This window comes from Monodelphis domestica, chromosome 8 (assembly GCF_027887165.1).
Source record: "Monodelphis domestica isolate mMonDom1 chromosome 8, mMonDom1.pri, whole genome shotgun sequence".
Lineage (NCBI taxonomy): Eukaryota > Metazoa > Chordata > Mammalia > Didelphimorphia > Didelphidae > Monodelphis > Monodelphis domestica.
This window is the reverse complement of record NC_077234.1, coordinates 107,785,314-107,929,492: the sequence shown is the minus strand read 5'-3', so window position 1 is coordinate 107,929,492 and position 144,179 is coordinate 107,785,314.

Here is a 144,179-nt window from a genome sequence, read left to right as displayed (position 1 = left end):
CTACCTATTATTTTCTATGCGCTGTGCTGGTTATTGTGTTCAGTTCTGATTTCAACCACTTTCTGTCTATGAGACCCTGGGCAAGTCACTTAACTTCTTTAGGCCTTATTTCTTCATCTATTAAATATGGAAGCTGAACTTGATGTCTTCTTGGGTCACTTTTAGCTCAAAATCTATGAGTCTATGATCAATTACATAGAGATGATGATTAAACTCTGAAGAGGTGATGGAATGTAACAAGAGGAGAGAAAACCCATAAAAAACACCTGGGGGACACTCACAAGTAGAAGGCATGGTCTGGATGAAAAGAAATTCTCTGAGAAGTAGTTAGAGAGATAGGTGAAAACATAGGGAAGAGTAGCATCATGAAAGCCCAGTAAGGGGAGTATAGCCAGTAAAAGAAGAAGGTCAACATTGTCAGATATTGTATGGAAGTCAACAACGGTGAGGATTTTAAAAGATCATAGGCAACTTTAGAGAGAGCAGTTTCAGTTTAGTAATGAGGGGGGGAAGTCAGATAGCAAAGACTTGAGAATTTAGAGGAATGGAAGGAAAGTAAATAAATATAGGCATTTCTATGTAGAAATTTGGTTGAGGGAAAGAAGAGAGATGTATGGGATGATAGATACCACTTAATGTTCTCAAGTACAAGGGAGACTTGAGGACTTTTTATATAGCAGAGAAGGAATCAGTAGATTGATTGAAGATTAGAGTGGATCACTATGTGGTTATATATATATATATATATATATTATATATTAAGAAAACATTGAGAAATCTCTCATGTAGGAGGTGATGTTTGATCTGAGTCTTTAAAGAAATTAGGAATGATAGGAGATAAAGATGAGTGAAGAGTATATTCCAGCCCTAGAAGACAGGTTATGTAAAACTGACGAGATAGAATACTCTGTGTGAAGAACTTCAAGGTCAGTTTGGCTGAACAATAGAATGTAAAAGTAGGAGGAAGCACTTGATGAGACCCGAGAGGCAGTTTGGATATAGGTACTATGTGTGTTAAGTGACAAAGGAATCTGTATGCTACATTAACTTGAACCCCTACCCCTGCATTTACCATGATTATGTTTTGACAGGTATCACTCTAATATGATTTTATATGAGGCTTATTCCTTTCATTAGACTGTGAGCTACTGGATGGCAAAGGCTCTGCTCCTTCTCATCTTTGACTCCCTACCGCATAGCATAGAGTCTTGATAATAGGAAGCATTTAATAAATATTTATTGATTTAAATTAAAGTGTTCAATTAATAAAAATGACATTAATAAGCCTCTATTGTTACATTCCAAAATCTCAGAATCCTACTGAACTGAAACTTGACTAGATTTTTTCTATTGAAACTATGGTAGAAACTCATTGAACTGTCATTTCATTTTTGATCTTGCATAGAAATGGAACATCTTGTATGACTTGTCATAGGGATATGACAAAATTTTGACCTGAGAACATCTGCAAAATTGTAGAACATTTTTTCCTAATATTTGACTTAAATTTTACTGTATATATTAGATGTTCCTACACAGATGCTCTGAAATATAGTATTACCCTGTATCCATTAGTATGCTTCTGACCTGGGTACTATAGGGTCAATTTAATGGAAAATGTACCACCTATATACCATCATTACTAAACAATACTTTTGTTAAGTTCACTAGCCTATAATTATAGTCATCATTGACTTATACTCATTTTTAATGTATAGATACATTCCTTTTAGAAATGAGATGTAATGAAGTTCTGATGAACTAGAACATTTTTAGGGTGGGGAAATGGTATCATGCCATGGTAGAAACAAAGCACTAGACTATGAATCAGCAGATCAAGGTTGTAGTTCTCATTTTGTCATGTATGTAACAGCCATGATACCTTATACTTGTCAATCTCCTTTCTTTCATTTCCTACAAAAACAATATCAAACTCTTAATCTTACAGTTCTATGAGATGATTGCTATCCCCACTAGACTCTAATTTGCTGTTTGCAGCTACCCAGTGCTTATCTAGTTTACCTTTACTATTATTTTGTGCCTATTTTAGAGTTGATTTGCAAGAGTTTTTAAGTTTTCTTGTGTGCAAACTTTGCCTCTCCAACTATACTGCAAGCTTCTATTGACAGGCTGTGAAACAATTTCTTCCCTTCCCTTCATTATTATATTTGTGTTGCTTACTGATACTATTGATTTACATAAACAAATGAAGAAGTAAATATTGACATGAATTCAGTGCTTTCAATAATATATTTTGCTTTTGGAGAGGTCATAGATTGAAAGGAAACTACAAAGAAGTCAAAGATAATAGCAATATCTGGTTGCCTGTCAAAGAAATTATTTTAAAGAATATCATAATTCACCTTGCAAAAAGCCAAGAAAAGATGAAGAATAATAAAAAAGACTACATTAATTTTAGGTTTGGTAATGAAGAGGTCATAATTACTGAGTATGGGTTCAGTGGAATGAAGAGGTAGAAATTAATTTGGAGCTGTTTAAAATGAATCCAAGAAAACCTGGTTTTAAAATTTACCTTTCACATATATTGGCTTTGTAATCATAAGCAAATAATGACTTCTTACTGAGCTTGGTATCTATCTAAGACTGTGAATCACAGAGAAATTGTAGACTCATAGACCTCATTTGGAAATCCCCTATATCTATGAAACCAATTGCTCAGTCTCTAACATTAGAATCATATGAGCATAGATTTTGAGTTAGATGGGACCTTAAGACCATGAAGATAGAATTATCTCTCTTTGTGTATTTTGATGAAATCAATCAGCAACCTTACTCTCACCTCCAAAGGGGACTGCCTAGACCTGGGTAGGACTAAGTAAATTAAAAGAATACAATTGGTTTTTGTGAAGAAGGGGGAGAGACAGGGAATTATGTTGAAAATGGGGTCTAAAAGACACCAACATAGGCTGAAGAGCAGGCTCTTTTACCATTCCTTTCCTGGCATTTGGAGAGATTGGTGCCTTGGCTTTGGAGGAGACTCTTTCCATGGATCCTGCATAAGTTTGCTGGGTGAGTATCTCAGGCTATAAAGAAGGCTACACTGGTGGACTTCTGGTTGAAGACTCCAGGTGGAGATGGAGATCTGAGGAAGCTTCCTGCCAGGGTGTTGAACCAGATTTCCCTTCATAGGAGAAGCTCTTAGGGCTGATAGACTTTTTGAGAATCTGTCTCTTTATCTACATTTTCCACTTTCACTCTTTCCACCTCTTTGTAAATAAAAGTTGCTAAAAGTAATTTTGACTTAAGCTATAATATTTTAAAATCAGCAATCACAATATTACTTTATAACTTTCTTATTGACTCAGAAACCCCAATTTTAATACTTACAAGAGGTGATAGTGTCCAATAGCCTTATTTTATATATGATGAAACTGAGAAAAGAGACATTAATGAACTGTCCAGGATCACACAGCTAAGAAATGTTTGAAAGAGGATTGGAATTCAAAATGTTCCTAACTACAAATCAACTATTCTAACCATTATTTGATTGTTTCTGAAAAAAGACAGTTAAATTCAAAAATTTCCCAAGGCCTATTAAAGTAAAACAACATAGTATAATAGAAATGGAACTCATTCTAGGATCATACTCTATCTCATGCTTACTATGTCTGTGACTACAGTCAAGTCATTTAATTTCACTGAACCTCATTTCCCTTTTTCTGAATAATGAAAGAGTTGAATTAGATAGCCTCCAAAATATCTTCCATTTCTAGATCTATTATCCTATGAAGAGGAAAAGAAAAAGTGAAGTCATCTTTACAGAATGCAAGCAACTGAAACCTTAACTGCAATTTATTTGAAAAGAATTATGGTGATTAGAAATGGCTCATATATTGGAAAAACTATTTAAATGGATATCTAGCAGTTAAAACAGGGATTAAGATTTGAAGAACTAGAGAAGACAGAAACCTGGTGACAGTTAGATAAAGTAGGTATCCTAACAAAGGTTGTCCGACAGGAAAGTTCCTCTTAAGCTCTATACTCAGTATCTTCCTGGACTGTACTTTTGAGTGATAAACAGGCTTTCTAGGGGAAAATGTCCCTATATCCCACTATTAACCTTTTTCTATCATATTCTTATGTCTAACCAATATCAAAAAACATGAGAGAGAGAGAGAGAGAAAGAGAGAGAGATTGAGAGAGAAATTTATCAGGGCCATTGATTGTATCTGCTACCTTGCCAATTCAACAGCTCAGCTGCACTGCCTTCCTTGCTGTGCTGACAGATGGATTCCATGAAGGAGGAGGGATATTCCTCACAGGCTAGGTGTAAATATACAGCCTGGAGAGATGAGTTGATGAAATTTAGCCTACACAAGTCTCTTGTTTTGTGTGTGTGTGTGTGTGTGTGTGTGTGTGTGTGTGTGTGTTTTCCCCCAATGAAACTTTAGTCCCTTTATCTTCTTCACATTTCACAGCAAATGTCTTCAAAACATATTTGTACTTTCTAGTAGGAGGAAACTGCCAACCAAGTGAACTTTTTCTTCTATTGAAAATCAAATATCTCTCATTAGCACATTATCTGCTCTTAGGAGCAAGTTTTCTTTACTGCTTTGTGTCAGAATGATCCTTTCCTACACCTTAGTAACATGCCACCCACAAAACCACCCACTACTATGTGGTATGACTATTTTTTAAATGTCTTGTAAAATAAATACATCAAGGGTCTTTGAGAAAACCAGTATTAATATGTCTTCAATTTCAATTTTGTCCCCGAGTATTTTTGAAATATAAAAAGCATAGAATTATTAAAGATTTATTGAATAGGAAGAGTTTGTTAGTTTTCTAGTCTAAAACTTAAAACAAACCTAAGTTCCGATAAATGATAATATAAAAATGTGTTTTTTTTAAACAATGTCAAGAACAAGATGAAGGATTATTGCCAAGCACAGAAATGATATGATCATAGACAATGAAAAGGAGACGGAATTACTCAGTGTTTTGTGTGTCTTTTTTTTAAACAAAAAGGATGGCAATTCAGTTGGGAATTATAGAAGATGTATGGTGAATAAGTAATTAAAACCCTACTGAAATGATAAAATAATAACAGAAATATTTACTTCAGTATACTAAAGTCTCTAAACCTGAATGAACTAGATTCAAGAGAAAGGAGCAACTGGTTTTTGACCAAATACATATATAAACATATCCAAGTGGAGACTAAACAATTAAATCTTAAATAATGAGTGGATCAAAGAATATATTTTAGAAATAATATTTGCGTAAAAGAAAATAAAGAAAAGAAAATGATGAAACAACATACCTAAATTTTTGGGATGAACCTAAAGCAGTGTTTGGGGAGAAATCATAGCCTTACAATCATACTTTAATAAAATGGGGGAGGGGGAAGATGAATGAACTGAACACACCTTTAAAATGAGAAAGTCAACAGATAAAGAATTTGTTCCAAAGAAGAGATAATAAAAATTAGAGGGACAATAGTTAAATAAACCCATATAATGACAAGGGAAATGAAAATCTAATTATTTGAAAAGACTAAAAGAAGGTAAACCCTTTCCTAATCTTATTAAAAAGAAGTAAGTAGGAAATTGTCAACAAGATAGCCAATGGACAAGGTGGAATCTCAGGAAAAGAAGAAATAAAAAGAACAATCATGCATAGCTACATGCTAAAAAAACTTAAAACTATAGAAATGTAGGACTATCTTTAAAAAATACAAAATATCTAAACAAGAAGACTAGTTATAGATGTAGTTATAAAGCTCCTGAACCTGATGGATTCATAAGAGAGTACTTTCAAACTTTTAAAGAACATTTAGTAGTAATTCCTCAGATATTGAGAAATACAATATCAGAATCCCTTTATGAAACATAGATAGTCTTACTACTTAAACCAGGCAAAGATAAAACATAGAAAGAAAACTATAGGCAACTATAATTAATGAATATTAATTCAAATAACTTAAAAATAATATCAACAAGACTAGTGATTCATCTAAAAACATTCATTATAATCAAATGGGATTTATAATAAGGATGCAAGGATAGTTCAAAATTAGGAAAGCAATTAATATAATCATCTTATTAAAAACAAAAAAGATATCACAGAAATAGCCTTTTACATGGTAGTGTGCATTTTTACACTAAAAAAAATCTGAAGTATAGACAGAGAGATACTTTTTTAACATAATAAAAAGCACCTATTTAAAACTAAAAATAAGCATCATATACAATTGTGATATACTAGGTTATTTTCCAATAAATTGGGGCATAAAACATGAGTGTCTACTATCCCCACTATTAGTTGATATTCTTCTATAAATGATAGTTATCAAAATAAATAAAAAGAAAAGATTTAAAAATATAATGGTAAGTAAGGAGTTAAAAAACACTAACCCTGCTCATTGATACTATGATGGTTTCCTTGTAAAACCCTGGGGAATTAGCAAAATATTAATTGAAACACTTGTCATCTGCTATTTCAGGCTACAAAATAAATCTTCAAAAATGGACAGCATTCCTATAGAATAATAGCAAAATATAAGAAGCAATGACAGAAAGAGAAATACTATTCAAAACCACAAAATAATAATATTCAAAATACAAAAATATAAACTGGGGGTCAACTTATACAAAGTCCACAAAAGACTTGAATAAATTCAATTGCAAAATAATCCTTTAAGAAATAAAGAAGTGAAAGGAGAAGAACCATGAGAACCTTATACAAAGAGATGGATACTCTGTGACACAATAAAATGCAGTGGACTTCTCTACCAGCAGTAATGCAATAATCCAGGACAATTCTGAGGGACTCATGAGAAAGAATGGTATCCACATCCAGAGAAAGAACTGTGCAACTAGAAACACAGAAGAAAAACAACTGCTTGATCACATGGGTCGATGGGGATATGATTGGTGATGTAGACTCTAAGTGATCACCCTAATGCAAATATTAATAATATGGAAATAGGTCTTGATCAATGACACATGTAAAACCCAGTGGAATTGCACATTGCCTACAGGAGGGGGTGGAAGGAAAGGAGGGAAAGAATGTGAATCATGTAACCATAGAAAAATATTATAAATTAATTATTTAAATAGAAAATTTCAAGTCACTAAAAAAAGAAATAAAGAATTTTAATTGTTGGAGAGATATTCGTTATTAAATAATGCCAATATATAATAAAATGACAATACTAACAAAAATTAATTTATACTTCAGTGCTATACCAATAACATTATAAAGATGATATTTTACAGAGGTGATAAAATAATTTAAATTTTTTTCAAAAGATCTAAAGTAGCAAGAGAAATAAATCAATAAACTTAAGAAGCAAATCAATCAATCAATCAATCAATAAATGTTCCTGACCTCAAAGAGTTTAGAATCTATTGGAGAAGACAACATGTGAATACATATAGGGTAAACTAGATACAAGAGACATATGTTTAGGGAAATGACTAAAGTGAAAATTTATTTTGCTTGCCTATGCTTATATATGTGCCAAGGGATTTTTTTTTCTATTTTCTTTTTATTTTCTTGGAGGGGTGATTAGGAGAAAGGAAAAAAATAAGCTTGATAATTTAAAAAAATATAAAAGTTAAAATGAAGTAGGGAATAGAAACAAGCAGGAAACCTTTGAAAGTAAAATGCTGAATTTCCCTTATTTTCATAAAAATCAAGTGTACACAATATAGATTTTTTGTTTTATATAAAATTCTCTTTTCTTTTCTACTTTGTATATGGGATTTGAAATTTAATTAATTAATTTAAAAATATTTTCCATGGTTACATGATTCATGTTCTGTCCCTTCCAAAGTTCACAAGCAATTCTACTGGGTTATACATATATTATCATTCAAAACCTCTTTATATATTATTCATTTTTATAATAATCTTTTAAAACCAAAACATCAAGTCATATACCCATATAAACAAGTGATGAATCATATGTTTTTCTTCTGCATTTCTACTCCCACAGTTCTTTCTCTTGATGTGGAGAGCATTCTTGCTCACAAGTCCCTCAGAATTGTCCTGGATCATAACAATGCTACTAGTGGCAAAATCAATTACATTTATTTGATCCACAATGTTGCAGTTACTGTCTACAGTGTTCCCATGGAACTCATTTTACTCCTCATCAGTTCATGAAGGTCTTCCCAGTTCACAAAGAAATCAACCAGTTCATCATTTCTCATAGCACAATAGTATTCAATTGTCATCATATGTGACAATTTGTTCAGCCATTCCCCAATAAAAGGACAACCCATCATTTTCCAATTTTTTGCCACCACAAAGAATACAGCTATGAATATTTTTGTGCAACCACTTTTTATTATCTCTTTGGGGTACAAACCTAGTAGTAGTATTGCTGGATCAAAGCGTATGCATTCTTTTTAAAGCCCTTTGGGCTTAGTTCCAAACTGCCTTCTAGAATGTTTGGATCAATTCACAACTCAACCAGCAATGCATTAGTGTCCGAATTTTGGCACATCTCCTCTAACATTTAATATTTTCCTTTACTGACAAATTGGCCAATCTAGGAGGTGTGAGGTGGTACCTTGGAGTTGTTTTTATCTGCATTTCTCTAATCAAGAGGGATTTAGAACACTTTTTCATGTGATTATTGATAGTTTTGATTTTTTTTTATCTGAAAACTGTCTATTTATATCCTTTGACCACCTGTCAATTGGGGAGTGGCTTGATTTTTTGTACATTTCATTTAGTTCCTTATATAGTTGAGAAATTAGACTTTTGTCAGAGATTTTTGTTATAAAATTTTTTCCCAGTTTGTTACTTCTATGGAATTTTTTTTTTCTGTTTGGTATCTAGGTTATAAATGCATTATCATGAAAAAATTTCCATATTGTTCATTTTTGTAAGAGAATAATCTTATGAAACCAAAAAGCCAAATAAACTTAAGTGAAATCACATGCTTTGATCTGCATTTTCACTTCAATAGTTCTTTCTCTGGAGGTTAATAGCATTCTTGTTAGTAAATTCTCAATACTAGTACACTTATTATAGATCTATTCTTTTTCACCAAGATCTAATAACCAAAATTTCTATTATCTACCCTACTTGTGTACTTCCCTCAGTTTTAACTGCTAGCCCACCCCATTCTTTCAGGCTTGAATCATCTCAATTGTTTTCTAACTCAAATTATAGTATCATCTGGTGCAAAATTATAGTGCAATATATACAAATACTTATATTTTCTCTTCTGTGTTGCTTTCTTATCTTCATTTAGTATAATGACTGGCACATAGTGTTCTGTCCAGTTCTGGTTCAGATTCCAAGGAGGAGACACATATGGTAATGCAATACACAAGAGGTACTTTATTCAAGCTATAGCTTGGGCCTCCTCAAGCAGCATTAGACCCCTATCGCTTGGGCCTCCACAAGAAGCGGAAGACCCCAAGCATTACAGAGGTCTGGTTTATATAGAAGGGCTAGGGGTGGGGTTGGTCTTGAGAATCAGGCACCAGAAGTGAAGACACATCAATCTTTAGTCCCAGATGCTTCCTTTTTAACATTGGTCCGTCAGTGACCTAGATCAGGTCAGTGAAACCTTAAGACTTGAGATAACATATGGAAGTACATAAATGAGGACGTGATAATTTTAGTTCTTGGGACAAGGGACCCTATTTAGGGTATTGTCTGGAAGGCAAGTTCCTATGATATCAGTATGTTTTGTCAATAGTAGGTACTTAATATATGTTTGTTGATTGATTGATTAACACATTGTCTCTAAGGGCAGGGAACTGAAGCTGGAAGGAGGGCTGGGAAAAACAGGAAGAAAACAGATAATTTTTTTCCTTAAAATTATTTAATGAAATAATAATTGGTAAAATATTCACAAAGACTAGCAAACAATACTGATGACCAATACATGGGGAAAAGAGTAGACTAATTACTTCCCTTGCTCCTCCTAATTACCTTATTTGGCTAAAATCTCTTCTGGTTTCATGTAACCCATACTTTCCTACTCTAACTGTGACTTGAATTTAAATTATCACACACACACACACTAGTGATGAGCTTGACTGGGCTGTAGAATATATAAAAACATTGAAGGAAAATTGGGATAATAAAAAAAAAAGAAATTGTTTCCACTCTGAATCTTTAAAAGGACACTAACATAGTATTTCTTTCCTGCATTTTCTTATTGTTTATCTGTATTTCTCCACCTGCCCAAAAATCTATCAATAAACATTTATTAAGTGTCTACATTGTGCTTGTTTCTATGCCAAGCACTTGAGATATGGAAAGACAAAAAATGCCACTCCTCAAAGAGCTTAGAATCTAATGGGGGAGATGCCATGCCAACCAATATATATGAAACAAATTATATAGAGGACAAATAGGAAATAAATAACAGAGGTAAGGCATTAGAATTGAAGAGACCTAAAAGATGAGATTTTAGTTCACATTTAAAAGAAGCCAGGGAAGTCAGCAGACAGAATTGAGGAGGGAAAGCTTTTCAGGTACTGGTGACAGCCAGAGAGAATGTGTAGAGCAGAGAGATAGAACATGTTGTTTATAGAACATCCAGTAAGGCCAATGAGTCAGGTGAATACTGAATAACTTAATTTTTGAATGAAATGATACAACTAATATGATACACCTAATGAACAACCTAATATGAAAAAAGTCTAATTATTACACCTACAAAGAAAAGGGAAGCACAATTTAAAAAAAATCTCTTTAGCGTAATTCAATTGTTGAAGCAACAAAATACATTAGAAGTATACATTGTCATGTCACATTTTATTGAGCAGTAGGGTGCTTTCAAATATGTTTTTCCCTTAAGAGATTTTCATTGCAGCAGCAGACAGATATGTTTTCACTTTAGTTTTGAAGGCGGAACTGACAATGCTCTATGAATAAAAATCAAAAGTAAATTCCACAATCAGGAAGCCTCGTTGCTGAAAGCTCTTGTTCCAAGGGACCTGAGATTATACATTGGACAAACTAATAGCCTGCTGATTCCAACCTCAGAGGGTGAGTGACTGACAGGGAACCTACAGTGACAAAGGATCTAAAAATACAATGGGCTCCATGGCCATTAAGAGCCTTATCATCCCTTACAAAAATCAAGAGAGATTTAGGAATGCCAATGCAGAGATTTTGAAAAGGTTTCTATCAAGGGAATATTAGCAGCCATCCTGATAATCTGTTGACATACAATGCAGCCATTATCTCTCACCCTTTTCTGACTGAGAGCTGGGGGTGGTGAAAAGCAAGGCTGGGTCACTGTGAATGCCTACAGTCCTGTGGTGGTGTGAGATGTATGTGAGAGGTGGCCAGGAATCAAACAACTTGAAAGTTTACTGGTTATTATGAGGTTTACAGCAGGTTAATTACATTATTTGTCCTCTGGACCAGGGATATTACTATTCCTCAGCTCTCTAAAGCATCTCAACAAATATCGATTAACTTTTTTTTCCATATAAAGTTTTATTGATTCTCTTCCTTTTTTTAACTAGTCACTTTCCAATGCTCTCCCCAGAGAAACTTCTCTTTTATCACCTGAGTACAATATGCAAAATAAGCCAATACACTGGTTATCTGCAAAAATTTTTACCTTGAACACCTGCTATCCAATATTTATATTTGCAGACAGCCACTCATTTTAAAATATTAAAGATAATTAGAAAACTAAAAGAAGATCATGGGCCCCAAGTCCTGCCTAGTCTACTATTTGATATCTTAATACAGACTTTCATCTTTTTGTCCTATTCCTCAGTGTTACTTATACTCTTCCATTTCCTCTTTTTATTCTTCACCCTGAACTTTCACATTGTTTCACAGAATCAGAATCATAGCATCTCCCACTGGGAAAGGAATTCAGAGACCACCCAGTGTTACAAGGACCTGAGCAGGAATTCCTCCAGAAGAATATCCACCATCTTGTTTCTAGCCTCTACTTGAAGACTTCCATTGGATTTTGAGGGTGAGACACTATCTCCCAAGATTATACTCTAGTGTATGATAGCTTCTAATATGAAGTCTACTCTGTGAATCTTAAAATTGCTCAGATTCTACTTCAGAAGATTTGATTAAGCTATTCCCCATTTTTAACAATGGAGGTACTTGGTCAGGAGCATTGAGAACTTTTAAAATTACTCCACCCGACTTAGGCAGTGCCTTAGGGGAAGATAAAGCTGTAAACTCCTGATTGAACAATGGAAGTCCCCAACTCATACTTATAGTGAAGCTAAAACCTTAAGCTTGGTCTATTTTTAGATATAATACAAAAGGGTGCTAAGTACCTATAAAGGTTAAATCATTAAAAGGTCAAGCAACTTACAAAAGGCAAGCTTAACAAAAGAGGTGTTAAGTTGTAGTCTAACCAGAGAAGGTGAGAACCAAAGAAGACGTGAACTAAGAATGGGAAGTTCTGGGAAAAAGTGTATACTGTGATTGGTAGATGTGAAAATTTAGGGGAGGTGACATTAGAGAAAATTTCTTTAAAAGGAGGATTCAGTTCGGTTTGGAGTTCAGTTCAGTTTGGACGTAGTTCAGTTTGGAAGTTGAATTGGAGGGGAGTTCAGGAGTTCAGTGGAGGACTGGAGCTTGCTTGAGCAGATCTTGTGGTGAGTGATAAAGACTGACTCGCTCTCCCTTAGGCTAAGGCCTAGGCCATTTGGCCTAGGCCCTTTCTACTATTTTCTCTTTCTCTGTCTCTCTGTCTCTCTGTCTCTCTGTCTCTTGTCTCTCTGTCTTTGTCTCTGTCTCTGTCTCTGTCTCTCTCTCTCTCTCTCTCTCTCTCTCTCTCTCTCTCTCTCTCTCTCTCTCCCCCCTTACTTTAATTCCTTCATTTATATTAATTAAAATCTCCATAAAACCCAGCTGACTTGGGTATTTTCATATTTTGGAATTTTCCCATGGCAACCACTTATTTGAGATTTAAATCAAGATACTAAAAAGTATCTTTACAGTTTGGCCAAAATGGTTACAGTTTTGGCAATTCACATTCTTGGCAAAACCACAATTTCAGTGGTTACAACTCCATGCCACCCCATACATAAAATCTAAATCTTATTATATAGTCTCTATTTGTTCCTTGTTCGACCCACTGGGATCAAGTTGAATGAGTAAATTTCTCTTCTTTATGATAGTCCTTCAAATAACAGAAGCCAGCTATCATTTTTCCCATCACTCCTCATTCATCTTTTAGTTTTCTCCGAGCTAAACATGCAGCATTCCCTTTCAACCAAGCTTCATAGAGTATGATTTCTAATCCCTTCAACATTTTTCCTGATCTGAAGTGCCCACATTTTAAGTAAATATTTCATCTGGGCTTTTTGCTAGAATTGAGGTAGATTATCTTCTGTAATTTTTCCACTATTTCTCAACATTACTCAGGACAACATCCTCTATGTCTCAGAATGTAATCCACTAAAAGTAGATGTTTTTCATAGCAATTGTAGTAATTTAGCAACTCTTCCATCAACTTGTACTAATATAGCTGAGCTTGGGGGCTCAAATATTGGGTGTTACATTTGACCTTATTAATTCTCCTAGCAAAACTTTGGCTTAATGTTCTATATACCTCATTGAGACTTTTTTGATTTTACAAATAGTGTTTTTAAAACACTAAAAGTTAGGTCAGGGCAGCTAGGTGGCTCAGTAGATAGAGGCCCAGGCCTAGAGATAAGAGGTTGTAGGTTCACATCTGGCCTCAGACACTTCCTAGTTTTGTGACCCTGGGTGAGCCACTTAACCCCAGTTGCCTAGCCCTCACTGCTCTTCTGTCTTGGCACTGATGCTTAGTATTGATTCAAAGATGGAAGGAATTTTTTTTCTTAAAAAGAAAGTTAGCTAACCCTTCTAGCCTTATATTCTTTATAAATATCTACCTAGATTTATTTAATCGAATTCTCTTTCATTCACTCTATATTATAACCCAAAAGGTTTATTACCTCCTCCACTTTTGGTCTATGTACCTATGATCTTTTCAGCCTCATTTAAGGCTCAGTTCATATGTGACCTCCTTAGGAAGCCTTTCATGATATCCTGATATATTAATGCCTTCTCACTCTTCAAGTTACCTACTATTTACTTTTTTGTACATTATATGCCCCTTCCTGCCCCATGTAAGTTACTGAAGGGAGGGAGAGGAATTATTTCCTCTATGTCTCTGTACGCCTAGAGTTAAGCGATTCAGTGCCTTATACCTACTAGACACTTAATATTAAATTAATATTAAATTAAATTTGAATAAAATTTGAAAAATTTTAAATTTGAATTGAATTGCTTTTAAGTGTTTTAAGACATGAGGATCTTTTTTCAGAATGTTATAAGATTTTAAAGGAAACAAGTTATATTGAAATATAATTATTAACATATACATATATTCACATGCATATGTATACATGTTTATGTATACCTATCTATAGTTATATATCTCTATCTCTCTATACCTCTATTTGTTTATCTATAACAAATTATGGACACAAGATGAAGAATCCCCTCTTGGCATCTTCCAGTTTGCCCTTGAAACTAATAACCAGGGTCCAGGTGAAAAAAAAGATGTGGTTGGAAACAGTGCAAAGTTATCATTAATAATGGAGAAAATGAACCAAAGCATAACCCCCCCCCCCCTTTAGGTCAGATCATCTATCTTTTGAATACTTGCATTTTTATCAGAGGCAGTAAATTTTTCCTTTAAAATGCTTAACTCCAGAAATAGATCATATAACCAAATACCTAAGACGAAAGTTATTTCCTTCCAAAAGAAGAAGAAACACAGACATCAGCATTTACTAAATCCAGAAACCAACATGCACAGTGCAATCTATTCTGTTAAATGTCTGAGAATGTAAAAATAACTCTCTCTCAGAGTATATGGTAAAAACTTTAAAAAAATACGTTGGTCTTTGAGTTTTAAATGTGTTCAATGCTCTTGAAAGACTTTGAATTTATCAAATCCCAGTCTGAGAACAGGGATGAATGACAAATACTCTCAGGATCTTTCAGTAGTGATACAGGAGTTATATGGATCACTTTCTCAAGCTGCCACATACTACCCAGGTCAATGATTTGATAAAAAACATGCCTAAGCAGTCATTTATGGAGTGTTTGCTACTAAGCCAATATCTACACAAAGGCAAACACCTGTTTACAGGAGGAACTTGTGTCCTGAGCATTATGGTCCTAACTAGGAATCCAAACCTGTCCTAGAAAATTCACAAAGATTTGTGGAAAGCTAGCATGCCCTACCACATTTCCTGGAAAATTGTAGCCATACTGGTTAATTAGCAGCTAATCAACTTGCTCCTGTTTGCAAGCATGCTGGGTGGCTCATGAGCCATATGGTGCCCAAGCATTCCAGTGACAGATTGAAACCAAAGCCCATTGTGAATCTGGATAATGGTGATTTCTCAAAATGTTAATCTTCTGGTTTTTATTTTGGTCAAGTTAACAATTGTCCTTTACTACTACATTCTAACACCTTTCTTTGCATGCTGTGAAGGCTAAAGGGGAGAAGAGAATTGGAATTTAAGGGAAATTTTCCTTTGCAAATTCCTTTCTTGGTAGTTAGATCTTCAGTCCCCAGATGGGTTTTCTAGGCAAAGTGCTTCATATAGGTCTGAAAAATAGAGTGCAGTCTTCTCTTTCAGGTTAGTGAACTATATAATTCCTACAAAAGAAAAAAAAGATCCTCTAGCATCATGGGGCAGAAGCTTCCCTTCACCTAGTCCTACATCCTCTGGCTATCTCAGTTGATTACTTTGTACTGTTTAATGGGCATTTTTAAGTGTAGATAGAGATCCTATGAGTCCTCCCTCTGCCAAAGAAAGCTGCTTGCTCTCGAGTGCCATTCTTAGGTTCTGTTCAACTATTACAGTGGTCACGGGGCTAGCTTGTCCAACCCAATTCCTCTTGTTTGATTTCACACGCTGGTTAGAGTAATATGAAACCAGACCTGGATTTAGAGTTAGAAAGCCTTGGGCAAATGACTTGACTTCTTTAGGCTTCAGTTTGCTCATCTGTAAAAAGATGGGGCTAGACTGGTGATATATAAAGTTCCTTCTAGAGCTAGATGGATAAACCTAATAATTTATTAGTTGCATTATTTTGGGCAATTTCTCTACTAGAATTTCCTCATCCAGGTCAATGTACATTTTATACATTTGATGATTCAAATAACTTCATCAAAATATTTACATTAATTATTGATAAGTGAGAGGTAAGAGGAGAGAGGATGAGAGAGAAAGAGAGACAGAGTCAGAGAGAGAGAGAGAGAGAGAGAGAGAGACAGGGGTGGAGAGGAGGAGGATAAGGGCAGAGAGAAAAAGATGAGAGGAAAAAGGCAAAGGGGAACATTTGTTTCATATTAAGTAGCTGAGAAGGGTTTCTATTCACCTCTTAGTGAAATAATTGAAGAAGAATTTATCTCTGTTAAGTAGTAGAGCAATAGTTGTTTGCCCACTTTAACAATTTAATAGCGGTCAGGATATGTAACAACTTCTATCTGACCCAATCTTTAAGATGGGAAAATGATAGTATTTATCTTTCAGACTTGTTGCTTAAAAGAGGCAAATGTGATATTTGTATTTTGCAAACCTAAAGCACTATTTAACTACTGCTACTATTACTACTCCTACCACTACCACTACCACTACTACCACTATTTCTACAACTACTACTGCTAGTAACTTATCTTGACCTTGGGTCATAAAAAGCCGCTGAAGCAAGAAGAACAGTCCAATGAATCCTAAGCAAAGCTGGAAGATAATCAGAGAGTGAAAAGATAACTCATCCAATATGCTATAGGAAAGGATTCCTTTCAGGTACAGGTTAGACTAAATCATTGCAGAGGTCTCTGTGGGGCAGTGATTATCTGATTCTGTCAACCATGGGCAGACAGATAAGATATATGTAGACTAAGCTTGTTTGAGACGACTAGCAGGGACCATAGGCTGATATTTAAAGCTTGAAAATGCCTTAGAGTACAACCCCCTCATTTTGTAGATTTGGAAACTGAGGGACAGGGGAATTAAATGATTTCCCCAGGATTCATACAAATAGTTAAGTGTATGAGGCAGGAATTGAAAGTAAGTCTCCCTGATTCCAAATCTACAAATCTAGTGGATTCACTACACTGTTCAGTCTCCCCAAATAATAATAGCTAACAACTATATAGTGCTTTAACCTTTGGAAAGTGTTTTAAATATATTATCTCATCTGATTTGAACCTAACAACCTTATGAGTTAAGCCTCCATTTTTACAGATGAGGAAACTAAAGCTAAGAAGTGAGTAAATATTGAGGAGAATACAATGAATAAGTACTAATAACTATTAATTTTCCCTTACTGTTTCTTGTCTTGATTTGTTATCATGATGAGATAACTAAATAACTAGACAAGTTAAATTCAGATGCTCCTCCCACTTTTCAAAGTTGGAATTGGATTAGTGGGAGTGGTAGGAGGAATATATTTGAGGACACTATCCATTTGAACCTAAAACTGTGACAGGGAAGAGTTGATTAGACTCATGGGCTTTACTGATTCATTTTTTTTCCACTGTGAGGTATCTGTTATTCAATAAATTATTAAGTACTACAAAATGCATCTAAAACTTATTAAGCATCATATTATGGAGTGAAAGATCTAGAAAATATCTTGGATAATCTCTAAAGCAGGGTTTCTTAATCTAGAATTTATGGCTCATGAATAGATATGAAGGGGTAAGGTTAGTCTGTGAATTTGGATGGGAAAATATGTCTTTATTTTACTAGCTTTTAACTTAAATTTTATATTTCCTTCAATTATGAATTTTTAAAAAAATATATTCTGATAAAGTGTTCTTAGTCCCCATCAGACTGCCAAAGGGGTTCATAACATATGCAAAAAGGCATAAGGACACATAATCTAAGATAATCACCTCATTTTACATCTGAAGAAAGTGAGGCTCACGGAGGTTAATTGACTAAGGTCAAAGATAGAGTTAGCAGCAAAGCTAGAAATATCACTCAGGTTTCTTGGCTCCCAGGCCAAGAACTCCTTCCAGTACACCATGCTGCCTAAATGCCAATTAGTACACTGATTTTCAGATATTCTAAAATCAGTGGAATAAGAAATAGCTTATTACTATTATAGAATGTATAGACCAAAGAATCACTGAAAAATGAACATTTCAGAGGGTCATAAGACTTTTGGAATCATAAATGAAAGGATTGTCCTTGCTGTCTAGCTGTTCTCTTTCATGAAGGACGAAGGATTAATTCTGATATTTTCACAACTTTACTATTTGATGACAGGTTTCCTTGAAGAGATGCATGCCAGCATACACAATCTGTTCTACCATGATGATGGCCAAGTCAGTCCAGAAATCAATCACATTGCTCTTTAAATGACTTGGTTGACCTAATGGTCAAATAAGTTGGGTAGGGATAACCACATTATGGCATGTAAATATAGATAAAATGAACATGAAGCTCACCATCAGTTTTTAAAGTATTATTTTATAATTACATAACCCAATACCATATGAAATTAGAAGAAATTACCTCTACCTGTGGACACAGGGCAAGAATACCCAAGAACTTCTTAGTCTGACACCTCCAGGCAGCATGGTGGTACAGAATGACAGAGCTATAACTAGGAATTCCAGCATCTTAACAGAGTCCAATGGAGAGCCGTGGAAAGAGACAAAAATAGCAGAGAGGTATAACAGAGATGATGGGGCAGAAAATTTCTAGTATGAGGTGAACTATAGAAGAGGAGAAAGAAATTTTCATTTCCAAGTTACATTTTGGGGAGAAGGGAAGAGAATAGATAAAAATTGGGCAACCTGAAGAGGCTGGTTGAATATATTCACACTGGGCAACCTCTGAGAAGAAGTAGGTGTGCTAATGAGGTGGGTGAGGTATAATACCCTCATAGAGGAAGGAATAAGTCTGGGAGAGATAAGACTTTACATTTTCTTTTGCCTTGGGATATAGGTCTTACAGAAGACCAAGAAGTACTAGGATAGGTGGAAGAAACAAATTGCCATTTGGGCACCAAGGAATAAGTCATCTGTTGTCCTTCCTTGTTATAGTTCTATAGATGGGTCTCTTTTAATCCGTGGAAAAAGAGAAGGACTCAAGTACTAGACCTGCCACTAATCCTGCCACTGTAAGAGGGTCTCTCTGAGACTGTTTCCTCATCTGTAAAATGGAGCTAAAACTCTTACACAGCCTACCTTATTGTAAGAAAAAGCATTTTTGAAACATAAAATGACTATATGAAAAGTTCATCTTTTCTTACAATGACTTAGAGAAGTTGAAAGTTTTTTTCTTTGTAAATCTATCTTTAATTCCTTTCAGAAATATCCTGTTAGAGAATGCTATGATTTCTGTTGTAGTATATCCAAGATAGGGGTGTATGGGGTGCTCAGGGAGGGGTAATATCTCTGGTATGGAGGGCTTGTCGTGCCCTTCTATGGCAGCTCTCCAGCCACTGACCCTCACCTGACACCCAGCTCTCACTTGTGGCTCCTAATAGCTGCTAGCATGCAGCAGCAGCCACACCCCGGGCAACGGCTTCGACAGGCCGGCCAAACCTTGTGAGGGTAGCCATCGGGTCGACGTCGACCCCTGGTGAACTAGGGCTTTGCTCACCCAGCAGGTGAAGACTGCTTCGGCGGAACAGACTGAAGAAACCAATAAGAAGGTTCAACGGCTGAGATGGCGATGCAGCAAGGCACTGTGGAGTGCTTAGGGCGTGTTGGAGCACAAAAGACAACACGGCCATCCAATGCAGCTGAGGAAGTCTCCAGGTGTAACGACTTTTCGTGCCAATGGACCCAGGCTTCCAATGCCGAGGGAGTAGGACTGTCTCTGTGCATCGACTTTTCCACTTAAATCTTCATGCACAGGTGTCTTTGTGCACAAAAACGCACAAAGACAATCGTCATCCTCGGTTTGAGAGACAACCAACATATCCAAGATAAGAAGAAAAAGGCTCCTTCTTGTCATACACACATATACTTGAATTAAATGACACCTTGACATTTCATATTTCATACTTAATCTCTAATATGAATTTGGGTTATAGGTATGTGAACGCACATATCCCTGTAAATATGTATGAAAATATTCATAGGCAGTTTTGAAGGGGTAAAGGAACGCAGTGTATTGCTTTTCAATTTTCTTGCTTTCCAGTAGAAAATGACTATAGGACTTCCTCAAATTGCCCAACTTGTCTTGTGCCATAAGAATGGCTTTTTCTTGCAAAGCAATTGCTGTATGATCCATTAAAAGTTAATTTATGGAAAAATCTCCGAGGTTATCTTCAAGTACCTCTATACAGGCTTCTTAGCAATCATAAAAGTCAAACATTGACATATATCTTATATAAACAGGGATAGAGACTGGACCTATAATTTCATTGGTTCAGAAACTCCCTCTAGGAATATAGGTTAGCCTCATACTATGCAACTTACAGTCTTATTTGCCTAAAGAACTGAGAGGTTAAATTAAGAGACCTTTCCCAAGGACACATAGCTAGTAGATGTCAGAGGGTTTATAAAAGTATTTATTTATTATTTTGGATTTTTGTAATTATAAACTAACAGGCAGTTAAGAGTGCCAGATCTGGAGTTAGGAAGGCTACTCTTCCCACCTCAAAATCTGACCTAAGACTTTTTAGCTGTGTGACCCTGGGCAAGTTACTTAATCCTGTTTGCCGCAGTTTCCTTATCTATAAAATGAACTGGAGAAGGAAATGGAAAACTCTAGTATCTTTTCCAAGTAAAACCCAAATGAGATCACAGAGTTGGACAAGACTGAAATGACTGAACAACAAAACCTATAAAAATAGGTCTTCCTAATTTCAATCTCTCTCTCTCTGTCTCTCTCTGTCTCTGTCTCTGTCTGTCTCTCTCTCTCTCTCTCTCTCTCTCTCTCTCTCTCTCTCTCTCTCTCTCTCTCTCTCTCTCTCTCTCTCTCTCTTGTTTCCGTGAGATTATTTTTAATCTATTTCACAGAATCACTCACTTCAAGCTGTTGTCCCACCTACCCCTGGAGCAAGACCTGAGGAAAAGGGCTGAATGTTAGTCTAAGAAATTTGGTTTTTATATATGGCAGAGTTCCTTTAGGTTTGTCTAATATTAGATAGGTTTCTAGAGGTAGAGCAGAAGGGAGCCAGAAGGATCCCTGTTAGCTAAAAAATGTCACCATACATTTATAAGGAGTGGTTTGTAACTATGATCCTTTCCCCATATTTATTCTGCCTTACATGTATGTATACACATACATATATATGTATATTTATATACATATAGTCTATAACTTGTGATATATTTTATTTATTTTGGATTTTGTGTTATCTTTTATTAATGTAAATTAATTGAACTTATTTAGTAGAAAAACAATATAACTTTCTATTATACCATTTCATTGATATAAGGCACCTCAATATATAAAGGAATGAATGAAAACCTCTGTGTGATGGCTAACTTATTTATTGAACTAATAGCAAGCTTATGTGATTAGGTCTCAAGAATCAACAGTTAATGACTTGAACATAAAGAAGGAAACTATAAGTAAATTAGGCAAACACAGAATATTATACATGTCAGAACTTTGAGAAGGGAAAGACTTTAAAACCAAGCAAGACAGAAAGAGTCACAAAATGCAAAATAAATAATTTTGACTACATCAAATTAAAAAGTTTTTGTACAAACAAAACCAATGTAACTAAAATCAGAAGGAAAGCAACAAATTGGGAAACAATCTTCATAAAAAGCTCTGACAAGGGTTTAATTACTCAAATTTACAAAGAGCTAAATCAATTGTACAAAAAATCAAGCCATTCTCCAATTGATAAATGGGCAAAGGACATGAATAGGCAGTTCTCAGATAATGAAATCTAAACTATTAATAAGCACGTGAAAAAATGTTCTAAATCTCTTATAATCAGAGAGATGCAAATCAAAACAACTCTAAGGTATCACCTCACACCTAGCAGATTGGCTAACATGACAGCAGAGGAAAGTAGTGAATGCTGGAGGGGATGTGGCAAAGTCAGGATATTAATTCATTGTTGGTGGAGTTGTGAATTGATCCAACCATTTTGGAGGGGAATTTGGAACTATGCCCGAAGGGCGATAAAAGACTGTCTGCTCTTTGACCCAGCCATAGCACTGCTGGGTTTGTACCCCAAAGAGATAATAAGCAAAAAGACATGTACAAGAATATTCATAACTACGCTCTTTGTGGTGGCCAAAAATTGGAAAATGAGGGGATGCCCTTCAATTGGGGAATGGCTGAACAAATTGTGGTATATGTTGATGATGGAATACTATTGTGCTAAAAGGAATAATAAAGTGGAGGAATTCCATGGAGACTGGAACAACCTCCAGGAAGTGATCCAGAGAGAGAGGAGCAGAACCAGGAGAACATTGTACACAGAGACTGATACACTGTGGTACAATTGAATGTAGTGGACTTCTCCATTAGTGTCAATGCAACGTCCCTGAACAATCTGCAGGGATCTAGGAGAAAAACACTATCCACAAGCAGAGGATAAACTGTGGGAGTAAAACCACCGAGGAAAAGCAACTGCTTGACTACAGGGGTTGAGGGGACATGTCTGAGGAGAGACTAAATGAACACTCTAATGCAAATACCAACAACATGGAAATGGGTTCGAATCAAGAACACATGTGATACCCAGTGGAATCGTGCATCAGCTATGGGAGAGGTGGGGGGTGTGTGGGAGGAAAAGAAAATGATCTTTGTCTCCAATGAATAATGTTTGGAAATTATAAAATAAAAAAAAAGAATCAACAGTTAAAAAAATTAGATGCTAAATACATTTAATGACACTTTTTTTTTTTACCAGATAGTCTCTTATGAACTATTAACCACCTGTGAAAAGGATGGATCTCTAGACTTTGAGTAATTTATAGATTGATGCTTCTTAGAATCTAACCAAGATCATGAGAGCAAGGACCTTCCTCTATGAGATAAAAATAAGGACTAGACCTGTGATTTCACAGGAATTTAGAACTCCCAGCTGAGGAAACTTCTCATAATAATGTGGATACTCTTCCTCTTTATAACTTATATTCTTTGCTATTTGCCAGGAAGACCAAGAGTTTAAGTTACTTTCACAGGGTGAGATAGTTAATGTGTGTCTGATGTGGACATTGAATCCAAGTCTTGCTGGCTCCTGATTTAGCTCTCTATCTATGGCACCACATTGGCTTTTGCCTCTCTAAGAGAAAAAGCTCAATAAATTTACAAAGTCAGCAAGGATTGAGTCAAAGTACCTCCTCTTTCTTTTCTCTATCCTTTGCCCTTTCAATCAATTACAATTCCCAGAGAACTCAAAATATAGATCTGGTAGTAGAGTTAACTGATAGCACCTGCTTTGACACCAATCACTGCTATTGAATCCCTGGGAGGTAAGGAAAATTGGTGAAATCTCATTGACATGTCAGAGAAGGTACTTTGTTGAAATTGTATTTTGTTATGGTTTCCCTGAACCACCTCACCAGTTAATATAGTAAATATATAAGGAAACCATGTAAGCTAACAATAAATAGGAAATAGAAAAAGTTATGAGTGTAAAATGGAACATAGAAGCCACTTGTGGAAAGCTGCCTCCTAAATTAATTAAAGCCACACACAGACACTATGTGTTAAATTAGGACAAGCCAGAAGCACCCCATTACAACAGCTTCTTAGCCCCACAAACTGCCCTTTGTTTTGTTCCTGAAAATCTTCAGACATGTCCAATTACGTCAGTTAAACCTACCCTTACCACCAAAGCCCTTTAAGAATGGGATCCCCAAGACCTGCTCCTCCAATGAGTCTTCTAACTGTCCTGGGTCCATGTTGTCTGAATGCTCCCAACTCCAATTTGCAGTTATATAAGTGACTCTATTTCCCCCATTTATTCTCTTTCCCTCTTTTCCCCAGCATCTGTCTCCCACCTCATATTCCATGGGTTGTCTGCATCTGTAGTCTCTGTGCCTTAATCAAGCATGATTCACATATTTCCCCCCATTTGCTGGCCAGGTGGCTTTTCCAGCAAACCAGGTTTGTTCACCCTCATCCAACCTAGGGACACTTTTATAGTCCCTTTCCATTTAGCTATAAACGGAGGGCACCAGGATTGGGATTGTTTGTTTGTAGCAGTACCTACTGTGGATGAGCTTTGCACTGTTAGTCACTTGGTAGAAAACAAGGATGGACAAGGAACTTCAACCTTTTCCCAGGATAGGGACTTCCCCATATATCGGGGTTATAATACAAGAAGTATTTTCCCATATAAAGAGGAAAGTGGCAAATCACCTTTCCCATTCCAAGATTTGATCTAAGGCAGACTTGAAAATTTGTAGCATCCCCCTAAACCCAGGCTTCCTGAGGATTTTTTCAGCTGTAAAATATCTTTCTATAAAACTCATCTGGATACACGAGTTCTGTGCCTTTGTTATCATTTTCCTTTCTTAGTGTGGATGTTTAATAACCACAGAAATCAACTGTTTATAGAGGAATTTGCTACTAATCATTCAAAGTAATATAACAGATAAAAGTGTCAATTTCCCTTTCTGTACTAGGACCCTATAGACCTAGAAAAACTGAGAAGAGTATTATAAATAAAATTTCTTCCCTGGAGGTTTAGAAAAAGAGAAGCATGACACTTTTTTTTCTTGAGAAAATGAATTGGACTAAATGTCCTTTCAAGGAGACCACCAGGTCTACGAACTTAGAAATCATAATTACATAATCACAGAAGCTTATAGAATAAAGGAACCACAGACACCATCTAGTCAAACCCATAACTGAACAGAAATTCTTTTTTTATGGTGTATTTTACTAGAAGTCAGCCAGTCTTTCTTTTATGATCTCTAGTGGAGGTAGATGGACCCCTTTGATGCTTCTTTAATTTTTGGATACCTTTTTTTCTTAAGAAAACTTTCACTATCTCAAGCTTAAATCTTTCTCTTTGTAATTTTTACTCATTAATTCTATTTTTATTCACCAGTGCCAGCTACTTCTAAGTGGTCAGTAAAACCTTTAAAAATAAAGAGGATGATTATTTTCCTTGTGAGTCCAAATGCTGCTCCCCAGTGATATAATTTCAGCTCCTTACCCAAGATCAGGAGAAAGTAATAGTTGTAGAAACACAATTCTTCTTTTTGGTGGGGGGGGGGGTAGAAGGAAGCCAGAGAGGGACTTGATTACCTTTTCAGTTTTTTTTTCTTGGATAGTTTTCAAGTTCACCACATCCCTCTTAGTTGTGACATGACAGGGAATGACAGGAAGATGATTTCGCATTTGCAGAATTCTTTCATCCTATTTCCCTATTTCAGTCTTGTATTGGTACTATTAACCCTGATGTTACATTGCTGATTCAGAACTCTTGAAGATAACTGCTAGGTATCTTTTTGTCTTAGCTCCATATAACCAGCAGCTGCAATTCTTGTCATCACTCAATCAATCAATCAACCAACCAAAGAGCATTTATTAAGCATCTGCTCTGAAAGGCAATGTTGCATTGTGCATAAAGAGCTGGTCTCATTGCCAGGGAGTACTTCAAGTCCTGCCTCTGAAACAGTCTGGCTTTGTTATCCTGAGTAAATTATTTAATAACTGGGTGCTCTTCTTAAGGGTCCAAGACAACATGCCCATCTCTTTTGACAGAGAGTTTCTTCACTTGGGAGTTTCCTATACCAATAAAATCATAGGGCCATTCTCTGCCTCTCTTTAGTATGTGCCAAACATTGTGCTAGTTATTGGGAACACGTTGACAATTAAAATAGAGTTCTTGTCCTCAAGGAGCTTAGGTCATATAAAGGGAAAATATGTAGACATACACATATATGATGAAACTTAACAATTAATGGGGTGGGAGAAATCAAGAGAAGACTAATTTAGAAGGTGGTATTTAATCTTCAAAAACAATTATAAAAATGTATATTCAGTGATATCTTTCCTTCTCCATCTTGGGTTTCTGGATTTCTATACCTAATCCCCAGACTTAGCCTCTTGCACTTTTGGTTTTATTCAAAGGCAGTGGTCATCTGTTAGACTGCATTCTGGAATTAAGAGTTAGGACCATCTGGGTTCCCATCTTGCTGCTCTGGGACTTTTGGTAAATCATTTAGCATTCCTTTTTACTTTCATAGCAATAGAACCTTACAGTATTGTTTTGAGACTTAGATGAAATAATAGATGAAAACGGTTTTGTAAACTTTAAAACACAAGTAAAATCAGTTATTACTACTAGTAGTTTTACTAGTACCAATACTACCACTACTACTATTACTACTACAACTACTTGGAAACTTGATCCTACTATTTTTGTTCATTTCAAAAGCTGTTGCTTTCCTTATTTCATTGTAAAGACTAGCTAATAAATAACTTTAAAGTTTTAGGATAATATGAAATGCTTCATTAAGTGTGAAATTGGAATACATAATGAAATAATCCTATGTAAGACCAACAGAAATGGTATCGCCAATATATGCTAAGAAAAATGTCTGGTTTTCACATCACAGCCTAAAAAAGCAAAAACCAAAGACAAACCACAAGAGATTCATTTTGAACTAAAGGAGCAAAACCATCAGTGGGCACATTTAGCAGTAGCCTTTTCTTTGCAGAACTACTCTGAGCCAGATGTTGGTATGTGATTTTTATGGGCTCCTGAAAACGTGGGGAGGAAGAAACAGTAATCAACTAAGTGAATTTTCAAATCATCCTTTCCATTTATTGCTCTATGTAGACATTGGGCAAAATGGTGACTAAGCTGCCTTTTGCCATCCTCACAGCTAGTTCAAGTTTTGCAGGTGTGATGATTTCATCTTTATGAATATGGATAAGTCAAAGATGCTCCAGGAAGACTTTTAAAATTCGTTTTAGAAGAACCTATTAGAATGTTTATGTTTACTAACCAGCAATTAAATATGCTAATATGCAGGAGGGCCAGGAAAAGTTTCTCTAATTCATAAAATTCAATGTGCCAAAGGATAAGGTGGGTTTCTATTTTTATTTAAATATGTGGCTTAATGTCCTATATTTCCATCAGTTGGAACAAGGTATATAAGGAAATTCAATTAGCAGAAGGAAATCCCTTGAGTTCCTTCCCCTGGGAGTAAGGTTGGGGAGATTCTTGCAAAGTATATAACACCCAGCATGGTGTTTCACACATAATGAAAGCTCCACAGATATATTTTTGATTGAGTTTCTGAACTATGCCTCCCCAAACTGAGACTAAGCATGACAAAAGTCCAAGGAGATATACAATTATTCTACATAGGGGGTGCTTAACCTTTTTTGATTCATAGATTCCTTTATAGTCTAGTGAAGCTTATAGATCTTCTTCTCAGAATAATAGGTTTAAATGGAGAAAAATAAAAATATATATATATATATATATAGGATTACAAGGGAGTCCAATTGTATTGGAATGTAGTTATCAAAATGTATTTTTTTTTTTTTAAGTTTTAATATTATTTTATTTGGTCGTTTTCATACATTATTCACTGGAAACAAAGATCGTTTTCTTTTCCTCCCCTCCCCCCCCCCCCCCCCCCCCCCCCGCCTTTCCCTCTCCCATAGCCGACGCATGATTCCACTGGTTATCACATGTGTTCTTGACTCGAACCCTTTTCCCTGTTGTTGGAGTTTGCATTATAGTGTTCATTTAGAGTCTCTCCTCAGTCTTATCTCCTCCAACCCTGTGGTCGAGCAGTTGCTTTTCAGCGGTGTTTTTACTCCCACAGTTTATCCTCTGCTTGTGGGTAGTATTTTTTTTTTAGATCCCTGCAGATTGTTCAGGGAAATTGCATTGATACTTATGGAGAAGTCCATCACCTTCGATTGTACCACAATGTATCAGTCTCTGTGTATAATGTTTTCCTGGTTCTGCTCCTTTCGCTCTGCATCACTTCCTGGAGGTTGTTCCAGTTCACATGGAATTCCTCCACTTTATTATTCCTTTTAGCACAATAATATTCCATCACCAACATATACCACAATTTGTTTAGCCATTCCCCAATTGAGGGGCATCCCCTCATTTTCCAATTTTTGGCCACCACAAAGAGCGCAGCTATGAATATTTTTGTACAAGTCTTTTTGTCCATTGTCTCTTTGGGGTACAAGCCCAGCAGTGCTATGGCTGGATCAAAGGGCAGACAGTCTTTTATCGCCCTTTGGGCATAGTTCCAAATTGCCCTCCAGAATGGTTGGATCAATTCACAACTCCACCAGCAATGAATTAATGTCCCCACTTTGCCACATCCCCTCCAGCATTCATTACTTTGCATAGCTGTCATGTTAGCCAATCTGCTAGGTGTGAGATGATACCTCAGAGTTGTTTTGATTTGCATCTCTCTGATTATAAGAGATGTAGAGCACTTTTTCATGTGCTTATTAATAGTTTTGATTTCTTTGGCTGAGAATTGCCTGTTCATGTCCCTTGCCCATTTGTCAATTGGAGAATGGCTTGATTTTTTGTACAATTGATTTAGTTCTTTATAAATTTTAGTAATTAAACCCTTGTCAGAGGTTTTTATGAAGATTGTTTCCCAATTTGTTGCTACCCTTCTGATTTTGGTTACATTGGTTTTGTTTGTACAAAAACTTTTTAATTTGATGTAATCCAGATTATTTATTTTGCATTTTGTAATTCTTTCTAATTCTTGCTTGGTTTTGAAGTATTTCCCTTCCCAAAGGTCTGACATGTATACTATTCTGTGTTCGCCTAATTTTCTTATAGTTTCTTTCTTTATGTTCAAGTCATTCATCCATTTTGAATTTATCTTGGTGTAGGGTGTGAGGTGTTGATCTAAGCCTAATCTTTCCCACACTGTCCTCCAATTTTCCCAACAGTTTTTATGAAATAGTGGGTTTTTGTCCCAAAAGCTGGGATCTTTGGGTTTGTCATATACTGTCTTGCTGAGGTTGCTTGCCCCCAGTCTATTCCACTGATCCTCCTTTCTGTCTCTTAGCCAGTACCAAATTGTTTTGATGACCGCTGCTTTATAATATAGTCTGAGATCTGGGACTGCAAGACCCCCTTCCTTTGTATTTTTTTTCATTAATTCCCTGGGTATCCTTGATCTTTTGTTTTTCCAAATGAACTTTGTTATGTTTTTTTCTAAATCAGTAAAAAAAATTTTTGGGAGTTCCATGGGTATGGCACTAAATAGATAGATGAGTTTGGGTAGGATGGTCATTTTTATTATATTGGCTCGTCCTACCCATGAGCAGTTAATGTTCTTCCAATTGTTCAAGTCTAGTTTTAGTTGTGTGGAAAGTGTTTTGTAGTTGTGTTCATATAGATCCTGTGTTTGTCTCGGGAGATAGATTCCTAAGTATTTTATTTTGTCTTGGGTAATTTTGAATGGGATTTCTCTTTCTAGTTCTTGCTGCTGAGCTGTGTTGGAATTATATAGAAATGCTGATGACTTATGTGGGTTTATTTTGTATCCTGCAACTTTGCTAAAGTTGTTGATTATTTCAATTAGCTTTTTGGTTGAATCTCTAGGATTCTTTAAGTAGACCATCATGTCATCTGCAAAGAGTGATAATTTGGTCTCCTCCTTGCCTATTTTGATGCCTTCAATTTCTTTTTCTTCTCTAATTGCTACTGCTAGTGTTTCTAATACAATGTCAAATAATAGAGGTGATAATGGGCATCCTTGTTTCACTCCTGATCTTAATGGGAATGGATTTAGTTTATCCCCATTGCAGATGATATTAGCTGATGGTTTTAGATATATACTGTTTATTATTTTTAGGAATGACCCTTCTATTCCTATGCTTTCTAGTGTTTTTAGTAGGAATGGGTGTTGTATTTTATCAAAGGCTTTTTCTGCATCTATTGAGATAATCATGTGATTCTTGTTGGTTTGCTTGTTGATGTGGTCAATTATGTGGATAGTTTTCCTAATGTTGAACCAGCCCTGCATCCCTGGTATGAATCCTACTTGATCATGGTGGATGACCCTTCTAATCACTTGCTGGAGTCTTTTTGCTAGTATCCTATTTAAGATTTTTGCATCTATATTCATTAGGGAGATTGGCCTATAGTTTTCTTTCTCTGTTTTTGGCCTGCCTGGCTTTGGAATTAGTACCATGCTTGTGTCATAAAAGGAGTTTGGTAGGACTCCCTCTTTGCTTATTATGTCGAATAGTTTGTGTAATATTGGGGTTAACTGTTCTCTGAATGTTTGATAGAATTCACTGGTGAATCCATCAGGCCCTGGGGATTTTTTCTTAGGCAGTTCTTTGATGGCTTGATGGATTTCAATTTCTGATATGGGATTATTTAAGAAAACTATTTCTTCTTCTGTTAGTCTAGGCAATTTATATTTTTGTAAATATTCATCCATATCACCTAGATTGGTAAATTTATTGCCATATAGTTGGGCAAAGTAGTTTTTAATGATTGCCTTAATTTCCTCTTCATTTGAGGTGAGATCCCCCTTTTCATCCTTGATGCTATTAATTTGCCTTTCTTCTTTCCTTTTTTTAATTAAATTAACCAGTACTTTGTCTATTTTGTCTGTTTTTTCAAAGTACCAGCTTCTAGTCTTGTTTATTAGCTCAATAGTTCTGTCACTTTCTATTTTATTAATTTCTCCCTTAATTTTTAGGATCTCTAGTATGGTTTTCTTCTGGGGGTTTTTAATTTGTTCATTCTCAAGTTTTTTGATTTGCATTTCCAATTCCTTGGTCTCTGTCCTCCCTAATTTGTTAATATATGCACTCAGGGATATGAATTTTCCTCTAAGTACTGCCTTGGCTGCATCCCATAAGGTTTGAAAGGATGTTTCGCCGTTGTCATTTTCTTCAACGAAATTGTTAATTGTTTCTATGATTTCTTCTCTAACTAAATGATTTTGGAGTATCATGTTATTTAATTTCCAATTAATTTTTGATTTGGGTCTCCATGTACCCTTGCCTATCAATATTTTAATTGCCTTGTGATCTGAAAAGGCTGCAGTTAATATTTCTGCTTTTCTGCATTTAAGTGCCATGTTTCTATGACCTAGTGTATGATCTATTTTTGTGAATGTGCCATGTGGTGCTGAAAAGAAGGTGTATTCTTTTTTGTCCCTATTTATTTTTCTCCATATGTCTATTAATTCTAATTTTTCTAAGATTTCATTCACCTCTTTTACCTCTTTCTTATTTATTTTTTGATTTGATTTATCTAAATTTGATAGTGGTTGGTTCAAGTCTCCCACTAATATGGTTTTACTGTCTAATTCCTCCTTCAATTCTCCTAGTTTCTCTATTAAAAATTTGGATGCTATACCATTTGGTGCATACATGTTGATTAGTGATATTTCCTCATTGTCTATACTTCCTTTTAGCAGAATATATTTACCTTCCCTGTCCCTTTTGATCAGGTCTATTTGTACTTTGGCTTTGTCAGATATCATGATTGCAACTCCTGCCTTCTTTCTATGGGTTGAGGCCCAAAAGGTCTTACTCCAACCTTTAATTCTAACCTTGTGAGTGTCAACCCGTCTCATATGTGTTTCTTGAAGGCAACATATGGTAGGGTTTTGTGTTCTAATCCAGTCTGCTATTTGTCTGCGTTTTATGGGTGAGTTCATCCCATTCACGTTCAAAGTTATGATTGTTATTTGTGGATTCGCTGGCATTTTGATGTCTTCCCCTAGTTCTGACCTTTCTTCTTTAGCTTTCTCCTTTTGAACCAGTGATTTACTTTAAGTCGGTCCCCCTAGTCCCCTCCCTTGAGATGCTTCCCTTTCTAGCCCGTCCCTTTTTATGCTCCCTTCCCCTCCCCCCTCTCCTTCCCTCCCTTTTTGTGCTCCCTCCCCCCTCCCCCTCCTTAATTTTCCTTTCTTTCTTGCCCTAATGGATAAGATAGAAATCAGGATCCCACTGGATCTAGATGTTCTTCCCTCTCAGATTTGATTTCACTGAGAGTAAGGTTTAAGTACTTCCACTTCACGCTCTCTTCCTCTCCTTCTCATATGAGAGTTCTTCCCCTCCCCTTCCCATGTGTATCTTTATATGGGAAAGTTTATTCTATTGATTCCCCCCCTATTTCTTGAAGTTAATCTTAGTATTATCACGGTTCCCCCCTCCCTTTTCCTTTTTTTGCCCCAACTTTCCCCAAATCTTCTTGATTCCCCAATCTTTCCCTATGCATGTTTCTTCTAACTACTCTTATGATGATACAATTTATGAGAGTTACACAAAACATTTTCCCCACATATTAATATATATAATTAGATGTAAATGTAGTCCTTATAGAAGAGAGTTTGACTTAAAGAGAAAGATAAGATTTATCTCCTTTTCCCTTTCTTTCATATTTACCTTTTCATGTTTCTCTTGCTTTCTGTGCTTGGATATCGAACTTTCCACAGAGCTCTGGTCTTTTCTTAGCAAATGCTTGGAAATCTTCTATTTTGTTGAATGCCCATACTTTCCCCTGGAAGTATATAGTCAGTTTTGCTGGGTAGTTGATTCTTGGTTGGAGACCCAGCTCTCTTGCCTTTCTAAATATCGTGTTCCATGCTTTGCGGTCTCTTAGTGTGTTAGCCGCTAAGTCATGTGTGATCCTTATGGGAGCCCCCTTATATCTGAAGCTCTTCTTCTTGGCTTCTTGTAGGATTTTCTCCTTTACTTGGAAACTCTTGAATTTGGCAATTACATTCCTAGGCGTTGTCTTTTGGGGATTTAGTATAGAAGGTGTTCTATGAATCCTCTCTATTTCTATTTTGCCCCCTTGCTCCAGAACGTGGGGGCAATTTTCTTTTATAATCTCCTCTAGAATAAAATCCAATTTGTTGTTTACCTCTGGTTTTTCTGGGAGACCGATGATACGGAGATTTTCTCGTCTTCCTCTGTTCTCCAGGTCCGTGACCTTCTCAGTGAGATATTTTCTGTTTTCTTCCAATTCATTAATTGTTTGGGTTTGCTTTATTGATTCTTGCTGTTTTATCATCTCACTTTCTTCGAGGTCCTTAATTCTGGTCATTAGGGACTGGATTTGCTTTTCAGCCTTGTCTGCCCTTGTATTGGCTGCTTCGAGTTCTTTTTCCAATTGAGCAGTCTTATCTGTCAGACAGCTGATCTCTTTCTCCCATTTTTCTTTCCAGAAGGTTTCCATCTTTTGGATAAGTTCCAGTTTGAGATCTTCCAGAGCTTGTTGATAGTTTCCATTTTGGGAGGCGTGTTCTGAATTTATTTGGATTTCCTCTTCATTCTCCTCTTTCCCTTGGGTACTTCCACCATAAAAGTTTTCAATAGTCACTTTTTTCCCTTTCTTCCTGGAGGCTTGATTTTGGGCCATGTGAGCCATCCCTTTGGTGGTTTTATTTCCCTTTCCTTTTTGGTCTGGGGTCTGGGTTATAAGAGTGGTTTTTCTGTGAATTTAGGTTGCTTCAGACTAGTTCTTCCCAGCCTCCGAGCCCAGGTATTCAGCTCCGCCCAGATAATCCGTGCGCCTTGTTCAGCGCAGCCCGCCCGAAGTCCGCTGGCTTCTCCAGTGAAAGCGCCCTGAGACGTTTTTTCCTGGCAGTCCCCAGATCCCAAGGACCCTGGAGTGCCCCCCCAGACAGAGACGCTCCCCACTCACTCGCTGTCCTGGTGAGCGCTCAGGTAGCTCACTCTGGTTTAGTGGGGGAGGTGGGGTGGGGGAAGGGCGGCTCAGTTCACTTTTCTGTGCAAGCTTTTCCTTCTTATTTTAGTGTGGAAATGTTCAAGCCCCATGTACCTTTGCCTCTGTGGGGTACTGGGGAGTCCTTCTGTTCCTCCAAAGGTGATTTTATGCTCCTTTGATGTAGTCTATTTCGTTCGGTGCTGGGGAGAGGAAACGTGCGGCGTCTAGATTGCAGCCATGATTACCCGGAAGTCCAAAATGTATTTTTAAAAGCAAATTCATTGACCCTAAAAATCTATCCACAAACCCTTTGAAGGACTGTGGACTCTGTGTGAAAAATCTCTGGGAGCTAGATATGGGAGAGGACAAAGGAAAGAGAGGAAAAGGCAAAAGGGTCAGTAAAGAGTTTTGCAACCAAAACAAAGGGTAGAATTAAAGCTATTCACAAAATACTTACTGTTCCTTTTCCTTCTGCACACTCTCTAGGAATATGAAGGAATATAAGTTTAAAAAAAAAACCAGAATTTGGTTGGTATAAAATATCAATTGACAGTCCTAGAGACGGGAGGTCCTAGGTTCAAATCTGGCCTCAGCCACTTCCCAGCTGTGTGACCCTGGGCAAGTCACTTGACCCCCATTGCCTAGCCCTTACCACTCTTCTGCCTTGGAGCCAATACACAGTATTGACTCCAAGACAGAAGGTAAGGGTTTTTATTAAAAAAAAAATATCAATTGAAAGCACATGCATTGAGGGCAAAGCCAATTCTTTCCTATATTACCTAATTGATTTTGATGTCCATGTGAATTGGATTTAAGTGAGGTAGAGTTGCACAAAATGACTAGCCTTAATCTGTCTTGAAATCATCAAAGTCAAGTGGCAAGACAAAAATCAGGACCTCTGGTGATAGCCTGGGATATAATGGATGTCTTTGGCATTTTCAATGCCTAACCAAGCTCTAAGCATGCCATAGCACCTGCTTCAGCTGTCTTCATGGCTATTGGAACAAATTGTTTTCATCTACCCATTCCATTAGGAGAAGTTATCACATGCTTCTGGTAAGTATCCCCTTAAGTCACCAATAGGTTTGATACTGATCAGTTGCCCTCAACCTGGTTGAACCTGTCTTTTTACCTAGAATAGTATTTTAAACATAGTAGACAGTTAAAAATGCTTGTTGGATTGAGTTGGTTGTGATTGAATTAAACTAGACTGGTTGGTATGTTCTGAGACAAATACTTGGATGAGGAATAGTTAATAAGTTTATTTTACTAATATAACATACTATATAAATGGAAAATATGAAATTATTGAACTTCATAAAGGTGCTTTTGCCAAGTAATACTGTCAACCAGTTTGATCACCTCAGTTAGCTAAATGATCTCATTTGAACTCACCTTTGTTCTTTCTGTAGGCAAGTCATATTATAAGCTGCCTGGTCCACTCATTTTGCCTGCTGTAATGGAGGGATTTGGAGAAGGGATAGTGATGATAGAGAGAAAGGGGGAATTGGGTTGAGAGAGTGAAGAGATCCCTCTTCTCCTCCCTCCTTCTTGGGGGGAGATAGTCAAATCCTTTCTCCTTGAAAGGGGAGTATGTCTCCCCAGAGAATGTTTTCTGGGAGATGGAGGACAGGAGACTAGACAGGGAATGCCTTAGTGAGATGACAAAATGACCCCCTCAGAGGAGCCCAGGGCTCCTGAGGTCCAATCTATCCTTGAGAGGCAAGATGATTTCTTATGCCTCTGCTTCCCCCAGGGACATTAACTGTGAGTCCCTTTCATGATTTTAGGACCACTCAAGTGCCAATGAAAGATGTCAGTTCCTTGGGTCAGGCAATATTGAATCCCTGGGATCTAGAAGTCAATCCCCTTTTGGAGATTGGTGTGACCCTCCCCAAATCTTCAATCCCATTAACTATATTGTTTAGAGACTAGTCCAGCTCTAAATCTTAAATATCAGGTAATTTATTGGGGTTCAAACAGGGAAGGGTGATATTGGATAGGAAAGTGGGTAAACAGGGAAGCCCTACAAATTGTCCCCTCTAGCAGGTTGGCCCTCCAAAGTGTGGGGGTTCAAGACTTTTCAGCCTTGATCCCTCTTTCTTGCCAATTGCCTTTTAGTCCCTACTCTTAAGTTAACTAAAACTTAAGTATAGGAGTCTAGAGACAGGTAAGGGAGAGAAAGAGCAGAGATATAAATCCTTGGAAAGGATCTGTGGATGGCTCTCTTCAAAAGTTCCAATCCACAGTCTCACTGAAGACTTCCTAGATTGCTGTCACTGAGAGTGTGAATGGAGGTATTCAGGGGTTCAGAAGGAACAGTAGATCTCCAAAGAAACAGGCTTCTTCTCAGCCTAGGAAATCCACCTCTATCATCAGGCTCCCAGCTGGAAGTAAAGTTGCCCCTTGGATTTCTCAAGCTTCTAATTCTCTTCTGGAATTCTCAGTTTTTTCTTCTTTCTCCTCCCTCTCTCTCTTCAGCTAGTCTGTCAGAGACTGTTCTCTCCTCAATGTGGACTGGCTCTTTTCGTACCTTATGCTGCCTTCATGAGTAATGCAAAGATTGCAGCCACATGGATTGATTATAATCAAAATGAGATCAACTGACCTCTAATATAATTAGACACAAATAATCTTAGGCACAATTTCCCCAATATACAAACCACGTACATATATGGCATCACTTGAAATAAAAATTTATATTTCATTTTGGATTCTGCATGATTATGTTTGAAAGACAGTGGTGAGCTGGACTTGAAGGTAAGAATATTTGAGTTTTAGTTTCATTTCTGATATGCATAATATGTGACCAAGAGCAAGTCACCTTTTCCCCCAGATAATTCTCCAAAAACATAAGATAAGATGAGTCATGGATCTGTATTGGTAAAGGGAATTTCCACACCATGACATTTCACATCAATGAAAACATAGTTTTAACACCTGTTTCTTTCAACAATACTCACAAAAGAAAGAAAATATTTAGATTCATTAATAAAAACAGTGATTTTCATTGTTTAGAGAAGACAAAAGTTAAAATCTTGCCTCTAACACTTTCTACTTGTATGAAGTTGGGGAAGAGATTAACATTGTTGGATCTCAGTTTCCTCATTTGTAAAATAAGAAGATTGTATGAGAAAGACTTTAAATCCTTTCTAGCTCCAAATCTATGATTTTTGATCCTGAATTGCACGTATGCCTGAGTGCAAACACATAAAACATCCAGACTCAAAACTTAGATACCTATTTCTATCAAATGAAGTATAGCTGGGTCCAAACTAGAATAGTGTAAGAAGAAATACAACTCCTCACTTAAGTCCATTGGCAGCAATCATTGCAAAGGTAGCAGCTGTTCACTGGCTCTCAATCTTTGGCCTGAACCTTCTCATTGTGACCTTACAGAGTGCTTTTGTGATTTAAGGTTATTCAAAAATTATTGAACTTTTCCAGTAATGGGCAAGAAATGTGCTTAGGGCTCAGGCTGATAAATGGTAGCTGTTGCATCACTGACTGACTACATTGATGCATGCCAAAAAGAACATTGCTTTAGAGCTGGACTTCCATGAACTTGACTCTTGACCACAGCCAGCTAGAGAAACATCATCCTATTTCTCATCCAACTTTTCAGCATAGGCCTCAAAAATTCTCTTTAGGTGGCAAGAGAAAGCAAAGTACTTCAGCTTTATCAACACCTGCTATCTCAGCCTGAACACACACAAAAAAGATTATGGGATGATTTTTAAGCATCATAAATTCATAAAGGAATAATTGCAGAACACTCTGGCCAGGTCTATTTACAGTACATAGGAAGAAGAGAGGACAGAAAAAGGAAGAAGAGAGAATGGAGAAAGAAGAGAAAGAAAAGAGAAAGGTAAGTAGGAAGAGACAGGAAAGGGAAAGAAAGGGAGAGTGGAGAGAAAGAAAAAGGAAGTTATCTAAGAGAGAGCATATAGAATCTCAGAGAATAACTTCCTATGTTAGAGATCTCATAGTATTATAAATTACAGGGAATTAAGTGGTGCTAATGGGCTGTGGCCACATCCATAGAGGCACCTAGAGTATAAATATTTCTTCTCATGCTTATCATATGGCTTACACTGGTAATGTAATCCCTAGCAAACCCCTGACCCTGTAAAAAGGCTCCCACAAGGCAGTTTCTCAACTTCTTAAATCAGGTAGATTATTGACACCAGGTTAGTTGCACTTGTCATGACCAGGGAAGTGTCTCTGTAAAGAAAAAAGTGAGCCAAGGGAAGGTCTTGACTCTTAGCTGAACCAGAGCTAGAACTCTCATCATGTATTTAGTCTTTATTCAACAATTGAATCTGTGCAAGCTAAGCAAATCCTTGATTTTGCTGGGTCACTTGCACCATCATGACACTTGTACTCAGAAAGGCTTCCTGAGGCTCTTGGTAACACAAAACAAGTAGGACTTTTCATTTTGTTATAGATCTCTCTTTTTATCCTTTCTATTTCCTCATTCTTTTATTTTCTTTATCTCTCCCTTTCTTTCTCTCTCTCCTCCCAACCCATTCTATCACCTTTCCTCCCTACCTTTCACTTTCTTTTTTCCTTCCTTTTTCTTTCCTTACATCCTTCCTCCCTCTTTTATCTGCTTTTCCATTCTCCCTTTCTCTTTTCATTTCCTCTCTCCCTCTTCCTGTTGTTTCCAATCTACTTTTCTCTTTTCCTTCCCTTACTCCTCTAACTTCTTTTCTTCCTTCCCCTCAACCCCTCCCTTCCTTTGGAATGCCCTTGGCAGTTCAGGTACAGCAGAGTCACAATCATCTAAAGTAAATGCAACTAAGGACTCTACTGATGATCTGAAATTTGCTTAATAATGAAAACCTTGAATGAATGATGCATGCTTGGCTTTTTAAGCTGAAAATCATCAGTACAACAATGGAGCCTAAAGATTCCATTAGCATTCCATCAGATCTCAGGCAGCAATCTTCCCAGTAAGTGTACTAATGGCAACTTTTTTCTCTTTTTCTTTTCTTGGCAAAAAACATTCTATCTAGTAATCCCAGAAGTTATTAATTGAGTTTGGGATAACTAAAGCTGAGTTTTTTTTTAATTTGTTCATTTTATGTGAAGAGCTTTCAGGGTAGTTATTCTTTTCCTAGTTTCTGCCAGTACCCAGAAAGAAGTGAAAGGAACAAAATCTTTTAAGTGTTTGAGTTAAAAAGGTCAGGAATTATTTTGATTAGGGAGTTACTGTAAAATCTGGAATTCCTTCTCTAAGGTTGTTTCAGCTTGTACATGTGTTATAGGATAACAGTAGCCCCTAACTTTCACATAAAAAAGTATGATCTCAAAATTTATTCATTAAGTCAGTGTTGGTTGATTTTTAATATTGTTTGTTCCAGAAATCAAATAACAACAAAAAACCCTGAATAAAATGTGTCTGTGTTCCCAGAATGACCCCCTCCTTCAAACATTAATTTGTAATATCAGAAAATTAAAGTTGCCACAAAAGGGGGCAACTGGGTATCTCAGAGGATTGAGAGCCAGGCCTAGAGATGGGAGGTCCTAGGTTCAAATTTGGCCTCAGATCCTTCCTAGCTGTATAACCATGGACAAGTCACTTAACCCCCATTGCCCTACTCTTCTGCTTGGAACCAATGTGCAGTATTAATTCTAAGACAGAAGGTAAGGGATTAAAAAAAAATTAAAGAATCCAAAAGAGGTAATAGAAAACAAAACTGTTGTAGATATATAATGCACTGTTTAAATTTCAAGAAGAACCCAGATGTGTTTGGGAATAGGTCTCTAGCTGTCTTACTACACTAACCCTTACACAAACCTGTTTATTTTATGGTGTAAATGACCAGCATGGCATCATTATTTTGTTATGATGTTATGGGGTTCAGCTGTGTACCCCTGGGGTTCAGGAAGGATACCTTTTGCAAGAATGCAAGACTCCAAAACTTAGCTTAAAAACAAAAAGAGAAATTTATTAATTTAGGAAAATAATGTTGAGAATGGCCAGGAGGATAGCAAGGTGGAACAGCAAGATGGAAGGCTGCTCATTAGAACCCATCCATTCTGGGGATTTTGTACTCTTGCAACAAATGCTGTGTCACAGTGTGGACGTGACTCTAGAGTGGTCATCACTCAGGCATTTGGTGGGGTGGGGTGGTCATCTGACTGGGGTCTGCCTGGAGACACAGGGAATGACCCTCATAAATATTCCTTAGTTTTAGGGAACAGACATATATCTGAGATTTAGCCTGATAGGATAGAGGTGTAGCCTGGAGGTGCATCTTTCTGTCTGTCCTAATTCTAAAGGATGATCAAAGGAGGACAGTCATGTCAGGGTCCTATAGGGGTCATTGGATGTTTTAGGGTAGGAGTCATGAGGATGTAAGGGAGCAAAGGAATTTCCCTGATAATAGTTTGCCTGAGCTTCTGGAAGTACAGTGCCCATGTCAATGACAGGGAAATGGGGGGAAAGAGGAACAAGAAAATCCTTTAGTAGATTTCCATAAATTGCTGTGACCCTAGAAGTAGGCTTGGGAAGGGGGAGAAAAAGCAGTAAAAGGAATTTCTAAATAGGTTAGTCATTTTATGAACTTCATGTTCTTTCCTCCCAAAGAACTCTTACTGGTCTGAGGCTTGTGCTATAGCAGCCCTCCTCCTTGTTCCTTTAGTATAGTTAGAAGTAGTTGAGATTGGGTAGGTTATTGTAATAGTTAAAATTAAAGTATGAGGCTGCTAGTAGCTTTAATAACTTTATTACATCAATGTAGTGATAGAAAAGAGAGGGGAATGTAGGAAAGAGGTAGAGAGTTATTTAGTTTCCCACTCTATTGGCTGCCATGATGGATTGAAGCTCACCACTGATGCGGGTTTCCAGGTCCAGTCACCAGAGAATGAATAGTCTTTCCCACATCACCATAGTTCCTTAATTTGCTTGGCACTTCCCAGAAGGGCAATGCCTGCCTATTGGATCTGTTTCCCGTATTACTGGTTTCAACTTCCTTTCTCTGAGGGTTTGTCTATACCTGTACATCTCAGTGGTAAATGATTTCCAGGTCACTGATTGAATAAGTCAAACAAAGTGACATAATGGGGAGAGAAATTCCCTTTCAACAATTATTCAGGCTTATCTGAATCCAAGCTAGACAAAAAACCATATTTAGGCAGTGCAAGTTGATTTAGATTATTGGAGAAGGGATCCTGGAATCATGAGCATGGAGGGATGAGATGGGAATTACATTGACTAAACTGTAATCTTCTTGAGGATAGGTACTACCTTTGTATCCCTGGGTTGCCTCAAACAGTGGAAGTGCTTAATACATTCTTGTGATGGATGGCTTGATACACAACACAGAATTTTAACATGTTTTCTAGGTTGGTTCCCTGATATAACAAATAAGAAAGAGTAGAAGGATAAAATTATTGTCTGAAAAACTCTGTACTTGACTAACAATTGAGAAAAGGAACATATTCTTTTCTCTGAGGCTCCAACTTATTCTGACTGATAAGACCTGGCATAGCACCCAGTAAAGATTTTTATTATTTCTCCTTCCCTCTCAGTCTTGTGAGAGATGCTTTCTCAATAAAACAGACTTCAGATAAGTAATGGAAGTGTTTTCTGCATTCCATTTCTTTCATCATTGATACATATTCCCACTCTGAGTCTTTACCTTTCCTTATAGCATCCCTTTGGGGATTCACCTCTTCTATTCCTCTTGTCACTTGAGCTGACTGAACACCTGGTTCTAAGTCCTTTAGCTATTTACTCCTGATAGGTCAGAATGACTGAAAGTCAGTTTATTTTTCCCTGTGATGGGAGGCCCAAAATTAAAAAAGGATGTGGGATGCAGAAAGAAGAGACTGAGTCTGCATTAGGGAATGCTCAGTACTGTAAAAATGGAGATTTGAGCCCTGGACTCCAATCCTCCGAAGTCCTTGGCCACTTCCCAGAATGCTTTGTAATCTCATTGAGATCCTCACCTGGGCGAGATCAAAAATTTCTATTTAAACTGGTTGTAAAGCCTACTGGCCTCTTCCACTTCCAAAGAGACATGGCTCCCCACCTAGTAGGCAAGATGTGAGTGGTGGTGAATGGGCTCTCTGGGCCTAGGCACATGCTTTTCTTATTCTGTATTTTCTCTAATTCTTAATCTTAAATAAACCTCTAAAAATATAATACTTCTAGCAGAGAAACTAAATTTTAACTGTTACAGTATAATAAGGCCATATGTTTCAGAGCTATTAGGAGCCTTAACATTGATCTAATTTAGACTACTAATTTTACAAAAGAATAACATGAAGTGTTGACAGGTTAAAGAATTTGTCTAAAGTCATAGACCTAGTAAAGATGAAACTAAGATTGATCCTCTAGCTCCAAATCATACACTCATTTGAATATTTGAGCTGTTGTACATAGAACTTTAAAACTATTTCTTTTCTTTCAATTGCATTAAAATTCTAGTGTTGAACATTTGTTTAATCTTTGAGTTCTAAATTTTTTCCTTCCATCTCTCCCAGTCCCCCTCACTGAAAAGGCAAGCAATTTTATATAGGTTATGTATGTAAAGTGTCTAGAAAATGTAAAAAATAAGGTAATAGCGTGACTAAGGAAACATGTCTCTCCTTGACATAACAAATCATTATTTGTATATAAGATATGTAATAGGCACAGAAATTCATGCATATTTAATACCTAAAGGCACCCCATTAAGGATATAAGGAAGAACAATTTAAAACTTCTTTAATGAAAGTCTTTTATTTATAGCTTCCATATTGTTGATTTCACTTATTCTCATATTCAATCACCAAAATGATTGATTATATCTCTTTAAAATAGAAAATTCAACTAGATTTAGCAAACTATTTTTTTCAACTGAGAAGTAGCTTAGTAAAATTGTTGAGAACTGACTTTAGAGTCAAGGACATCTGGGTTCAAGTTCTACCTTTGACACATCCTAGCTGTATGACTGGGAAAATCCTTCTCAATGTGTAAGACAGCAGTAAAACCCTATGATTTTTGTGACTAGACTCATCCACTGTGAAAGGATTGTTGTCCTACTATCTTGGAGGTAGAGATTGGAAGGAATGCTAGAATACAGTCCCTTGGATCCTGCAAAAGGACTTTAAATGTGTATGGGGAACAAGACTCAGAAAATGATTCTTCTTCTTTATCCCTGTAAACCTTAAAATTTCTTAGACTTATGAATGTTGGAAATTTCACCATTGGGAAATTTCATACTTGAAAAATTTCCTACTGATAGTCTATTGGAATGTGAACCCCCCCTTGGCATGGAAGGGTCCTTCTCCTCCCTACTTAAGATTACTTTACGACAGAAACCTTTTGCTGAACAATGGAAAGGGCTTTGACTTATGCTTAAGCATAGAACAGGAAGTTCTTTGAGTCATGATTGATTTTAGAATTGATACAATGGAGATACTTGGAATCAATCTCCACCCTACTCAGTCCTAACAGGATTGAGGAAGGGCTGCAGCATAGATCAAAATTTAATTATTCCAATCTCTACCCTACTCAGGTTAACAGGATTTAGGAAGGGCTGTAGCAAAGGATCAAAGATTTAATTATTTGAAAATATGACCTTCAACAGACATGTGCAAAGCCAGAGACCTCTGGGCGGTCCTGGGTTAAGCTAGAGCCTCCATTGGCACAGGGAAGACATGGACAGTGATTGGTAGATGTGAGAACTGAGGGGAGGGAACTGAGATGGTTTCCTTAAAGATAGTGGGGTCTGAGGACTGAGGGGGTGGTTGGAGAGGTTTTGCTCTGAGAGGTTGTGCTCTGAGAAATTTGCTCTGAAGGAGGCTGGAGGTGGAGGCCCCTGAGACTGTTTCTCCATTTTGGTCACGTGAGTGATAGGGACTGATCTCTTTTCTTTGCATCAGCTATCTAAGGGCTTGGGCCTTTTGGCCCAGCCTAAACAGAGGGGGTATTTAAGCCCTATTCCCTTCCCTCCCCTTTCTCTCTCTCTCTCTCTCTCTCTCTCTCTCTCTCTCTCTCTCTCTCTCTCTCTCTCTCTCTCTCTCTCTCTCTCTTACCTTTCTTCCTTCTGTTTGTAATTAAAAACTCCATAAAAGGTTGACTGCTGACTTGAGTTTTCATTTAGGAATTACATAGCTGAATTACTTGGCGACCTTAAATTAATATATATCAGTCTTTTAAAGTGATTTCCTTGTCACATCCCTCAAATTACTTAACATTGAATTCTCAGACAGGTTTTAGGCCAAGACATTGGAGGGTACTACTGAATTGCTGACTTCACAGATCTATTTACTATTTTAATATGATAATAATAATAAGAAGAAAATAGCATTTGTATAGCACTTTGTGTTTTGCTAAAAACTTCACTGGCAAGGTATTCCTTCCATATCATGGAATTTGTAGGTGAGGCCATCATGGGAAAGTTTTTAATCTCTCCTTTCACATGAGAAAGGAAGTCTGATTTTTTTTCTTTTTCTTTTATGGAGTTTTTTTTTTTTACATTATTTTATTTGGTCATGTTCAAACATTATTCATTAGAAACAAAGATCATTTTCTTTTTCTCCACCCCCCCTCCCACCAACCCTCCCAATGGCACTGTGTGATTCCTCTGGGTATCACATGTGTCCTCAGTGTGAACTCTTTTCCATGTTGTTGGTATTTTCATTAAGGTGTTCATTTAGAGTCTCTCCTCAATCATATCTGTTCCATCCCTGTAGTCAACCTGTTGCCTTTCCTCATGTGTTTTTACTCCCCCCGCCCCCCCCCCCCCCGGTTTCTCCTCTGCTTGAGGGTAGTATTTTTATTTTCTTCTTGATCTCAGCAGATTGTTCAGGGACATTGCATTGACACTAATGGAGAAGTCCATTATGTTCGATTATACCACAGTGTATCATATCAGTCTCTGTGTACAATGTTCTCCTGGCTCTGCTCCTCTCACTCTGCATCACTTCCTAGAGGTTGCTCCAGTCTCCATGGAATTCCTCCACTTTATTATTCCTTTTAGCACAATAATATTCCATCACCAACATATACCACAATTTGTTCAGCCATTCCCCAATTAATGGGCATCCCCTCGTTTTCCAATTTTTGGCCACCACAAAGAGCACAGCTATGAATATTTTTGTACAAGTCTTTTTCCTTATTATCTCTTTTGGGTACAAACCCAGCAGTGCTATAGCTGGATTAAAGGGCAGGCAGTCTTTTAGTGCCCTTTGCGCATAGTTCCAAATTGCCAATGGTTGGATCAATTCACAACTCCACCAGCAATGAATTAATGTCCCAACTTTGCCACATCCCCTCCAACATTCATTACTTTCCTTTGCTGTCATGTTATCCAATCTGCTGGGTGTGAGGTGATACCTCAGAGTTGTTTTGATTTGCGTCTCTCTGATTATCAGACATTTAGAGCACATTTTCATGTGCTTATTAATAGTTTTGATTTCTTTATCTGAAAACTGCCTGTTCATGTCCCTTGCCCATTTTATCAATTGGAGAATGGCTTGATTTTTTGTAAAATTGATTTAGCTCTTTATAAATTTGAATAATTAGACCTTTGACAGAGGTTTTTGTTATGAAGATTGTTTCCCAATTTGTTGCAGCCTTTCTAATTTTGGTTACATTGGTTTTGTTTGTACAAAACCTTTTTAATTTGATGTAATCAAAATTGTTTATTTTACATTTTGTGACTCTTTCTATGTCTTGCTTGGTTTTAAAGTCTTGCCTTTCCCACAGGTCTAGTTTACTTATAGTTTCCTTCTCTATGTTCAAGTCATTCACCCATTCTGAGTTTATCTTGGTGTTGGGTGTGAGGTGTTGATCCAAACCTAATCTCTCCCACACTGTCTTCCAGTTTTCCCAGCAATTTTTGTCAAATAGTGGATTTTTGTCCCAAAAGCTGGGATCTTTGGGTTTGTCATGGATTGTCTTGCTGAGGTCAGTTACCTGAAGTCTATTCCACTGATCCTCTTTTCTGTCTCTTAGTCAGTACCAAATTGTTTTGATGACCAGTGCTTTATAATATAGTTTGAGATCTGGGACTGCAAAGCCACCTTTCTTTGTATTTTTTTTTTATTATTTCCTTGGATATCCTTGATCCTTTGTTCTTCCAAATGAACTTTGTTATAGCTTTTTCTAATTCAGTAAATTTTTTTTTTGGAAGTTCAATGGATATACCACTAAATAGATAGAAAAGTTTGGGTATGATGGTCATTTTCATTTTATTGGCTCGTCCTACCCATGAGCAGTTAATGTTTTCCCAATTGCTCAAGTCTAGTTTTAGTTGTGTGGAGAATGTTTTGTATTTGGGTTCATATAGTTCCTGTCTTTGTCTCGGGAGATAGATTCCTAAGTATTTTATTTTGTCTAAGGTGATTTTGAATGGGATTTCTCTTTCTAATTCTTGCTGCTGAGATGTGTTGGAAATATATAGAAATGCTGATAACTTATGCGGGTTTATTTTGTATCCTGCAACTTTGCTAAAGTTTTTAATTATTTCGATTACCTTTTTGGTTGAATCTCTAGGATTCTTTAAGTAGATCATCATGTCATCCACAAAGAATGATAACTTGGTCTCCTCCTTGCCTATTTTAATGCCTTCAATTTCTTTTTCTTCCCTAATTGCTACTGCTAGTGTTTCTAGTACAATGTCAAATAATAGAGGTGATATTGGGCATCCTTGTTTCACTCCTGATCTTAATGGGAATGCATCTAGTTTATCCCCATTGCAGATGATATTAGTTGATGATTTTAGATATATACTGTTTATTATTTTTAAGAACGACCCTTCTATTCCTATGCTTTCTAGTATTTTTAATAGGAATGGGTGTTGTATTTTCTAAAAGAAATTTTCTGCGTCTATTGAGGTAATCATGTGATTTTTGTTGGTTTGCTTGTTGATATGGTCAATTATGTGGATAGTTTTCCTAATATTGAACCAGTCCTGCATTCCTGGTATAAGTCCTACTTGATCATAGTGAATGACACTCCTGATCACTTGCTAAAGTCTTTTTGCTAGTATCCTGTTTAAGATTTTTGCATCTATATTCATTAGGGAGATTGGTCTATAGTTATCTTTCTCTGTTTTTGACCTGCCTAGCTTTGAAATTAGTACCATGTTTGTGTCATAAAAAGAATTTGGTCGAACTCCCTCTTTGCTTATTATGTCAAATAGTTTGTATAGTATTGGGATTAGCTGTTCTTTGAATGTTTGATAGAATTCACTTGTGAAACCATCAGGCCCTGGGGATTTTTTCTTAGGGAGTTCTTTGATGACCTGTTGGATTTCTTTTTCTGATATGGGATTATTTAAGAATTCTATTTCCTCTACTGTTAGTCTAGGCAATTTGTATTTTTGTAAGTATTCATCCATATCACCTAGATTGGCATATTTATTGCCATATAGTTGGGCAAAGTAGTTTTTAATGATTGCCTTAATTTCCTCTTCATTGGAGGTAAGATCCCCCTTTTCATTTATGATGCTGATAATTTGCTTTTCTTCTCTCCTTTTAAAAATTAGATTGAACAGTACTTTGTCTATTTTGTTTGATTTTTCAAAGTACCAGCTTCTTGTCTTATTTATTAGTTTCATAGTTCTATCACTTCCAATTTTATTAATTTCTTCCTTAATTTTTAGGATTTCTAATTTGGTTTTCTTCTGGGGGTTTTTAGGTTGTTCGCTGTCAAGTTTTTTTTTTTTTTATTATTATTTGCATGTCCAATTCATTGATCTCTGCCCTCCCTAATTTCTTAATATATGCCCTCAAGGATATGAGGTTTCCTCTGAGTACTGCTTTGGTTGCATCCCATAAGGTTGGAATGGATGTCTCGCCATGTCATTTTCTTCAGCGAAATTATTGTTTCTATGATTTGTTCTCTAACTAACCGATTTTGGAGCATCATAATATTTAATTTCCAATTGATTTTTTATTTTGCTCTGCATGTACCCTTACTGATCATTATTTTCATTGCCTTATGATCTGAAAAGGTTGCATTAATTATTTCTACTTTTCTGCATTTGTATGCCATGTTTCTGTGACTTAGTGTATGGTCAATCTTTGTGAATGTGCCATGTGCTGCTGAAAAGAAGGTATATTCATTTTTGTCCCTATTTATTTTTCTCCATATGTCTATTAACTCTAATTTTTCTAGGATTTCATTCACCTCTTTTACCTCTATTTTATTTATTTTTTTATTTGATTTGTCTAAATTTGATAGTGGTTGGTTCAGATCTCCCACTAATATGGTTTCATTGTATATTTCCTCTTTCAATTTTCCTAGTTTCTCAATTAGAAATTTGGGTGCTATACCATTTTGTGCATACATGTCAACACTTTCAAGTACCTGGGCAGCACCATCGCCAATGACGGGTCCCTATACCACGAGATTAATGCCAGGATCCAAAAGGCCAGCCAGGCACTCGGGCGGCTGTACTCCAAAGTCCTCCAACACAGTGGTGTAAGCACTGCCACGAAGCTCAAAGTGTATAACGCAGTGGTCCCCAGCTCACTCCTGTACGGTTGTGAGACATGGACACTGTCCCGGAAGCACATGAAACAGCTGGAGCAATTCCACCAATGCTCCCTCCGGTCAATCATGAGGATCCGATGGCAGGACCTAATCACCAACCAGGAAGTCCTCGACAGAGCCAACTCCACCAGCATCGAAGTCATGGTCATCAAAACCCAGCTGTGACCCATCCGCATGGACCCACAGCGAATACCAAGACAGACATTCTATGGTGAACTGTCAGCTGGACTCAGGATACAAGACCGACCAAAGAAAAGATACAAGGATCAGCTAAAGTCCAACTTGAAGTGGGCTGGCATCACACCAAAGCACCTAGAACTCGCTGCCTCTGACAGAAGCAGCTGGCGAACCCACATTAACCATGCCGCCACCACCTTTGAAGATGAGCGACGTCGATGTGTTGCCGCTGCGCTGACACCAGGCCACAACCGCACCTCCTGTAACAACTGGCTTCCCAGGCCCCATGTGCCACAAACTGTGCGCCTCAGTCTTTGGACTCCAAAGCCACATGAGGGTACATCAGTAGATGATAATGCACAAAGACAATAGTCATTCTTGATCACCGAGAGACTACCACTATCACTACTCCTGCCTTCTTTCTATCAGTTGAGGCCTAATAGGTCTTACTCCAACCTTTGATTCTGACCTTGTGCATATCTACCCGCCTCATGTGTGTTTCTTAAAGACAACATATGGTGGGATTTTGGCTTCTAATCCACTCTGGTCTACATTTTATGGGTGGGTTCCTCCCATTCACGTTCAGTGTTATGATTGTCATTTGTAAATTCCCCAGAATCTTGATATCCTCTCCTAATTCTGACCTTTCTTCTTTTGCTATAACCTTTTAAACCAGTGGTTTACTTTAAATCAGTCCCTCTAGTCCCCTCCCTTGTTATACTTCCCTTTCTAGCCCCTCCCTTTTAGTTCCCTTCCCCTCCCCCCTCTCCTTCCCTCCCTTTTTGTACTCCCTCCCCCCAACCCCCTTAGTTTTCCCTTCTCCCTTACACTGTTGGATAAGATAGAATTCACGATCACAATGGATCTAGATGTTTTTCCCTCCCAGAGTTGATTTCGCTGAGAGTAAGGTTTAAGTAATAACAAGTAGCACTCTTTCCTCTCCTTATAAGAGAAATCTTCCCCTCCCCTTCCCATTTTTATCTTTGTGTGATAAAGATTATTTAATTGATTTTATTTCTATTTCTTCAAGTATATCTTAGCACCATCATTTATCCACCCTCCCTTTTTCTTTCTTTTTTCCCTCCAAATCATGTTTATTCCCGATCTTTCCCTATGATGAATGATTCTTCTGATTATTGTATTAATGCATACCATTTTTGAAAGTTACATATGATATTTACCCCATATGTTAATATATAAGTTCGATCTAATTGTAGCCCTTTTAGAAAAGAGTTTGAATAAATGAAAAAAAAAACACTTTTCTCCTTTTCCCTTTCTTTTATATTTACCTTTTCATGTTTCTCTTGCTCTTTGTGTTTGGATGTCAAACTTTCCACTGAGTTCTGGTCTTTTCTTTGCAAATACCTGGAAATCTTCTATTTTGTTGAATGCCCATACTTTCTCCTTGATATATATAGTCAGTTTAGATGTGGGTAGCTTATTCTTGGTTGAAGACCCAGTTCTCTTGCCTCTCTGAATATCATGTTCCAGTCTTTGCAGCCTCTTAGTGTGTTTGCTGCTAGGTCTTGTGTGATCCCTATGGGGGATTCTCTGTATCTGATGTTTTTCTTCTTAGCTTCTTGTAAGATTTTCTCCTTAGCTTGGAAGCACTTGAATTTGGTGATTACATTCCTGGGGGTTGTCTTTTGGGGATTTAGTATAGAAGGTGCTCTATGAACCCTTTCTATTTCTATTTTGCCCCCTTGCTTGAGAACATCAGGGCAATTTTCTTTGATGATTTGGCATCGAGATTTTTGTTTATATCTGTTTTTTCAGATAGACCAATGATTCTCTAGTTTTCTCTCCTTCCTCTGTTTTCTTGGTCTGTCACCTTGTCAGTGAGATATTTTATATTTTCTTCTAATTCATTAATTTTTTGACTTTGCTTTATTAATTCTTTCTGTTTTGCTTAATTCTGAACTTTAAGGACTGATTTTGCTTTTCAGTTTGGTCTGCCCTTCTGTTTGAGGTTTCCAGCTCTCTGTCCAGTTCTGAATTCTTGTCTGTCAGGCTATTGATCTCTTTCTGAAATTTTTCCCATTTTTTTTGCCAGAAGGTTTCCATCTTTTGTATGAGGTCCATTTTGAGATCTTCCAGAGCTTGTGGATAATTTCCATTTTGGGGGGCATGTTTTGATTTTGTTTGAATTTCATCCTCTTTTTCTTCTGTAGCCTGGGTTTTCCCTCCATAAAAGTTGTCAATAGTCACTTTTTCCTTTTCTTCTTAAGAGGGTTGATCTTGGGCACTATTGGCCATCCCTTTGGTGGTTTTCCCTTTCCTTTTTGCTCAGAGGTCTGGGTGTTATGGGCGTGTTTTCTGTGGATTTAAGTGGTGATGTTTTCTGTCTCAGGCTGGTTCTTCCCCAACTCCGCGGTTTGTTAGTGCGCCATCCAGCCCCTGTGCTCTGCGGTCTCTTCTCTCCTGTGCGCAGGAGTCTCCTGTAATACCAATCTGAGGGATAGTTCCCTGGTAGCCCCTGTCAGTTTCCAAGGACCCTGGCATTCCCCACCCCCCCAGCTACAGCAAGGAGTGGAGCTTTGGCCTCTGGCAGTTTCTATAGTTTCTAGGGTCTCCATAGTGTTTGCAGTTTGCAAGGGCCCCCCCCCCCCACAGTCTGCATGTTCTCTAGTGCTCAGGGTTCTCCAGTGAAACCACCCTGAGGGGCAATTCCCTGGCAGTCCTCATTAGATCCCAAGGACCCTGGTGTGCCCCCCCTCCCCTGACAGAGACTCTTCTCACTCACTCACTGTCTCCGGTGAGCGCGCTGGCTCCTACTCTGGTTCTGTGGGTGATGTGGGGGAGGGCAGCTCAGTTCACGTTTTTGTGCATGCTTTTTCTCCTTCGTATGGTGTGGAAATGCTCAAACCCCACATACCTACGTTGCTGTGGCTTTCTGGAGAGTCCCTCCATTCTTCCAAGGATGATTTTTATCCTCTTTTGAGGTAGTCTATTTCATTCAGTGCCAGGGGAGAGGAAGTGATTCACATCTAGATTGAAGTCATGTTTACCTGGAAGTCTCTTTTATGGAGTTTTAAAAGTTCTTTATTGTAAAATTTGATTTAAGTTTTTGGTCACACCTTATATGAATGTCAATTTTAAGTAAATTATTATATGAAAAGAAACTTTAAAATATGAAATAAAGATGAAAATTTAGAAACAAATTTAAAGAAGATAATACTGATAATACTGCAAGTATTACAAAAGGCATTAAAATAACCTTTGAAATTCTGACTGGTACTTATGTGGGGACTCTAGTTCTTTTGCTAGAAGTTTAAAGAAAGAATTGTGCATCTGTCCATTTATCTTGGTAAAAAATTATATAATATATGGTAGTAGTATATATTAGTAATCCATTTTATGCCCTTATGAAATACTACATTTCTAAATGTATTTATATTTCTAATCTTTGTGTGTCTTCTGCTGGCTGTCACATTCTTTTCTCAAACTTTAATTTTTTTGCTTATTTTAACTTCAAAATAAGAAATTTTGTATATAAAATGCTATGTATTTATTTTATGGATTTCTGTATTTTTAAATATTTTCTGTATCATTTGCTGGCCTTCACAAGTCATTTGCAGCTTCTGCAAAACTCCCTCCAAATTCTCATTTAATTTTTATAGCAACCCATGATATGTCAAAACTATGATGGGAAAAGATATAATGTAAAAGGGATATCTGTATTTTCTCTTTTTTGTTTTCACAAGAACCCTGGGAAATACTCTATGTAGAGCTAAATGTATATCTGTATAACTGAAATTTTACAAAAATTATAACATCATAAAGTAGATTTTTTATGGTAAGATTGCTTCCAATGGTCACATTTTTTACTATGGAGGTGTGTTACAAAATATATTTGTTAATTCAGCTTCTAGACCTCTAGAAGGGGAAGCTAATTGATCTCTTGGAGAATTCCAAATTTGGTTATTGTTGAAGAACAGATGCTGCAAAAAGAAAATTGACAAAACATAAAGAGTAAGAAAGTAAGTAAAATTTGATGCATTTGGGGAAAACAGATGAAAAAATGAGTCAGAAGAAGCCTTAAAATCCATATTGAATTTTTAAAGATGAGAGAATAATTTTGAATCAGATTAGAAAAAATAAAATAATATCCCCTTTTTGTTTGAAACTGAACCATACATTGATGGCTTTCTTTCCCTGTCCTTTTCACTGGAGGCTTTTAAATCTCCATCTGAAGTTCATTTTGCTTCTTAAGCCATTGAAATTTTGAGGCAGTTAACCTACTATCTAGATTCTATGAATAGAAGAAAAATGCTTTTGGGGGAAAAGGTTTTTCAAACTGTTTGTTGTAGTAAAGTTTTTATCATGTTTACACAATCTTCAATACATCCATCTCATCATATTGGCTTTCTAACCCCAAGATGAGTTTATAACTCAATTCTCCTTCAGTGCATTCCAAGATTCACAGAGAAAGGGAAACAAATGTCACTAGTCTCTATTAGTAATGAGAGAAGAACTCACCTACTTTGGTGAAATATGGACTAAAAATAGATACACCACTGACTTGTTTCTTTGGTACCACTCTTTCTAAGATTTTAACCTTTCCCTTTTATTATCCATTGCTCACAACTTTTATAGGGTCTCACCAAATGGGCATAGCTGAGGCCAGTAGCATTGATTGTTTGGTTATAATTAAGCAATAGAATAATGAGAGAATTCAATAAAAACATAAAATTCCTTATTTTATGAACCACATTATTTGTTCTTAAATCATATTCTGAAAGATTTTAAAACTTGTATTCTTTTAGAATAATTAATATTTGCCATAGGGGGCAACTAAGTAACTGTGGATTGAGAGGCTTAGAAATGGGGAAGTCCTTGTTTCACATTTGATCTAAGATATTTCCTAGCTGTGTGAAGTCAAACAAGTCATCGAACTCCATTGTCTAGCTCTTACTTGGAATAACTACACAGCATTTTAAAGGTTTTTTAAAAATACTCAGCATAGCTACTTTTTCATTCAAATAGATAGGCAAAAACTTAATGAAAATGTATCAGATGTATGTACATTGCAAAAGAAAAGCCATATACTTTCAAAGGCTATTTGATCTCAGCTAAGATAGTTTGCAAAATGAGATGAGAATAGTTATTTGCATTTGTCCTGAAATGCAGGAAATGTTTGGAGGAACACAAATAGACAAAAAATATGATGCAATATTATAATAGAATGTAAGTTTCTTTAGGTCAATGATTGACTCTGTGTGTGTGTGTGTGTGTGTGTGTGTGTGTATGTGTGTTTATTCCCAAGACTAACACATTGGCTAGTACACTGATTGTGCTTAATAAACTAATGACTATATGTTGCATTTCTTTCCAAGAAGAAGTCATACTTTAATTTCCTGACTATGGCCCTGCAAAACAGCAGGCAAGGAAGCACTAATTACTATATCAGTTTTAGCTGATGTTTTGTCTCTTATTTTAAATGAAATGCTATCAAGATAACTTAAAGTTCTATGAAAATTGGAACCAGATTTCTTAAGCTTTATAAAATAATGTTTTGATTGGGATGGCAATAAATAAATAGATCAATTTAGGTCAAACAGTCATTATTATTATATTCACTCTGTCTATTCATGAGTAATTAATATTTTTCCAGTTTTTTGGTCTTATTTTATTTATATAAAAAGTGTTTTGTAATTGGATTCATATGGTTCCTGGATCTGTCTTGGCATGTAAGACCCTCAATATTTTATATTACCTACCATTAATTTAAATGGAATTTCTTCTATATGATGCAGCTGGACTTTGTTGGTAATATATAGAAATACTGATGGTTTATCTGGGTTCATTTTATATCCTGCAACTTTGCTGACATTGTTAATTATTTCAACTAAATTTCATTCATTCTCTAGGATTCTCTAAATATAGTATCATTATCTGCAAACTAATAGTTTTGTTTCTTTATTGCTGATTTGAATTGTTTCAGTTTCTTCTCTTATTGCTATAGCTAGCATTTCTATGGCAATATTGAATAATGATGATGATGATGATGATGGGTATCCTTGTGTCACCCTGGATCTTATTGGGAAGGATTCCAACTTATCCCCATTACAGATAATGGTTACTGATGGATTTAGATAGACTATCATTTTAAGGAATGCTCTATTTATTCCTAGGCTCTTTAGTGTTTTCAATAGAAATGGGTATTTCTTTTGTTAAAAGCCTTTTTTTGCCTTAATTGAGATAATCATATGATTTTTGTTGGTTTTGTTATTGATATGTTGAACTAGAATTCTTAGCAACTATTTAGAGCCTGAACTTTATGGGAAATTTCCCTGCTTTGATGTCAAGGAAACTTGGATTCTAATCCTACTTCTGACATACTACTTGAATGGACATATCAAAGCCACTTACTAGCTTCTGGATCTCAATTTCTTCATCTATATAATGAAAATGTTGAGCTAAATGCCTCCTAAGATACTTTCCAGTTAAAATCTTTACTTAGGTTTCATTTCTTTCACCCTTAAAGATGCTTATTGAAATCTTGTTGCAAAATAATCATTATTTAGCAAGGGATTTAATGCTTTCTCTGATTCAATAATTAAACAATATAAGGAGCAAATTTATTATTAGGAATTAGGAAAAGTAGGCTTTAATCTCAACTCCTTCAATTCATTAGCTATGTGACCATATAGGAATTAGAACTCTGACTTATTTCCTCATCTAGAAAATAAAGCCTTTGGACTAAGTAACTGATAAGGACCTTTCTAGTTCTAAAACTACAATGATATTATATTTGGTCATTATAATCTATGAAGTTAACATTATTCTATGATTTTATCAGTCAACCCTCTTTTACTTAAGAGGATCTAGCAATGAATTTATGGGCAGTTTCCAATTGTTTTCTCTGCTTCAACTGACTCCTGAATCTATCTTCTTTCCCTTTATTTTTATGGGCTTTCACATTCTGTAATTTAGCCTCAGAAGAACCAGTGATTCACTTGTGGGTAGGGTGTTAGTCACAATGTCTCTGGCCCTTTTCTCCTCTATCACTTTGATTTGACTCCTGCTTTGACCATTGCCTCTGTGTGTGTTTTTATAATCAAATCTCTTAATTCTCTCTCTCTCTCTCTCTCTCTCTCTCTCTCTCTCTCCATAAATATATATATATATATATATATATATATATATATCACTCTCAGTTACCTTGGTTATTGTATGTATTTGTCTAGATTTCCTATATTTCCATTGTCTGTGGGTACTTGAAAAGTAACTAATTTGTTTAGACTGGGCTTTCTGTCCAGGAAGGCTTTGAATAGCTTTGCAAAATTTTAATATCCATCTCTTTTCATTAACAAGTAGGCTAAGTGTTTCAAAGTATGTTACTTTGGGTTGGAACTTGATTTCTTTACTTTTTCATACAGTTAGAAAGTATAGTGGATAAGTGTTAAAGTTTGAGTGAGGAAGATACATCTTCCTCAGTTAAAATCTGGCATTGGCCACTGACTACTAAACTGTTTGCCTCAGTTTCCTTATCTGAAAAATGAGCTGGATAAGGAAATAGCAAACAACTTCAGCATCTTTGCCAAAAATTCCCCAACTGGGGTCACAGTGTCAGATATGATTGAAATGACTGAATATCAACAAACTCTTTGGAACAAAGGATTCCATTCCCTTCTGCAGTTTCTAGTAGTTTCAGAAAAATCTTTGTTATTTGTATTTCCTTTCATTTATATTTGAAGGAATTTCTCCTTATTACTTATAGAATTTGTTATTGGTTGTTAAAATTCTTAAATTTAACTGCTATGTGTCCTGGAGTTTGCTTCATACTTGTTGTTTATCCTGCAGGCAATCTGTGCATTCTTCCAACTGGCTCTTTGTTTTCTATGTTCAAAAGTTTCAGGCAGTTTTCTTGTTGTATTTCTTGCATTATTATATTCAGACTTTTTTGACTTGTGTTCTTCTGGGAGACCAATAATGCTCAAGTTATTTTGTCTTCAAGATAATCTGTCTTTGAGTATTTTGCTTGTATGGTGATAATTTTTAGATTGTCACATCTTTCTTCTTTTCTTCCATATTGCCCACAACATCAGTATATTGATTTTATCAATTTGTTGTTTTCTCTTCCATTTTTTTCTGGCAGGCATATGGCAGTAGATTCGAGCTTTTTTATGTCAATTATTCCTACGGTGTAGCCCCTCAATTCATTAACAGTTTGTAATTTCCTTTGAAGTCGCTAAGGAACAAACTGCTTTGGTTCCATGTTCTCTTTAGAGCCCACAGGATCCTCTGACTCATCAGAGGATTCATTTTTCTTAATCTTACAATACTTGTATATAGATGTCTAGAATCATTAAGCTACTCTAGAATCCATATTTCCTTCAGCTACTAATATTCTACCCTGCTGATTTATCTACTTATCCTCAAGGTCTTTATTTGAGTTATATTTCTATTGAGATTTCCAGTAACTTCACTCTTCCCCCCCCCAATATTCCTGTATCACTCACCTTCTGAGTCCTCCCCTTTGATTGCAGTTTTCCTGTGGCCTGGACATCAAAACTTTCTCTTCTGAAGGTGAGCCATTCGAGTTTTACTGGTCTCTTTTTCTGTCTCAAAATATTTCTGAGGAAAAAGTACTAGCCCCAAATGAATTATGGGCTGGTTCCTTCAGGTTTAATGGAGAGCCATGCAACCACACATATATTCTGTTCCTCTTTCCTTTCTTCCCCAGTTCTTTAACTGAATGGGGATATTGGAAGCAACTGAGAAGATCAGAGAACATATAACCTATCATATTAATGAATAAATAAGAAATAGACAACATTACAAGATAGAAAATGGGTAATTTTAATTACATTAAATTAAAAGTTCCTGTTTTAATAAAAGGAATGCAGCCAAGATTAGAAGAAAAGTAGTAAGTTGGGAATATTTTTTCTGGATAATTTCTTGCTAAAATATATAGAGAATTATGTTAAATTCATAAGATCATGTGTCATTCCCCATTTGATAAATGATTAAAAGTTATGAACACAAAGTTCTTGGATAAAGAAATCAAAACTCAATAGAGCCAAATTTAAAAAAAAATGCTTTAGATTATTATTGAATAGAAAATGGAAATCAAAACAACTTTGAGGAGTATCATTTCAGCCCTATCAGTTCAACAAAAATGAAAAAAAAGGCAAAATGACAAATGTTGAAGGACATATAGAAAATAGGCATACTAATACACAATCAGTTCACTATGAACTAATTTAACCATTTTGGAAGACAGGCTGGAATTATGCCCAATGAGTAATAAAACTGTTTATGCTGTTACACCCAGTAATACCACTGTTAGGTTGTTTACTAAGGTGATTGGGAAGAAAGGAAAATAAACTATGTTTTAAAATATTTATGTAGAAGCTCTTATTTTGGTAGCAAAGAACTGAAAATGGAGGAGATACCCATCAATTGGAGAATGGCTAAACAAGTTGTGCCTTATGACTGTGATGAAATATTTTTGCACCATAAGAAATGAAGAGCATATTAATAGACATATGAAATTATATAGAGTGAAATGAGCAGAAATAAGAGAATATTACATATAGCAGTAGAAATATTGTTTAAAAATAAATTATGAATTCTCACCTCCAGAGGAAGAACTGATCAATAGAAACAAGCAAGACATAATTTTATATAGTCTTACTTTTTTCTTTGCTAAATGATGCCTTCCTTAGCACAGGGAAAGAAGCAGGGAGAGAGATAGCAAGATACTTGGGAACTTTAATGTAACAAACAAGAAATAAATTTTTAAAAATTCTTTGAGTTCTGTGGTAACACATAATGATGTAATACTATTGGATCAGAAGGAGTAAGCTTCTGCCTTTTGTCTTTCTAAGGCACTGAGAAGAAGGTAGGGGTAGATTTGAGTTATCTTGAAAGTTTATAGCTTGGCTTGTGCTGTCCTGACAGAACTAAATGGTTGGTCTGAAAGAGGATGCTGAATGAAAAAAAAAAACATCTTTCATTAGCATATTTTAATTTTTGCTATTTTTTAAACTACATATCTTAAACTATGGAGATACAATGAACTTGCTTTGTTGTCTAGTGTACTTGACTCGTTTTTTGGAGAGGTTTGAGAAATTAGGAGGATTGAAGAGAAAACTAAAACTTCCAACTGAAAGTTATATGACTCATGTGACAGTCAAATTTCTAATGATAGTGAATCTCTTTGAACTTAGGTAGGCTGGTCCTTGAATATCTTACCAGTCCCATACAAATAGCTTTTCTTCCTTAGTTAGACCTCTTAAATCTCATAAACCTTATTACTTTCAGATTTTGCAAGGTAGTTTTCTAATAGAAGGCCATTAGTGAATGTCTGTTAAATTGAACTTAACTAAAATCTCACATTATGGTTCACACCATGAGACATAGATATGATCGTTTTATTAATTTTATTCAAATCTTTGCCTCCAGAATAGGATTCAAAAAAGAAGTTACAAACTAGTAAATTTATACAAATTATTGCAACCTTGGAAACAGTAGGTTTTTAAAAATTCTAATTGCTTCACAATCCCATGGCAGTTTGAAACACCTGAATATCTTTTACTCAATAAATTAATTTACTTAAAGTATAGTGAGTATATACATCACATAAGCAAAAGCGTAAGACATATGAAAGGCCAAGATCTGGTTAATGTCTGGCATCTGCTAAAATACTCTAAATAATCTGCCCCAATAGTCTATAGTTCAATCTCACCAATGTGCATCTCTTTCTTCATTTATCCCCTCTTGCTTTTTCCTCCTGGTTCACAGATATACATATAGAAGTTCATGTCATTGATATACCATTGATATACTCTACTCTCCCTATTGGGGTGTGTGGGGTGTTCAGAGAAGACCATTATCTCTGATGTGAGGGCTGCTGAGCCCTTTTTAGGACTACACCTCAACTTTTGGTGTCCAACTTTTATACAGCTTTCACCTGTTGCTCAAAGAAACTAGAGCAGGCACAGTGGTCATATACTGGTTAACCATCATGCCAGGCAAGCTAAGTCAGGTTGAGGGTAACTGATAAGTCTCATACCTATTGGTGAATTAGGGAGATGTGTAGTCCAAGCCTATGAAATTTCTCCAGCAGAATGGCAGATGAATAAAGTTTGTTCCAGTGGCCATGAAGGCAGCTGTAACAGGTGCAATGGAATTCTTAGAGCTTGATTCCAAGGTCATCCACTTCATCTTGACTATTGTCTTGCCACTTGGCTTTCCCAAATACTGAATGTTCTCCTTATGACCGGGACTAGAAGATCTCAGTCTTTAAGATATTAAAAGTGCTTTTACTTTCATAATCATTGCATGGGGTATAAGAGATTGATTTTTTTTCATTGGTAGATCTTTAAAGCTACACTGTAGCGCCTAGAGTTCAGTTATCCTTCTTATTATTTTGCTTCTTTCACATTCCTCTACCCATCATTGTCCTGACATGGTTTTAAATTTATGTCTCCATCTTGCTATTCCTACTTCCATTTACTTTCTTATTTAAACATTTTTTATACTCTTTCAAGAAATAGAATCACAAAATTTCATATTTGGAAAATATCTCAACACTCATCTAGATTCAGTCTACTACAGATACTTGGTTATCCTGTTTTGGCATAAAGACTTCAAACCAACAATTTCCCCTGGAGCAAGGGGTAACCCATTACACTTTTAGGCAACTCAATTTTTAATAAGTAATTCCTTGTGTTGGAAACAGTTTTGCTTCTTTGGAACATTCATACATTTTCCTAATTCTACCTTTTGGGGCCCAGCAGAAACCTTTGACTATCTTGTCAATGTGAGGTTCCTTTAATTACTTAATGACAATCAACATGACCTCTCTCTTCTCATCTCCAGGCCAACTACCCCTTACTCTTCAACCAGTCCTCAGATGGCATGACCTCCAGGCTCTTTACCATCCGGTTCACTTTTTCTGGGTACTCTGCAACTTATGAATATACCTCCAAAAATGTGGCAGGTAGAATTAACCTCAGCACTTCAAATATGGTTCTAGCAAAGCAGAATAAAGCATATCTAGCTTCTTCCTGTTTCTAGATGAAATACAGAGATCTGGATTTGGAGTCCTGCCAGTCATATCTAGACTGTATGAACTTGGGCAAATCTGATAACCTCTTTGTGTTCTAGGTAACTCTCTAAGACTATAAATTTTAGAAAAGGAAGTGATTGAGTTGGTGACGGGGAGCTTCCTTATCTGTAATTTCTGATTATCAATGAAATTACTGGTTCAATCTCTATTCCCATGCTTTTTATAACATAGCACAAGATCATAGAATCTTTCTTGCCTGCCATATTGCATTATTGACTCATGCTAAACCTATAGTCCAATAAAACAAAGATGAAAGCCCATGTCATTTTCACATGAATTGCTATCTAATCATGTCTACTTCCATCTTGCATTAGTGAAATTGATTTTTTTTATCCAAGGGTTATTTTTTATCCCTTTTGAATTTTCTCTTAACTAGTTTTAGTTCAATATTTTAGCCTACCCATATTTAAAAAAAATCTTCATTCTGCCTTCCAATATCATAACTATCCCTTTCCAACTTTTTTTTTTATCTTCAAATTAAATAAACATACAAACCATCTAGGTCTTTTCTCAAGTAATTGATTAGCATGTTAAGTAGCATGACAGCAAATATGTTCATTTTCCATGATAAACCTGAGAGCAGAGATGGGATGCTTCAGCATTTTTTTTACTCTATCCTTAGATAGGAAGAACAATCTCTATTATTAACAATCTCACATTTGTTTGTTTCTTGACTGAAACATAAAGAACACAATTTTTATAGCTCATGGAATATTTCTCTTTTCCACTATAAATATAGAAACTGAGTTCCTCAATTCTCCACCATTTGCTGCTAACTGCTATAGCAAATTACCTATTTGCGAGTTCGGCAGTGAGTGAAACATGCTTTTTATATACGTTTTTCTGCCTTTTCTGGCTATCTTTTGTGCTATTGCACACAACATGTTCAGCTGCATTTGACCAAAATTAAGCAGATTCTTACTAACATCTTTAATGGAGACAATGTTGTCTAGCTATTATCTGCAAGACAATCTTTTATAGGAATCCAGTTTACAGGCATTTATAACCTTTTATTTTTTCTCCTATTCAGGCTTTAGAAGCTAAGTACATATAAACTGCTTTTTCATTGTGCCACTCTTCATAAAGAACTGTCTGCTTAGACAAAATAATCTGTTTTCTCTCTTCATGTGGCTTAATTATTCCTCTCTTCTTGTCAATGAACTTGTAATTCCTTCTACCTTTTCTCTACTTCTCTCCATATTCCTTATTGTAGGAAAATAATGAAGTAGAAAGAATAGTAGAAAAAAGGATAACTATGTTGGAACCTAATACATGTCATATGCCCTTTCTGTGACTCATTCATAGATATGTTTTTAGTGATAAAATATTAAAAATGTGAAAAAAAGTTTGTTAAGGTCAGTGTGGAATATTTTAATGACAGAGTTGTACAGCTAAGAACTATATAAACTCTCATGGTGCTAAGACATTGATGTCATTTCCTGGTCCTGTGTCTAGAATAGGCCTGATAGACAAGATTTCTTTCATAAATAATTGCCTTTATTATCACATTAATCATATAGTTTGTTTGTTTTTAAAAGGGAATTCAGGACTAGTTGGACCTATGGTGAAAAGTGGAAATTAACATATGAATTCTGATATAATATATTGTCTTATGCTTTGTTACCATAATACAAATTTCAAAGGAAGTATAATTTAAAGTGTGGGATAAAACCAACATGGCTGGTTTATTTAACTGTGTTAACTAGCCACGATTTCTTCCTGAATGATTCTTTGGTTTAATATACAAGGGTTAAAAGCAACAAGAGGAAAAAAAGAAAAAGAAAAAAATACCTTTGTTCAGGAATGGTCATTTTTTATTACTTTACACTTTATTTCTAATGGGAATAAATATAACTCAAATATCTCAAAACTCAATAACTACATTCAGCTCTGGAAAGCATAGTGTCCAGGATGATTCATCATAAAGATAAAAAAAGAAATTCTTATATTCAGTGTTAAGTTAAATCCTCTTTGTTGAGATCTGGGAGTGAATGTTTCTCAGTTCGCTTCCTGATCTTCTAATCATTAAAATCCAGAGGTAATAGTACTTCAAGTAAAGGCAAGAGTCAGCTCCTTTTGCATATTTAATCATGCCTCTATCGGCTTTAATTATGGATCACTGGAAACAGATTGCCTCAAGGAAAATAAAAGAACAATTATTAGTGTCCTATTTCAAATTTTCAGGTGACTAAAAAGCAGTATTCTTTTGAATTACTTATTCTTGGCAGCACTCTTTTGTACTTCAGAAGCGAAGCTTCATTTTTATATTTAAAACAAAGTTTTATCTATAAAACACATACACATATTTTTATACTGTTATAGAGATAATAGAATGTTTCCTCTAAATTCCTGCTTATCATGTTTTGGGATTCATAATTTCTGATGGTCAATAATATCAAAGATATTCCACAATAAAACATCATTTATGTTTTGTAAATCTTAACCAAAAGAAACCACAATAGCTAGCTTGCTAACATGCACAGAAATAGTAAAGAGTAATATGTATATAAACACATATGTAGCTTTAGAAACCTTAAAGTGCTACATGAATTCTAACCATTATTTTTATAAATAGTACTAGTAAATGTTTGATGATTGATTGATTGATTGTTTGAAGAAAAGTGTCTTCATTTGGACAATGAAAGCAGTGAAAATGACAATAAGGAAAACACAAACCATTCTAGTGCTGCAATACTGCTAAATATTCCCATTCTCCACAGTTTTTCAAAGATCTGAAATGTTGGCTATGAAATTATATTCATGACTTTTTTTCTATTTGGGAGATCATTAAGGCCTTAGGAGGTTGGAATTCATGGAAGCAAGTTGAATATTCTTTACTATTAACATCCTATTCATTTTTAACTTACTATAAATTAATTCAAATGTCCTTTTAATAGATTGTTTCAATTGCTAAGCTTTGCATTTTATAGATATGTTCAAAAATATGACTAATAATTCCTTTCAAATTTATTTTGGACATTATGGTATATTTCCTTCTATGATGAAACAATTTACTTCAAAATTTATAGCAAACAATTTTGTTGAAGCTTCTCTGCTAGTTTTCTTTCAGTATGGTTTGGAGCTATATACAAACCTAGAGAAGGTTTTTTAACATGAGGTCTGGCAACTTAAACAAAAAATAAATGGCTGCATTTCAATATGATTTAGTCCCTTTTCAACCCTATGTATTTTGTTTTATGATTTTTAAAATATTCTGATAAGGGGTCCATAGATGCCAATAAATTTCCAAAGGAATCTATGAGATAAATAATGCTAACCCCCGGTCTAGAGATTATATTTTGTCTATGATGGGGGTAAATATTATTATCTTTCTGAAAAGTAGTGCTTTTGTCTATAAGTAATAATGTCAAGTGGTTTAATTCCTGCTCAAACAATGATTTGCTCTGATATGAAGTATATTTAACTAGTTTTATTTCTATCTTTCCTTATTCCCTCTATCCAGTCCATCTCATACCATATTTGCTTCTTAAGGCTTAGCTCTAATTATGACACTTTTCTACCAATCAAAAATCTTCCATGGCTACCATTGACCTACTGAGAGATGCCTGATTTTTGGAACAGAACTAGAGAGAGAAGAGTATATTTAACTATAATTCTGTTTTAAAAGAAGAAAGAAGGAAGAGCCTTAAGAGAGAAGAGTAAATCCTATTGTGTTTTCTCCTTGTATATTCTGGATAGTCTGGGCAAGTCATAGTTCTCTTCTTCCTACAATCTGCTTATTCACTTCCATTCAGTTCTTCCTAAATTTTGGAGGAAAATTCACAACTTTTGCATCCTAAGTGTCAGCAGAATTTATGATCTTTGAAAGTACTGTTCCTTTTTACTGAACAAATCAGATTTGAAACAAAAAGGGCCTATCATCTTAGAAACAGAAAGCCTCCCATTCAATTCAACCAAGTCTCATTTCTGTTACTTTTTCTTGGACCTCTTTTATGGTGGCAGTTGCAGTGGGAGGGAAGAAAGGAGAGAGTAGATGCTATTACTGTCCTCATTTTTCATTTAAGGAAATTGAGGCAGATAGAGGTTAAGAAACTTACCAAGGGTCATATATATATAGTAAGTACCTGGGCTTAGATTGAACTTGGGTCTTCCTGACTCCAAACATATCTACTGTGTCACCTAACTAACAATTGTAGCTAATGTTTAAAGAGCATTTTTAAGACTAACAAGTTTCTTTCATATATTATCTCATTTGATCCTCATAACAAATCCTATGAGAAAGATACTATTATATTTTCCAGTTTTATAGATAGGGGAAACTGAGACTGAGAGATTTAAGTAACTAGTTTGGCCTCATAGGGATATTAAGTATCAGAGTCAAAATTTGCAAACATTCCTAATTCTAGTTCCAAAACTATGAACTGGTCCATCTAGCTAATCATGATGAAAACATTTTTTCAGAGTAATTAATTATTTTTTTCATTAGCACTAATTAAAACAATATCCTATAGCTGTTGGCTACTATAATCTATAACATCTTTATGAATTCAATTCAGTATTTCTAACCTCTTTTTCATGCATATATTATATGTTTTTTTACTGTGCTATAATTCTGAAAGGGCAATTTGCTTAAGCAGGCTAGTCTTTTAACTTTTCCCAAAGTGTGTCTGTTAGGTAGGATAGTGGATAAAGTACCATGATTAGAATCAAGAAGACTCATCATTCTAAATTCAAATTTGATCTAAGACACTTACTAGCTCTGTGACCCTGGGTAAGTCACTTAATCCTGTTTGCCTCAGTTTCCTCATATGTAAAATAATCTGGAAAAGGAAATGTCAAATACTCTAGTTTCTTTACCAAGAACATCCCAATTTGGGCCATAAAGAGTTAGACAAGACTGAAACTGGTGTGTGACAAATTCCTCCTTTGATATCTCTGAACTTTTTATTCTCTTCATTCATAGAATGTGTTCTCTCTATGTTTCTTCTTGTGATCCTTACATTCTGCATGGTAGATTAGTAGAAGAGTAAACCAACAGGATGAAGAGTGTTCAGGTATAAATTCTAATCCAGAATGAAACTTCAGGAGAAGAACAATTTGGTCACAAGTACCAATACAATACACACAGAATAATTTTATAGACTCTGAAAGTAGATGAAAGAGCGACTAAAAGAAATTAAGGTCCTAAGTATGAAACACTGCATATAATCAGTTTTTTCCCAATATTTACTTAGATTTACTAAACTTAGTTTTTAATCTCTTTACTTCAGCTACTTGTTCATTGTACTTATTGTAGAAATATCATTTTAAAAAGATGCATTTGATATTTCTACTTTTCTGAATTTTATTGTGAGGCTTTTATGTTTTATATGATCAGTTATTGCAAAGATGATGGCACACTGCTAAGAAAAAGATATATTCCTTTTCTTTCCTATTTAATTTTCTCCAGGAGTCTATCAAGTCTAACCTTTCTAAAATTCTATTCACCTTAATTTCTTTCTTGTTTATTTTTTGACTTGATTTATCTAATTCTTAGAGGAGAAAGATACTTTCCCCTACTAATAGAGTTTTATTGTATATTTCCACTTGTAATTCATTTATTTTTTCCTTTAGGAATTTGGATACTATGGCATTTGGTGCAAATATGTTTAATATTGGTATGATTTCATTGTCTATGATTCCTTTGTATCAATATGTAATTTCCTTCCTTATCTCTTTTAATTATGTCAACTTTTATTTTTGCTTTATCCAATATCATATTGATATCCTTGCTTTTTTTAGTTCTAGCTGAAAAATGCTAGATTTTACTCCAGGTCTTTATTTAATTTATTTATTGTTTCCCTCCCTTTAATGAGTTTTGTGTAGACAGCATATTGTGGGATTCTGGCTTTTAATTCACTCTGCTATGATCTTCCATTTTATGGGTGAGTTTAAACCAATCACATTCACTGTTATGATTCCGAACTATTTTGTTTCCCTACATCTTATTTTTTCCAGTTTATCCTTCTATTTCTCTCCTTTCAGTAATTCTCTTTCCCAAATGTTTTCTTTCTTTTTACCCACTTCCTTTAGTCCCCTCCACCCCAACTATGTCTGTTCCTTACTTTTTTGTTCCCCTCCCCTTCTTACTTACTATTCTTAAAATAGGTTTCTATACCTAAGTGTGGATGTTATTCCTACTTTGTGACAATTCCAAAGAAAATAAGGTTTTAAGCATTGCCATCTTCTCTTCCATTATATTGATTCTTATGCCTCCTCATATGAGATAATTTGCCTCCAACATTATCTGCTTTTCTCTTTTCCCAGTATTTTCCTTTTTCCTATCCCTTGATTTTTTTTTTGGCATATCAACCCACCTTACCCAATTTAGACTTTGTTCTTTGTTAATATATGCTCATATTCATTGCACTAAAAGAGATAATGTTCTTAAATATCCTCAGAATCTTGTTTCCTAAGTACACTATGTATTTTAGGTACTTTAATATCTTAGTTATCATGTTCTTACTAGTAATATAATCAGTTTAAACTCATTATTTCTCTTGATTACCTTAATTTTAAGTACCTTAAATATCTCTTAAAATAAAAATCTTAAGTATTCTAATGATCATTTTTCAATAAAAAGAACATCATCAACTAAACCTCATTGTTTCTCTTGATTACTTAATTATATTAAATACTTCTGCTATCTATTGGACCATACAAATCTTAAATATCCTAGTTATTACTTAATGTAAAGATGTGATTAGTTTAATTCTATCTTGATTTTTTATGATTGTTCCTTTATGCTTTTTGAGTGTAGAATTTGTTCTTTGAATTTTCTTTTTAGCTCTGGTTGTTTTATTAGGAATTCCTGGAAGCCCTTTATTTCATTAAGCTATCATTTCTTCCACTAAAGTATAATGCTCAATTTTTCTGGGGAGGTGATTTTTGGTTGTAGGTCTAGATTCTTTACATTGTGTAATACTATGTTCTACACCTTACAATCCTTTAATATAGAAGCTACTTGATTATGTGTAATCCCAACTATGGTTCCACAATATTTGAATTATTTTTCTGATTGTTTATAGTACTTTCTCCTTGTCTTGAGATGAATAATTCTGGGATTTTAAAATATGTGATTTTTTTTAGGAGGAGATTGGTGGATTGCTTTAATTTCTATTTTCCTTTCTTGTTCAAGAACATCAAGACAGTTTCCCCTAATAATTTCTTTCAATATGGTGTCCAGGTTTGTTGTTTGATCATTATTTTTCATGCAATCAAATGATTCTTAGAATATCTATCCTGGATTTAATTTTTCAGGTCATTTGTTTTTCCAGTGAGAGATTTCATATTTTCTTTTTTATCTTAATTTTTTTGTTGTTTCCTGTTGTCTTATTAAATCATTAGCTTTCCTTTGTCTAATTCCAATTTTTAGGGAGTGATTTGCTTTTTTTTTCTTTTTTGGAGGGGGCTTTGTAATTCCTTTCATTAGGAGTTATTTTCCTCTTTTAGGAAACTATTTTCTTCAGCAAGTTTTTGTTCCAATCTGGGTTTTTTTTTTGGGGGGGGTTTGTATCTTTCCCCCTTAATTTTTATTCCAAGTCTCTTATTATTTTAACCCTTTCTTGGAGTTCTTCTAGGAGTTGATTTTGGACTTGACATCCTTTCACATTTTTCTTTGAGACTTCATGTATTTTTACTTTTGTTGTCCACTTCTGGGCTTACATTTTGATAATATCTCTTGCTGAAATGTTTTTCTGGTTTTTGTCTTTTTCTCTGTCTTCTTTATTTTGGGGCTATTTCCCCCTTGCTTTGTCTATATATTGAAGCCTAGCTCTGTTCTTGGGGAGGAGCAAGTACTGTCTCATACTGTACCTGAGGCCAGCTTAGTTTTCTTGGTCCCAGGTTGAGTACTAAGCAGAGGTGGCCAGATTGGGTTGCTCTGTGGATGTTTGCAGCTATTTAGTTCAGATGTAGTTCATGCTGGTTAAGTTAGGGTCTGCCCCATCTTACCAATGCTGGACCTTGTTGGGCTGAGTTCCTCCCACCACTGCCTATCCTGGGTTGTGCTTCTGTAAGTGCGGAACTAAGGTAATATCCTTTCTCCCTCCTTCTGCCTGCTCTGCCTTTTCATTGGTTTGCATTCTTACTTTGCTAAGTCTGTACTGAGCTGGCCCTGCTCTTTCCTCTGTTTCTTGTACTTATCATCTTTGAGTTCCATTTAGCCTTGGTCATCACTCTTTCCTTATACCCCAAAGAAGTCATTCTTTTTGCTGTCTCCATTTTGTTTTGGGCCAAAGCACTACTTCATAGCTCCTTCTGCCTGTTCTGCTGCTCCAGGTCCTTTTGAAGCATTTTTCTTCTTCTGTGATTGTTTGGAGGGTGGTTGGTAGGCTCCAAGTGTTTCTTACTCTGCTATCTTAGAAACTAGAAGCCGACGCCTCACCTGAACTTATTTCAAAATTCTATTTAGCACTTTTCCTAAAGCATGGTTTTCTTAAAGGAGATAAGGGCACATTAGGAAAGTGAGGTGATATTTAAGATAATTAGTAAAATAGTGGGAAATTGAATCAATATATAAATATATCAATATAATTTATATTAAAATAAGATAGATGAATAAAGATATACATTGTTATAATTAAAGATCATGAGAGAAAAATGGAAAGAAAATATTTAATGTAAAATAGGTCATGGAAAACCTTATCAAGGTTGTGGACATTCTAAAGCATTTAATTGAAGAGAGAGAATCAAAAAAGTTAATGACAAAGCAAGAAGTAATAGAACAAAGTTAAAAGACTTAAGTGAAAGTATAAGTAAGACCGCTAATACGAAAAGTAATGAATCTTTCAAAAATTGACTTGAAAGATAAGAGAAATATAGTTTAAGAATCATTGGGTTGCTTAAAGTATTTATTGTGAAAAATGAAAAATAACTTTAAGGAAATATACTGGACAGCCTAAAAATTTTAATAACAAAATGATTTATAAATTTATAAAAAACTTAATAATGAAATAATATGTAAGCATGAACATGACAAATGAAAAGTATAGTAATCTCATGAAATTTTCTGTTATTAATACAGGAAAAGGAAAAAACAAAATATTATATCTTAGCAAAACAATAAATAAATAGGGACTTTCACTGAGACATGGGAGAGAAAGTTTGGACTTTAATAGAGACAAAAGGGAATGGGAATGTCCAAAGTAAAGCAGATCTCACTTAGGGAAAGATGATTCTGAAAGGTAGAAAGAGAGAGAAAGACATATTGATCTTGGTCTGGAATGATGAAGGTGGAGAAGGAAGAGATTGGACTTCATGTTACAGCACTATTTCAGTCCCTTTCCACCATTTCTTTTACTATAAAAAAGATAGGTATGAAGACAAGAGGTTATAATGAAAGAAGACCCCAAATTAACTACCAAAACTACTATGTGATTGGAATGAACTCATTTTCATTATAACATCCAATTAAGGAGGATATGAATAAGGGAAATAAATATGTAGACCTATATCTTGAATAATTATTGATGAAACAATTTTTAAAATTAAGTAAAAAAGAAATGCAAAAATATTTTAAATGTTCATGCTACATATTGAATTTGTATAGGAATATGAGACTAGTTGGGAAAAATATAATAGGTTACATTAATAAAAAAGTCTATGACAAAATAAATGAATTAGTTCCCAAAACACTAAAATAAATAAAATATGTGAATCTTTTTATATTGTGTATCTTATTAGTAATATAATGGTAAATAGAATAAATAAAATCAAACAGTAATAATTGAAAAATACTGGAAATTTTTTTCTAACATAATCAAAGGAACATATAGTAGTAGTCTCTCAATAACTGAGGATGACGATTGTCTTTGTGCACTTTCATCTGTGATGTAGATGAGTGTGCACAAAGACACTTGTGCGTGAATGAGATTTAAGTGGAAAAGTCATTGCACAGAGACAGTCCCACTCTCTCGGCATTGGAAGTCTGGGTCCATTGGCACGAAAAGTCGTTACACCTGGAGACTTCCTCAGCTGCATTGGATGGCCGTGTTGTCTTTTGTGCTCCAACACGCCCTAAGCACTCCACAGTGCTTTGCTGCGTCGCCCTCTCAGCCGTTGAACCTTCTTATTGGTTTCTCCCCCATTCCGCCGAAGCAATCTTCACATGCTGGGTGAGCAAAGCCCTGGTTCACCAGGTGTCGACGACCCGATGGCTACCCTCACAAGGTTTAGCAGGCCTGTTGAAGCCATTGCCTGGGGTGTGGCCGCTGCTGCATGCTAGCAGCTACTGGGAGCCACAAGTGAGAGCTGGGTGTCAGGTGAGGGTCAGAGGCTCTTAAAGATGTCCAATTTTGCCATGATTATTTTATAGGATTCTACTAATACCAAGCACAGCAATGACAAGAAAAAATCATTAAAGGAATAGGTATAAATAATAGTTCAAGCAAAATCTGATGAGTATCTGAACACATTTGATCCTATTTAAGAGGAGTAAAGCAGACATTTATTAAAGAAGTTGCAAAGGTAGACATGACAAGATTTGGCAATATATATGGAATGACACTGAAATTTTGAGTTTAGGGTTAGGTATACCAATAATGGTCATACTCTGAAGAATCAGAAGAATCAAGTCTAGAAGGAGGAGAGTTTGAGGGAAAGATATGTCTATGAATAGTTTTTGTAACATCCGAACAAAAACAAAATACCTATGAGCATAGTGAATGTCCATAAGAGGAATGACTGAACAATTTTTTTACATATAAATATTACCATGTCATAGGACACAACAAATATGACAATTTTAGAGAAACTTAAGACAAACAGATAGACAATGAAATAATACTAAGAGAATAATTTGTACCTTCATCACTGATAAAGGGAAATGTATTTTAAAAGACAAAGTTCAAATCAATACAGTGACTAATATCAATATCATAATAAGACTGATGTTGAAACATATCTACCTTATTTTGAAGAGAGGTTGACTGGTAGATCAGGGAAATGCTAAAGACACAGTTTCCCTAGTTATTAGCAATATATATGAACAAATCTTTCATGCTCCCCTCATGTAAAAAAATGGAGATTATAACAGTAAAACTGAAAAGATTTAGGAACTGTTTGAATGACTGTTACTGAAGTGCCATAATTAATTGTTTCATATCATATTGTGAGAATTTTCTTGCATAGTGCCCCAGGGAAGGAATCTTAGGTGTCTCTGTGCTATTCAACATTTTCATTCTTTCAACATTCAACAGTCAAGTAATTTTCATCAATGACTTGTATAAAAGCATGTATAATATATATATATATATGTGTGTGTGTATATACATAGATATATATATGTATATATATATATATAAAAATTTGAAGAAGTCATGAAGCTAGAAGGTCTTGCAATGGGTAATATTCAAAAATATACTGCTAAAGAGTCACAAAATGGACAGGAGCTTATCACACTGAACTGAAATTTAATTAATATTATGAAACTTAATAGGGCAAATGAACAAATATTACATATGGGTTTAAAAAGTTAATTTCAGAAGTAAAAAATGGGGGAAGTATTTTTTAAAGAAGATTTTGAGATTTTGCTTTATTTCAGACACAATATGAATAACAAGGTAATGAAGAAATCCTTTCCCACCAAAAATAAAACTAATATGGTCTTGGACTGCATTATGAAGTATAATATCCTAACACTGGAGATGAGAATTCCACTGTACTGTGCACAAGTCTGAAAATATCTAGAATATTATGCTTAGAGCAGTGTGACATGTTTTAGGAGAAACATTGATAAAATGGATACTATCCAGAGGAGAATGACCAGGAAAAAGAATGACGTTACATTTTTTCCCCTTGAGATTTCATTGAAGGAAATAGAGATATTTAGCTTGGAGAAGAAAAGACTTGAGGTCAGTGAAGTACCTGATAGATGTTTTTTTTTTTTTCTCCATATATTTGAACATTTGTCATATGTAAAAAAGGATTGGGTGAATTCTACTTGGCTCCAGATGGAGAACAATGGATATAATAGTAAAAACACAAACTTTAGTTGAAGGAAAATCTTCCTAATATTAAGTTATCTAAAAGTTGAATAGACTGCTGAGGAGTCTTCCCTTTCATTGGAGATTTTCAAGAAATAAATAGATGGCAACTTGTTTCAAAGCACCAAATCTGACTCAGAGTATCTGGCATCAGATTTCTTTTTCCAACTCAGAAATTTAATAATTCTAAAAAGACAAGGGCAGTATCATATTTTCTTTTTATCTCTGTGTTTAGTTTATGTATAACAAATATTTGTTGATTAAATTAATGAATGACAAATGCATGATAATAGCTAATCCATTAAACTTCTTTTTTTAAATCCTTAGGATCGAGCTCCAGCTTTCCAAATTGTAAAAATTAATGCATTTTTAAAATATGGAATTATTTTAAATTGTATAAAATACGATGGTCCTCTTTGTTATGATAGTTTGAATGTCTTGTATTAGTTGATGACCATAAGGTAAAAATTATCATTTTCATCTCAGAACACATATGGCAACTTGTAGTTTGTAAAGCCTCTACATCATTAAAATTAGTCATATTGTGATTCACAAATGACATTTTTATTAAAATTTCATGGTATTTTCAAATCTTTCCATTTGCATATAGCTTACTAAAAAGAAAAAAATAATCTACTGGGTACAGAGAGAAAGCATCCTATATCTTGCATCAGTTACATTGTGTGTAACAGTGTCAGCATCCAGAGAATTTGTCCATCCATGGCCATATGAATTTTGACCATCAATAGGCCTGCATCATTTAATAGTCTCAAATTACACATTATCAGGAGTAACATGTATGAGCTTAGAAATTTTTAGACTTTGTTCCACCAGAATGTGACTAGCCAAATACATTTTTTTCCTTTCATGCCCCAGTTGTAATCAAGTGTCTTTTTATTTTTCCTCACCTTTCTTCTTTGAAATGTTAAAAAAAAATATCACCTGCTAGAATAAAAAGATAAGGTAAAAAGTGACACTATACAGCCACAAGAGGGAAGTCTTGCCTATATTAAATTAGGTTAGAAAAAAAGGGAGGGGTTGATTGTAACTAAGAAGGTATAAAAAAAACAAAAACATTTCATCTGTTTCTTCTGTGGTCATTCTGCTGTACTTCATCAGAGAAAGTCATTTGAGAATGTAATAAAATATTAGACTTTTTAAAAGTCTGGGATTTTCTTTTGGTTACAAAATGTGTTTTTTCTTAAACTTAAATCATTTATTTCTTGGGAAATTCAATATAAATTGATTTTAAACTATACATGCCCTCATATATATATATATATCTATATTTTATGCCCTCAATAAATTTTGAAAGTAATTATTACCCAGCTTCTCCAAGTTCTACACTATGTGGTACCCATTATTTTTACCTGTGATTTATTTGTGGCGTCTCTGGAATGAGTTCTAACTATATTTTATTCTGCTTGAGAATCATACTTGTGTAATTATGGGATTTAGGATTTAAGATATGCATTAGTCAAGAAATAGATTAGGAGGTTAAAGCATACCCTAATAATATTAGCTATTAAGACATTTGGAAATGCATGGAGAAATGGGCTGGTAGATATAGGGCTTTAGAATGCTACATTGTAATGGGAAAGAGGAATGATTTACTTAGCATTTTCAGATTGACAAATTGTGATTAGAAAATGAGACTATTTTTTAAAAAATCAAATAAATATCAGGCCTTCCTTTGAGGTCAGAGGTAAGTACAGGTCAGAAAGAATGAGTTCGTATTGGGATAAAAATTACCCCACTGTTACTTCTTTTATAATGGGAAGCTTCAATGATAATATTGTCTGCATGTCTATGCCTGAAATCAGACTGACACTCACCTTTTGGTTGCAGCTTTTCCATAAAATGAGTTGACTATCATGCCAAATGCATCATTTATTTATTTATTTATTTATTCATTCATTCATTCATTCATTCATTCATTCATTCATTTATTATTGATCAGTGTCTTCACCAGGAAAATGAGCCTAACCTATCATGAAAATAAATTCAAGTTTCAGTACTACTTCCATTTTTCCAGATGAAAGGTACATAATGAAGCCATGCAATGACTATTGAACAAAAATATCCTTTACCCTATTTATTTATGACCCTCTCATTCTCACTAATTCTCTCAGTAATTAATCCAATTCAGTTTTCAAGGAACTTTCAGATTGTCTTGATGAGGTAAAAAGTTATATCCAAAATCTATTATAAATAACTTTCTCAGGTATTTGAATGTCGTTATCCCTTAAAACATTCCCTGAGAATTAGTTCTGGATGTTTTGAGACATCATTGCATGCAGCAACAAAGTTGTAAGTTAATACTAGTTGCCTGGATTAGGTACCCTTAAAGACTATGTACATTTCCAGAGTTCAATGACTATGATAAGATCTCCTACAGTCTGAGTTAAATTTCTATCTGACCAAATTTTTTCTCCTTCAAAAAGAGCCTTACCCACTCTATTTTTCACATTACTATTGACTCATACTCTTTGGTATTGGTGAAGTGTATATATATTAACTAGATCATTCTGGCCCTAGCATACCCCCTAATTGTGCTAATGTAATCTTTTCGATTAAAAAACTGTAGATAATACCTCTTTGTGTTTTGCTGTTATTTTTTGTGCATGTGAAAGTCTTAAAAATGTATACTATGTAGATTTTATTGGCATGGTGCTTAACAATTCCATGCTTGAATGAACTCTGATTTGCTGTCAGCACATTTGTGTGTGTGTGTATACAATTAGCAACCACGCACATTATGAAGGAGTTTTAATGGCAAGATACACTCTTTCATGCTTTCTCCAGTGACGATGGATTACTTGCAAATAGTCCCACTGTGATTAGGCATTTATTCTGTAGCACAAAATCTATATGAGAATCATTCTTAACATGTCTCTGAAGTTTGTTTTCCTCATCGATCAAGAAATATGCAGGTAAGGGGAAAACATTCAGAGAAGATGCAGGATATGTAAGTATCATCTTAATAGACCCTGGCAGAGAAGTGTGTTTATTTGAAAGCCATGTTTTGGCATCATGCTTGTATGGGACCAGGATGATGATATTCTCAAGCAGTTTTATTTTCATATTAGGCCTGGGAGGTAAAAAAAAAAAATCAGCCATGCTACAAAGTTAGAGTGAGACCTGGCATCAGGAACACATTTGTTTTTCTTATTCTACCCATGAAAAAGCTCAGACAATGAGAATTAGAGCTCTCAGGTTGAAGGCTGAGTGGCAAATTTGTGAACTGAACCCAGGATGCTCTAGTCCCAAGCCACTGTTTCAATTACTGGGTCATTAATATTGCCTTATTTTGTAATTTGTGTTTCTCCCTCTTCACTGGCTGGATCACATGAGTATGAGTCTAATGAGGAGACCTAGTTAAATGATGGTTCAGTGAGAAATGCATACCTTATTATGGAAGAAAAATCAAGGTCTCTCTCCCCAAAAGCAGAGATTTCAGTGGTTCAGGAAAGAGCTTATAAGGCTTATTACTAATTTTTTAATACAAGGAAAATTATTATTTCAACTACTTTGGACTATGTTCCCACATAATCTCTAAAAAGATATAAACATATGTTATAACATGGAAGAGACTTTAAAAAAACATTCTGATTGAGTAAAATGTAGCCCTAGCATCTACTAAAATTTCATTTTGTGTCTTATTTCTTATGATTTTGAACCACAGTTCAATGGCTGAAAAAATACTTTTTTGAAACTTACAACAAGATAGTGATGGATTTTTTTAGTGAAAACATATTTAGCTTTTAGAGATCATGTCACATATACTCCATCTGGGGACCAGGAAAATAGGAAAGAGGTGATTTCTTACTAAGAGGATTCAAAGCTAGTCAATTTTTAAATTTGTGCCCTACCAAACTTAGCATATTATTTATGTTGTACACTTGTTTGTGAGTTGGGCTAGGTGTTCCTCACTTGCCTTTAGCTCTCTCCAACTTCCTTCAATGGGTCCACTTTCAGTTCTTCTAGTGTTCTCTATCTCCAATCCACACAGACTCATAATCCACATATCTATTTATTCTATTTACTTCTGCTAGTCTCTGTTAAAGTTAACTTAATATTCACAGTTTAACTTAATTAGAGGTTATGATCTAACATGTGTCAGGAATATTTGGATTTTAATACAATGGAAAATAAACTCTGAGGACAGGATCTCCTTCTTTTCCTTTCCATCCCCTCCTATTTCCTGGCCTCCCCTCTATTCTTTTCACTTTCTACCATCACTTGGAGTTGCTTTATTTCTTTTCTCTCTGTGGGCTCTTTTAAAGTTTTTTTAGATAGTGATAGATAGCTAGATTTATAAGTCCAGTTCTATGTAGAGAGCTGACTAGTTTTATTCATCATGTTCTTAGAGTAATACAATTTTGGGGGGTTCTTATTTTCATAGCTCCTCAGCACCCTGAGCAAACAATTATCTTGTTAATAGGAAATTATGAACTGTGGGAGGAAACAGAGCGATGATTTTCTAGTACCACTTAATATTTTCATTGTATGTGATGAAGACACACATGCATTATGAAACCCAACCTAATTATCCATAAAGGTTCAGGTAGCTTTCACTTGACCCTAAACTTTGTACATTTAGCCGCTTCTTTACCCAAGACTAAGTGATAACTCACCTAGACAGTAGTGTGCCTGAATGGCAAAAAAAAAAAAAAAAGGTTTTTCCCTCAGCAATCTGTCAGTGTGCCATGCACAGAAAGCATTTTAATCAGAGAAACTAATTTATTTCAGTAAGGTCTCATTTATTCTTCTAATCATTAGCCATAATTCTGTAAAGCTGAGAACAAGTCCAATAAGGAGCTGACCCTTTCCCCCCTTCCATGTACTAAATTTTTATTTGTCAACACACCTAAATGGGCTTGCACAGGAATGGGAAGTCAGTCCCAGATAATAGCCTCCCTCCTTGGATGAATAAAAGAAATTGATTTGTCTACAGGTTTTGAGAGATTCGCTATCTAGGATGCTCATTATTATTATAAAGCTGATGAGACTCCATCCCCCAAATGCTATCCAAAATTAGAAACATAACTAATAAGCTAACATGCTAAAACAATTTTGAAATTTGGTACCGCAAATTGCTGAATGTACATTTTTCAGGCTTTTTACAAATGGTGGGGAGGTACAAGACTGTGGAAGCTGCTGGTTCTGAAGGTAATTCATCCAAGCAACTCAAGAGAAGTAAGAAAAACAGTGCCCAGAGAGCAGAGGGGTTGTTGCCTTCTCTGTCAGCTCTAAAGGGAGGGAGTCCAGGCTTTTAGCACATTTAAGAACATGTCAAAGTTTGTAGACTCGCATGGCTGTTTGGGGGCTTTTTGTTTAATGAGTTGGCAGTCTCACTCCAACTTAACAGTGAACACACATTAACATCACAAGAAACATCATCACTAATGGCATTTAGTGACACCCTTGTTGACAGACTGATGGAGAATCAAGGATTTAATAGACCGTAGACTGAATTACTATCTTCCTCCTGGAGTTGCTCTCTGGGTCAGGGTTGTGGTATGTGGATGTGGACAGGGAAGGGATGTGGAACAGATGTCTGGCCTAGAACTGTTCTGAAGTAAAATAGAGAAGTTTGGTCTCTAGGGATTTTCCATCTGACACCTGTCAGGAACATTCAATTCACTTTAAAAAAAGGCTAAAATGGGGTTGAATTGACCTGCTGTCTTGGAGGTAACTGGAAAGGGAGAAGAGTAGAAAAATGCAGACATTACAGGCAATAACTGGAACCATTTTGCTACATCCAAGATAATGACCTGCCATGGATTCTTCAGAGAAGCCTTAAACCCTTTTTGCGAACTGAATATTCTCTTAAAGGATTATAATCTTTAAGAGATTCTGTTGATAGCACATTTTCAGAAGTTGTGAACAAATCTTACATTTGCATAGAGCTTCATTTAATTGTACCAATTTTCAGTGAAGTGCTTGATAAAGAGAAGGATAGGAAAAATAAAGACCTGGGATAAAAAAGTAATTCTCTCAACCTTTTTGAGGTCCAAAATCCCAGTGCTCATTACACGGAGGACATGACAATCTTATAGGTGGCCACTCTGGGGGAAAGGGTGGGCTTGTTGATATCAGAGGGGAACAGAACCATTACCACAGGTCTTATTTTAGCTAGGTCAATTCCAGAGATTTCTGCTTCCCTGCTTTTTTGGTTTAGTGGAGTGAGAAGTGTACTAAGGTTCTTAGAAGGGTCAATAAAAAAGCATAGACTCCTGCTCCAGTAAGAAGCAGTTTTCAGATTTGGGGGGGGTGGCAATTACATAAACTACTGGCTGAAGATGATATCCCAAGAAAAAGCAACACTGCAGCTGGAAGTTTTTTGAGCCTTTAGGCTATGTGTATTCCATGACAAAACAACTAGTTAAAAAGGGAAAATAGACCATTAGGTTTTTATTTCTTTTCTTTTAATCTTCATACCGCCAAGCAAACAGATGGGCTAATTTTATCTTAAATGGAATTGATCACTTATTTTAGTGTTATGTCCATTTCTCTTAAATCCTGGGGTTTGTGGTGAAGCTGAAGTTGATCCATAGAGTTTATATGGAATTTTGGATATAATATTTACTTAGTGTTCAAATGCAAATTGTGCTTAGCCATGAATTTATCATTTAAGAAGCCAACATGGCTAATATGAGGGGAAAAAAAGATATTAAGGGACCCTACTAATATTTAGGCAATTCTTTGGGAGGGATGCCCATTTCCTTCTGATCTTTGTGCCCCCAATACCTCACATAGTATTAAGCATCCAATACACTGTTATAAATGGAGAAAGCTCTTAATAATTATTTATTGGATTTTAAATGACCTATTTTAGTCATCTGAGCCAAAATTCTGACTGAGAGATATCAGGAAAAGCACCATAAGGTTAATATCCTATTTAGAATTCAGTAGTTGGATGGGGATTTCAGGGCATCAATTTTATCTACAAGCTTCTTACATGATATGCTTTTAACATCATGACTAGGAAATCCCAGCTTCCTGCTCCTCTAGTTCTTCTCATTAATAACATCTCAACAAGGTAAAAATACTTATCTTCTACTATTCCTTCTCATATAGTCTTTCTTCCCTGTTCCCTGTTCACTTCAGTACTATCTTTGACCACCTCCTTCCTATTTTCTTTAGACCTTTATTTCCATGGAACCTGATAAAATTTCAATTTTCCCATAAAAAACATCTCTATATCTTCAAATTTTTGCTCCTATGTCCTGGTAAAAAATAATGCTTGGTTTTCATCTAAAGACATCTCTCTAATGATAATTGTACCTTTTATGCTCCACTCATCCACAAAGATGGAAGGAAAGAGACACAACTCATTGAATTTCATTGCCATGTCCAAACCCACCCAAACCCATCCAGCTTTCTCCCTTCTATGAGGAGAGACAACAAATCAATAAACTTGCTACCTCTTAAAATATGTTCTTCAACCTATCTCTTCCATCAGTCTTCTGAAGTCATGATTGGTGACTGCATTGATGAAAAGGCAGGATGATATAGAGGAAATAAACACCAAATGGAGTCAACAGATCTGTATTCAAATCTGCTCTGAGACTTTCTAGCAGATTTTGATTATGCACAAGCTACACTACCTCTCTCATTTTTAATTTTGTTTCATTGCTGCTTAAATCTTCCTGCTTCTATTCTTTACTCTTATCACTGCCTCTATCTCTGTGACCTCATCCTGTTCATTCAGTCCATCATCCTTTCCTGGTATCTGACCCTATTATAAGTTACTCTGACAACATGCATCCTATATTCTCTGTCAAGAATTTGTAGGCATACTTCAATATCAATCTTTTGAAATCATGATCAGTCATTGCATTAATAAGCATTATGAATTATTTTAAATTGTTTGACTTGTATGCTTAGATATGTCTATACTACTGAATCAGTTTTTCTTATATATATGCATATATACTGTTCTTTTACTTATATAAATCTTTATCATCTGTTACAAGTTGTATCAGATTTCTCTGAATGCATCCAATTTATTTTGTTGCAATAATATTGTATGACATTCAAATATTATGATTTTTTCAACTGTTCCCTATTTGATGAACACTGTCTATCAATTGCCTTCTTCTCTTCAATTGCTTTATTACCAAATGCTGGTATGGAAGTCATAAAAAACATGCTAATTGGATTTTCTAAATATTTTCTTTTTTGAAAAAAAGATGTGCCCCCTCTGTGTAGCCAACTCTGTAGTTATCTTTGATTACCTCTCCCCAAAGAAGCGGTTTGAAATCTTTCCTTTCTTTTCCAGCTCTGAACACTGGAATGCACTCAGAAACAGGAGTCAAACCTTGCCTTCGATTTGCTCAGAAAACTGATATTATATCTTTTGTGCATTCTCATCTTTCATCTTTAGATCCCTAAACTCCTATAAATCATTATTATTATATTATAAATCATTATATCCTCCTTAGCTCTAATCTTAAACATTTTAGCATAGTTGACAAACATATATTAATCATGTAACACATGGAAGACACAGCACAAGGAACTGAGAATACAAAAAAATGAAACAATTGTCCTTAATGAGTTTATATATTATATTTTATTTGGGGTGGGGAGAGGGGGAGAGGCAATATTTACCCCTGAAAAAGTAAATGTAATTTGCAAAGAAAGAAAATATAAAGTAATTTTAGTGGGGGATGGAGGAGGGAGGTATCAAGGCCTCATGAAAACTTTTGAGTTTTAACTTTAAAGGAGTTGGGAATTCTAAGAGACAGGGAAAAGGAAGGAGAACATAACAGACATAGGGGACAGGTTGTACAAAGACACTAATGAGGGAAGTGAATTGCCATGTTCAAAGATCAGCAAATAAACCATTTTCACTAGAATGCAGAGAGTAAGATGAACCTCATCTTCATTACATCACCCTCTATTGAGTTTTTAACTACCAAAAAATATTAAGATCTCTCCTATCCTAAAAACAAACAAAAAAAACCCAATCAAATCCAATAAATAACCCATCCTTTAAGCTAGGCGACATGATAGAGTCCTGTACCTGGAATCAGGAAGATTCATCTTCCTTAGTTCATATCTGGCCTCAGACATTTACTGTGTGACCCTGGGCAAGTCACTTAACTCTGTCTACTTCAGTTTCCTCATATGTAAAATTATCTGGAAAAAGAAATGGCAAAGTGTTCCAGGATTTTTGCCAAGAAAACACCAAATGGGATTTATTGAACAATCCTTTAAGCGATTATCCTATATCTCTCCTCCACTTCACTTTTAAACTTCTAGAAAGGATGTTCTATGATCACTGAATCCATTTCCTATCTATTCTCCCACTCCTAACTGCCCAGAAACCTGACTTCCTTCATCACTCCAGAATTAAAACTGTTGCTCTTTCTTTAGTCATCAAGTTACCAAAAGACCTCTAACTTTCCCAAATATGTCTAACTATGTCATCATATACTTATGAATGTTTGTACCTGTGTATATGAAATATTGACTTGCATAAAACATCTATTTTATATCAATTCTATAGTTCAAATATCTGTTTTAGATTATTTAAAAGGTATATATATATCTGCATGTATATAAGCTTGCATATATATATGTGTATATATATATATATTCTCTTTTCATCCTCCTTGATCTTTGTAAAGTATTTCATACTTCATCCTTTGGTCATCTTGATATTGTATCTGAATATTCTGCTCTATTTGCTTCAATGAATCTATTGTGACTTAAGTGTCGTCTTAATCATCTGACTATTTATCCTATGAAATTTGTTAACTCCTCTTCTTCTCTAATTCACTTCATAGCCCTTTGTAATCTGGCTTCCAACAGTTCCCTCCAAAGTTACCAGTCATTAACTAACTGTCAAATCTTCTGTTCTTTTCTCAATCCTCAAACTTCTTGACTTCTATGGAGCCTTTGATATCACTGAATATCCTCTCTTCCTTCATGTTGTCTTTTTTTCAGGATTATTTTATTACTCTTGCTTTCTGTACTTTCTTCTTACCTTTCTGACTATGCCTTCTTACTCTTTTTTGTTGGTCCATCTGTCATATTTTATATTCTACCTCTAGGTATAACCCAATGCTCTATTTTAGACTCTCTTCTCCAAATATGCACTCTCCATACAAGAAGTTAGCTATAATTTTTATTCAAATGGATCACAGATCTATATGTTTTTTTCTTCTCTCTCCTGAGCTTCAGTCTCATGTCACCAACAACTTATTAGACATTTCAGATTGGATGATCTATAGACATTTGCATGTATATATTCCCCAAATGAAACTCATTATCTTTTCCAAAAAAAAACTTTCTTCATAATTTATCTATTTCTTTCTAAAGGTTTCACTATCTTTCCATTATTCCAGGTTTGGAAACCTTATCATTAATTTTAATTCATCATTCATACTTACTCAACATATCTATTCATTCGCCAAATCTTCTTTCTAGATCTATAACATCTGTCAATTCTGACTCCATCTTTTCTTTTAAAAGGCCACTTATCTAGTTCATTAGATACCTCATTAACAATTTAAATGAATTATTTTAATAGCTTCCTAGTTGATCTCTCTAATTCAAGTTTCTCTTTTTTCTAAACCATCTTCCACAGAGCTAATTCCATATTACTTCCCTTCACTCATTACAGTTCAACCAAACTGGTTCTTTCTTACTGTTCTTCACAGGTGATACTCTTATCTCCCCTCTCTGTGGCATAGTATTGTCAATTGTTTATCCTTCATTTTCAGAGGATCAATGACAACATAGGATGATATCTTGACTTGTATGTGAATTGGATTGAAGTGAGGTAGAGCTGCAAAAAGTCATCAGCTTCACTCTTTCTTCCAGTCAGCAAAGTCTAGTGGCAAGACACAAGCTTGGACAGATGAAATAGCAGCGGATATAGTGAACAATCTTGGAAACTTTGATGTTTGACCAAGGTCTCAGTGTTTTGAACCTTTGTCATCTGCTTTTATGACCACTGGAATAAATTGTGCTGGTGTGCCCATTCTGCAGGGTGAAGTCTTTACCTGCTTGAGAAAGACATCCCAATAATCCACTGATGATGGGTTAACTTATAGGTTAACTTCATCCTTTTTTAGTCAATATATGTTAAAAGTGTCTACCAAGGATATGCCTTCAGTGCATGCTACAGCTTTTTGGTACCGCAGGTGAGAGTCTGCTGAGAAGTGGATCGCAAAGGTGGATGACCAGAGGTATTAGACTTCTCTGCACCCCTGGAAGTTACAATTCCTGGAATTTTCTTCCTCTTTTCTTCCAAAGCTAATATGGCTTAGCTCAGGTTCAAATGAAGCCTATTCTGAGCTCCGAGTGCCTCCTTTCTCAAAATAACTTTGAATCTATATTGTACAAACTCTTCAGAAGATGACATTACTTTTTATTGTTCATTCTCTTTCTTAAAAGTAAAGACTTCACTTTTTTGAACAGATAAAGTATTCCATTGGTACATTGGTCATGTCAGGAACAAGTAACAAATCATGTTGGGTGGATTCTATAGTAAAGCTTTAAGAGAACTTGGATAAGAGTCACATATATTAAAGATGACTAAAGATATCATAAGTCATATTTTGTATCATTGGAGGGAACTCCTAAATGGTGAGATTGTAGAGCCATTTCAATACTTTAGACTGTTTTGTATATCTTTATATATGCATATGCCTTTTTTGATAACATAAGCTTTTTTCATTTATAATTGTAACACCTACTTCATAAAATTGTCGAGAAGTTTAAATGTTATAACATATCGAAAACCTTTTTCAAATGTCAAGGCAGAATATAAGTGCTAAATATTATTATTAGTATTGTTATCATCATTATAAAGACTACCATTATTACTATTATTTTTATTTTTACTATTTCCAACACTTAGAACTTTTGTGTGCAACACATAGATTTTAAAAATGATCATTAACATTACATCTACATACATGCATGTGTTAATATGTATATAAACATATATGTATCTTTAGAAACCTTAAAATGCTACATGAATTCTAACCATTATTTTTATAAATAGTACTAGTAAATGTTTGATGATTGATTGATTGATTGATTGATTGAAGAAAGGTGTCTTCATTTGGACAATGGAAGCAGTGAAAATGACAATAAGGAAAACACAAACCATTTCTAGTGCTGCAATACTGCTAAATATTCCCATTCTCCACAGTTTTTCAAAGATCTGAAATGTTGGCTATGAAATTATATTCATGACTTTTTTCTATTTGGGAGATCATTAAGGCCTTAGGAGGTTGGAATTCATGGAAGCAAGTTGAATATTCTTTACTATTAACATCATATTCATTTTAACTTATTATAAATGTCTTTAAAATCAGTTATTATCTATGTGCAAAGCATTGTGGGAAATAAAAAATGAATAAGAAATATATTATTAGCCTAAAAGATTGGCTCAAGCTATTGAAGACCAGAAGACAAGAGCATACATTCTACTAGCATGATTTAGACTTTTATGCATAAAACAGATGGCATTTATTTAGTGCTTTAAAGTTTTCAAAATTTTCATATACAGATTCTCATTTGAGTCACGTATCAGTTTTACTATAGGTAATATTATTCTTATTTTTAAGATGAGGTAATTTAGACTAAGATTAAGTGACATGTCCATTGTTACATAGTAAAATCACAGGTGAGCTTTAAACCAGAGGATCTCAGAGTCTATGTGTAGACCTTTATGCCATAAGGTTTCCTTATATTTGCTGTTTAGTTAGTCAAGGACATTTATTAAATATTCTTTACATTGCATAATGCTCTGAGGGAAAAGACGTGAAGAATTAAAAGCATTTTGACCTTGTCATTGAAGAATTGACCCTTTAATGTGGTACAAGCTTTCAGTTTAATGTTTCTAGTAACAGCATTCTCAAGGTTTCTGAAGCATTACACACACACACACACACACACACACACACACAAACACTCATACTCACACCACCACCAGCACCATCACCACCACCACCACCATACTACCACCATACCACCACCAATAATAATCTTCTTCCTGCCTTCCCCTCAACTTAAATTTTTTTTAGGGTCCAGCTTTTGATTTACTCTTGTATTTACCAAATGCCATTATTTATTTATGTTTTGATATCTATTCTGGCAGAAACTGATAAAAGAACTTATACTTAATGCTGGTGGAATTTCTTAAAGAATATTCAAGAAAATAAAAATTTCTTTAATTTTAAATTATTTTTTATTTATTTTGTGGAATTTTGTGGAATGTTTTTTATTTATTTTGTGGAATAATCTAATTATACACAAAATTATTTTAGCAATCATTAAAAAAAAACTGAGTTTTTGGAGGAATTCCATGTGACCTGGAATGACCTCCAAGAATTGATGTAGAGTGAAAGGAGAAAAACAGGTGAACATTGTACACAGAGACTGACCCGCTGTGGCACAATTGATTAGAAGGATGCTCTACTAGCAGCAATGCAATGATCAAGGACAATTCTGAGGGACTCATGAGAAAGAACACTATCCCCATCCAGAGAAAGAACTGTGGGAGTAGACACACAGAAGAAAAACAACTGCTTGATCACATGGGTCTATGGGGATATGATTGTGAATGTAGACTCTAAGTGATCACCCTAGTGCAAATATCAATAATATGGAACTAGGTCTTGATCAATAACACACTTAAAACCCAGTGGAATTGTGTGTGGGCTACAGAGAGGGTGTGGGGAAGAGCACGAATCTTGCAACCATGGAAAAAATGTTCTAAATTTATTAATTAAATAAAAATTTCCAAATTAAAAAAAAACAACAAAACTGAGTTCCAATTTCTCTCCATCCTTCCTGCCCAGCCCTTACTAATTGAGCAGATAAATATTTGATACTATTAAGTAGGTTAAGTCATACAAAAATTTTTCAATATTAACCCCATTGTAAAGGAAAATATGCCCACAAGAAAAATTAAAAAAAAATTAAATGTATGCTTCAATGTGCATCCAGAGTTCTTTCTCTGGAGATGGATAGCATTTTTCTTCATGAGTCCTTTGGGATTGTCTTGAGCCATTGTATTGATCAGAGTAGCCCAGTCTTTATAGGCTGATTATCATTACAATATTGCTGTTATTACATACAGTGTTGTCCTGGTTATGCTCACCTTATTTTGAATAAGTTCATAATATTCTTCCCAGATTTTTCTGAATCTATCTTGTTTATTTTTTATAGTACAATAGGATTCCATCATAATCCTATATCATGGTTTGTCTAGCCATTCTCCAATTGATGAGCATCCCTTCAATTTCTAGTTCTTTTGCCACCACAAAAAAGCTGCTCTATGTATTTTTGTACAAAAAGGTCTTTTTTCTTTTCTTTAATTACTCTGGGATATGGATCTAGTTGGTGGCATTACTGGGTCAGAAAGGTATGTACAGTTTTACACCTCTTTGGGCAACTTCCAAATTGTTCTCCTGAATGGCTAGACCAGTTCAAAACTACATCAACAGTGCATTCATATCCCAATTTTTCCACATTTTTACCAGCATTTATAATCTTTATTTTCTGTTATTTTAAGTAATATGATAAGTGTGAAGTAGTATCTCAGGTCCATAATTTTCATTTCTCTAATAAGTTGTGATCTGGAGCATTTTTTCATGGGATTATTGATAACTTTTATTTCTATTTCTGAAAGCTGCCTGTTCATATCCCTCAAACATTTATCAATTAGAGAATGGTTTTGAATTTTTATAAATTTGCCTCAGTTCTCTAAATATTGGAGAAATGAACCATTTATCAGATAAACTTGCTGTAAATTATGCTCCCCAAGAATTCTGTTTTCTTTTATATCATGACTTCATTAAGTAGCTGAGGAAAGTTCAGAGAACTCAGCCAAGAGGCCTCCTCAGAAGATTAAATCTACCTTGGCTTCCAGCCACGAGGTCTACTCTGAGATGAGGGGCCTCCTAAGAGGATAGTGCTTTAGGAGGCAAAGGAAAGAAGGAATCAGCCTAACCACTTACCAAAATTCATTCAAGGAAGACAACTTACCTAAACCATGCTACAAAGTTTCTCCCAGTAACCTCACCGCCAAGCCACAAATGCCAAAACCCTCCAAGAACTGCAAGCACACCAAAAACACAGCCTAGAGCTCTCCAAGCTACCAAGAGACACCAATGACACTGAGTGAGCCTAATGTTTCAGAGAGATAGAGGGCAGAGAGAGGAAGTGCTGAGAAAGAGAGAGACAGTTCTTTACATCACTTCCTGTGTCTCACATGTACCAATGGTAACTTAAGCTTGGTTTAAGAAAGCCCAGGGGGTCTGCCAGTTGTTTCTGATTTGTCATTTGCTAGCACGTTTTGGTCATAGGACATCCTCCTTATAGTTAATCCTTAAGTGGGGGTGTATACATTCCTTGGTTGCTAAAATTCTAAAGACTAAGCAGGGTGGAGTAAATCTAAAATTCACAGTGTCTAATTTATTTCATTGATCCAACACTATTTCTTAGCCAGTACCATATTGTTCTAATCATTATTCCATTGTATTAAAATTTGAAATCTGGAATGCTTGGGCCACCTTTCTTTGCATTTTTTTCTCTCTTGATCCCTTTGATATTCTTGACCTCTTATTCTTCCATATTAATTTTGTTAATATTTTTTCTATCTTTATAAAATATTATTTTCTTACTTTGATCAGTATGGCATTGAATAAATCAGTAGATGTATGTAGAATTATTATTTTATTATTGACTTGGCCTACCCTTGAATTTTTGATATTTCTAAAATAATTTAGATGTCTTTATTTGTGTGAAAAGCATTTTGTAATTTTTTTTATATAATCCCTGGGTTTTTCTTGGCAGATAGACTTGTAGGCATATTATATTATTTGGAATAATTTTAAATGGAATTTCTCTATCTCCCTGTTTTTTATTGTTGATAGTATATAAAATGTGTATGATTTTGCTCATATATTAATATAATTTGGCTATTATTTTATTTGACATGTTTGCATCAATATTCGTTTAGGAAATAGAGCAACAGTTTTTTTTTCTGCTTTTGCACTCCCTAGTTTGGGTAGCAAAATGATATTCATGTCATAGAAAGAATTTGTAGGACTGACTTCCTTACTTTTTCAAGTAGTTTATATAATACTGTCACTAATTACTATTTAAATGTTTGGTATAAATCACTTATAAATTCTTCTGTTCATGGGAATTTTTTTCCCATTAGGCAGGTAATTTATGGCTTATTCATTTTTTTTTCTGAGTTACGTATATTTAAATATTCTATTTCCTTTTCTGTTAATCTGGTCTCTTTCTTTTTTTTTTAATATTCACCTATTTCATTTAGGTGATCAATTTTGATGACTTATTTAAGCAAAATAATACCTAATAATGTCTTTAATTTCTTCTTTAACTGTGGTACATGTATCTTTTTCATTTTTGATAATAGTAATTTGGGTTTCTTTTTTCTCTTTTTAATCAAATCAACTAATTTTTTTCTATTTTATTTTAATTTCATAAAACCATTTCCTACTTTTATTAGCTCACTAGTAGTTTTAATCTCAATCTTATGAATTTATTTTACTTTCAAGACTTCTACTTTTAGGGGGCAGCTGGGTAACTCAGTGGATTGAGAGCCAGGCCTAGAAACAGGAGGTCCTAGGTCAAATCTGCCCTCAGACACTTCCCAGCTATGTGACCCTGGGCAAGTCACTTAAACCCCTTTGCCTAGCCCCTACCACTCTTCTGCCTTGGAACCAAATCACAATATTGATTACAAGATGGAATATAAGGTGTTTTTTTTTAAAGACTTCTACTTTTATACTTGAGGATTTTAAATACTATTCTGAAATTTTTAGTTATTTGCCCTAATATATTGATTTTCCCTTTGTCTCTTTTATTGATATACTCTTTTTAGAAATATAAATTTTCCCTTAAGTACTGCTTTGTCTGCATTCCACAAAATTTTGGAATATTGTTGTCATTCCCTAATGAAATTATTGATTATTTCTATGATTTGTTCTGTAGTTCACCAATTCTTTAGGATTAGATTATTTACTTTCCAATTAATTTTCAATTTATATTTGTTCAATGCTTTATTATGATCTGAAAAGTATGCATTTACTATTTTTGCTTTTGCACATTAGATCATGAGGTTTAATGCCCTAATTCATTCTCATTTTTGTGAAGATTCCATGTACAGATAAGAAAATATATACTCCTTTCTATTTCCATTCAATTTTCTCCAGATGTCTATCATATTTAACTTTTTCCAAGATTATCCTTGACTTCTTTCTTAAGTGGCAGTGAAGTAATATAGTGTATAAACCATTGAGCTTGGATTCAGAAAGATTAGAGTTCAAATTCGACTTCACTTAATTCTGTGATCTGAGCAAGTCTCTCAACCTATGCCTACATAAAAATGAAGAAGGAAATGACAAATTACTCCAGTGCCTTTTCCAAGAATGTCCTGTCCATCAAGTAGTCAGACCTGACCAAGTAAGTAAAAGTATTAATTTAATTATCTTTATTCAGGAAGATAAGTCTAACAAATAATAATGATCACAGGAGCACTTAAATGTGCATAAGTGCACTTCCAGATATTTTGTTTAAGGATTCTATAATTATTGACATGAAACATCTAATAAGGAGAGTTGTATGCTGAGCACAGGTGTTTGCAATTGAGATAGAAGATATATGACCCAGAATCCACATAGAGAAGAGATTTGATTTTTTAGAGGTTATGAAGTCCTCTATGCACTTTAATTTACAGATGATATTGTAGTGGTTATTTCAAGACCTGGAATATTGCAAATTTTCTTCCATAGCATTTATTGTCAATAAGAAATCAGCATAATAGAGACATTCTGATTTTGTGTTTAGACTTGATTTTAATATAAGGAAGACCTGAATTCAAATCTTATCTCTGATCATATAATATATTCCTGGTTAGTTCAGTGCCCCTAGGGACTTTCAAAATTATAGAGCAGATGTTGATTTGCTCTGGTATAGGAAGTTTCTTCATGGTGTGTTCATTTCATGAGTTCATTTCCTGCCAATGAGATCTCAGGTCTAGTGAAAAAGAAAGGAAGGATAGAAAACCTTAAAAATCTATATAATTTTAAAAACTGATGAAAAAGTGCCTTTTGTTCTATAGTCTTTGTTTTATAGTATAACAGAATGTTCTCTGAATTACTGCATCAATCAATACATGTTTAAAAAAGACACTAAATACTGACAATGAGTTCAGTCCAATATTGAATAGATGGAAGAGTGAGCTAATCTGTATTGTACATGGCAAATAGTCTAGAGATTTTAAGGAATCTACGTTGTTGATAGCATGAAGATTCATCTTTTTATAGAATTAGGGAAAAAACAAATTTCATAATTGGACCTAACTCATTCAACCCATTTTTCTAAAATAAATTTCTTCTATAAATATTATATGTGCTTTAATAAGCTAGAACCCTTACATCCTAATGCAATCTATTACATATTGAAATGGTGTTTAGGAATATTATTTTCAACTTCTATTGATTGTTCTTAATATTTCCCCCAGAACTGAACATAAAAATTATAGATTAATCATTTAATTTAAAAACATTATTACCCTTCTACTATGTATGAACTATTGGTTCTGGATATAAATGGAACGATACTTGATCTAAATGGATCAGAATATAGTAAGATTTCATTTTTTCTGAAATTTAAGCCTCTTAGAGCATACATGTTTGTAGTACATTTTTTGACTGACATATCACATTGTTAACTAATTATTAACAAGCAATCTTCCAAACTCATTAAATATTTTTCAGTCTAACAATGCCTACCCTGTCTTGTTATATGTATTCATTGTGGACCTGATATTTGATGGAAAGGAAGTCAAGTTTTGAATACAAAGCTTATATTCCTATTTATTCATTTATCTATCAAACATCAATCAAAAGTTGAATTGAATCTAAAAACTATCTCCCCATGACTAATGATAGTTAAGAAAATAGATAGATATAATTCTAGCTAATATCTCTTCTTTCTGAGGAAAGCAGAGTGTCCAGGCTTCTGGACCCAACCTTCTGCTTCCCTAAGTCTTACTTGGAGAAGGATGAAAGGAGAAGAAACTAGAGATATCTCTTCCACTTCCATGCCCATGCTATATCTAGATCAAGAGACCTTACTACATAAAGTAAGTGGGAATATGCATGTGTCATGGGCACAACCAAAGAGAAAGCCTATGTAAAGGTACAGAGCTTGGAGTTGGTTTGCTATGTGTGAAGGACTAGAGAGAGGAAAATACTGAAAAAATAATTCTGGTTCAGGTTTTGAAGAGCTTTAAAAGCCAATAGAGGAACTTCATATTTTATCTTAGAGTCAAGAAGGAATTCCTAGAGTTTATTAAATAGTTCCAATTAGATTGTTATTAAATAAAATAATAGGATTGAATTTTCTGTTAGGGAAAATTACTTTGCCAGCTCTGTGGAAAATGGACTGGAATGGAGAAAGCCTTGGGGTAAGAAAACCAATGAGGAGAGCATTGCATTGATCTAGGGAAGAGATGATGAATCCTTGAACAGAAATCATAACAAAATAAGTAGAGAGAAACAAGTAGTTAAGAGAAATGTTGTGAAGCTAAATATGGACAGATTTGGCAACTGATTGTGTATGATGGATGAGGGTGAATAAAAACAAAAAAAAATGCCGAAGTTATAAACCTGGGACCTGGGAAGAATGGTGGTCCTTTAAAAGGAAATAGGGTAATTTGGAAATGGGGTATGGTTGGAGTATTTGTGCTGTTTGATATTTTCAATAGGTAGTTAGTTCTGCAGTACTGAAGTTGGTTGAGAGTCTGAAGATGGTTATATAGATCTGAGAATCATCTATAGAGGTTATTGAGTTCTATGAGAGCTAATGAAGTCACTAACAAAAAGACTGGAGAGAGGAAGAAGTAGAGGCCATCTCACAGACCTTTAGGAAATGCCTCAATTAGGGGGAAAGACATTATGAATCAAAAAGTAGCAATGGCATTTAAGAAGAAGTGATCAGAGAGGTAGGAAGAGAACAAGAACAGAATAATACTACACAAAACCACAGCAGATGGAATATTCAGGGAGAAATGATGTCAAATTTCAAATGCAACAGAAAAGTCAGACATATAGGGGACTAAGAAAAGATCAGAGTTGTCAGTAAAGAGGTCATTGGTAACTTTGGAAAGAACAATTGATGAATACTGGTGATCTCATACTCCAGATTTCAATTGCTTGAATGATTGAGAGGAAAGGAGATGTAGACCATTAGTATAGCATTTCCCTGGAATTTGGCTAAGGAGGGCAGAAATATAGGTTAAAAAATACAAAGGAACTAGTAATTAGGGAAGATTGATAGACAGAGGATGAATGGTGAAGGTAAAATATGCTAAAGAAGATAAAAGGAGATGGAATCAAGAACACTTGTAAAAGAGGTTTACCTTCAGAAAGAGAAGAATTGTTTCTTCATCTGAGATTTAAGTAGGAGAGAATAGGGAATTATTTCAAAGGGATTTGAGCTATGTAAAAGTGGAAAAAAGAGAGCTTACAGAAAATGATTTCAATTTTCTCAGTAAAATAAAAGGCAATGTCCTCAGGCGAAAAGTTGAAGGGAAGAGAGGACATGACAGGTTAGAGGAGAGAAGAAAAAGTTTGGAAAAGCTTCTCTGGGCAAAAAACAAACAACTGGTAAGTTCAAAGCCAAGCAAGGCAAAGAAAATACTAATCAGATAAAATAATTGTTTTTCATGGCATCAACTTGGCTTTGGGGAGGAGAAGCAAATAAAAGAAGGATGAGATGATACAAGTATGATTATGGGAAACCCTGGTATAATGAGAAGGCGGACAGATAGCCTTACCAAGGGTCAATGGCATAGAACATGATGAAAAACAAACTACTCATGAGATGTTTGGACAAACATTCCATAGAATCCAGAAGGAAGAAGGTGGAGCACAGATGGCAGAGTAGGGGTAGGAGAACCTGAATCTCTCTGAAAATCCTTTCCAACCAATCTTAAAATAAAAATTCAAAATGAATAATGGAGTGGCAGAGTCAATGAAGAGATGGCATGGGCCAATTTTCCTGCTGAAGATAACTTGGATGGTATGGAAATGAGTTTTTCTTCACTGGGATGAGAGGAGAGTACAGCCTACAACAAGGCTATACCAACAGCACAGGCCAAAGGTGCTACTACTCCCACCAACTTCCTTTTTTTATTTTTAAATCCTTACCTTCTGTCTTTGAATCAATACTGTGTATTGGTTTCAGGCAGAAGAGTGGTAAGGGCTAGGCAATGGGGGTCAAGTGACTTGTCTAGGGTCACACAGCTTGGAAGTATCTGAGGTCAGATTTGAACCTAGGACTTTCCATCTCTAGGCCTGGTTTCCAATGCCCAGCTGCCCCTTCCCATCTACTTTTTGAGGCCCTGAACCCAGGGACAGAATAACAACAAGATCATAGAACCCTGCCTAATCTTACAGCAGAACACCTGTATGCTATCCCCTCAAATTTCTGAGTCTCATCACAATATCCAGTGCTTCTGCTAGTTTAAGTCTATGGTGAGGCCATGCTGAGGCCCTGAGTCCTAGTATAAAATAGACCGAAAAGTTCCTGGTACCAAAAACGTTTAAGGAAGCCTGTGGTGAGGATCTGATCCCCTAGAATGTTCTGAGCTTGCAAACCAGCAGCAGGCCCCAATGAAGACTGAATCAACAGTGGGAGGCAGCTTGCAGAGCTCTCAATTCACAGGCCATTATACTACCTTAAGACAATTTAAACTTCAATACACCATGAGGGTATCTGAGGATAACACTAAGAAAATATAAGAGTTGAAGAGGGTGCCCTCTCTCTATATCACTTTTAGGACAAAAATATGTCAAGAAAAACTTTGGGAAAATGAGCTTGATCTTTGCTCTTCCAAATGAATTTTGTTATGTTGTTTTTTTTTTCTAATTCAGCAAAATAGTTTCTTTGTAGTTTGATGGGTAAGGCACTAAATAAGTAAATTAGGTTGGGTAGGATAATCATTTTTATTATGTTAGTTCATCCTACCCATGAACAATTAATATTTTTCCAATTAATGAGACCTAGTTTTAATTGTGTGGAGAGTGTTTTGTAGTTGTGTTCATATAGTTCCTGTGTTTGTGTTGGCAGATAGATTCCTAAGTATTTTATATTGTCTAGGGTGATTTTAAATGGAATTTCTCTTTCTAATTCTTACTGCTGAGCTATGTTAGAAATATATAGAAATGCTGATGATTTATGTGGGCTTATTTTATATCCTACAAGTTTTCTAAAGTTGTTGATTATTTCTACTAGCTTTTTATTTGATTCTCTAGGATTTTTCAAGTGGACCATAATATCATCTGCAAAGAATGATACATTGGTGTCCTCATTTCCTATTTTAATACCTTCAATTTCTTTTTCTTCTCTAATTGCTCCTGCTAGTGTTTCTAGTACAATGTTAAATAATAGGGGTGATAATGGGCATCCTTTTTTCACTCTTGCTTTTACTAGGAATGCTTCTAGTTTATCACCATTGTAGATGATGTTTGTTGATGGTTTTAGATATATACTGTTTATTATTTTTAGGAAAGTTCCTTCCATTCCTATGCTTTCTACTGTTTTCAATAAGAATGAGTGTTGTATTTTGTCAAAGGTTTTTTTCTGCATCTATTAAGACAATCGTGTGATTTTTGTTGGTTTTCTTTATGATATGGTCAATTATGTGAATGGTTTTCCTAATATTGAACCATCCTGCATTCCTGTTATAAATCCCACCTGATCATAATAAATAACCCTCATGATCACTTGTTGGAGTCTTTTTCTAGCATTCTGTTTAAGATTTTTGCATCTATGTTCATTAAGGAGATTGGTTAATAGTTTTCTTTCTCAGTTTTTGACCTGCCTGGCTTTGGAATCAGTACTATATTTGTGTTGTAAAAGGAATTTGGTAAAACTTCTTTTTTGCTTATTCTGTCAAATAGTTTGAATAGTATTGGGAGTAGTCCTTCTTTGAATATTTGATAGAATTCATGTGTGAATCCATCTTGTCCTTGGGGATTTTTTTCTTAGGGATTTCTTTGATGGCTTGTTCAATTTCTCTTTCTGATATGGGGTCATTTAGGTATTCTATTTCTTCTTCTGTTAATCTAGGCAATTTATATTCTGGTAATTATTCATCCATATCACCTAGATTGCCATATTTATTGCCATATAATTGGGCATAATAGTTTTTAATGATTACCTTAATTTCCTTTTTGTTGGAGGTGAAATCTCTCTTTTCATCTTTGTTATTATTAATTTGGTTTTCTTCTTTCCTTTTTTTTTGATTATGTTAACCACTATTTAGTCTATTTTGTTTGTTTTTTCAAAGTACCAGCTTCTAGTCTTATTTATTAATACAATAGTTCCATTACCTCTGATTTTATTAATTTCACCTTTAATTTTTAGAATCTCTAATTTAGTTTTCATCTAAGGATTTTTAATTTGTTCACTTTCTAGTTTTTTAATTTGCATGCCCAATTCAGTGGCCTCTGCCCTCCCTAATTTCTTAATATATTAACTCAAGGATATAAATTTCCCCCTGCATACTTCTTTGACTGCATCCCATAGATTTTGAATGAATGTCTCATCATTGTCATTTTCTTCAAGAATAGTTTTGTTTCTATGATTTGTTTTTTAAATAATTTTGGAGAATCATATTATTTAATTTCCAATTAATTTTTGATTTGCCTCTCCATATACCCTTACTAATTATTATTTTTACTGCAATATGATATGAGAGAGTTGCATTTATTATTTCTGCACCTTTTCACTTCTTTGCAATGTTTTTATGCCCCAGTTAATGGTCAATCTTTGTGAATGTACCATGTGCTGCTGAAAAGAAGGTGTATTCCTTTTTGTCCCTATTTATTTTTCTCTACATATCTACTAACTCTAATTTTTCTAAGATTTCATTCACATCTCTTACCTCTTTCTTATTTATCTTTTGCTTTGATTTTTCTAGCTCTGCTAGAGGAAGTTTATGGTCTCCCACTAGGATATTTTTACTATCTATTGCATCCTTGAGCTCCACTAATTTCTCCTTTAGAAATTTGGATGCTATAACATTTGGTGAATACAGGTTGAGTACTGATATTTCCTCATTGTGTATACTGCCTTTTATCAGGATTTAATTACCTCCTCTATCTATTTTAACTAGATTTATTTTTACTTCGGCAATGTCAGATATCATGATTTTTACTTCTGTCTTCTTTTCTCAGTTGATGCCCAATAGACTTTGCCCCATCCATTTACCTTTACCCTGTGTGTATCTACCCTCCTCATGTGTGTTTCTTGTAGACAACATATGGTAGGATTTTGGTTTCTAATGCACTCTGGTATTTATCTCTGCTTTATGGTTGAATTCATTCCATTCACATTCAGAGTTATGATTACCAGCTGTATATTTCCCAACATTTTGATTTCTACTCGTAGTCCTGCTTTGAGTCAATTTCAGTGCAAGTAAGAATTAAGTATTTTCTGTCTCTGATGTCTTTACACTTCTAGTGTATTTGTGTTCTCCCTCACTCCTGCCATGTGAATCTATATGACATATAAATTTAGCCCATTTTGTCTCTTTTCTTATTTCTCTTAGTATTAACCTCTTTTTTACCTCCAGTTTTATGTGTGTGTGTGTGTGTGTGTGTGTGTGTGTGTGTCTTAGTATTTCATTCTCTAAAGTTCCTCACTCTTCCCTCTAAGTATAATTCTTCTAGTTACCCAGGTGCTAATAATAATTTTTAGGAGTTACTAATATCCTCTTTTCTTGTAGGGAAACAAATCATTTTAACTTATTGGGTCTTTTAAAAAAAAGTTTCTTGTTTTTTTTGTTTGTTTGTTTTTGTTTGTTTCTTTTGCTTTCTTAATTATCTTTTAGTGATTCTCTTGAATTCTGTGTTTGGTTATCAAATTTTCTATTCAAGTCCTGTCTTTTATTTATGAATTCTTGGAAGTTTACTATTTTATTAAATGATCATATTTTCCTCTGCAGTGATATAGTCAGTTTTGTTGGGTACTTGATTCTTGGTTGTAGACCTAGTTTCTTGCTTTCTGGAATATCATATTCCATGCCTTTTTGTCCTTCAGTGTAGATGAAGCCAGGTCCTGTGTAATCCTTACTGTGGTTCCATGGTATCTGAATGATATTTTCTTAGCTGCTTGTAATATTTTTACCTTAGTCTGGTAGTTCTTGAATTTTGCTATAACATTCCTGGGTGTTGTCAATTGAGAATTAAGTACAGGGGATGATCTGTGGATTCTTTCAATCTCCACTTTTCCCTCTTGCTTTAGAACGTTGGGGCAGTTTTCTTGGATAATTTCCTGTAGAAAGATGTCCAGGCTTTTTCTTTTGTCATGATCTTCTGGTAGTCCAATGATTCTTAAGTTGTCTCTCTTGGACCTGTTTTCTATATTTTCCATTTTGTGGATGAGGTATTTCATATTTTTCTCAATATTTTTTGTTCCTTTGATTTGGTTTTATAGATTCCTCTGCCTTGTAAAGTCATTTGCTTCTAGTTGTTGGATTCTAGTTTTTAAAGACTGAATTTCATCCCTGGCTTTTTGGTCATTCTTCTCCTTCTGATTTTTCATTTCCTTTGTCTCATTTTCAAGCTGGTTAATTTTGTCTTTCAAGACACTGTTTTCTGTTTCCAGATGACTTATTTTGCTTTTTAAGTTCTTTCCCCAGTTGTCTTCAGCCTCTCTTAATTGTTTTTTGAATTGCATTTTGAGTTCTTCCAAAGCCAGTGTCAAATTTACTGGAGTTTCTGTATTTTTGCTTGGTGTTCCTTAATCCTCCCTTGTTCCATTTGTTTTTTGTTCATTGCCTGGATAGAAGCTGTTGATTGTAATTTCTTTTTTCTTTTTCTGTTCTTTACTCATATTTTCTCCTTCTTTCCCACCTGTAGTTGCCTATATACTTGCTCCTCTCATTATGTGCTTGTTCTGTGGATTTGGGCTGTTCTGTCCTAAAGGGGCTCTTTCTCTGTTCTGCTGATTGATCATGTTAGTGAGATCTTCCCCAACTGACAGTAGAAGCTGAAAAGGATCTGGACTTCCTGCTCTGTTATCAATGTTGTTCTCTGTAGTTTGTTGCAGTCTTTGTCCTAAGAGCTTAGTCAGCAAGGCTCTCAGATCAGTCTATGGGGGAGGGGTGTTGGAGCTTGAACTCCCCTTTCCTCTGAAGGCTTCTTATCTGCACCATCAATGAGATTGAGCCAAGGCAGAGTTGATCTGTAAAAATGGCTGTGCCCTGAGGTCAAAACCTCGTGAAAGTGGGGGCAAGATGGAGCTTCTTGGCTAAGACTAGGCTACCTGCTCTGAGTTTCTACTCCAACTGCCTCTGTACCTCCTGTGTTCAACTTCCTGAGTCTGGGAAAGCTGTGCCTGCAAGGTACTCCATCTGTACTAGTGCCCTTGCCTGCCCAGAAATTCCAGCCACCACTTGAGGCTTAGCACTGTAGTTAAGGGATGGGTACTGGGATCTTCCTTTTTTCCTTCCCCTTAAACCTAAGTGTTCTATAGTTCAGGCTTTTTTGGGGGGTGGAGGGAATACATTTTACATTGAGTCCAGCAGGAGGATTTCTTAGCTCTGCCCTGTTGTTAGATTTGGTTTTCAGTCCCCTTGAAGCAATGTGGTTTTGATTCAGTGAAGAAGGTTTTGAGGATGTCTGAACTTTTGCTGTCATTAAGCCACCATCTTGACTCTGCCTCCAGTTGTGAAAATTATGAGACAGGAAGGGATCATACTTATATGTGGCTGAAGTAAAAGGAAGGAGTATGTCATTAGATTTAAGAAGAGATTGGGCAATTGGGAAGGTAGATAATTTGAGGGAGCAGCAACATAAACGTTAAGTTCCTGTCATGAGGATAGGAATTGAAGAGGAGGGAAATACAAGGAGACAAGAGCTAGATTCCTTGAGAAATGATAGTTTGTTTTTTTTTTTTTTACTACTGTGTAGATTACCTAATCCATTTTATTGATCAACCACTCCATTTCTTAGCTAGTACCAGATTATTTTGCTTTAATCCTACAATTTGAGGTATGGTATGACTAGAATTTTGCCCTACTTTTTTCATGAAATCCCTTGAAATTTTTTATCTTTTGTTCTTTTAGATGAATTTTCTTATTATTTTTCTACATCTATAAAATAATTTTGCAATAAATTAGTATGAAACCAAATAGAATTAATTCAGGATATCTACTCATTTTTTATTCTATTGACTTTGCCTACCCATGAGTAATTAAGATTTTCCAGTTTTTTTTTTTATGTTTTACTTTATTTGTGTTCTAAATGTTTTGTAATTGCATTCATATACTTTCTGGTTTTGTTTTGGTAGTCACATTCCACACTATTTTATATCACCTTTAGTTATTTTGAATGGTATTTATCTTTCTATCCCCAACTGCTGGATTTTGTTAATGGTAATTAGAAATTGTGATGATTTTTCTGGGTTCGCTTAATATCTTGTAACTTGGGCAAGGCATTCTCACTCTCCTAGGAAGAATGTGTGTTGTGGAATGTGTGTGTGTGTGTGTCTGTGTCTGTGTGTAGGGGTCAGTCATCTTGACTTTTGCCTTGCTACTGGACTTTGATGACTCTGGGAGAAAGAGTGAGGCTGATAACTTCATGCAATTCTCCCATATTTAAATTTAATTCATGTGGAAGTTAAAATACATCATTCATACCATTTTGCATTTTGAAACGTAGAGACATCACTAACCCAAATATTCAGATGAGTTATTTTAGCAAATTTGGGTAGAGGCTTTTTAGTTCATTTTGGTCTGATAAACCACAGTCAAACACACTGTATATTGACCTGGACATAGTGATGCCATTTTGCTCCTCTTTCTATATGAAGGATAACAACCACCAGTAATTGCTTTAATACACTAAAAATTCGAGGAAGATAAAGGATCACAGACTCAAGGAACATAGAGGTCACTTAGTACAAAGCTTTCATTTTACAAATGAGGTAACCAAAATTCAGAGAGGGAAGTGACTTGCATCATTTTATATAGCAAATAAATGGAAGAACTGAGATTTGAATACAAATTCTTCTACTGATTCTTTGATTTAGTAATAATGCCCCTTTGCTGTTCCTCAAATAAGACAAGACACTCCATATCCTGTCTCTGGACATTTTTACTGCTAGTCCCCATTCTCAGAATTCTCTACCTCCTCATCTTTGATTTTTGCATTATTTGGTTTCCTTCATGTCCCTGATAAAGCCTCATCTTCACCAGGAAACACAATTTTAATTTATACTCTATATAGTTTACTTGTACATGGCCATTTGCATGTTATCTCCCCCAGTAGATTGTGAGCTCCTCAAGAAGAAGAGAAGAAAAAGGAAGGAAGGGGAAGGGAGAGAAGAAGAGAGGAAAGTAGGAAATACTGCTTATTTCCATTCCATAATTCTGTCCTAGCAATAGTGATTATTTAGTTTGGACAAGAGTTGAGTGAGCCCAAATTGTGGGTCCAGTATCAGTCATCTTTTCTTTTTCATGCCTGCAAAACTGTATACCTACTACTATCCTAAAATTCATTACACTCTGGAGCACAAACAGTAGAATGGATCAAGGCAACCCCATAACTATTCTGAGAGCAAAAGCACAAAGAGTATTCTCCTCAGATGGCAAGGCTGTAGAGTAATTTCTGTATATAATAAACCACTTCTTTTTTAAAGAGCTTTTATGGTTCCATAATATAAGAATGGGACAAATATTAGGGAAATTAAAACACATCCAACTCCAAATAAAGTATGAGGAAATACTTTTGAAAGCAATGTATAATTAATCTGTCAAATGCTTTACCTCACAAATTATTCAGTCAAACAGCTTAGAAATATCCTGAGGTAGGATGAAATGTGTGTGGATTTTGCTCATAACTAAACTTTGAATGCTTTACCTGCATTGTGTACTTGTTGTTGTGACAGATTTGCAAGAGATAAGAAATATAAATAGGATATGTAGATATGTTTGCATAGACAAAAATTACAAGGATGATCAATCCTCATTCTTGATGACATAGGTTGATTATCATCTTTTGTAAAGATAAAATTACATCCTGATAAAAATTCCAAAGAAAGAAATTTATGAGCTGACGATGATGGAGAGGGCATCTGAACAACAAAACTATTTTTTATGTCTTAGACTATCATTAAATGGTGAAGGTGCTGAGAAAATATAGAGGATAGAAGACTAGCATAGGAATAGTTTAGCTCTGAAATCAAGTGTTTTAGCTATGTTCCCATAGAAAAAACAAAGTTAACCCTTCTTTCCATGTACCAAGTAAATTCATAAAACTAAATGTTATATAGTTTACCAATCCCAATTAGTGGTGAGAGTCACATAACACAAAAATGAAATCATATGATAGTAACAGACCTTCTCTCTGTTCCTTTCCTTATAAATATACCTCAGAAAAACATAATTTTAGAGCTAATCTCTTTTTCCGTTTAACCAAATCAGTTTAGGCAACTAGTCTATAAAAAATAGACTAAACCCTAAGGACTGAAGGCTGTAGCAAAGAAAGAATTTAAATAATATCTCACTGTTGAATTTAAGAAAGCATATAAGGCTGCTTTATATTTAATACACAAATGCCTCTACAAGGTAAGTTTTTATTTTTTAAGTTATCACTGCATAACTTTGTGAAACTGCCTCCCCTTAATTTACATGGAAGAAGACCAAACTCTGTGAGATCTTTGGTGATCTTCAAAAACAAAGAATCAACAATGATGTTCTTTCTTACCTTTACTTTCATTTTGGATGCCTTGTTGCTATTTTCATTTTCACTGCTCTAGGCATTTTGCTTGTTGCTTCATTAGCTCTTCTTACTTCACTCTACATCCGTTCACACAGATCTTTCCAAAATTCCCTGTATTCATCACACACACCATTTCTCTTCATTTCGTATAGCACAGTAATATTCCACGACATTCATACACCACAATTTGATTCCCAATTGATGAACATCTACTTTCTTCTTTGTCGATATCACAAAGAGCTACTGCAAATATTTTTGGTATTTCTGGGGACATTTTTTCTCATCAATGGCTCTCCTGGGAATAAGCCTAGTGGGGAGTTTTCTGTTTTTAAGGGTATAGATATTTTAGTCACTTTATTATAATAATTTCAAATTACTTTTCAAAATAGTTGTACCATTCAGAGCTCTACCAACTATGTATTCATGTGACTTTTATTCGGCAATCACATTTAACATTGAATATTGCATTTTTTTTCATTTTTGCCAGTTTGCAAGACATGAGATAAAATCTCTGCATTTTTTGATGTATATAGCTCTTATTATTAGGGATTCCAAACATTGTTTTGTATATGGATGAAAATTTTCTTTCAAAAACTACATGTTATATCTTCTAACCATTTATCTGTGTATTTGTTTTTCAGTTGTTTTTAGTTCTATATGACTCTTTGTGACCCCTTTTGGGTTTTTCTTAGCAAAGATACTGGAGTGGCTTGGCATTTCCTTCTCCAGCTCATTTTATAGATGAGGAAACTGAGGCAAACAGGATTAAGTGACTTCTCAATGGTCTCACAGCCAATAAGTATCTGATACCAGATTTGAATTCAAGTCTTTCTGACTCTAGGCCCACTACTCTATCCATTGCACAACCTAGCTGTCCAATTATATCTTAAGGAATATCTATAAATATATATCATTTATGTATTTTGAATAACAAACCCTTATTATAAACATTTGATACAAAAAAAATTTCCCCAGTAGCACACTTTCTTCTTATCTCAGGTGCATTAGTGTTGTTTGTATAAAAGTTTTAAAAATTCATATAATAAAAATAATCCATTTAAAATTTTTGGTAATAGCCTTTTTTCTTGTTTGCTTAAGGTTATATGCCAGCTTCCCTTTAATTATTTTATTGTATGATCTTTAACATTTAGAAAGGATTCTGGAATATGATATGAAGTATTAGTCTAAACCTAATTTTCTGCCAGATTGCTTTCTATTTTCCAACACAGTTTTTATTAAATAGGGAATTTTTCCCTGCAAAATTTATGTTTTTACTTTATCAACTAGATAATTTAATCATATTGTTTATTATTCTTCCTTTTCTAGTTGTTCCACTGATTCTCTCTCTCTTTTTTCTGTTTAATTATCAATACCATAAGACTTTTTATTACTGCTCCTTTATAATGTAATTATACCACTTACAGTCCTAATTCTTTTGATCATTTTCCTTGATATTCTGGATATTTTCCCAAGTGAATTTATTATTTTTTATCAATTTTATAAAGCATCACATTGAAAATTTGATATGACATTAAAATGCAAATCATTTTTGTACTATTGTAATTTTAAATAGAATGGCATGACCCAGCCATGAACCTTGAATGTTCCTCTGACTACTTAAGTTCTTCTTTATTTCTTTTAGGAACACTTTTTAATTGGGTCTTTGAGAGTCTTTTCTGTGCCTTGGCAGATTGATATTCATATATTTCATGATTTTTTAGTCGTTTGGAATGATATTTCCAATTAATTCATTGCTCCCTATCTTTTATATAGAAATGCTATTGATTTTAATGATTTATTTTGTAGTTTGCAAATTTGTTGAAGGAATTGTCTCAATTAGCATCTTTGCTGATTCCCTAGGATTTTCCAAGTAAACCATAACATCATTGGCAAATAGGAATAGTATGTTTTATCTTTACCTACTTTTATGCTTTTTATTTCTTTCTCTTATCTTATTGTTGTTAACATTTCCAGAACTATTTAAAATAATAGTGGGGAAATTAGACATTTTTCCTTCACTGATATATTTATGAGGAAAGGTTCTAGTACAACTCTATTGCTTATGATGCTTGTTATTGCTTTTCAATGATTTTTATGATAAAAAATCATTAAAAAGATATTTTCTCTCTGCCTCTACATTGTAAGATTTTTATTATGAAAGAGTGTTACACTCTTCAAAGACTTTTTCAGCATCTACTGAAAGGATCATATAGTTTGAGATGTTTAAATTTTTTAGATGATGAATTATGTTGTTTATTTTACTAATATTAAGGATTAAAATCACAACAAAACCATAAGAAATGAAAATAATCATTAAATATATATTTTGCCCAGATATAGTCTAACAAAACTCAGAATTCTGGGATAAAGTACTTTCAAAATATCAAATATTCATATTATCAGAAAAGAAAACAGATCAATTCACAAAGGAACTACCAAAGGAAAAAAAACTGAATCTTCATCCTCATGACACAGGAGAATTCTATCAAACTTTTAAAGAGCAATTAGTACTCATATTTCACAAATTATTCTCAAATATTGTAAATAACTGGCCCAGAATCCTTTTATAGGACAAATATCATCCTGATACTTAACCCAGCGATGGATAGAGCATAGAAGGAATACTACAGTGTAATGTCATTAATGAATATTGACTCAAAAATTTTAAACATAATCCTTTCAAACCAACCTCAGTGGTTTATGCAAAAAAATTCACTCATTATGAACAAGTAGGATTTATACCAGAGATACAAAATAATTCAATTCTTATGATGCTTATTATTGATTTTTGATGATTTTGTGATAAAAATGCATTGTGATTAAATAATTACATGGGAAAAGTAGTACAAGAATGTAAAAAAAAAATATGACTCAAATATGAGATGCATATGGCAGGTAGTTAAATAAAAGGACAACCAAAATCCTATTCTCTACTGGTATCCATGTCATTTGTAGAGGATACTAGTAAATTTCTCAACATACTGGCAGACCAATTGTGGTGAATTTTTTAGAGGATATTGACAATAGCTGCTCATTATAGACAGACATAGCTGGATTGAGATTTGCCTCACTGGAGGAATACACATATCATTATTATCACTGATCTCCTGGGAATATTGTTGTATTATAGCAATGTCAGTCAGTTATTAAAAATATGCTTTAACTATGACTTTCATAAGCATTTTGAGCCAAGATTTGAAGAGTAAGGGAATTAAGTTCTGTTTTCCCGTAGTATTCCATTCTTGGTTATTTTTAAGCATACAGATTATTTATTTCAATTACATTCAATTAAAGTGATAAAATGGTATTACTATAGATGAGACCTTTTGAAAGACTTTCTAATCCCCAGGATTTAACTGAGTTAATAGGACAATTTAAATAGCTCAGTGTTAGAAGTTGGCAGTTTAATTGTCAATGATGAGACTTTAAAATCCATGCAAAAAAGAACTTTTGTGTTTATTGCTTTCATATTAGTGGGGTAATGATATCTTGAAAGTAAGAAAAATAGGAAATAGATATGTGAGAAAATTGAATCTTGTGGTTGGAAAAAAGTGTGTGTGTGTGTATATATATATGCATATATATATATAATTTCTTATATATATATGTATGTATTTGTTGTTAAATAATGGTTTTAAAAGAGTGAATAGTAAAGGTATGAATGAATGTTGAAGGATAGAAAGAGCTATAAATAGGGAAGGAAGAATTCTAGCCTTCTAGATTATCTATTATGTTATGATATGTGTGTCTTCACTACCAACCCCTTGTTATTAGACCTTCAAATGGTAAAAGTCTAAAATTTCCAGATTCCTATAACTTGACATTTGTTTGTTCTTTGGAGATTGTGGAAAGGAAACAAGACTGACAGTTGGTAGGGGAAAGGGCAACTGGGAGTGGCAGTTGGGTCTTGTGACTAGAACTTCCTACCAACTTCACTTCCTTCCTGGTGTTGGAGGTGGGAGGAGTGTTGGATTCCCAGTCTGGATTCAGAGTGCCTCATTTTGGTTCAGCCAGAAGACACAGACCCAACCAGCTCTGAAGGGCAGACTTTCTTGTTGCTTTCTGTCTACTGCTAAGATTCTGAAATTGACAAAACTAGTGCAGAGGAGGGGTGTGGGAGAAACCGTCCACCAACCTGTGAGGCCTGGCCTTAGCTCCAAAGCTGAGGAAGACTCCAACCTTATTTATGGACATCCCTTGCCCCTCTTTCCTGATAACTCTAAAATCCAAACTGGTTATTAAACTCTATCTTATTTGTGGACTATCTTTTCTGGGGCATAGAGGGAGCTGAACATCAGTTCAGTCATTCAACAACAAACAGTCCTTATTGGAACCCTGCTGCTGCCTCTCAGCAGGGGGCATCTCTCTCCTTTGCCTCACCAGAAGCAATATTCCCTCTTTCCCCTCAACTCCTCCATACCCTGCTACAAACGGTCATTATCCCCTGTTCTTCATATCCTCTCCATCTTTTCCCAGTAAATATTACAAGATGGATATACAATAGTCATTCTTTGAACAATATGTCTATCCCCATATAACATTCTAATTCTGTTGGTTCTGCCTATTTCATCTCTTCAAAGCTTCAAGTAGTTTTTTTTCAATTTTAACAAATTTTCTTTTCATCATTTCTTACAGTGAACCAGTATTCCATCATAATTATATGGCAAAACATTTAAGTTATTCCCCAATTCATGGGTATCCCTTCAATTTCTAATTCTTTGCTACCATAAAAAAGCTGTTATAAATATTTTTGATTAAATAAATAATTTCCTTTTTCTTTTATCTCTTTATTATATAGACCAAGTAGTGGTTTTCTAGCAACAAAAGGTATATATACAGCATTATAGCTCTTTGAATATATTGTTTTAATTGGAATTTCTCTTTCAAAATCTTCCTGCTGAATTTTGTTAGCCATACATAGAAATGCTGTTAATCCAAGTGAGTTTATTTTATTTACTATAACTTTGTTAAAATTTATTATTGTTTCAAGTAGTTTTTTAGTTGATTCTCTAGAACATTATAACTATACCTTCATAACATCTGCAAAAGTGATAAGCTTATTTTCTCATTATCTATTTTAATTTTTTCCTTTTTCTTTTCTTCCTGCTATAGCTACAATTTGTAATACAATACTAATAATAGTAATGATAATATACACCCTTGCTTCACACCAATCTTTTTGAGAAGACTTCGTGTTTATCTTTATTATACATGGTTTATGCTCAGGGTTTTAGATAGATACTAATTTTCATTTTTAATTAGGCTTCATTTATTCCTTTACTTTTTATTGTCTTTAATAAAATTTGGTGTATTTTATCAAAAGGCTTTTTTTCTGAATATATAAATATAAATATTTTTTGTTGTTCCTGAAGATGATATAGACAATTATATATCAACTTTCAATCTATTTTTCAAATAACTTGTTTTTCATATTCCACATCCTCTATTTCTTTATATGATAACTGATAAACCTTTCATGGCCAGACTGGCTTCATGGTGCTTTAATTCTTTATGTATCCTTGGAACATTTCTTCTTTGACCTAGGGGCTATGGAATATGACTATTCCATATATATGAATATTACTGTAAATTTTCATTTTAATATTTCCTTCAGATGATTATCAGTGAATTGTTTCCATTTCTATTTTTTCCATCTTGAAGATAAAGAAGTAGTTTTCCTTGATAATTTATTAAGATATGATGACTAGGATCCTTCTTTGATTATGGCTTTCAGATAGTTCAATAATTCTCAAATGATCTCTTCTAAATCAATGTTGCAGGTTATTTGTTTTTCTGATGAGACATTTCATATTCTTCTATTTTTTTAAATAAACCCTTACCTTCCATCATGGAATCAATACTGAAGGCAGACAAGTGGTAAGGGTTAGGCAATGGGGGTTAAGTGACTTGCCCAGAGTCACACAGCTGGAAAGTGTCTGAGGCCAGATTTAAACCTAGGCCCTCCCATATCTAGACCTGACTCTGAATCCACTGAGATACCTAGCTGCCCCCTCTTCTATTTTATTTAAATTTTAACTTTGTCTTATTGTATCTTATTTCATGTAGTCCAATTTTAATTTTTAAGAAATTATTTTCATTAGCAAGATTTTGTATCTCTTTTCTCCATTGGGCCAATTCTGCTTTTAAAAGTATTTATTGAATATTTTTTTTGCTTCTTTCATCAAGTTGTTAATTGTCTACATTTTTCTTCCGTCATTCTCATTTTTCCTTTCTTAATCTATATTTTATTTTGAAAATATTTTCCTAGATCTTCCATAATTGTAATCCTTACCATTCATCTTAGAATCAATACTATATATTGCTTCCAAGACAGAAGAGCAGTAAAGGTTAAGCAATGGAAGGTAAATGAAATGTCTTAGGCCACATTTGAACATAGAATCTCTTATCTCAAAGTCTGACTCTCAATTCACTAAGCCATTGGCCTATCCCCTGCAGGAATTCTTATTAATTGCATATCCACATTTATCTCTGAGGCTTTGCTGGTAGTGATTTTGACTTCATTGCCTTCTAAATTTCCTTCTCTCTATAGTAGTTTCTCTATAGGTAGGTTAACTTTTTGTTGTTTACTCATTTTCCCACTCCGTTTCTTGATTTTTAACTTTATGTTAAAGTTGGGCTTCCTCCTATTGTTGAATGGCCAGGCCACTGACTCACACTTTAGATTTTTTCATAATGCTTTTTTCATTATTATTTCTGGAGGTTTACAAAGTTTGGACACTTCCAAGTTGATCTTCATTCTGGTCTTTACCCAGGAAGAGTTGCTTATCTCTTGAGATTGCACTAGATAATGGTTCTCAGCATCCCTGTTCCTTCTTTACTGAATGTATTCCTTTTTGCCCTAAAATTGTGATGAGTATAGAGGACAGCGTTGCCAAACAGCTCCTAGTTCTTTGTTCAGTGCTGGCACAGGGATCCTCCGTAAGCTCTTTCGGACTAGTTATCAAGTCCCCTGGCCATCTCTGACTTGTGAGTTCTTGAGGTGGCTGCTCCCTATGTTGTGTTTCATCCACAAAGGCTCTGGGCCACTCCCCCTCTCTCCATGTCACAGATCTCTCCTTCCTACCATGTAAGTTGTGTTGGGATAAAAGGATGACCTGACGCTGACCTTTTAATGGCCTCACCAGTACACAATTCAACTTGAGATATTTTTTATGTTGTTTGGTGGGGAATATTGCAAGAATTCAGTCAAGTGTTTCCTTTATTCTTATATCTTCGCTCCTCCCCTTAATAATTAGTATTGAAATTTTAATGCTTTTATGATACATATAATTTTCCACCTATAACAACTCAGAGTTGTACTTAATCTGTGTCAGTTTTAGAGATAATTTTCTATAGTGCTCCATAAAGAAGCCAACACAAAATATTGCAATTTATCCCCCAATTCCTTCAATATTTCATATTATAGAGAAAGAAACATTTGTTAAATGACTATTATGTATCAGTTGAGAAAGTTAGGAGGAGCAGTGGATAGAGTGCTAGAGCTAAAGTCAGGAAGACTCATCTTCCTGAGTTCAAATCTGATTTCAGAATAGCTGTGTGATCCTAAGCAAATCATTTAAACCTACTTGCCTCAGTTTCTCATCTGTAAAATGATCTAGAGAAGGAGATGGGAAACCACTCCAGTATCTTCATTGGGAAAACCCCACAAGGTATCACAAAAACTCAGACATGACTGAAACAACTGACTAACATTTATCATTACTGTTTATGTGCTTTGCAAATGTTATCTCATTAAATCCTCACAACAACCCTAAGGAAGATGATATTATTATCACCACTTTACAATTGAGGACACTAAATCAAACAGTGCTAAAGTGACCTTTCCAGAGTCACACAATGAGTAAGTATGAGGCTGGATGTGATCTTAAATCTTCCTGAATCTACCTGTACCTAGAATTCTGTCCATCTTACCACCTACCCACAATGCATGGGATGCCAATTTTTGCTCCTTTACTCTTAATTCCTGCCAAGGCTGCTTCCATTTATCTCTCCATTAAAAACATTTACTTGATGATGTTTTTAATTCCCCTTCTTCTGGTTAAGACATCATTGCTCATATACAATAGCATTTTTGCACGTGCCATTTGTCTTTCCATGGCACTTTGGGTTCCCTCTGTTATGATTATTCTGATATCTTCATGTTCTATGATTTATAGTCATGTATCATCCTTAGAGAAGACAGATGAAAATATGTGATATTATGCTGGAGAATAATTTATAATCACTAAAAAACCCATGAAATTTCCCGGTCTATTTCTTCCCTTTTTACTATATTCAATTTTAGACTCAGCATATTATTAATTATGTATGAGATATATGTACTTGTGGACATATTCATGGAATTCCTGTTCAATTGCATGTCAAAATCTGGGCAATTTATATTATTTGTTTTGTTGAGTCCATGTGGTTGGCTAATAGCATTTATTTTCCATTAATATGGCTCTTATTTAGAAGTATTTTTGGTGTTTCTTGATCTAAAAGCATGGAATCATTATGCATGGAACTAACTTACCAATAATCATTTTATTGAATTTTGTACTGGAAGACTTCTTCTCCTGAAAAGAAAGATGGAAGGTGGCAACCTTGGTTAAGAAAAATCTCCCTACTTAAAGTTCTTTGTGTTGATGCACGGATGTTCTCCATGGGTATAAATACCTTAGGGTCTTTTATCATCTTAACATATTATTTTGTTTTAGAAGCAAAAAGGACCTTTTTTTCTACCAAATGACATGTGGTGGGGTTGGGTTTTTTTTTAAGGCAATAAAAAATACCACAAAAAGAAATAAAGTGTTATTTCACAAATTCTCTATATTTATCAAACAAAATTGTGACTATTTCCTGCTTTAGGTAATCAACTGTGAAGACATATATTCCCTTCTTATGTTTTTGAGACATTTAATTCATAAACAACCCATGTTTAGAAGATATTACAGAAATGAAAATGAAGAAATATGCATTGTCAGTAGTTGCTGATATCTTTTGAGTCACCTTTTTCTTCCTATTTGTCATTCTTTTTTTTCTTTCTTTTTTTAAGCCCTTACCTTTCACCTCAGAATCAATACTCTGTATTGATTCCAAGGAAGAAGAATGGTAAGGGCTAGGCAATGGGGGTTAAGTGACTTGCCCAGGGTCACACAGATGAGAAGTGAATGAAGTCAGATTTGAACCTAGAACCTCCTATCTCTAGACCTGACTCTCAATTCACTGAACTACCCAGCTGCCCCCCACTTTGGTTGTTATTCTTAATCTCTGACCTTTTCCATTGGGGGGGGGCAACATTTCCCTTTCTTTAATATATCTTGAAAAATGATTCTTGAGTTATTTTTTAAAATGTGTGACTATAACCATAGTATGACCTTCATCTTAAATGCCATTTTACTCTCTCATTTCTAGTAGGAGAGATTTTATTCAGTGGTTCCACTGAGTTTTACCAAATATATTATATTATTGGAACATTAGATTGTATTTTGTTTCAACTAAAAATGTTCTCATAATAACTTGGCTTATGTTAGTCTAAACTGGAACTCTCTATCAGCTTTTTGCTTACCCAAATTATTTTTGCTAGTTCAAAAGATTAAGAGATTTTACACAGAAAAATTTCTTCTACCAAATGCTGATGGTACCTCACTCATGAATGATCAATTTAAAGAATTATGTGAGAAATTATATTATTTCCAAGTAACTGATCAATTTATTTATGTAATATTTATTAAGTATCTAATTTGTGCTAGACATCATTCTAAGTATTAGAGATATCATTTCAATATCTATTCATGGGGGTATGGCAAGTATATATGTATATATATACATATATGAAACTCCATGAGTTGAAACAGGAACTGAATATTCAAAGTATATAGGATGACCAAATAAAAACCTTCATTTTTGCTCACTTTATTTTTGGGTTGTTTATTTGTTTAAATCACTTGTCTAAAATGGATCAAGGTGGAGCTACCTTAAGTACATTAGTTTCTACTTTAATTTGGTAAATAGTTTTGATGCTTCTAACCAGTTGATGTTTTGCTTGTACAAAAGCGATTCTGAAGTATTTTTCTCATTAGAAACCCATCTTTCCTCATTTCCTTTTTATGACAAATAAATGATAAATGCTTGTTGCATGCAGCATTATTGGATATCTTTTTGATAAAAAAGTTCATGATATTCAGGACTGGAACTTTGTTGGTAAATTATAAGACATTGGCCGCTTTCATTTGTTGATCCCAAACTGTACCTAGTTTTATATACTTAAGTCACTAATTATATAGTTAATATTTACTGATTTTGGAAAACCTGGTCCATCACAGTATATCTTAATTCATATTCTGTAAGAGTTGTTGCTGCATAAGCAATGATGATCTTCATGGAAGTATTTTTTGTTTATTCTGACTTTGATCACTTGTAAACAGGTCTCTAATAAAATAATATGTGTATGATGAGAAACCACCTCATTCACCTCTTTTACTTGCTTTTTCAAAAAATAATTGTATTAAAATTATATAAAACAGGAAATCTTTATTCTTTTGGTTTCATGTATACTTTTGGCTTTCTGGGGAAGCTCAGGGACCATTTTTCAGAATAGTTTTTGAATGTAAAACATAAACAACATAGATTTATAATTTAAAAATTAAAATATATAGTTATATATTAAAATTTTTAAATATATTTAAATATATTTTTCATTGTATATATAATATAAAACATAAATATTATATATGTGTATATATATATATACATATATATATACATAAAACAAACTCATAGGCTCCAGGTTAAGGACTCCTCCTGGTAAAAACTTTCCTTTCTTATAATTTTAATTTCTTTATATATTCTTATTCCTTTTCTATTGAAAAATAATCTCTATTGGTGTAGTTTAGTTCTTTTACCATTTAACAACTTGGTCATAAAATGAAGAACTTATATTTAAGCTATCACTAATGGAATTAATATTAGTTTAAAACTTTATCATATTTACTTGCTAGTACCCTCTGCCCCTTTTCTGTCATTCTCTCTGTGGAAAAGTACTGGGAGCTGTATTGTACTTATATGGCGGCAACAAAGTGGTGCTATAGATAGCATACCTGTAGTCAGCAAGACATATTTTGTGAGTTCAAATCTGGCCTCAAACATTAGCTGTGAAAAACCTAAGCAAGTTATTTAATTCTAGTTCCCTTAGTTCCTCATCTATAAAATGAGCTAGAGAAGAAAATGGCAAACCACTTCAGATTCTTTTCCAAGAATGCCCTAAATAGGGTCATGAGGAAGTGGAGATGACTGAAAATTAGTGACCAGCAGTCACTAAAGCCAAAAAAAATCTACTACTCAACTCTCTGCAAATGAGCTTTTTTCCACAATTAGGTGGGCTGATTGGGTCTTTGGAGTCATATATGAAGCCTTTCTGCTTTGTTAGAGCCAATTAGAGCTCTTACCTTATTGGCATAGCCTTATTGAATCCAGGATTCTCCCCAAACCTTCATCATGATGACAATAGGATTTTCTTGGGAAGGAATAATATCAAATTAGTTGCAGATATTTCTGTGTCACTTCTTTGCTCATTTTGATTCTGGTTTTGAAGTAAACAAATGATAAAACCTCTGGTCAAAGAGTCTTGTTCATTATTTACTCATGTGTTTTATACCTTCAGTTTTAAATTCCCAGTTGCATACTTTTTCAAAACTATCTGAGACACCCTGTTTACCAAGTTAAATGCTACGGCTTGCCAACATTATTTCTACAACTCTCAATAGCAGATGGGGAGTAGCAACTCTTTTGCATTTGACATATTCCAACAGTGTAACTGCTGGATCCTTATTGCATTTTTTTGTAGCACCCATGATATTCTCCTGGGGAGTTTAAGGCAATCATTACCTTCATTTTAAAATTTCTCAGAGTCTAAATAATAGAGAAAACCAGAGTTTCACTTTAAATCTGGAATCCTAAAAATGATACAAAACAGGTATTTATCCCTAACAATAACATAGCACAAACAAGTATAGAACAGCATAATGGGGGGCAGCTAGGTGGCTCAGTGGATTGAGAGTCAGGTCTACAGATGGAAGGTACCATTCAAATGTCCATTCCAATGTGACCTTAAACACTTCCCAGCTGTGTGACCCTTGGCATGTCACTTATCCCCCATTCCTTAGCCCTTACCATTTTTCTTCCTTGGAACTGATACACAATATTGATTCTAAGATAGAAGGTGAGGGTTTAAAAAAAAGAACAAAATGCATTCAAGTCTATACTAATTACATTATAGTGGACACAAAAGAAAAATTTGCCAATTACACTAGTGATTAAAAAGTTGCTATGTCAAAAAGCTGATGACATTATTTCCTGGTTAAGGCTAATTGACTATTGCTTTTATCCAGTTTAACAAAGGTACTAAATAGCAATCTGTATGCTCTGCTTTAAATCAAGACCCTTTTCCAGGGCTTTCCATTCAGGGGAGAAAATCAGAGCTAAGTCATGCTGTCACAACTTCCCATAAAGCAACAGAGCTTGAGAGGGAGTTTATTTTCTGATATGGTTTCAGTTACATTCCACTTTAATTGCTAATATTTGTCATTTCACAGTTTATTGATTGGTAGATTTTTGTTGCTTATTAAGTTATGAGTTGCCAAGTATTTGCCAATACACTCAGTTGTTGAAAGTTAAAACAAAATTCCCTCAGGAAATTATGGGAAATGCAAGTCACAAGTATAAAATGATGTCTAAAAAGTAGGTCTGTTTTCTAGGACTTTTTTTTTCACTAAGATTGTTATTTTTGTAGACTTTTTGTATGTAGCCTATTACAATCATAGGTGAATTTAGTAACCTCTTCACATCTTTTGAACATTTTAAATGCCTTTCCTTCATTTTCCCTTTAGGCTTAGTTCTCTCCTATAAATGTTTCTTAAGAGCATACTGTGTGTTTACACTATCCACTGTGCTGGGATCTATAAAGTTTATTTAAGCAAGTCAGTTTTGATTATTCATGCCAACCTTATCTTTTCTCTCTGTTCCTTTGACTATGTTGTCAAACTTCTTGTAAACCCAATAAACTATTTCTTGTAATATGAGATAAAGGTATAGACAGATAGATGGACAAGGATAGGTACTGAGCCTGGGATTTTATTGGTATCAAAAACTCCCAGTGAGGAAACTCTGTTTACCAACACAGGTCAGAGCTTTTCAGCTTATAATTGTTGGGGATTTCCTATAGCACTATGAAATAAATTTGTTTAGGGTCACATAGCAGAAAGTGACAGAGGTAAAAGTTGGAATCCTTTTGACACACAAATAGCTCATACTTTATCTTAAGTTGCCCTCAGACTATCATATTGTGCCAAAGGATTTAGCTACCCCTGGGACCACCATGGAAATCATTTTGTCTAATACTCTTTTCTTACAAAATAAGAAACCAAAGCTGATAGTTAAATTACTTAACCAAGGCCATAAAATTCCTGGTTGTGCTATTATTAAAATGTGAGTCTTTGTGACTAAGATCCAGTGCTCTTTCCTTTATTAACATGCTTCTTTTGAATGTGAGAAACTTGTTCATAAGAAAGAAAAAGTAAGAAAAGAAAAACTAAAACCTCCACTAAAGTGCTCTCATGGCTTGATCTTTGGAAACCTCCAGGGTTGGGCCAACTAACATGACCCTGCATATTTCAAATAGAAAAAGTTTGAAGCATTGTACCAATACAGAACTCTATGTTTGTTATCTAAGGTTTTTACTGCACCACATCATTTACTTGCATGTTTTGACCTAAGCCTCTTTGATAGTGGAGATCAATTGAATCAGTGAATGAATCACTTCTACCTCACTTAATATTATTCATAGCATATTATAACCCTTGATATCTCTATCAGGATAGTACTACTCTATTAACTAGGTTTGTTGGAGGTGGGATAGGGGGTCATGATGAATCTGGAAGACTCGAAAAACATTAGGTGAGGTGAAATAACATTATATACAGGAAGTATGCAGGGATTGGCTGATGGGATTCAATAATGTTCTGTAATATTTAGAAAAAAAAGAGCCAATCAGTCTGGAAAAAAGATGAAAGACTAGTGATTGAAGCAACCCCAAGTTCCTGAAAGGGAATTGCTAGTAGAAGGGGCACTGGGAGCTTTTATCTTCTCTCTTCAATTTGACGATAAGATAATCTTATTAATTTCAAAATCAGAAAATAGTAGATATTCTGTGAATGCCCTAGCACTGTTCTCAGAACATCAATTGCAGGTTAGGTTGTGAGGACAAACAATACATGCTGAGTGAAAATAAGTTGAGAACTCTACAAGAAGTCAAGCAGACAACTACATGATTCCTTTAAGGGTATGTAATGAAGACACACAAAGGAAGAAATGAAAAGCACTTGTAACAAACAAGAGGTATTACTTCCTTTTTTGCTGTCTATATTCTCTAAGCTTAGACCAAGTTTTCTCTAGACTTTTGATGTACTTGTGGGAGAATGTTTCCCAGGTTTGGGGAATGTTTTATATCAATTTTTTTGTATTTTTACTATGTATTTTTTACTATGCCAGCCTAGTAAATATCTCCTTCTAAGAGTTAATCAATGTTGGCTAGCTAATTTATATGAACTGATAACCTATTGAGAAGCATACTGATGAGTACTCTCTCTCTGTCTATCTCTATCTATCTATCTATGTATCTATGTATCTATACTATTAGAAAACTATCTCTCAATAACTTGGTGTTATCCTGGAGCCATGTGGGCAAAAGAAGTAGTTATTGCCTTTGGGGATCCAACTTTCTGGTAGGTGATAGAGCAATCCCAGAATCTGAACTCATTAATTATGTGACTATCCCTCTCTGATTTTTCTTCAGGAGTACTATTTTTCTTTCTCTAATATTGTTCTTTCTTCATTTAATAAAACTGAAGATTTTCTACCTCTATGAATCTTTTCTCATGTTACTCATGTGGAGGATAGTGAATATCTTTTCCTAAAGATGTAACTACATAAACTCTCTTTCACTCACTACATCTCAGTTTGCACATATTTTTATTTGTTCATAATTATGAAAAGATCTTGATAAAATAAATAGTTTATAGGAAAGAACCATATGGTATGGCAACATATCATTTTATATTGACTCCCTTCATCGAATTTGTTGATGATTTTGTTGATGGCAGGGAATGTTTTGTTTTACTCTTATGTAGCACATGTCTGACCTATAGAATAGGGATAAGGAGTAGACCTGTAAATTCCTTGGTATAAGGACCTTTAAAATGAAGAAACTCCTTCTACCAATGCAGACCACCTTTTCTACAACTTATAAATGTCTTATAAACTTACCTAGAACACTGAGAATTTAAGTGACATTTCTAGAGTCACACAATCAGAATGTCTCTGAGTTGTAACTAAAGTCTATGTCTTTCTGCCTTTCAGGTCTTGTCTCTAGCCACTACCATATTCTGCCTCTCATAATTGCTCATTGATTAAATGAATATTATGTTATGCAGTTGGTAACTATTTATATAATTCTTTTATAGTTTTTAGAGATTCTTTACTGTGATAGTATATAACTTTAGGTTCTTTGTGCTGTTATGGGTTATATTATTTTTTTAAAAGTAGAAATATGAACTTTAGGCAGGAATATAACATGCCATTCGGTCTTTGGTGGGAAAATCAAACTTATCATGCATTATTTCAGTTTATAATACCTTTTCCAGGGACACAATGTATGAGGGCAAAAAGTATTACACAGTATAAGAACTGTTTGTAGAGAATAGTAGTTTTCTGTGGTTTAATCATAATGAGACAAGGACTGAAATCATCAGAAGAGGGAAACCATCTATGATACTTGTGCTATAAGAGGTGCTTGGGTAGATGAGGGAAATTTTTTTCTAACAGTTTTGGCTAAGGAAATGGAGATTCTAGCCAAAGGAGCAATTATAACTCATTGGGCTAAAAGAGTTTTCAAAATTGAGCAATATTATTGCAGTGTTTGGAAAAGGGTTTAAGAAAAGATTCATTCTTTTTCATTGCTACAATATACACTTTTGAGGATTAGCCATGGACATTACATAACATCTGCAATAATTGGCAGGAATTCAGGTGATTTTTGTGACCCTCTGCTCATGAGCATTTATATAAAATATAACTGAGGATATAAAGAAGTAGAGACTCATTGAAAGCAATATGTGAAAAAAGGAAAAGGTATAGACATATCCATAGATATGTGGATCTTACCAAATTCACCTTTAAAGAGGAATAAAGGCTCTGTGATTTCATCAGTAGATGTTATTTCATCAGTTCAGATAATGAACTATACTTGTCTTCTAATTCTAAATATTTCTTGTCCATTTTATTCCTAGCTTTTCTACAATTGATCAAAAATGTGCTATATGTTTTTATTGTGTTTTATCACTTTTATCCCTTTTTAGGCTTTGGTATAGTTTTAAACATTTCAAGCTCTAAATAGGCAAATTGAAATAGAAACTGAAAAACTCAGGATGATGTGTCTTGTTTAGAAAACTGAACTGAAAAGCAAGATTTAGGGCTGAAGTTATCAGGATAATCATATGGTGCTCTATTTTACTTTGGTTCTAGAGATAAAGCTTTGCTTTTAACAGCAAATAACTTTTTTGTTTTAATTATTGACATCCTTCTTTTCCAATCATCTCTTTTTCATACAAAAATAAAATGCTCCCATATAATGAAGAATTATAGTTAATTCTTAACTAAATAGAGTTAATCTCTAAGATGTTTCTCTGGGATTTTCTCTCACTAGTTATTTGGAACATTCTTTCAGATGGATGTTTATAATTTTAATTTTTAAAACTGGGTTATTCTACTTCATAAGTTTAGATCCTAATTATGGAACTACTGAAATAGGTGAGAGATAATTGGAAACTGAACTTGGGAAGGTGAATAGACAGATTTGAGAGATGTCAGAGATAGAAAAGACAGAATTGAGTAGCTGATTGAATGTTAGAGATGAAGGAAAGGGACAATCAGAGATGATTCTGAGATTTTGAGTCTAGATGACTAGAGGGATGGTGGTACCTTCCACAAAGAAAGAATAATGTAGGAGGATTATTTGTTTTTCAAGGAGAAAAGATATGTTCCATTTGGGACATATTGAAATTGAAGTGCTAGTAAAAAAGTCAGCCAATTGCTTGAAATGTTGGCCTATGTGTCAAGGAAGAGTTAAGGGCAGCACATACAGATTTTAAAGGTAACTTCAAAGAGCTTATAATTGACACCATAGCAGTAAATGAGGTTTCCAAAAGCAAAGAAAGAAGAGAGCAACCCTGAAAACAGAATTTGTGGATTTCAGTTTGGTGGCAGAAGTAGAGATGAAATGAAACATTGAGAAAAAATAATCCAAAGGGAATTATTCAAGTGTAGTATATACAGTGTAAAGTGGCAAATCTAAGGGGGCATGATGGAAATTTATGATGAAACTAACAAGTGATAGTTAAAAATAGGAAGAAGAAAGAGTTAAAAAAGAAAACAGTTTTTAGGTACATGAATTGTAATTTTCATAAGATAAAGAGAGGGGCAAAATTTTTTCAGAATTCAAATCCCTATAAATTTGATCTCAACTTGCCTTCTGCCATCAATGATTGCTACTTCTCTACAAAAGTCTAAATAGTTAACTGTCCTAGTAACAATTCTTCAAACAAACAAAAATCATTTATTGGAAAACTCATTTCTTGCCAGATATACTGGACCATAAAGATTCTCCACTCTGCGTCTTGACTCATTATACTCCTATAATTTCCTGGTTCCCCTTCAACAACTATTCAAATCTTATATATTCTTCAAGACTCAGATTTTATTTCCACTATGAAGTCTTCTCTGACTATATTAGTTCATAGTCTTCATAGTCTTTTAAATATATCACTTTTGCATACATTGAACTCACAGCTACTCATCATACTTATATACAGTTTATATACTCATTTATACCAAATTAGATCACAACACAAGAGAGTTCCTTTAGAGATCATCTAGTTCAAATCACTACTCCCATTCTGTATAAACAGGTGAAAAGACTAGAGCTCAATTCAGTTTCATCTGGTAAATATCAAACATATTTTGTAGTTTTGTTTCAGTAGAAGCTGACATATGTGAGAAGTGATGCCACAAAATTAAACCACATAAATTGTTTCATGCCTAAAGTAATTTGTGCATCACCATAGATTATTAATTTTTATGACAACGTAAAATGATTGAGTGCTGGACCTGGAGTCAGGGAGCTTTAAGTTCAATCACTGGCTATGATTTACCAGCAGTGTATGACTATGGGTGAGTCTCTGCATTTTTGAGCTTCTACTTCCTTATCTCTACAATAATAATAACAATGGCTGTAGCACATACCTCCGATGATAACTGTAATGACCAAATGAGGATATTTATGTAGAACTGCTCGGCAAATTTTAAAGCATCATACAAATGTAGTAAAGGTATCACAGAGCTGTGAAAGTTGGCACATATGATGAGGGAGTGGCCTTGATCGTTCTTATATTTATCTGGTCAGGTTAATTGACTCTTTCTGCTATTACCTTCCAAAATGCAATTGCTATCAATGACACAAACAAAATCAGAAATAATAATAGATACATAGGGAGGACCTAAGGACCATGTAGAATCCAAATGTGGTAGCTCAACTCATTTTGAATATGGAAAGCATAAAACAGCATACAAAAATAAAATTTATTAAATTTCAACAGCGATGAAGTATCATTTTACTAGGCTAATGAAAGAACTTATATTTTTCTTTTTAAATTTTCTCTAGAATATTTTTCCATGTTTATATGATTCATGATTTTTTCCACCTCCCTTCCTTCCCCCCACCCTGGAGGTGACAAGCAATTCTACTGGGTTATACATGTTTCATTGTTCAAAACATATTTCCATGTTATTTATATTTGCAGTAGAGTGATCTTTTATCATTAAAACCCCAGTCACATCCCCATTGAACCACGTGATCCAACATATGTTTTTCTTCTGCTTTTCTGCTCCCACAGTTCATTTTCTGGATGTAGATAGTGCTCTTTCTCATAAATTCCTCTGGATTGTCCCGAGCCATTGTATTGTTACTAGTAAAAATGTGTATTACTTTCAATTGTATCACAATGTATCAGTTTCCATGCACAATGAAGAACTCTTTTTCAGTAAGATATTTGTCTAAAGTCAAGTTATATGCTGGTTAGAGCAAAGATTGAAAGATAGATTAGTGGGAAAATGATAAAACTAAGAAGTATGAGATTGGAGAAATGTGAAAAAGTATAAAAATATGAAAAAGTATGAAATTGTGGCAACTTCCAAAAGCCTATTGAAAGAAATGGTTGACTATAAAAAGTAAAAATTAATAAAATATACTGATTAGGCATATTTCATCAAGAAAAACAGACATAAAAATTGAGAATCCGAAGGACTTCAGAAGCCCATTCAGACAAGAAATATTTAATCTGCTTGCCAGATTGAGTAACATCACTATATAAAAGAATCATAACAATAATAATAAGTATTAATGGTAATAATAATAATAATAATAGTTAACATGTGTATAGCATTATTAAGTTTTTCATGATGCTTTATATTTGGGAATTAATTTATTCTTCAAAATAGCCTCATAAGATAATTGCCATTTTATAGATGAGGAAACCAGGACATTGAAAGGCTAAATGACTTGTCCTGGATCACAAATCTAGTAAGGATATGAGACTGGCTATGATCTCCACTTTTCCTGACTCCTTTTCTCATTTTTTTTCTATTTAGCTGTCACCTATAATATGCATACAGTATCAAAAGTAATAGCAAAAGATTAGAGAAATAGCTTAGTTGCAAAAATTATGGAATATATGGAAATACTTGGAAAATCCCCAAAATAATCAACTTAAAAAAGGGTAAACAAAAAACAAATGAGAAAATGTGACCAAATAGAGCTTGGTGCGAAATTCAGTTTATGTAAATTATCTTTTGAATAGTTGTATATAAAAAAAGAAGGAAGAAAACCATCTAATATGAGTAATACATTATCCCTTTGTATGTGAGTTATTTGGTTTCAGTGAAGGTCAGAACTTTTGCATATGACAAGGTAATAAAAATCAATTTCTCATGAAATTCAGTTTTTTAATTAAAATACAGAAAGACTTTTAGGAGAACTGCATCTTCCCCTTACATTAATATTGTGAGAGGATTTTGTTGTTGTTGTTGTTATTGTTGACGATGATGATAGCAAATGATTCTGGATAGAGGGATTTTTGGTCCATCAGCTTATTTGCATGTTTACTTTTTTTAGAGTTTGTGTGGTTATAACTCAAGAAGTGATAATTTATGGAAAACAACTAGAAACTATGAGAAGATTCAATAAGGACATTAGGGTGCATAACTGAGAGAAAGATGAATTTAATGAATTTTGCTTCAAAAAGAAAAGAGAATTTATTGAACATTGAATAGCTCTGATTTGAGGAATTTGAAGTTATAAAGAAGTTAGCAGTAACTATGAGGAACATCAAGTTATATCAATATTCATGGATTATCTAAAATTGTTCTTTTAGCATCCTTTGACCATTCTACCTCTCTCCTTACGCCATAAATGAAAAAAGAGAGATACACAGGTCTGAGAACTCTATTTTTTCTCTATTGGGTAACCACCTTGTTATTGATAATTTTCTTCAAACTTAGATCAAGTTCAGAAAATATTCCAGTTTGTCCCTGAGATCAAACTCTAAACATTCTCAGTTTGCCAGAACCTGCCAGAACTTGTGTTTTGTGGAAATAATCTACACAATCCATTATCACTTCCATTCCATGAGGAAATATCCAAGAAAGATTCTGCAAGGAAGGAAAGATGAATTAAAAAATGATAAAGATTACAAGTTGAGGTTGGTTCATACTCCCTTGACATTTGTTCCATTAACCTTCAACAAGTAGAAATGAGAATGATTTAACAATACTAGAGTGACGGTATCATTTAACCTCTGTTAGCTTCAATTTCCTCAACTGTGAAGAGGGGATAATAATAGCACCTAACTCCATTATAGTGAGGATTAAATGAGATGATATTTGTAAAAACAAACAAACAAAAAATCTTACATAGCACAGTACTTTGCACATTGTAGGGGCAACATAAATGATTATTTTCCTTTCCCAAAGGAGTTCATCTTAGCAGCAACTAAGCTAGAAACAGATGAAAGACTCTGTATCTTCAGGGATTTATGGAACTGTAATTATATCTCTTATCACCCCCAATTCCTTGCTAGGGAAAAAAAAACTAGAATTAAAATTAAAGTGGAACTAGAACCAACTAGCTACTCTTTCTCAAGTAATTAGGAAACATGAAAGAACTTTGCCCTGGAAAGAGCCATAGATGGCTGCTCTAAGTAGCTGAGTGAACAGAAGGTCCTGGACTTGAATTTGAGTCCTATCTCAGACCTTATTCCTTGGCAATTGGGCAACTAATAATATCTTAATTTACTCATCTAAAAAATCTTTATAATAATAAAAGAATCTACCTCAAAGGGCTGTGAGTATGCTCAAATGAGCTAATATATTTAAAGTGATTTGCAAACTACAAAGCACTATGTAATTGGTGACTTTTATTTTATCAGGGCCAAATTTCTCTTCATTTATTGATTTTTTATTAGATATAACTAACCAACTCAGGTAGGTTTGCTTCTTTATTTACCTCAGCTTTACATTTTACTCCCAAACCTGGAAATCATGCCTTCTAAGTACTAATTCTAAAATAGTATATATTCCAAGAAAGTTTGGCAAAATTGCTAGAAAATATTTTTAATTTGGTTCTCTCAACCCTCCCCTCATGCAACCCCCCTTCTTTTGTTCTAAATTTATCTATTTCTGTTAATGAAATCATCATTTTCTCTGTTAGGATCATAAATTTTGAATAATTTGGTTATTGTGCATCATTTCCTTTACATTATAATAGACATCTTCTTGGTTACTAATTTATATCAAGTTTACTGTTGAATTGTCCTTTTCATTCATCTTTCTTTTCCATTTCAGTCACCAGCCCTAAATCAGATAACATTTTTTCTTGCATAAAATATTTTAATATCATCTTAATTCACTTTTCTTCCTCCAGTTTATTCTCAACACTTCTCTGAGTAATGATTAAAAATGTAAAAATTGACCAGATGATCAAATTCCTTCTTTACTTTTAATAATATAAGATTTAATGGTATTAAATAATAATAAAAATAATCATTAATTAATCCTTTAATATCATTCAAAAGGAGAAAAATGTAAACATTCATCCTTTTTATAATGTGGAGGGAATTGAATTAGAGCCTAGTCCATGGATCATGCTTGTCAATTGGTCTATGAGGAACATTCAATGGGACATGCATAAGAATGAGCCTGTTCCTTGGGTCACTTCTGGCAAGACTTGTACTCTGGTTTCTTGATAAAGAATATGGACATTCAGAGGCTATTCTCTGTTTTCAATGAGATCACACACAAATACATACACACACACACACTATTAAAGGGGATATTCCAAAGAGAAGCACTAAGCAGCAAACACTTCTCACTGGCACTTCAAATATATGACTGGGGGTCCTGACAGCTCTCCTCTGGATTTCCAGGTGTGTGTGTGTGTGTGTGTGTGTGTGTGTGTGTGTGTGTGTGTGTGTGTAGGGGGGAAATTTTATACTTCCTGAGGGCAGTGATAAGAACAGGACAGTGAGAACTCATGCTGATTTTTGTTATGCTTGCATTTAGTTCCCTGAGTATAGGTAATTCAACAGTGATCTCATAATAAAAGCTTCTAGCCTTGGGGCTCATCTTATGGATTTGAGAGTTCAGGAGCCCCTGAATTCAGGTGCTGGATGTCAACAGGAGATGATCTCTGAAGCAACGAAGCAACTTGTTGGAGAAGGAAATGGCCATTCCTATGAATATGACTGCCAGCCATGCCTTCATTCCCTAGAAGATGTGGATTTTGTATGACTTACTTAGACAGTGCAGACCTATGGTGAAGCTAATATGGTAGTTATTCAACAGTTCCAACAAAAGTTTTATATTTTAATATCAGAAGTATCAAACTCCCAGAAGAGTCTGTTGAGGAATCATCATGGCTTATGTATTTGTTACCACGTATTCACAGCTTTTTAAAAAGCATTTCTTTTGTGCTGAAAGAAATAAAATAGCTGAGAAATAAATATAATTTTTAAATTGCATGACTTTACAGAAAGGAATTTAGAACTCACATTTGGGGAGAAGCTAACTCATACCCTGTCACTGTAGAGTGACTACTTTTTATTTATTTATTTTTATTTTATTTAATTAATTTAGAATATTTTTCCATGGTTGCAAGATTCTTATACTTTCCCTTCCCTTCCCCAAACCCCCTCCCATAGCCAATGTGAAATTCCTTTGGATTTTACATATGCCATTGATCAAGATCCATTTCTATACCATTAATATTTGCACTAAGGTGATCATTTAGAGTCTATATATCCCCAGAGTGACTACTTTTAAAAAAAATCTTATTGCTCTTCATCCTCCTTAATTGCCTATCCATGTGAGGAAAATGAGTAGTGACAATTATGGTAGGTGCCTGTTAAATGTTCATTGAATGTATGAACAAGGTTTAAGATTTAATGAAAAAACTACCTGGCATTGTAAATTTCCTTCTAGTTGGAAGATCACTGAGTTTGTCATATTAGGAAAATATTTTTGAAGTGACTTTTATGATATACATGAACAAGATCATGTCTTGGATAATCTTTAAGGGTAACAACTAAATTTCTTCATCTATAAACTTTTGGAGTTAGATAGAAGGACTTCAAGCTTCTATTTGACGTTAAGATCCTTTGATTCTAGAATTAGGGTGAAGAATCATTATGACAGTGAGTTGTTTTTCTTGATTCCTAACTGAGATCCAAGCATCATAAAGATATCAATCAATTGGGATCATTGAACTTAGAACCTTACCATTTATGTGGAGTCTAAACAGCTAGGTGACCATCTCTAGACCTTGTTTTGTTTTGTTTTCTCTCTGGAAAATAAACTCACAAAATTAGATATTCTAAAAACGTAGCTTTGAGAAGGAAATATTTTGTAATACTTCACATGTAGACATGTATTTACAATGGACAAAACACTTTCCTTAAAACAACTCTGTGAATTAAGTAGTAGAATATTAATTTTTCTACTTTATTGATAAAAAATTGAGGATCAGGGAAGGTAAGGCATTCCTCCATCCATTAAAAACAGGTGTAGGGATATGAACCCAGCTTTCCTTACTCCAATTCTACTAACTTTCTTCTGCTTCATGCAACCTCTTTCTTCAGTGTTTCTTAATTTGTCCTGTATTGGCTCTCCTGGGGCAAAAAATAAGCATGAGAATATAATTTTAAATAAATGTCAAATAATAATGTTTGCCTTTCCATAGAAATCAAAATAGTTGCTTTGAGCAGAGGCAAAGTAATAGATTAGATTTTCGACTGAAGTTATAAAATGACATAATGCAGTAATTGGTTATCTGCAGGAGCAACTTGCTGACAGCTGTAGTGCCAATTTTAGTAAATGCAAAGAGATAATTGCTTATGTATACTTATCTATAATCAAATTTTTCTTTAATTTTATTTACATACATAATCACTTTTGAGTTTTCCATTGAAACCATGTATTGCCGTGTCATTTACTATAATCAATATGGATACAAAAGTACATTCTTTTTAACTTCTTAATATGTCCCTGGTTTATTTTCTCAGTACTTGTGTGTGTATACACACATCCATAAATATATCCATATACATCAATGTGCATATATACACATGCAGCCATATCAACAAAAATTCTATCACAAATGTATTTCTCTTTGAGATAAATTCTGATTGACTTACATTTTTTTTTTATTGTTGTTAGGTACTCTTTACATTTTGTACAAACATTTTTAAACATTATTTTGAAGGATTCTATTTTGTTTTATATGAATTTTTAAATAGAAGTTACTATTTGTACTAAGCTTAGGTTTTTCACTGTTAGTCTGTGTCTATACTTCATGGTGGCTATCACATCTTGTCTCTATCTCTGATTCTCTCTCTGTTGTGAATTTTTCTCAGGCATACACATATAGCAAATTGTTGTATATGTTTGCTTATAAGGGTTCAATTCATTAAATATTCCATTGACAGTCATCTAAGAGAATGTAGTGAGTATGGATTCTCAGCAGATTTAGGGATTGCAGAGATATATCATCACATCTAGATGGTTTGAGATGTTTGTTTCTTTGTTCTTACAGTTAATATTCTCCTTCCCTTCAGATACCTTGATAATAAATCACATAATTTAGATTGCAATAGACTATTTGATAATAATAATAATTTTAGAAATAATAATGACTAACATTTAGGGGGGACTTTAAAATATATAAGAAACTTTATATATTATATGAAATCTCATTATATTACATATATTGTTTTATTTCTATAATGTTATCACTCTTGTCTTCATTTTAAAGATATAGAAACTAGAGCAGACACATTGAATGACTAGCCCAGAGTGTGAGGCAAAGTTCAAACATCCCTTGCTGACTTCAAGTCCAGTGCCCTATCCTCTGCACAAGTAGACTTTTTATCACCTCCCAATCATTGCCATGCAATTAATTATCTTCTGAACCCATTAAAAATAACTCATCTCATATCTATCATATTTTTCTCTGTGATCGGCACCAAGAAAGGTTTGTGTAAGAGCATATTGACCATTCATCATTCCATCTGAAATTACCTTGATGATATGTATCGATCATTCTAACTGTATATAAAATATTCAAAACACTTGTGTTTTAGCCTATAGCCCCTTCTCAGGGTAATAAATTCCATAAATTTACTACCTTTTGTGTGAAATAACATTTCCTTTTATTTGTCCTAAAACCATTTCTTTCATCTTTCAAGAGTGTTTCTTGGTTTGGGTGTTTGGGGATTTGGTGTATACTGGATGTTCCAAACTCTGCATGATTTAACAAACTGTGATCCCTTTTCAACTTCCATCTTTCATCTTTTCAACTTTTACAACTTTCATCTTTTTTTTAACCTGAAAAGCTCTATTTCTTTGGTCTGTTCTTATTCAGCAGTTTTTCTTACCCCTTGACAATTTTATTTGTGTCTCCCCAGATAGAGTCCAAATCAATTTTGTCTTTCTTAAAATCTCATGACTATAGCTGTACCTGACATTAAAGATACTGATATCCATGATTTTGTATATTGTAGGATTCAATTTAGCTTGATTCAGACTTTTTTTGGCTTGATAGCATGTATTATGTTTGCTATTATATAATCACTCACTCTATGCAAGGAAGTATTGAGAATAGAAAGGCAAAAATGTACCCATCCTTGACTTCAAGCAGCTTAGGTCTATTTAATCATGCTCCTGATGAAATATAGAACAGTTCAACATTTGATAGAGCTTTAAAATCTGACAAAACTATATCTATTTCTTGTCAAACTAACAGAACCTCCACATTCTGTCATGATCTCTGGGTTGGTCTCCTTAAAGGAGATCTATAAAAACCCTCATATAAAAAGAAAAGGTAAAAAAGAAAAAAAATTTAAATGTGAGAATACTGTCATTGTTATAGAATTTTATTGGTCCCTGCTAGTTCAACCATGATTATTTGTGTCTCTAGTCTAGTGTAGCACTCACAGCTCTGTAGCCCAGGATAAGCCTTCCCTCCCTTCAACAATACCCAAATACCCATAGCCAGAATCTCTCCACTTACATAGGCTCCAATGTAGGTTTGCAAGGGATATATAGATGTACCCCATTATTATAGATTCTTGGTTTAGTTTTTCTGATAATTAAATCAAAATATTAAAAGTATTTAGATATTGTACATCTATATATTTTAAATACTGATATTATTGCATTTTATGCTATACCTTTAAGCATAACACATTGACTGTTATTTCTTTCAATAAAGTCTATTAAAGTTGTTTTTTTCTGATATTATTACTATATCAGCTTTCCTGATTTCAATGGAATCTAATATATTTATATGCAAATGCATATGTTTAAAGTGATTTTTTTTATATTTAAAAATCATATTCTGCTTTCAACCCCATTCTCACACCCTGATGTCATTTATGGGTGGTAAGTTCAGCTCTTTTACCTTCACAGTTATGTTTTTTAATAATCTATTTCTTTCAGTGACTTATTTTCTGTTTTTCTTCCATTCATCCCCTAAATATCCCTTTAAAAATAACCAGATAGAAACAATTTCCAGGAATTGATGCAGAGCGAAAGGAGTAGATTCAAGAGAACATCATACACAGAGACTGATACACTGTGGTACAATTGAATGTAATGAACTTCTCCATTAGTGGCAACGCAGTGATACGAACAACTTGGAGGGATCTATGCGAAAAAACACTATCCACATCCAGAGGAAAAACTGTGGGAATAGAAACACAGAAGAAACACAACTGCTTGATTACATAGGTCAAGGGGATATGGTTGCAGATGTAGACTCTAAATGATCCTAATGCAAACACCAACAACATGAAAATAGGTTTTGATCAAGGACACATGTAATACCCAGTGAAATTGTGTATCAGCTATGGGAAGGGTGGAGGGAGGAGAGGGAGAGAAATAATATGATTCTTGTAACCAAGGAATAATGTTCTGAATTGACTAAATAAATTAATTTAAATTAAAAAATTAAAAAAATAAAAATAACCAGATATTGAAAAAAAGAATTATACTAGTTATCCATATTTAATATAATTCACTTCTATTCCACTAACCTTCCTCAGACCTTTATACTCAGGCTACAACTCCAAATTTTTAATCTCTTATTCTTTACCTTTTATTCCCTGCTTCACATGCCATGTTCTGAACTTGGAGTTTTTGTTGTTGTTTGTTTGCTTATGGTTATTAAATTGCTGAATCTATCCTATTTCTTAAATCGTCTATTTTATAATTCTACCTGCTAGGCTTTATGCAATCCTAAATATAGATCCTTCATATTCAAGCTCTTTCTTCCTTTTTGTGATATTTTTGCTTTTACCTGAAAGCTCTCAATTTTGGTTATAATATTCAAAAGAATTCCCAGATGTGGCCTCTTAACATTTTTTTTACTTTGCCTTTCAGTTCTACTAGTTATTGTTATGTTTATTCATAATCAATTGAAGAATAATATCTATTTTATGGTCATTAGAGATTCACTGATTATTTCTCCTTGGCCTGTTTTCCAGATCATTTAAAAAAATTAAATTCCTTATATTCTCCAATTTTTCCATCCAGTCTCTGCATACCACACTTTTTATGTAGTCTCATGGAATTCTTAAATTATATCTGATCTTATCTAATTTCTAGAGAGACTGTTCATTGAATAAATTTTGGAATCTCATAGGAAATTATTGATTTTTTCCCATTTATTTCTCTCAGAACTCTTATTTTCTCTTTCATCACTTTCATTCTTTCTTCTAGAGATCTTTTTATTTCTATGAACATCTCGAAATTCTTGCTTCATTTCTTTCATAAATTTCAATGTGATTCGTGACTAATCTGTAATTTTCTTTGAAGAATTTCTTGTAGATGAGGTGAGATCTTCAATGCAGTTTGTTTCTTCAGTGTCTTCTGATCAATAATATTGCCATGGCACTTGCATTTTCTTCTGTTTACCCATTTTCCAGCCTTATTTTTTGAGTTAGGACTTTATGTCAGGGTTAGATTCTATGGATATTTACAAGGCATGTCAAGACCTTCTTTGGTACTGATCTGTATTATCCATTATCTGGTGATGGACACTATTTCTTAAAGACCTCATCCAGTAATCAGCTATAGTTTATGTTAGTTACCGAAGGGACATGAGGAATAGATGAAGTCTACTGTGGGCTATATGTGATGGGATTTTCTTTAGGGTCTCGTCACTTAAATGGGGTGTTCTGATAAAGTATGGGTCAAGATCTTTGCATTCCTTGTGCTATATCCACAGGTTTCCAACCCTTATTTGGGGTCATTGGGATTCAGATGCAGGCTCTCTATGTCTTTGTCTAAATCCATGTTGACAAACCTATGGTTCTTATTCCAGAGAGGCTGCTCCCTTTCCCCTCTCCAGTCACACCTGAGGAAATTTCTCACTTTACCCACCCCTCTAACCAGCAGCCCAATACGAGTGCTTCCTCTCTTCCCCGACTAGGGGAAGGCCAGGGGCTCACATGTGGCATGAGCATTGCAGTTTAGGCACTGATTCTCTAAAAGGTTTGCCATCAATGGTCTAGATCATGATGTAGGTTCCCTTATTATTATCAATGGCATATGCCTCAAGCATTCAGGTTTTCTCATTATTTTTCTGGTCCACATACTACAAAACTATCCTATCGATTGATATATATTCCTTTCTCAGTGACCCAAGGAACTTTCTCTTTGTGTGTGTGTATAGCTATAGATAGAGATAGATAGATATAGATGTAGATATACTTATAGATATTTTAGCAAAATATACTATAATTTCACCAATATGGTATTATTTTCACCCTTGCTGGAATAGTTGCAAGTAAGCTGTACATTTCTATTTTCTTTCACTCCAGCATCTTGACAACTTATTAATCCAAAGTTAGGGTATCATAAAATCAATTATTGAGGTTAAGATGGGCTAAGATGGGCTACATTCATAATGGATAAAAAGGTAATATAAGTTAAATGATTATGAAGAAACTAGAAAATAAAAGAATATTTTAATTGCAGATATGCTTGTCTATATTTATTATATATCCTACATCTACACACAAATAGAAAAGGAAAGAACAATTGATATAGTAAATTAAACTAAGCTATTTTTGAATAATAAAGTTGACAAACAACTGCCAAACAGTCAAAAGAGAAAAAAAGAACCAGTAATTATAAATGTGATAGGATAGTTCAGGAAAAAATACAAATGAATTCATAATATTGCCATAGAATATCACAAAAAGGAATATGCCCACATATTAGAGAAGCTAAATGAAATTATTTATTATCTATCAAAATATAAGTTACTGACAGCAAATTTATTTCAATAGACTAATTTCAGAGGAATAAATAATACAAAGCATCAATTATGTAGATCACATAAAAAAGTTCCTAACCCAGATCTATTTAGGGATGATGTTTAAAAAACATTAAAAATTAATAGTTATTTATAATATTTACAAATAGAGATAAAAATGGCATGCTACTCAATACTTTTCATGAACCAAATGTGGTATTCAGTTTACAAAATGGTAATGATAACATCATGAAAGAAAAAAATATGCCTAATTTTCTCAATGAACATACATATAAAATAAAAAGTTTTTAATAGAATATCATAATATATTTGCATTTCATAATTAAGGTAGCTGGATAAGTAATATTCAAGGCTGATTCAGTATCAGAAAAAATATAAAAAATGACATGGCTCAAACATACTACAATATTCATGTCTCAATCAATACTGTAAAAAAGGCCTTTACTAATATTCAGTGATCAAAAAGATGAAAAGAAAAGCAACATTAATAAGAATATGAGTAAAAGTATTTTCCCTAGTAAACTGAAAGTATCTGCTTAAATCATATATAACTGAGAAACATTAACAACAAACTTAACTGGAAGGTAGGAAACAAAAATCCTTTTTTTGTTACTTTTTTTTGACATGGTTTAAAATATTAGAACTTATAGTAATAAAAGATTATGATATTGGGAAACGGAGTTAATATTATTAACAAAGAAATAAAACATTTTTTTAAAGAGATAAGTTTCTATACGTAAATATGTCAACAGTGTAAAAAATGAGGTATTTTATGAGAAGAGCAAGATCAATGGTTATAACACTAAGAGACGGAGTATGGCAATGTGTATAAAAATTTTAAAAAAGGGCTAGGCTTGGTCAGTCATGTAGAATTTGAATGCTGCTATAGATACTTAGCTTGCTGTGTGATAATAGAGAAACCCTTTAGTAAATTCTCAGTCTCAATTTCTACACATGTAAAATGGGGATAATATATTTGTAGAATCCTACCTATAGTGTTTGTGGGAGGAAATTAATTTTTATCCCTAAAAGTAGAAAGAAAAACATGGGTTATTATGATTACTATTAACCAAGAAAATTATTCATATGCTTAACATATGGAAATTTAAGAGTAAGAAAATATCAAAATGAAATCCCACATAAAATAATAACAAGAGAGAAACTGAATTAGTTTACTTAGACATGCACATTTGATCATGCTTAATAAATTTTTGTGAAAAAATTCAAAAGGATTTTTAATCTTCATACACAGATTAAATCAAAAATAGCAAAATTATACACTAACATATTATTCTATCAGTTTAATACAATATGCATCAAATACTCATTAATTTTTTCCTTGGAGTTGAATGAAATCATTATGAAATATATATAGATAGCATAAAATACCTAGGAATATATTTACCAAAAATACAACAATTATATGAATTTAATCATAAAAAATTTATACAAATAGTCGGGCTTTTAAAATTGGAGAAATATTAATTTTTCATGCTTCAGAAGAGCCAATAAATAAATAACAATCTTACCTAACCGAATCTACTTATTCAATGTCATCTCAATTAAATTACTACAATATTATTTTGTTAAATTAGAATAAATAATAAAATGCATTTGGAAAAACAAAAGTCAAGCATATCAAAGGAAATATCAAAAAAATTAAATGAAGGAATCTTTTCAGCATCATGTTTTACACTATATCATAATATAGTAATTATCAAAACTATCTGGTTCTGGCTAAGAAATAAAAAAGTAAATCAGTGGAAGAGAAAAGATGTACATCAAATAACTGTAAAAGACTATAATCATCTTGTATTCAACAAAAGTAAAGATCCAAGTTTTGGGGATAAGAATTAATTATTTTGGTAATACTGTTTGGAAAACTGGAAAAAATCTGGTAGAAACTAGATATAGACCAATATCTTACATCATTTACCAAGATAAAATAAAAATGAATACAAAAACTAGACACAGAGAAAAATATAAAAGAAATTAATATGAAAAGGGAACATATGAACTATAAGATTTCTGCATCAGAGAATCTATGAATATACAAGAAATAAAAAGCTTTATAATATGTAAAATGAGCAATTTTGAACATATTAAATTAAGGATTTAATGGAAAATGTCCTTCAGGAAGATACTTGAATCAACAAGTTTCCATGATAATTATTCTGGGGGTAGAGTATTTTATTAGTGAAGAGAGCAGTCAACAGTGTCAGAAATGGCAAATATGAATGTTGAGAAAAGACCAATACATTTAATCATTAAAATATATTTTTGATCTTTGAGAGAGTAATTTCAGTAAAGTAGTAAAAATAGGAGTCAGATTTATAATAGGTTTCAGGAAATATGGGATAAAACATAAACAAATATTTGGGAAAACTAGATGGGATTATAGTTGCAGGAAACATAATAACTGAGTGGTGAAGGGGAGACATTTTTGGGGGGTGAGTTGACTGAATTTTAGAGGAAGATGGAATGAAGTCAATGAAAAGGAAGAAAATGACACAGAATTTTTTTAAAAAAAGAGAGATTCCTGAACTGCCAGTAAGAGAGTACCATAGTGCATAGGACATTGAAGTTGGAGTCAGGAAGATCTGAGTTCAAATTTCCAAATATTTAATAGCTAGGTACTTGGGTAGGACCCTAGCCAAATAATTTATCTTTTTTTGACTCAGTTTTCTCACAGGTAAAATGAAGGTATTGGAATAAATATCTTCTAAATTCTCTCCAAGATCTAAATTGACAATCCTATGAGATAGGATTAATTTTTGTAAGGAGAGATACTGTCCCATAATGAGAAGTAAGGGGGAAAATGCTGTGAGCAATAATTGACCTCAACATTCTCAGTGAATTAGTAGTCTGTCTTCTGGGTTGAATGTATTATATTTAGAGTAGTTGATTTGGGAAAGATGAGAATAGATTTGGAACAGTTGACAAATCTCTGAGTGTCTTCTTGTCTAAAACAGAATTAGTTCATAAGCAATGGAATTCAAGTTAGACAGAAAACTTTCCTTTCAATATAAATTCGATTGTGAAATTGTTTGTTAACCTTAATTGTTAAAGGAGCAGTTTCTTCTCTGCTCACTGACTTTCAACATTTTTTGTTGTCTACCAACGTACTATTCTCTCTGACTGTCAAAATCTCTACAGGTGTTCAGCTAGCAATATTTCCATATCTATTTGATTTCATTTATTTTGTTATCAGCCAGAAACAAGGTTATAGACTTTTAGATTTGCAAGATATCACATTCACTATCTTGTTCAACTGAAACTGAAAAATAAATTGTCCTTAACATTAATAACGATAACAGTTACCATTTATATTGCATGTACTATGTACCAGACTCTGTGCTAAACTTCTGAGAATTATTATCTCACTTGATATAATAGGAGGTGGGTGTTATTATATACCCATTTTACAATGGGGACAATTAAGGCAAAGATTAAGTAACTTTCCCAGAATCACACAACTGGGAACTGTCTGAGGCTAGATTTGAACTAATGTCTTCCTGATTCCATTTTTTTTTTTTTGCAAACCAGTATGGGTTATCTTCTGTTCTTTGGATTTGTACAGATGTCACTGATTCTTAGTCTCATGCAAAAATTATAATGTGTCTGGAAAATCTTTATTCAGCTTAAAGTTAGCAGAGTTTAAACCTTCTGGAGGAAAAAAAGGACTAGAGAATGCCCTTTTGACTCTCACAAAATAACACATTTTCCTATTTTCCTATCTATTTCTTTAACAATTCTTTCTTCTTTAAGTTCCTCATATTTTATCTAATTCCTTTAAGATATTCCCTGAAAATTTCCTCTCTAGAATTTTTTTTCCGCTATTTGTACTATCTCCCTTGGAAATCTTATCACCCAAAGATTTTATGTTTTCTCTACTAAATCTTACCACATAATCTGTCTACATATCTAACTTCTCTTCTTCTCTGTAGACTCCTTACTTCTGGAGTATTTTGCCAATGGGATATTTCAAACAAACCTCCAATTCAATTTAAAATATCATGGATTCAAAACTACAAGGGACCTTAGAGAAAACTAGATCCAACCCCCATATTTTATGGATGAAAAACTGAGACTTGGAGAGAATATTTACTCTATCACAGATCTAGAAATATGAGTCAGGATTTGAACTCAGATCTAGTGTTCAATGCACTGTACCACTTAGTACATTGCAAACCAAACATAAAATTTTGCCAGAGTGATTTTTCTAACACTTTAGTTTGAACACTTCATGCCATCTATGTACATTCACACACATAAAGTTTCATATTTCCTAATGTTTCAAACATGAATTCCTCTGACTTTGAAAATTCTTAACAACTTCCTTGCCTCTTCCTTATGCTTTCATTTACATGCACTCTTTGATCCAACTACACTGGCCTATTTGATCTTCCTTGTTCAGAACTCTACACCCCATATCTCCATGATTGTTCAACATGCCTAGGAAATTCTGTCTCCTCACTACCATCACTTAATTTCCCAGACTTCCTTCAAGACTAAGGAGAATAATTCAAAATTATTTCCAAAGGGATACAAACCCACATGCCCTTTAACCTAGCAATATCTCTATTAGGTGACTATTCCAAAATGATCAAAGAAAAAAGAAAAGGACCTATACATACAAAAATATGTATAGCAGCTCTTTTTGTGTTGGCAAAGAATTGGAAGTTGAGGGGATGTCCATCAATTGGAGAATGGTTGAATAAGTTATGGAACATGATTATGATGGGATACTGTTGTGCTATGAAAAATGGCAAGCAGGATGGTTTCAGAAAAACCTGGGAGATTTACATGAACTGACGAAAAATTAGGAGCAGAGCCAGGAAAATATGATACATCATAACAGTGGTTTTGTAATGATGATCAACAACAAAAGTTATCTGCTCTGATTAGCATAATGAAACACAATTCCAAAAGATCTATGATGAAAAATTGTATTACCCATCAGTGAGACATCAAATGAAGTCTGAATGCAGATTGAAGTATTATTTTTTTCAATTACTTTGTTTTCTTTATTTTTTTCCAATATAGCTAATATAGAATATGTTTTGCATGGCTTCACATATATATTTGATATCATATTGCTTACCTTCTCAAGGGGTAGGGGACTGTTGAGAGTGAGAGGGAGAATTTGGAATTCAGAATTTTAGGAAATAATATTAAAAAATAAAAAGAAAGGGGAATATTTTTTAAAAAGACTATTCTCAAATCCTTTATTCTCCAAGAAACCTTTCCAGATCCCCTCTGCTGCTGGTACTTTGTGCCTTGGGATTACCTTCTGTCTATTCTGTCTATATATTGTATATGCTCAGTTATTTTCATATTGTCACCCTCATTAGGATGTGAACTTCCTAAGGAACATTATTTCCCCCCCTTTCTTTGTGTCTTCAGTGTTAAGGCCAGTATCTAACATACAGGAATTACTTAATAAATGCTTGTTAACCATTGATTAACTTGAATATGAACATCATTCATTTAACAATTATTAGGCAATTCCTATTATTTCATTTCCCCTGATATATAGCCATTCAAAGAAGCTTATACAGACTAATCATCCTTAAAAACCATAAGAAAACTGAATTTTAATTACAGAGAATTGCTTTCTCTTTTTGAAGGATGCTGTTAAGACTACAGTGGCACTCTGCCTTGTCAACTTCTCAGTCTGGGGACATTTCCAGAAACCCAACAGACTTCCTGGCTGTCTCTTGTTTACAAAGTTCTTTATGCATTGACATTTAGAAATTTCTGTTTATTTGATCTCAGATGATCATATATAAAAAAATAAAAGCAATTATTTCTTCTCTCTAAATTATGACCAGAGAAAGAATCCTGAATATCTGGGATCAGGCATGTTTCAATGCAGCATTTGAAAAACGCATGTCTTCAATCCCAGATGCTTTGCTAGACATGATCCTGTGATGGTGATGGGCTTCTGTGAATTCTCTACTAGGAATCCTGATTGATATCTAATTCAGTCATCTTGTCCTTCCATTTTTATGTTTGCCAACAAAAGAGACAGGGTGATCTAACAGACTTTGAATGTGAACTCCTATTATATACATACATACATATATAGGGTTTTTATTAGGGAGATATTTTCAAAAAACATGCTGAAGGAAAAATCACAACAAAGAATTATAAAAAATAATCACAAGAAATTGAAAATTACTTAAAGGACAAGCATTTGAATACAAAACATAGATGATATCTGTGAAGATAAACTGAAATAGAATGCAACAATTAATATTGATGAAGCAGAGTATTTCCAAGTGTATGTCATTTCTGAGCCAAATATATTATAGGAAGTGGAAATTGAACTTTTGAAACTCATGTTAACACTCATCAGTTCAGCTTTATCAAGGCCGGTGACAAAGGGAAAAAGGTGCAAGAGGTAAAAATGTAATGTGATAAGACTGCCATCAGTTACTATTATATTGGTCAGCTCTTCATCATCATCATTTGAAAAGTATTTAAAATTTTTTGAAAATGATCTCATCATCCTCATCTTAAAAATTCTTTTCATATTCAAACAAAGAAAAACATTTGTGATACCCACTCCGCAGCAGTTAATGTGGACCATCTACAAACTATCTTGTCTTATTTTTGTGTAGATTATATTTATACACACATATATGCAAAGGTATAGACATACGTGTATGTGTATGCATGAGTGTGTATACACATATGTATACACAAACTCACAGGTACACCCAGATCAGTCTCTACCAGTATAATATAAGCTTCTTAAGGGCAGAGATTATTTTACTTGCATCTTCCTTTTCCACATTTTTAATATAGATAAACACTTGAAAAATGCTCATTGATTGTTAATGGGTATACTCTTCCTTGGTAAAGAAAGTGACTAAAACTAATTATTAAATTGAATAATGTTTTAAACTCTATTATTTCTCCCAGAAATTTATACAATGATCTGCAAAAGAAAAAGAATGAATTCTTTATACTTTTTGATGAACACATGCATGAAGCTTCAATTTATGTATTTTAAGGGAAATGATAATACAATGCCTTTCTTCACAAGGTTGCTATGAGGTTACGTGATATCATGTATATAAACATGTTTTGCTAAGTTTAAATTCCCATGTAAAGCTCAGTTGTATCATTATGATACTTATGGATTCCTTTTTGGTTGTTTTTAGTGACATTTCATTTGTTTTGGGTGACATTGTTTCTGGGTTTCCCTTAAGATGATGAAAGTGCTTTTAATTATATGCTACTAAAGGGGAAAAGTAGTCTCACAATAAGACTATTCTTTGGTGTTAATTGGCATAGTAAATCAGTATTCATTTCATTCTTCTGCATTAATTGCAATTAGTAGCATAACTTCATTTGCTCTATGTCTAGGACTTCCCTATCAGTCTCTCACAACTAAGTTATTGCTTAGGGACCCCTCATTGCATACATACCCAATTGAAATCCAATAAAAAAACATGAAAATTATCTGGATGCTTTAGTAAGCTTAATTACTTTGGCGTTAACAAAAGTTAATATTTAAACGTGTGGTTAATAGAATGAAGCCCTTTTTAAGACCCCTTAATGTATTTGGCTCTGAGCAAAACAATAATAATATTAGAAGAAATGCTGTGACCCATGTACATAGCAATATCATTAGGAATTTATATTTGGTTCTCGTGTAAACACTAACCCAAAATTTTGCCAAAGCTTAAAAATTGTAATAATAATTGTAATAATAATTGTAACCAAGTTATATACATTTTCACATCACAAATGTATTTTTAAAATTTAGCTCTCTCAATAGTTCAGTTCCATAGTACAACACATCTTTTAACCAAATAATCTGACCCAATTAAAGTGAACACCAACATAATATAAAAGATTCCTAACCATCCTACAAGTAATTTCTCTTATGTTTCACTGTGTGAGATATTTCCTTACGTATTTTCTTCCTTCATCCCTATTCTCTTTTATTGTTCATTTTTCTCTTTGGTACATCTTGTCAACAAATCAAAGCAACATATGGGACCATAAAATAATACTAGTTTTACCATTCTTTTTGCTTTAAGAATTTGAAAATGTCTGTGTGATGATTATTTATTATACATTCTCTTGAACTTAATAAATTTAATTTTATTAATTCCTCATTCATTCTCCAATGACCATAATGACCAGGTGATTCTTCATTCTGCCAGAATTCCCCCATAATTTTCTTTTCACAATTTTTGAGCCTTCTGAAATGAAACAATCTCTAGATTTTCAAAATCTGTTCCTGCAGAGAATGGCATAACTTACAAAGTTTGGGGCATGAGGTCAGGAACACTTGGGCTGAAGATTTGTATCCATAAAAAATTTAGAATCATGATCTCTGCTCAAGTAGAAAATGAAAAATTCTTCCTCTATTTTTATTTTTTATTATTACTGACAAAGTCGTATTCATTGATTCTTCCATAACCACTATGCCTCATGCTGACATCATTCCTTAGATCAAGCTACAAATACCCTACTTTGTGCTTCTTTAAATTGTCTTTTTTTGTTTCCCTCATCCTTTCTTTCTGCTAACATTTCTTCCTCTTACTTATTGTAAGAAAAGTGCTTTGTAAATTAAACTTGCTTTATAAATGTAAGGGACTATTATTTTCTAACTTCTTGCATAGCTATTTATTTGCAAAGAAGCAGAAATCAAATCCAAAAGGGACCCCAAACACCATCTAATTCAACCATTGTAATTGTAGAATACTCGTGAGTGGAGTAAAGTGAAATTCCCTTTAGGGGCAGTCAATTATAACACTTTCCTGACTCTCAGTCCCACTAAACTCCAGTACCTCTGCTAATTGATTTGGTATGAATGTTCTAAACACAGATCTATTTCTTTCACACATTTCATGAAATGAGAAGGATCTGGAGTAACTGATAAGCAAGGGGAACTAGAAACTGTAGGGTTCAAAGGCCTTGCCAATGCTATAGCTTCAGTGATACACATGGCAAAATCCTGTAACTGAAACTGGTCAATAATTTGCAAAACCTCCTACAGTATTCTGCAATATGTTACTAATGTTGGCTTCATTGAGAGAAGTGGCATCAAGTTCATCACTAGAGACAAGTAGTACTAGAAAAAAATCAAAGGATGGACATGTAGTGAGAACAAGGGAAGGCAGATCTCTATCTGACTATCTAACTTTACAACCATCCATCCATCCATCCATCCATCCATCCATTCATTCATTAATCTATTCATCTGTCTATCCATCTATGTACGTATGTGTATATGTATATGTGTATTTATGTGTGTCCATACTTCAATGTCTCAATACATCAATGATAACATCAATGTGAGAATTCCCATTTTTTTACATAGATTGTAACCACATCTGCATACAGGTAGATAGATAGATAGATAGATATAAAAAAATGGGAATTCTCACATTGATGTTATCATAGATGTATTGAGACACTGAAGTATGGACACACATTTATTATGCAAGAGCCCAAATTTTATGCTTGATTTTTAGTTTAGTCTATTACGGTCATTGTAACATTATCCTTTACCTTTCTTCTTTTGAGTATTAGATACAAAGTTCTAGGGCAACAGAAATAGGGTGACAAGAATTTTTACATGTTATTAGGGTTTACTAAATAATATTATAAATAAGAATATAATAGACATATGGATAAATATATAAATATTTTAAAGTCTTAATATAGATTTAATATTCTTCTACACTTAGAATTTAATCTACATGGAAATTCTCAAAAACAATTAATTTTATGTGGGTAAGTGAAAGAGAACATCCAACAGAAATGATTTAGATGCAGTGATTAATTGATGAAGAAAATATATTTGGAAGGAATGATGAAATGCTTATTCAAGACCTACTTTGTGCCAGCCTGATGATGCAAAGATAAGCAAGTAAGACAGTGCCTGCTTTCAATAGAGGAAAACAAGATAAAGGACAGCTAGAGTTGAAAGAGAAGTTAATTATATGTACCATAGTGTCATAATTGGAAATGGCATTACATTGACATAGTAGCCTAGTACCCAGAAAGATAAAATGAAAGTAGATCTATCAGAACAGTTGCAGTAATGAAGTCTGGGAAAGAATAGGTGCAGAGCAAAAGAGGCATGGTTGGGATATGCTACCCTAGAAAATCTGGGGGATTCTTCAATGGCAGCCAGAAACTTATCAAGACTCATTTCCATTAAAGATGCTAGTTTGAGGATGCACATTTTGGTATTTTTTTAGTAAACTCAATGTTATAACCGCACTCCATTCTATCTAATTTTACTACAGAGATTTACTGGCCCCCCTTTTCATTTTCTTGTTCTTCCTTGAAGACTTCACCATTTATATGTTTTGATAGGTCATTGGATTTAGAGCTAAAAGAGACCTTAACAGTAATTTAGATCATTACAGCTGTGGAAACTGAGATCTTGGAGGTTAAATAAATTGGCCAAGATTCTGTAGTCAACATATATTTGAAATGAGATTTGAATCCAAGTTCTCTGATTCCAAATCCAGTGCTTTGCTGCAAAATTGAGAGTGGTCAGGGGATGTCATAATAATTATTAGGATGTTAATAAGAAGCAATTTTAGGCTTTGGGATATATTCTACAATTGTAGAATTATATTCCTATTACACGGATTTGATATTTCATACAATGCCCATGTTACCTGTAGCAAAGAAACTATTATTTCTCTAGAGTTCCCTAAATTTTAGAACTTATCTATTCTGTCTCTTCTTTCACTGATTCAATGTTTTATTTAAACACACACACACACATACACACAGTCACAAGGAAAAAAAAAACTTGGCTAAGGCATTATCAAAAAGTTTTTATTCCTCCTTCCTCCAGATTTGTCTAGCCATCTGTTTGTTACTGCAAGGCACTGTGCTTCGGTGGGGGTATGCTTCACAGGCATCCTCTTCCCCCCCACTTAATGTTATTAATTAATTCTGTGAAAACACATTAGGTGAAAATAACATTATGAGGAGCACTTAGTTCCATAGGGATACATTTTAAAAGTCACAAATACAATTCAGACATTCAGCTGAATGATGTTACAACAGATTTTTTATAGTTTGGGGAGTATTGCAAAATAATCTTTTTCAGAGAAGCCCGTAAGTACATCTCAGGAAGTAAAAGGTTCTCAGGGCAGTAGAAAGAGCACTGGGTTTGGAATCAAAAGTCCTGGGTTCAAATCCTGACTCTGTTACTTGCTATTTACCTTTGGACACATTTCTTCTTATGACTCTCAATTTCAGACAATTCAGAGTTCAGGCAAAATAACTTTAAGGAATATCTCCATTGTTAAAATCTGTGAGATCAAAGTTATTAAAGGGGTCCATTTAGGTTCCACAATATGCTATGGTAGCAGGATGGTCACTGGCATTCTGTTTCTCTGTTGTAAGTCAGCTCTAACAAACTTCTTGTGATACTGCTGGCTTAGCAAGAAAAGAAAGACTGGAAGTGATAATTATGGAAAGAGCTATTTGTTTCTCCTTCAGAATACTATTTTTCACACCAAAGAAAGTTTTTTGGTTTTTATATGTCTGGAGAATTTTTCTTAAAGATTTGAAAATTACATATAGAGTTTTAGACATAAAAATCTAAACAGAAATCACCACATTAAAGGCAGTTAGGTGACTCAAAGGCAGCTTGGTGGCCTGAACTGACATCCAGCCTCAGATGCTTACTAACTCTGTGACAATGGGCAAGTCATTTAAACTCGGTTCCCCTCAGTTATCTCAGCAGGAAAGCACAATTGGACATAGTTGGTGCCTTATAAATGCTCATTTCCTTCCTTTTTCCTTTTGAACTCTAAATCAACATTTCACCCCTCTTCAATTTATAAAACAACAACAACAACAACAACAACAACAACAACAACAACAACAACCTGAGACCCTGACAGGTAACAGAAAGTAATTAGCAAAGATTCAAATTAATGTCCCATGGTTTCCAAAGAAGTCTAAAGGTGTCTGCTATGACGCCTTCTCTTTCTTGAAATGGAGGATTAGAAGAAACTTAATACTAATACAAAGGAGCCAAAGGTAAAGAGGC